General features: G+C 43.8%; 15 protein-coding genes, 1 non-coding gene and 1 pseudogene across 19 annotated transcripts; 6 read left to right on the forward strand and 11 right to left on the reverse strand.

Annotated features, from left to right (window-relative positions):
- LOC8064136 lies at positions 3,217-7,448 on the forward strand. The gene is made up of 4 exons (XM_002439918.2): positions 3,217-3,767; positions 3,876-4,212; positions 5,743-5,870; positions 6,636-7,448. Exons 1-4 carry the CDS (start codon positions 3,645-3,647, stop codon positions 7,107-7,109), a joined length of 1,062 nt encoding a protein of 353 aa, XP_002439963.1. The 5' UTR covers positions 3,217-3,644; the 3' UTR covers positions 7,110-7,448.
- Positions 12,025-15,711, forward strand: LOC8077005 (probable LRR receptor-like serine/threonine-protein kinase IRK). Its single transcript, XM_002439919.2, has 2 exons — positions 12,025-13,482; positions 13,894-15,711. The coding sequence occupies exons 1-2, from the start codon at positions 12,122-12,124 to the stop codon at positions 15,365-15,367; spliced, it is 2,835 nt and encodes a 944-aa protein (XP_002439964.1). The 5' UTR covers positions 12,025-12,121; the 3' UTR covers positions 15,368-15,711.
- Positions 18,083-20,705, forward strand: LOC110430622 (annotated as a pseudogene).
- Positions 27,840-30,638, reverse strand: LOC8077007 (WRKY transcription factor 55). Its single transcript, XM_002441220.2, has 3 exons — positions 30,202-30,638; positions 29,629-29,718; positions 27,840-28,283 (listed from the first exon to the last, which is right to left on the reverse strand). Exons 1-3 carry the CDS (start codon positions 30,552-30,554, stop codon positions 28,019-28,021), a joined length of 708 nt encoding a protein of 235 aa, XP_002441265.1. The 5' UTR covers positions 30,555-30,638; the 3' UTR covers positions 27,840-28,018.
- On the reverse strand, positions 42,968-44,908 carry LOC8064137. 3 transcript variants are annotated; one of them, XM_021448278.1, is made up of 3 exons: positions 44,762-44,908; positions 44,341-44,474; positions 42,968-44,268 (listed from the first exon to the last, which is right to left on the reverse strand). In XM_021448278.1, the coding sequence occupies exons 2-3, from the start codon at positions 44,462-44,464 to the stop codon at positions 43,073-43,075; spliced, it is 1,320 nt and encodes a 439-aa protein (XP_021303953.1). In that variant the 5' UTR covers positions 44,465-44,474; positions 44,762-44,908; the 3' UTR covers positions 42,968-43,072. The 3 variants fall into 3 exon arrangements, with proteins under 3 accessions (XP_021303953.1, XP_021303952.1, XP_002441266.1); XM_021448277.1 differs by having other exon boundaries at positions 44,652-44,908; XM_002441221.2 differs by having other exon boundaries at positions 42,968-44,232; positions 44,341-44,908.
- Positions 46,453-55,081, reverse strand: LOC8064139 (probable LRR receptor-like serine/threonine-protein kinase At1g05700). Its single transcript, XM_021447601.1, has 12 exons — positions 54,249-55,081; positions 51,228-51,715; positions 50,708-50,846; positions 50,519-50,590; positions 50,365-50,436; positions 50,150-50,230; positions 49,883-50,043; positions 49,505-49,776; positions 49,257-49,383; positions 49,024-49,077; positions 48,750-48,942; positions 46,453-47,285 (listed from the first exon to the last, which is right to left on the reverse strand). The coding sequence occupies exons 1-12, from the start codon at positions 54,926-54,928 to the stop codon at positions 46,805-46,807; spliced, it is 2,820 nt and encodes a 939-aa protein (XP_021303276.1). The 5' UTR covers positions 54,929-55,081; the 3' UTR covers positions 46,453-46,804.
- On the reverse strand, positions 57,770-61,385 carry LOC8064140 (F-box/FBD/LRR-repeat protein At5g22660). The gene is made up of 5 exons (XM_002441224.2): positions 61,229-61,385; positions 60,227-61,148; positions 59,869-60,030; positions 59,627-59,780; positions 57,770-58,206 (listed from the first exon to the last, which is right to left on the reverse strand). The coding sequence occupies exons 2-5, from the start codon at positions 61,118-61,120 to the stop codon at positions 58,190-58,192; spliced, it is 1,227 nt and encodes a 408-aa protein (XP_002441269.2). The 5' UTR covers positions 61,121-61,148; positions 61,229-61,385; the 3' UTR covers positions 57,770-58,189.
- On the forward strand, positions 61,557-65,051 carry LOC8064141 (serine/threonine-protein kinase STN8, chloroplastic). The gene is made up of 4 exons (XM_002439921.2): positions 61,557-62,426; positions 63,200-63,373; positions 63,908-64,312; positions 64,406-65,051. The coding sequence occupies exons 1-4, from the start codon at positions 61,623-61,625 to the stop codon at positions 64,751-64,753; spliced, it is 1,731 nt and encodes a 576-aa protein (XP_002439966.1). The 5' UTR covers positions 61,557-61,622; the 3' UTR covers positions 64,754-65,051.
- Positions 63,789-63,862, reverse strand: TRNAI-AAU. The gene has a single exon. It is a non-coding gene; the product is annotated as a tRNA-Ile (tRNA).
- On the reverse strand, positions 64,987-66,742 carry LOC8077008 (thioredoxin H5). Its single transcript, XM_002441225.2, has 5 exons — positions 66,577-66,742; positions 66,130-66,188; positions 65,800-65,913; positions 65,504-65,626; positions 64,987-65,386 (listed from the first exon to the last, which is right to left on the reverse strand). The coding sequence occupies exons 2-5, from the start codon at positions 66,145-66,147 to the stop codon at positions 65,249-65,251; spliced, it is 393 nt and encodes a 130-aa protein (XP_002441270.1). The 5' UTR covers positions 66,148-66,188; positions 66,577-66,742; the 3' UTR covers positions 64,987-65,248.
- LOC8077009 (ubiquitin-conjugating enzyme E2 11) lies at positions 74,820-79,141 on the reverse strand. Its single transcript, XM_002441226.2, has 5 exons — positions 78,807-79,141; positions 77,820-77,898; positions 77,568-77,695; positions 76,784-76,888; positions 74,820-75,292 (listed from the first exon to the last, which is right to left on the reverse strand). The coding sequence occupies exons 2-5, from the start codon at positions 77,887-77,889 to the stop codon at positions 75,149-75,151; spliced, it is 447 nt and encodes a 148-aa protein (XP_002441271.1). The 5' UTR covers positions 77,890-77,898; positions 78,807-79,141; the 3' UTR covers positions 74,820-75,148.
- LOC8077010 (probable inactive receptor kinase At5g58300) lies at positions 81,171-87,533 on the reverse strand. Its single transcript, XM_002441227.2, has 3 exons — positions 86,852-87,533; positions 83,362-84,713; positions 81,171-82,212 (listed from the first exon to the last, which is right to left on the reverse strand). Exons 2-3 carry the CDS (start codon positions 84,641-84,643, stop codon positions 81,593-81,595), a joined length of 1,902 nt encoding a protein of 633 aa, XP_002441272.1. The 5' UTR covers positions 84,644-84,713; positions 86,852-87,533; the 3' UTR covers positions 81,171-81,592.
- On the reverse strand, positions 94,196-98,926 carry LOC110430564 (mucin-5AC). 2 transcript variants are annotated; one of them, XM_021448356.1, is made up of 5 exons: positions 98,641-98,926; positions 98,421-98,495; positions 97,149-97,272; positions 95,466-96,608; positions 94,196-94,911 (listed from the first exon to the last, which is right to left on the reverse strand). In XM_021448356.1, the coding sequence occupies exons 2-5, from the start codon at positions 98,465-98,467 to the stop codon at positions 94,492-94,494; spliced, it is 1,734 nt and encodes a 577-aa protein (XP_021304031.1). In that variant the 5' UTR covers positions 98,468-98,495; positions 98,641-98,926; the 3' UTR covers positions 94,196-94,491. The 2 variants fall into 2 exon arrangements, with proteins under 2 accessions (XP_021304031.1, XP_021304032.1); XM_021448357.1 differs by lacking the exon at positions 97,149-97,272 and having other exon boundaries at positions 98,641-98,925.
- Positions 110,901-112,155, reverse strand: LOC110430264. Its single transcript, XM_021447635.1, has 2 exons — positions 111,529-112,155; positions 110,901-111,295 (listed from the first exon to the last, which is right to left on the reverse strand). The coding sequence occupies exons 1-2, from the start codon at positions 111,794-111,796 to the stop codon at positions 111,261-111,263; spliced, it is 303 nt and encodes a 100-aa protein (XP_021303310.1). The 5' UTR covers positions 111,797-112,155; the 3' UTR covers positions 110,901-111,260.
- On the reverse strand, positions 112,310-119,859 carry LOC8064145 (proline--tRNA ligase, cytoplasmic). Its single transcript, XM_002441229.2, has 12 exons — positions 119,647-119,859; positions 119,478-119,560; positions 118,834-118,926; positions 118,435-118,551; positions 118,096-118,283; positions 117,333-117,399; positions 116,222-116,344; positions 115,948-116,100; positions 114,338-114,622; positions 113,483-113,701; positions 113,015-113,108; positions 112,310-112,661 (listed from the first exon to the last, which is right to left on the reverse strand). The coding sequence occupies exons 1-12, from the start codon at positions 119,684-119,686 to the stop codon at positions 112,597-112,599; spliced, it is 1,527 nt and encodes a 508-aa protein (XP_002441274.1). The 5' UTR covers positions 119,687-119,859; the 3' UTR covers positions 112,310-112,596.
- LOC110430530 (V-type proton ATPase subunit E) lies at positions 127,469-129,458 on the forward strand. The gene is made up of 7 exons (XM_021448281.1): positions 127,469-127,932; positions 128,100-128,200; positions 128,337-128,493; positions 128,604-128,800; positions 128,932-129,031; positions 129,143-129,169; positions 129,271-129,458. Exons 1-7 carry the CDS (start codon positions 127,831-127,833, stop codon positions 129,283-129,285), a joined length of 699 nt encoding a protein of 232 aa, XP_021303956.1. The 5' UTR covers positions 127,469-127,830; the 3' UTR covers positions 129,286-129,458.
- LOC8064146 (serotonin N-acetyltransferase 1, chloroplastic) lies at positions 131,232-134,599 on the forward strand. Its single transcript, XM_021448029.1, has 8 exons — positions 131,232-131,462; positions 131,569-131,630; positions 132,250-132,313; positions 132,866-133,052; positions 133,194-133,293; positions 133,441-133,541; positions 133,652-133,745; positions 134,128-134,599. The coding sequence occupies exons 1-8, from the start codon at positions 131,425-131,427 to the stop codon at positions 134,205-134,207; spliced, it is 726 nt and encodes a 241-aa protein (XP_021303704.1). The 5' UTR covers positions 131,232-131,424; the 3' UTR covers positions 134,208-134,599.

A 135,688-nucleotide genomic window follows, 5' to 3' on the forward strand; every position in this document is an offset into this window, starting at 1 on the left:
CGACCATGTTTGTCTATCGGGTTGGAAGCCATGACGAAGGAGGCCCACGCAGGCCGGACAGATCCATCGACTTGGAGATCAAGGTGCATCAAGAATATCCAAAGTCGTCGTATCTGGAAGATAAGCACAGAATCAATCTACAACGTATTCCATGTAACAACTATGAAACTAGTTTGTTAAGCCAAATGCTCCCATTGTAACCCTACCCTACTAAGCTATGCAAAGGGGTAAGTGCCTCGTATTTGGGTTCCCATCTACTTCTTTCTAGCACATAGATAGAAGGAACACAACAATCCTGTGATCGAGCATACAAATACAAGAATAGCAGCATCACCCTAACTAGACTAGGGCACCCAACGTGCCTGAACCAGTATAAATCTTGTGTGCTACCATCTGGTTCATCTTACGCGATTAGTTGCTAGGTATTATGGGAGCTAAATCTTTCGACACATAGGGAGAGAATAAGAGATATAACACTTTTAGCCATTGATTTGGGTTTGGAGGATTAGTGAACTAAGGGCATGTTTGAATCCAAGGGGCTAAACATTAACCCTTTTCTTTTAGCCACTTTTTAGCACTTGGCGATCCAAACAGGAGGGTTAGAAGGGAGGACTAATATTTAGGCCTCCATTGGCCCCTTCAAGGTAGGCTAAAGGGGGCTAAAAAGTGTTGCGGAGGACCCAAAGTCCACCTTTTAGCTCAAGATATCCAAACACTCTATGAGGCTAATCTTTAGCCCTCCATATTAGGGGTCAATCTTTAGCCCGAAGTAATCCAAATAGGTTATAACGACTACTTGGTGGTTTGGATCTTCAAGAGCTAAACTATAGCAACTAGTTATTAGCTCATGGGATCCAAACATGCTCTTAGACTAGTGATATTGTGGATAAGCCTTTGATGATCTAGCACAAAGTATCTTGTATTGACGTTTAATTATAGGTCACCACACTCGATAAAGAAGCTATTGATGTATAGCCTAGCTGACTTAGGGGTCAAACGATGCCTAGGGAATGTCTACATCTGGACCTTGTGTCTCTAGTGATGAACACGATACGCAAGACGCGTCATCGGAGGAGCCTCATTGGGAGCACAATATACAAGACATGCTGATGAGGTCTCTTAAGACCCGGAACCCCACACACCTGGGAGGGACCCCATCCATCAGGGCATGCAGCGGCTATGTGCTGTTCTAGCCAGCCTGGCTGCTCTAGAGCTTCGCCATCATTGATCCACCATCTATGCAGCGCCGACGAAGACCGAGGAGAAGTAGAGGAGAAGAGGGAGTAAAAGAGAGGCAATAGATTGATTTTTGGGATGATTGTGTGTGTTGGGCATCTCAATCGTCCGTGGACTTTATATTTTACAAAGCGAGGATGCTCTTATCCTTCAAGGAGTCGAAATTCCTTTCAAATTACGTTAGAATGCATCTAGATTTGTTTTGAATTGAAAATAGAGAGAGTCGGCTTAGCCAACTAGGAGAATTGACTAAGCCGACTTGTCTCTATCAATTTCAGGGTGAAAAGCTTCCAAAATTCATAATTAATTCATCTGAACTGCAAACAAGATGATCCATATATGTTTGTCGATCTGCTCGATGAAAGGAACACAACGGTGAAATATAGTCTTACAGTTAGTCAGACTCTAGCTGATTCAGCAGCTGCAAACCTGTTTCATTCACCCGGGTCCAGTATCCTTCTAGGTCGTCTATTATGCACGCGGGACACTTTTGAGTGTCATCCCTGCAGCTAGGATGCCAACGAATGGCACTGTGGAATCCATCAGCTTTGCATGGCATGATCCAATGGCTATTACTGTATCGATTACGTCTTCACACATCATCAACACACATCAACATGGTGGAACAAGAACTAACGAAGGTAGTCCATCAACTGCACCCGCGGCATCGTTGGCGGCGGACGGCGTGCCGCCTCAGGCTGCTGCTTCCTCCCCCAACGACACTCCCACGCGCTCCTCAGCCATCGGAACACCGGCATCAACGCCTCGAGCCACCGGGCCACCACCTCATGGAGCCGCCAGAACCTCCCGCCGCCCCCGTCGCGCCGCGCCGCCTCTCCCTGCGGCAGGTCGTGTGCCCCACGAGGCGGTGGCGGCGCGCGCGCACCACCACCACCACCAGCAGCAGCAGCTGGTGGTGGGCGCTGCTGGTGCTCCGCCGAGAGCCGGACGGGGCTGGGCTCGGAGTAGCACCGGCGCAGGACGATGGCCCGGTTCAGCTGCGCCTCGAACGCCAGCCGCTCGTACTCGTCGAGCAGCGTGCTGTGCCGCCCGCCGCACCCGGCGCTCACGTCGAGGCTGAACCGCGACATGACGTCCTCGGCGATGGCCGCGCCGCCTGGCAATTTCCCCTCGTCCATGTCCATGGCAGCTGGCAGCTGGCAGCGGCTCCACTGATGCTAATGCCACGGTCGACGTGCGTGCGTGGTATTTAGACATGCTTGCAGTGTCCAGTGTGGTCCTTCAGCGACAGCAAGGCGGCTATAGGCCATTTCTTCGGCACGAAAGTTTGTGCGAGCTTGACGTGGGAAGGACGGCAGGGATCAGTGCACTAAGTAGAGAACTTTTTGTAGGATTATCGACTAATTAAACATGCATGGCTCTAAACCTACAAGTGTCCATGATCGCAAAAAGCGTACTTCTGCTTCAAACGAAGCTGTCGTGTCTCGTGTGTTGTGAATCTGTGATTCACTCGGCCAGCAGTGTTTTCCAGGGACCTATCCACGCAAGGAATAAACACACCATAGCATATTAGCATATATAGGACACCTTACCTTAAGGCTACACCATAATAACAGTATTATACGAGATTCCATGTCTGTCACTCTTGTTCATTCCACAGGCCCCAGAAAGAGAAAATTCCATGTGCTTTTGCAAAGCATATAATGCAAAAGCTTCATACTGCAACAGCAAGCAATCTGATCCTTGGTGAATCCCGTTTTCGTTCCTGAAATAGCACTACAGTACTTGCTACTACACTTTCTTCTGTGTAGATTCATATTCATGTGGATGGATAAAGCCCTTGCACGATTTGATCGTATAGCAGCATCGCTGCGGTTACATTCCCGACTTCTTTTGACACGTCAGCAGCGTCCAGCGATCCAGGCAGCACGATGAAATTTCAACGAAGTTTGGTCCAGTGCCCGGACAAGTTGTGTTGTGTTGTGTGCGTCTCGAACAAAAATTTTCACCGAAACGGAGACCAAACCGCAACGGTCCACGGACGCCACAAGTCTGACCGCGACGAACATCACTTGCGCGTAGCGAAGCCGGCAGCCGCGACGGGCCGACGGCCCTCCTCCAAATCTTCCTCTTGTCCTCTTCTCGTCACGCACCCGAAATCCTCCTCGCCTGCAGCTGCATCGATCGGGCCGATAGAACCCCACGGAATCTCGATTCTCGAACCGAGGCTGCAGAAAACGCGTTGATCGATCATTCAGCCCCATCCTCCAGATCCGGACCAGGCGGCGCCCCGACGCCCTCGTCGGGGATCCCGGATCTGTCGTCGAGGGAGCCGCCGGGGCGCCACGACGGCCGATGCGATCAGCAGCATCCCTGCCGCGCTGCCAGAATCGGCAACGAATCGGCTGACGCGGTAACTAGTCTCCCTCCCGCCGGGCTCCCAGCCGATGGGCGCCTGCGGATTCACCGTGGTCGTCGTGCTGCTACTGCTCGCCTCGGCGCTACTCCCTGCCCCTGCTTCTGCTTCAGGTAGAAGCCTTCCGGAAGGCGATGAACCCAACTCCGGCGAGGTGAGAGCCCTATCATCTATGCTAAGTTAGCATTTTAGATTAGCGTTCTCGTGATTCGTCAATAGATGGAAGGGAATTTGGATTCAGAGGTTGTTTGGATCTCTACAGCACGCTCCTGCACCTACCGTTTCTGGGCAGTCTTCAGCTGCGGGGCAGCAGGCACCATTGCAATCACCATCGAAGGATACCAAGGGAAGGAGTGAGCCACAGGCATCTGCATCAACACCGCCGCCGCCGCTCACGAAGGAGACTAATTTGCAGAAGGCGGCCAGTCCTGCCCCTGGAGGTCCAGGACCGAATGGCGGGACGAACCCTGAGGACACAGGAAGTCAGGGGAGGAGGGAGGAGACTGATAAACTGAAGGAGGTGATGGAGAAGTGTGCGCACAAGCACAAGTGTTCCTCTGGAAAGGATTTTTCTGCTTGCCTTCAGGTTTCTGATAATGGTAATGCCTTGATTTCTACTGGAAATTCAGCAGTATAATTTATTAAGTATCACTTTCTGGATTGCTATCCAATTGCTGTATCAGGGATGCTGAGTCAAAATTAGAAGTGTTGTATTGAATTTGTAGCTCATAAAGATTCATGCGTATCTGCCTTTTAGCTTTGGTTAGTTTTGTTGCAAGGGTAAAAGCAATATGATTCATTTCATGTGTTTTGTTTAGAATAAACTGCATTTACAGTAGTAGTGTTCAATCAAGTCGTCTATAGTTGATCCTAGTCACCATGGGACTGATCAGGTGACTAGTCACGATTAGTTGTCCAAGGTCAGTCCCAGTCGTCCTATATATATATCAAGACTAACATACCAAACATATACTAATATGATATATGTCCTAGAGTACAAATCAAGCATGAAGATATCTTTAGGGTGGTGGCTGCATGGAGGGTCGCAAATTGGGCTGAAAAACATGAGCCCAGTGGCCTAAGCCATCCCAGATGCAGCCCATGTCCTAAGCTGCTGAGCAATTCCATTTTATTTCTGGTCGTCTACCCCATAGTGTCCGACTACTTGGATGACCACAAAACTAATCACCCTAATCGAGTCATAGCCCCGAGTTGAGTGTTCCGACTAGGACGACTAATCATGATTAATCAGACGACTTGATAGCACTGGTAGTGTTGCCTATTTGCATATATAATTTGGCGAGTACATTTACCTTGAGATTCTACTTACAGATGTAATTGTATTAATCTATGGTGGGAAGTGCCTCATGATATCTTTGTAGCTAAATTAATCAAGCTATCTAAAATCAAGAAAACAGTAAGAGGTCATAAGATAATTTACATGCCTGGATATCCTTAAATTTAAGTTGTAGAAATTTCAAAGGTTTTCCAACGTTAACATAATATGTGAGCTAACTATTAATTAAGGCCCGTTTGAATTCCATGGGATTATGAGAATCTGGATAAAAATAATCACAACAGTTTTTTTTTAATCTGGATTCACAAACAGAGTCTAAGTTCGAAAGTATATTTCTCAAGTTTCAGTGTTTCACACCATACTGTGGTTTACCATCTAAGTGCATCACTGCATCGTCCTAAATCTTATTTGTCATATATTAGCCTTTCTTTCCTCATAAAACCAGGAAAGAGGTCCTATTGTCGGCGACAATAAAAATGTATGGTACAATGACGCCAGGGATGTGCCTGTTTTAGTTATGTCATCATGAACGTATGCACCGGTGGTAAATGGTTATTGGTTAAGTTCAATTTCACTGTATAGATCTAGCAGTTTTTGTTCCTTAAAACCAATAACTCTGAACGTTTTAACATACACTGAAAGAAACTATTGGTACATAAGCTGAGGTTGTTTGGGGAATGATAAAGCCGTTATTTGCAAACTGTATTTTTTGTTTCTCTGGCCTTGAGATATATGAATAGACATGGAAATCATAGTAATGCATATGTTATGTAACATATGTATGGCCTACTCTGTCATGAATATAAAATGGGCCTTTTGTTTATTCTTGCAGCTTCAGTTGGGTCATATATTATTGTCCATAATAAAGGCCAACATGATATTGACGTTAATGTCACAGAACCATCATCAAATATAAATAACGATAAGCCTCTACATCTTATCAAGGGTGCCTTTGAAAAGGTATGTAATTTACTCTGCTACAACATTTGCATTAGGTTTCTTGAATAGTATGCATATTTAAGTCGAATAGATGCTGAGATTTACTCGAGTGACTGATCAGCCAAATAAACTTTGGGTCATATATGGTGAGGTATGAAAATTGGCTTTACTTTAGAGCGTAACATTTTTCATGGTTCCCCATTCTCACCTCATGTGTTCATAGGGTATGTACTCTCGAGTTTTTAGACTGGGTAGATTGCCTGTGCATTCCGTTTGAGATTGAGAAGCTACATGTGACCTTTGAGACTAACCAGAATGCTAGGTCTTTGAGCATACAAGCTGAGTCTTTGTTCCTTACATATCTGATGCAACTGAACTGCATTTGTTTCTCATATTTTAAGAGGATTAAATGTGTGCTTGTCTAAATATAGTATTCCCTCTGTTCCAACTTATAGTTTGCTTTTAGCTTTGTCAATGTTAAACCTCTAACTGTGACTGATTTTTTTGGAAAAATATATTAACATCTGCAAGCTGAAATAAGTGCACTATCAAGACATGGAGAATTTAATGAAACTAATTTGATGTCATAGATATTGGCGTATTTTTCTATAAACTTGGTGAAAGTTAGAGAAGTTTGACTTAGGATAAAGCTAAAGTGAACTGCTCCATAATTTAGGATGGAGGAAGTAATTACTATTCCAAGGTTTTTGTTTGAAATTTTATTATATACATTATTATTTTGATTTTCTTGTCTACTAATTTTTTTGGTCCAATTTATATTACCAGATGAGCATAAAAACCACTTCAAATGTTGGGAATATTACTTTAAGTGATGGAAAGGAGGACTGCATCATACATGTTGGGCAATCGGTTTCTGATTTGCAGAAACAGTTGCAGCAGATTGCAGATGCAATGCGTTTGAATCCAATTTATGGAGCCTCTTTTTTTGTTTTCACTATTGTTTTGGTTGGCGTTGTATGCGCCTGCTGTAAGTTTGCAAAGAGAAGAGGCAATGATGGAGTCCCATACCAACAGCTTGAGATGGGAGGTCAGGCACCAAACTCTTCAGGGGTGGACAACACCGCAAGCACCACAGATGGATGGGAAGACGGCTGGGATGATGACTGGGATGATGAAGAAGCACCAGCAGGACCTGCAGATAAGAAACCTACGAGCAGTGTCTCAGCAAATGGCCTTTCGTTGAGATCACAGGTACAGACGAATAGCAAAGATGGTTGGGATGTGGATTGGGATGACTAAGCTCCTACGGAACTTTGAATGTAGCATTCAAATGAGGTAGAAGATACTTCCATCTGCCTGACTTGACAAAATAAGTCAATGAAAGACAACTACCGCTCGAACTGATGGAACTCATGCTTGACAAAGTGACCCTTATCCTGGAAGAGGTGAAGGATTGCCCCACTTCATACGGTTTGTACAATAGTGTTCCAATTTTTTTTCCTCAGGTGATACACGAACTGTTAGCAGTACGGATTTTAGTTCTTTTTGGGTTGTAATGCTACAAAAGAATTTGTTAGTATATATAGCCAAAACACACATTTTTATTCTTTGGCGGAGGTAATTATTCTTTTGTGCACAGATTCCTGAGTTCTATATCATTATTTGTATCATTCATGCTGCACGCTTGGACTGGTTGGAAGCAGATCCTGCTGAGCTGCCATATCAGACGCAACGCATAATTTGCTTCACACATGTTTGCTTCAGCTTGTGTCCGAATTGTAGTAGCGCACATTCTGCCGTCACTTTAGAGCTGTGCAAGAACAGGGCCTAGTGGGTGGCCTTTGGACCTTACTACAGTTCCATTGGTGGCCACCTCACCTCAACACATGCATTCCTTTTCCTTTTCGCTTTTTCTGTTTGTTCGTTTACCTTTTGCATTATGCCTGCTCTTGCATTTTGCTTCTGAACGGTTCATGTTATATATTGATGCATTGTGGATAAGAGACAGGGTTTGGTGGGTGCCCTTTTTTCAATTACATTAGTTGTTGTGTAGCAATGACTGTGATCAGTCGCTCATTGTCTACATCTCTGCTGCTGTTGTCTATGGCCATGTCATCTGGACACAACTCGTGTCTTGTAAGCCAGTGCCACGAACACAGTCGAGTGCATTAGAGGACTAGAAATACTATCATGTTCTCGTGAGTTATCCCAAGCATGCTCTTATAACGAAGTCCAAAGTGTCTGATTGCGCCAATCATTGTTACAATCATGCTATGGCCTAGCTCAGGGGCTGGCAGCTGGTGGCCTTGCTTCAGATTTGGCCATTTGGGTGCGCAGCAGTTCATGTGTAACTTTGCGGTTAGTTTTTTCTGGGACAAGCATAAAGTTGCTATACTGTTCCTGGCTGCTTCTGATTGACCACTTCACTGCTGGCTAAAGTAGCAGTTGATATGCTAAAGTAACATCATTTTGCCTTTGGATTCCTTTGTAAGTTGCTACTGTACATACTCTCTTGGGCAGCTACTTTTTGATATATCATGTCTGTACTCCTTGGCTACCTACCACAAATCTTTGCCTGATTGATCTGTAAAAGATCGACATGCAAGAGCACAATGCCTTAGGCCTTGTTTAGTTCCCTTCAAAAACCAAAAAGTTTTCAAGATTCCCTGTTACATCGAATCTTGCGGCATATGTATGAAGTATTAAATATAGACGAAATTAAAAACTAATTACACAGTTTAGCTGTAAATTACGAGACGAATCTTTTGATCCTAGTTAGTCTATGATTAGATGATATTTTATCACAAATAAATGAAAGTGCTACAGTAGCGAAATCCAAAAAAAAAATCGCATCTAAACAAGGCCTTAAGCACAGCACAGGTAAGAATCCTCATAAATTTTGACAATATATATTTATTTCGACCAAAGAAAATTACAAGGGCTTGAATGGAGACCAGATCAGATGGCAACTTTTGCAGAGGGAGTGAGGGACCAACTGGAACTGCAGTGTTGGGATAACAGTAGGTTTGCTGTCAATGAAGCTCCGGGGTCCCGGTGGCAGGCCGAGGAGGCGAGGACATCACCGAGCTGGCATGGGTAGACGGCTCCTTTTTCTTTCCATGGCCCACCAACCATCTCTCCAGCTTTTTGTTTAGTTCCCAAAATATTTTACAAAATTTTTCACATTCATTATCATATTGAATCTTGTGGCACATGCATAAAACACTAAATATAAATAAAAGAAATAACTAATTACACTGTTTACCTGTAATTTGCGAGACGAATCTTTTAAGTCTAGTTAGTCTATAATTGGATAATATTTATTAAATATAAACGAAAATATCATTGTTTATATTTTACAAAATATTTTAGAAGTAAACAAGACCTTGTTGAGCCCTTGCTGTTTGCTTGGGCAGCTTGGCTGCTGTGCTGCGGCATGACACGAGTGAGTGGGAAAAGAAAAGAATCTGGCGCATCTTTGTTCTTGTTTTACTGCTTGCCGCAAGGAAAATGTCACAAATCGAATTGCTCTATACAGACCTCCTTTAGAACTTTCGATGCATTGATAAGATCGTCCTTTGAAATCACCAGCTTATTCCAGCCCCGTCTAGCATAGCTCTACTGTATAAGCTGTTTTTTTTTTAAAATAGCTTCATGAGCAGCTTTCTTATTATTAAAGCTGAGATGTTTTAAAACAAGTGTTCGGTAAAAACAACTTCGTACGATGAAGTGAGAATAGAATGATTATAATACGTGAAATGAAGCTGGTATAAGATACTTTTTCTAGCTTCGTATTAATTCATATCTTTGTGAGAGAAGAATCATAAAACTATTTTAAAAATGAGTATTTAGCAAAAAAAAAAATCACAACATCTCCTTCGTCCGGCCCCTTTGCTTTGAATTTCGAAAGCTGTATCGGTACGGCTCAACAACTGTGCTACTGTGTGTACTGTGTGGTACTTGCCGTCCCTTGTCCAAATAGTGCTAGCAAGTTGTTGGGAGTAGCGTACAAGCGCGAAGGACGCACACGATCAACTGCTGCAATTTGTAATGCCACGCAAGGACAATCTCTGGCTGCCGCCTGCCGCAGCCAGTCCTCTTTGAAATCCAATAATTTCACATCACTAAGTCCTTGTTTAGTTCCGAAAATTTTTTGGCTTTTGAGACTGTAGCACTTTCGTTTTTATTTGACAAATATTGCTCAATTATAGAGTAACTAGGTTTAAAAGATTCATCTCGCGATTTACACGTGAACTGTGCAATTAGTTTTTATTTTCATCTTTATTTAGTGCTTCATGCATGTGTTACAAGATTTGATGTGACGGAGAATCTTGAAAAGTTTTTGGTTTTTAGTGTGAACTAAACAAGACCTAAACAGTCCGATTCTCTCATGATCCCCACGTTCAAAACCGGTCCTAACAAGTCGGTGGTTGATTATGTTTAGCGAGGCTATAAGTTGAAGTCTCGACTTATGACGAGTTTCCAACTCTTGTTCATGTATCAATGAATTTTCCAATTCTTTTTTTATCGTGAATTTCCAACTACTCAACCTAACAAAAGGGCTAGATCGATGTATTGAGAAAAACTGAAAAAGAAATTAGTCAATATAATGAATTAGATCTGAAAAACGTCAGAAACAAACATGACATACGGTTTGTTAGTAGATTGACTTATGTCACACACTAGACAATAATTCGATTTCGACCCAAACAAAGAGAACATATATTACTGGCAGTCCAGCACCACAGGAATTTAATTAGTTTAACAACGGTACCATGATCTCACTCTCCACATCCTCTTCCTCTATCGTTGTGACTTGTTGAGTCGCGACATTTTGAACCCTCTCCTTCTAGTCACTAGACAAAAATAATTTTTAAATGCTAAAATCTTTTGCATATTAAAAAAGTGAATGATATACTCCTGATGTGCTTGCTTAAATCACGAGTATACTACTCGCATCACATGAACTCAATTAATTAACTACCACACCATGGTCTCACCTCGACCTCCTCCTCCTCTCTATGGTCGTGCCAATGTGGATCACTCCTAGTCATGTTAATCTTGGATGTAGATAGTATGTTGCAATATACACGGTGTACACCTTTCTACCTTTTCTACACCGTTCGCTTGTTTTATCAGTCATACTTTTTCTGCTAGATAACATTATTTTTCTCTCACAATAAATCAGCGAATAATATTTTTAGTCATGACTTTTTAGATCCGCGAACAGGGACTGCAGCGTGAGCTGGCAATGAAAATCAACTAGGCGCGCGTGTGGTGTGCCTAAACCTCGGCGGAAACCAAACAGCAATTCGTGACATCATGGTTTTTGCGTGGCGGTCTAGGACGCGTGTAGTGTAGACGTGAACTAATCATGCCAAAAAAACCTTCTGTATACTAAAAAAAAGTATAATATATCTATGCTCGCTTAAAATATAAAATCTCGAGTGAGACGGATTGACGGAGGACCACAAAGGAAGAAAGCATTAATTGCACCGGTTTTTCATCCCACACTAAACCAACTAACCTAAGCAAAGGCAAGACATATTAGATCACTATGGTTAATGGTCAAGCACCTCTGGTGATTTCGCTGACTCCTCCTAATTTCTAAAAAAAAATCGACTCCCGAAACTAAGAAATGAGATACTAGTCCCTAGGTTAACGTTTTGGCATTTGGCAAGCAAATTTGTCCAATAGTCTTTGAAATTAAGGCCTTGTTTAGTTTATGAAAATTTTTAGTTTTAGCTATTGTAGCATTTTTGTTTGTATTTGATAATTATTGTTTAATCACGGACTAATTAGGCTCAAAAGATTCGTCTCATAAATTATAGACAAACTGTATAATTAGTTTTTATTTTCATCTATATAATTAATTTTATATTTAATACTCTCTATATATTCTATATATATATATGCAAAGATTCGACACAATCTAAACAAGGCCTAAACGCATGCACACGAAAAAACTCATGAATGAATCACCATCATCGCCCGGTGGACGAAGACGTGGCATGGCCCACTCGCCAGTCACCAGTCGACGACAGCCTTCGCCCATCCGTCACCCACGGCCCACCACGACCCCACAGAAGATTTGATTTTGAAATGCTAAAAATTGTGGAACAACCCCGAGCCAGACGGTGGCCCCACTGCGCAGTGGCCAGCGTAGCATTAATTGCAAGCGGCTTCCCACTCCCCTCCCCTCCCCTGACGAAACCAGCAACCCGGCAGCAAGGACAGTAGCAGTCAGCAGACAGCAGTGCATCAGCGCCGCGAACCGCCGCTCCAGTCCAATCAATGAACGAACACTTCCTATGATCTCGTCGCCCACCACCTCCTCCTCCTCCTCTTCCGCCGCCGCCGCCACCGCGGCAATGGCGACTCCCTCCCGCCTCCTCCTCCCCGTCCTGGTCCTCCTCGCCGCGTCGGCCGGGGCGGCCGCGGCCGCCACCGTGAGCGACGACGTGCTGGCGCTGGTCGTCCTCAAGTCGGGCCTCTCCGACCCGTCGGGCCGCCTCGCGCCCTGGTCCGAGGACGCCGACCGCGCCTGCGCCTGGCCGGGGGTCTCCTGCGACCCGCGCACGGGCCGCGTCGCCGCGCTCGACCTCCCCGCCGCGTCGCTCGCGGGGCGCCTCCCGCGGTCCGCGCTGCTCCGCCTCGACGCGCTCGTCTCGCTCGCGCTCCCGGGGAACCGACTCTCCGGCGCGCTCCCCGACGCGCTGCCGCCTCGCCTCCGCGCCCTCGACCTCTCGGGCAACGCGATCTCGGGCGGCATCCCGGCCTCGCTCGCGTCCTGCGACTCGCTCGTGTCGCTCAACCTCTCCCGCAACCGGCTCACCGGCCCGGTCCCCGATGGCATCTGGTCGCTGCCGTCGCTCAGGTCGGTGGACCTCTCCGGGAACCTGCTCTCCGGGACCGTGCCCGGCGGGTTCCCGCGGAGCAGCTCGCTGCGTGTGGTGGACCTGAGCCGCAACCTCCTCGAAGGGGAGATACCGGCGGACGTCGGTGAAGCCGGGCTGCTCAAGTCCCTTGACCTCGGGCACAACTCGTTCACCGGTGGGCTGCCTGAGTCGCTGCGTGGGCTGTCCGCGCTGAGTTTTCTCGGCGCTGGTGGCAATGCCCTATCAGGGGAGCTCCAGGCGTGGATTGGGGAGATGGCGGCGCTGGAGAGACTTGATTTGTCTGGCAACCACTTCGTCGGCGGCATCCCGGACGCCATTTCGGGCTGTAAGAACCTGGTCGAGGTCGACCTCAGCCGGAACGCGCTCACTGGGGAGCTCCCATGGTGGGTATTTGGGCTTGCCCTGCAGCGCGTCTCCGTCGCTGGAAATGCACTGTCAGGGTGGGTCAAGGTTCCCGGTGATGCTGCTGCGACCCTGGAAGCACTGGACCTTTCAGCCAATGCTTTCACCGGTGCGATCCCGCCTGAGATTACCATCCTTGCAAGATTGCAGTACCTGAATTTGTCCTCAAATTCGATGTCGGGGCAGCTTCCTGCAAGCATTGGGCTGATGCTGGTGCTTGAAGTGTTGGATGTGAGTGCAAACAAGTTCGAAGGGGTTGTACCACCGGAGATTGGAGGTGCTATGGCACTCCGACAGCTGCTGATGGGGAGGAATTCACTTACCGGAGGCATTCCTGTGCAGATCGGCACATGCAAATCCCTGATTGCTTTGTAAGCGATCCTTTTCGCTGTCATTACCCAGTTCCTAGTGCATGTGCATGCATGTTTAGTGGTTGACTAGATGACTACTAGTTTCCATTTGTTTTTGTCGTGTTAGTTTTTACTAGTTCTCTGCTTCCTAGGTTGCAGGTCCCATTTAGAAAGCGATAGGTATGTCTTATTTGCTGTTTGGAAGCACTAAACCGAAAACCTGGGTGACATCTTTGTCTTGCTGCTTTGCTCTTATCCCACTGTCAGGTTCCATGTTTCTCTTGGATACACTAAAAAACACGAGTCAAATTCTGCACGAATTTTGTTGCTGATTAAAAAAATGTTATTGCCACAAACAAGGCAAAGCACTTCTGTCGATTACTAGGCACTAATTCAGGTGATGGGTTATCTAATTCTCTTCTTTCTTTGCAGGGATCTATCACACAACAAACTTGCAGGACCAATTCCTATGTCCATGGGTAACCTTGCTAGTCTTCAAACAGTTGATCTGTCAGATAACTTGCTGAATGGCACCTTGCCGATGGAGCTCTCTAAACTTGACAGCCTGCGTGTCTTCAATGTCTCTCACAATTCACTGTCAGGGAGCCTCCCCAATAGTCGCTTCTTTGACAGCATCCCTTATTCTTTCATTTCCGACAATGCTGGCCTTTGCAGTTCACAGAAGAACAGTAACTGCAACGGTGTCATGCCAAAGCCAATTGTTTTCAACCCTAACTCCTCGTCAGACCCCTGGTCGGATGTTGCCCCAAGTTCCTCAAGCAACCGGCACCAGAAGAAGATGATATTGAGCATCTCCACACTCATCGCCATTGTGGGTGGAGCAGTTATTCTTATCGGTGTGGCCACAATAACAGTGCTCAACTGCCGTGCTCGTGCAACAGTTTCCCGCTCTGCACTTCCCGCTGCTGCATTGTCAGATGATTATCATAGCCAGTCAGCTGAATCTCCAGAAAATGAGGCTAAGTCGGGGAAGCTCGTCATGTTTGGCAGAGGCAGCTCGGATTTCAGTGCTGATGGGCATGCATTGCTGAATAAGGATTGTGAGCTTGGGCGTGGAGGCTTTGGTACTGTTTACAGGGCAGTGCTCAGAGATGGCCAGCCAGTGGCCATCAAGAAGCTGACAGTTTCAAGTATGGTCAAGTCAGAGGATGATTTCAAGCAGCACGTCAAGCTTCTAGGCAAGGTGCGCCACCATAACATTGTCACCCTCAAAGGCTTCTACTGGACTTCTTCACTGCAGCTCCTTATATATGAATTCATGCCTGCTGGGAGCTTGCATCAGCACCTGCACGAGTGCTCATATGAGAGCTCGCTTTCATGGATGGAGAGGTTCGACATAATCATTGGTGTGGCCCGCGCACTAGTGCACTTGCATCGCTACGGTATAATCCACTACAATCTGAAGTCCAGCAATGTCTTGCTAGACTCAAATGGTGAGCCCAGGGTTGGTGACTATGGTCTTGTGAACCTGCTGCCGGTGCTGGATCAATATGTGCTCAGCAGCAAGATCCAGAGCGCGCTGGGATACATGGCACCTGAGTTCACTTGCAGAACGGTCAAGGTAACAGAGAAGTGCGACGTATACAGCTTTGGAGTGCTGGTCCTTGAGATTTTGACAGGCAGAAGGCCCGTGGAGTACTTGGAAGACGACGTTGTTGTGCTTTCTGATCTGGTCAGAGGTGTGCTTGATGATGACAGGCTGGAGGACTGCATGGATCCTCGGTTATCAGGTGAATTCTCGATGGAGGAGGCCACACTGATCATCAAGCTGGGGCTGGTTTGTGCATCTCAGGTGCCTTCTCAACGACCGGACATGGCTGAGGTGGTCAGTATGCTTGAGATGGTGAGGAGTCCTCAGGGTACCCCAGAGGATGATCTGGTTTGAGCTCCATTTACTCGATTTTTTTATCCTCTTTTCTCCTTCCTTTTTCATTCGTTTCTTTGGGTCGATACATGTTGAGGAGAGGGGGAAAGTGCGGTCAGAAAGGTTAGGATTTGACTAGTGAGTTTAGCTTGGTTGCAGTATTTAGGGATGTAAAGCTGTTGCTTTCTTAAATTATTGGTCGGTACCTTTGCGCGTGTATGCTACTGGTACATCAGCTGGATTAATCCTGTTATCGGATAGTTAGGCTAATCCTGGAACTATGCTATACAAAAATCCTTCGCTTTCGGAGCATTACCGTATTTGTTAAAGTTTGGCTCCGTATTTGTTAAAGTTTGGATAAACCATTGCTTCGTTTGGTGTCTACAATACATCTAATTTATATAGTACTAATTTCATCTTTACCAGATCAAAAAATTTTATGTTGAAAAGGAAAATTTAGAGATCCAATGTCACATTCTGTAAAAAATTATGATACATGTATAGGATGCACTCAATGTGTACGAGCTTAAGGAAGCACCGAGAACCGAAGATTGTGTGGGATGATACCTTGGGATGGATGTAAAGCCAAGCAAATTGCTTCCGCACCGAGAACCGAAGATTGTGTGGGTTGTAAGAGATGCGAATCCGCTTGCCCAACGGATAGCATTTCCTTATTCTTTTATTAATTTATAAATCGATTCAATTCGGGAAGACTAAGATGTCAGAAATCTTGGTAGCATTTCTGGTATGTGATATCTTGTTGAGTTGAGGCTCAGTACAGATGCGGCCTTGCCGACTGCCGAGTACTCGACCGGGTCCAGTTGGGCTGGCTGGTCAAGACACGTCGGGGACGTTTAACCGAGTTTGGCCCAGGGTGGAGTGCTGCCGTGTAGGTTAATGTCGTCAAGGGAGAGGCATCTAGGATCGGTGCGGGTAATGCCTTTCTCATATCCTAATCCGCTTTTTTTTGTCGGATTCGGTGCGGAGCGGATAATACACGGATGCGGATGTGGATACGGTTTTTTTGGTAGTCGGAACTGGTACGGATATGGAGCGGAAACGGATCGGAGACGGATTTTAATAGTCGAGTAACATGTGTATACATAGAGAATTGTATGCTTGTTAAGAATTTATTTAGTACAGAACAAGAATAGGCAATAGATAATAATCTTGCATTGCATTCCATGTTGCTGCTCTCACACTAATAATTAACACTTTACATGATATCTCCACTAAAAAATAATAAGTTATTAGCCAATAAATAATAGCATCTAGCAAATTTCTTAATTTAAAAATTAGAACATTAAACAACCACATTATAAAATAAAAGTCCTCAGCTAACAAACTTTTTAAAATCCTAAATTCTTTAGTCTTGGAAGAGAAACCTTCGGATATTCTATTTTGAACATCGGATAATCCGCATAAAATTTGCGGATAATCCATATCCGCCGGATTTTACCTATTCCATATCCTACCCCGTATCCGCAGACAATCGGATTCGGATTATCCATATCCGCACGGATGTTAAAAATTCTTCTCCATATCCTCAAAATTCGGATTTGGATCGGATCAGTTCGGAAAATTATCCACACCACTTTCACCCCTAGAGGCATCGACGTCACGCGAAGGTGAACAAGTAGAGAAGCTATCTGGACCGGCGTGGAGGAAGAATGATTCAACCTCAGCTTAGAAAAAGCTACCGGGAACGTCACGTGAAGTGAAAATAGGCACTCGGTTGGCCAGAACCAGAATTCACATCATCGAAGCGTAGCTGCGTGGTCATTTGTTGACAGTTGGACAACTGAGTCTAGGAAGACGCGGTGACTGGAGATTGTAATTCTCACTTGTTTCAACCTATGAACATTTCAGTGGAACTCCAGTTCCACTGCCCTTAGGGGAAAAAATGCCGATTATAAGAGTTTTCAAACAAACGAGACACTGTGGTACTTCCTTCATTCCAAATTATATGTTATTTTGACTTTTTTAATACATTCATTTATCTAAATACATATTAAAATGATCAAATAAAAAAAAATTAAAATAACTTATAACTAAAAATAGAGAGTAACATTCAAGAATATATAAAATATTCTCCGCGTCTCATCACCTATATGTGATTTTCTTTTATTTTTTCAAAGTTCTAATCATGTTATTTTCGGAGGGTATACCACAATTCCGCGGAGAGGAGTTTTCACCGAATATTCAGTGGTCAAAACTGTCCAAGCAAACCCCAACAGAGGTACCGTGTGTCCGTGTCCAGGTGAGAACGTGATATAGGCCTCGTTCATTTGGTAAATTTTTTTGTTGATTTCGGATACTATAGCATTTTCGTTTGTATTTGGTAATTATTGTCCAATCATTGATTAATTAGACTTAAAAGATTTATCTCGTAAATTACAGGTAAACTATACAATTAATTTTTATTTTCGTCTATATTTAATACTCTATGCATGTGTTAAAAAATTCGATATGACGAGAAATCATCTTAAATTTTTTTTGAAGCCATACTACTACTCCACGAGAGCGAACATATTCCGAGGACATACGGAACAATTACCCCTACCGCCCTACGAGCAACGAATACTTGTTTGTTCAGAAAATCATATGCAAAACAAGACAAGCAAATAGGTGAGAAAACTAGTATGGCTCCACTTGGCAGAAAAACCATAGCTGAAAGCATCGTTCGCTAATTTGTTGTGAAAAAAACAATGCTAAAAGACTAACATATCCCACAGATAAGATAAACTCAAACGAATAGGCTTACCGACTATACATGACCCTCCCCACAGATTAGCCACTGAGAAAATACACAGAAAGACAACAGATGCTGCATCGTAGTAGTACTATTATATTACTATGTTCTATTACTACTCAGTATTCACTACCTCTCTTCTAAAAAAAAGAAGTATTCACTACCTCCATCTCCCTGTGTTCTCTCTGTCAGTCATGCATCCTGCCTTCTTCCTTCTCGTGCACCTCCTCTACTCCATGCATGCTCCTGCCTGTTCTGCAACAACAGATTGCATTTCAGCCGGTGAAGCGCTCATTGGAGACGCCAAGCTTGTCTCCAGCAATGGCAGGTATGCGCTTGGCTTCTTCCATCCAGGAAGTAAATCCTCTATTCGGCACACTCCCAAGCACTGGTACCTAGGAATATGGTTCTACAAGGTTTCCCAGTTAACTCCAATATGGGTAGCAAATAGGGAGAGCCCAGTTATAGGTCATCAGAGAATGACCAAGCTCGCTATCTTTGAGGACGGCAACCTTGCCATCTTCAACCAAGCCACCAAATCGGTGGTTTGGTCGACCCATGCTAGTATAATGGCCAAGAACTCTACGGCGGTGCTTCTGGACAATGGAAATCTTGTCTCAAAGGACGCAACCAACTCCTCCAATATCTTATGGCAGAGCTTTGACTACCCTACAGATATCGTGTCCCCTGGTGCAAAGTTTGGCATAGACAAGACCACCGGTCTGAACCGGCGTGTTGTTTCCAAGAGGAGCATGATTGACCCGTCTCCCGGCCGCTACTGTCAGGAATTAGATCCTACTAGTGCTCCCCAATTTGTCTTCAAACTATGTAACACATCCATAGTGTATTGGTCTACTGGGGAATGGAACGACCAATACCTCAACGCAATGCCTGAAATGTCAGGGCGCACTCTGTTTAACTACAAGTTTATCAACAACAACAAAGAGGAGTACTTCCAATCCATATTGCTAGAGAAAGACTTAATATCTATTAGTATTTTGGACATATCTAGTCAGAACAAGCTGCTCATATGGCTTGAGGACAAGCAAGAATGGACAACAATTTACACCCAACCTAAAGATTTATGTGGTATATATGCTACTTGTGGACCATTCACTATTTGCAACAGCAATGCACCTTTGCCATGCGATTACATGAGGGGATTCTCAGTAAGGTGAGGACTGGGAGCAAGAGGATCATACCGGTGGTTGCACAAGAAATACACCATTGGATTGCAGCACCAGGAACCATAGTGGAGCTAAAACGACAGATAAGTTCTATCCATTGCCTGATACAAAAGGTGACATTATTGGTTCTGTTGGGAGCACAGAACAATGCGAACAAGCATGCCTGAATAACTGCTCTTGCTCTGCTATGCCCATTCTAGTGGTGACGGATGCTCCCTATGGTATGACGACTTGTTAAACATAAGAAGCTATACCAATGGAACCACTGATGATGGGGGAATTCTGTACCTTCGCATTGCTGCCAAAGATGCATATAATTGGAGAAACAGTAAGAGATCAAAAGGAAAGATCATTTGGGGCTATCATCGCTGCAAGTGTTGTAGTTCTGAGTATGTTATCAGCCTTTTTCATGTGGATGACCTTGAGAGAACGATCTTTTAGCATATCGAATGATGTTCAAGGTGCAAATGGAATTATTGCTTTTAGGTACATCGATCTTCAAAATGCAACTAAAAAATTCTCTGGGAGAATAGGGAGTGGCGGTTTTGGATCCGTGTTCAAAGGGCTTTTAACTGACTCCACAACTATTGCAGTGAAGAGGCTTGATGGTGTACGACAAGGAGAGAAGCAATTTAGGGCTGAAGTGAGTTCCATAGGAATCATCCAACATATCAATTTGATCAAGCCATTGGCTTCTGTTGTGAAAGGGATAGGAGGCTGCTTGTGTATGAGCACATGCCGAATTGCTCCCTTGAAGCACATATTTTTGGTAGCCATACAGCGGTCCTAAATTGGAGTACTCGTTACCAGATAGCTCTTGGAGTAGCAAGGGGGTTGGCATATTTGCATGAGTGTTGCATGGATTGCATCATACACTGTGATATTAAGCCAGAAAACATACTTCTTGATGCATCATTCATACCTAAATCGTGGACTTTGGGATGGCAAAATTTTTAGGAAGGGAATTTAGCAGGGTATCTTGCACCCGAATGGATGGGTGGAGTGGCAATTACATCAAAAGTGGATGTCTATAGCTACGGGATGTTGCTGATTGACATTATCTTAGGAAGGAGAAACACATGTAAAGGAAATACTAGTGGTGATGTCCATGTTGCATGTTTCCCAGTGGAGGTTGCTAGTAAACTCCTGAATGGAGATATTGGGAGTTTGTTGGATGTCCAGTTATCTGGTCATGCTAACTTGGGATGAGGCTGAGAGAGTCTGCAAGGTGGCTTGCTGGTGTATCTAGGAATCAGATCGGCCAACCATAGGTGAAGTAGTACAGATTCTTAAGGGTTTGTTGGAAATTGATATACCACCAATGCCAAGATTTTTTCAAGCTATCATAGGAAGGTCACACTAGATATGCTCATAGAGGCTTTTTCTGATTATTCTCTATTTCTGTTTTCCGTATTCTTATCTTCTTTGAGATCTGCACCTAGTCCTTTATGAAGGCAAGGGTTACCTCATGTATGGTTAAAATAAGCTTCTGTGCTCGATGAAAAGCTTCTGAGGCTTTATGTGATGTAATACTATGTAGAGCAAGACTCATCATGCAAATAATTTAAGTACAAATTCAGCGTTTACACTGTAATTGTTATGATGCATATACTTCTAGCTCGGACGAAGAGGACAAGGAGGTAGGAATTCATACTCAGTACATGACCAAGCCCCGCCCCTCCGTCGTCTTTTCTTGTTTTTCCTCGGCTGCAACCTCGGGGTTTGCGTTGGATGGCAGCGCAGCCGCAGCCACCCGCCGGCAATAGCAATGTGCCGAACATTGGTAAAGTTTAACTCTCGTCATATCAAATATTTAGACATATACATGTAGTAACAAATATAAACTATTTATACAAAACTGAAAAAACACAGCTAGAGAGTAATTTGTGAAACAAATCTTTTAAGCCTAATTAGTTTATAATTGATACTAATTGTCAAATAAAATAAAAATGCTACAACATATATATGCAACCAAACACCCCCATACCTTCTCTATGTCGGCGCGGCGGGCACATCCGCAAACGCTCCTTAGCCTTCAGCGCATGCACTGGCATGGCTACTCGCCTCCGCGTCCACGCCGGCATGGCACGCTAATTGGCTAATGGCGGTGCAGCTCGCCCGCTCTGTGCCTGCCAGCTAGGTTCATTCATCTTGCCGTATCGCCTCTGCTCCGCCCATCGATTAGGACAGGGGCTCGCGCAGGTCGCTGACCCGCTGGGTTGCGATAAATTGTAAACGCTTGGCCAACGGGCCCAAATAATGGCTTCTCGATTTCTATTTGATAGACCAAAGCGTTGCCTCCATCTTATTTCTCAGTTCGTCCTACATTTATTAGAGACGACGGCATATCAACAAGTTAGACATGGCAAACGGACGGTTAGCGATCTGTAAGGATTTTTTTTTTAAAAAAATAATTTATGGTGAGCATTACACCTCAGCCATATCGGAAGGTCCGCCCTATCACAAGAACATGCTAGAAATGATGTAACATAAGATTAGAACTTAAGATCTTTAATCAACTCATGAACATGATCAACTGTCTCTAATATAATCAAGAATGTATCATAATATCTTCACCATGATCATACCTTAGACTCACTTCTTTGCAGGGTGCTCACATTAGCTAAGAACTAGAACTATAGCTTCTAGTTCCTAGACAACTTTTCTGACCTCAGCTCCAAGCCTCACGCGCGCCCATCTATGCTACATAGGGACCATGCACGGTAACCTGACCACGTGCCGCCAAAGCCTTTGGCGTCGAGAAGTGCAATATCGATGCCAAATGTCATGACGCTGACCCTAGAGTCTATATTCATAATAAGGTCGCTCTGAGGTACAAATGTGATTTTTTTTGTTAAAAAATGGCTAAAGTGTAAAAAGAAAAGGTATAGTCCCACCCACTTGTTCGCATGCTCTCACAACCTACTCATCTGGAGTTTGGAGTTTGTGAGCGACCACTAGCGTCGCCTCCACCCTCTTGCCTCAACTTTATAAAAGGGAGCATAACGATTAACCAAAATAGTAGAATCCTCCATCAATTGGAATTATGAACTGAGGCCAAACAAAGTACCACTGATTTGGTGTGTGTGATAGACGAGGAGATTCTAGAATTCCATCGCCAACATCTCGGTGATTCTGAACACCTCCATGCCCATTGGGCCGCTCCTCGCTCCACAACAATGGGTGAATTCGTTGGATTCGAAGCCACATTTAGGTCGAGCCATCCCGGTGAAGGATGCAGAAGTTGCGTGGAGGCCGATGCAACAAAAATGGATGTGGCGACGTCACTAGCAGCGATCGCACCTTGAGTTTCCCGATTTGTGTCGTCGCCGTTGCCTGGTCGATGTGGTTTGTCATCTCCGCGGTGCTCTGGAGCAAGGTGCCAAACGCCTCATTTGTGCTCATTCGCCATGCCTCGATGCTGCTCAAGTTATCCAAGGTTTTCTTCGCAAATCGTTTTTTCCTCCTTTTTCATTATCATTTTCCCTCTTAAAAAAGGGGATACTCTAGAACTGAGTGGAGAGGTTCTCTAGCATGCCAATGGCCCGCTATAACTTGGTGGGTTTACGGGTGGCACTTTCATGAGAAGAACTTGGCGAACTCCAAGCAAACTTCTCGCCTAGTTGAAAGAGGCTTTGGATACCAATTGTTATGAACACGAAAGGTTAGAACGTATTTGAGACCGGTAAGAGCAAGAAGCAGAGGAAGCAAAATAAGCACGGCGTGAGATTATCAAATTTAATTGAAATAAATACAGATTGCTACCTTATAAGAGCAAGTATTATAGTGGACTGTAAGCTGGCTAAATGCTGACGTGGAGGAGAGAAAGAAAGAGAAGCAGGCTGTAAGCTTATAGCCAGCGCTTAGACACAACAACCAAGAAACTTTGTGAGAGAGATAGGTGAGTCATGTATTAATAGTGAATAGCTAACTATTGTATGAGTGGGCTGGGAGAAGGTTGCAAAGAACCTTACAACCAGCAAGTGGACTGTATTATTAAACTTGCTCTAATTGGGCTATGCTACCTTATAATTGGGCCAAGCTATCTTCTTTGAGCTCATCTCAAAAATTTCTCAACGGCCCACTACCAAATGTTTCCTAACAATTCCCTATAATATTCTGAACGGTGTTTTCTTTAGGTAAATAGGAGGGGTTTTTCTCCTAACGTAAATTTTATTAAAAAAAGGAAAAAAGTTTGTAGAAGGCGGATCAAGAAATAAAGGAGAGGAAGAAGATTACAACAGAGTATGTATCCATGAAACAATTTCAAAAATTATTTATTCTTCGCTTGATGGATAACCATGGCAAATTCTCAACGACAAATCTGTTTGACAACATCAATAATTGGGTGCACACCGTCAAAGATAAACTTATTTGTTCGTCACTGTCCAAATAGTTGAGCTGAGCGCTGTAGAATACTCAAATACGTTCTAACCTTTCGTGTTCATAACAATTGGTCTTGAAGAAAGATGCCAGTAATTGCCTTCGGAAGTCTTGAAAAATTGCTGCTATTTTAGCTAGTCGGAGTAAGTAAGCAGGCGTTTTTTCAAGCTCCCTGTGGTGTGGTACGGTTTGGTTTGACAAGATTTTCAGCGCGATCGATGCAAGAGTCTTTTTTTCTATTTTAAGGTCTTGTTTAGAGCAAGGGTTACGCATTTAGACTTTGCATTTACTAATTTGCAAAAAAAACTTAAAATGTGCTATCCAATGGTTTTGTATTTAGACTTTGCAATTTGCATAACTTGGCATTTAGAGGTCTAGACTTGGCATATATGCCAAGCCCACCAGGCTTTGCAAATCGTGATTGTCACACCCCGCGCGACTCGGGCTGCGTTCCGTCCACCCGCGCGACTCCTCCACGCGCGAGCGCCGCGAAGCTTTGCCGCAGAGAATCAGGACGGGCGAGGTTCATGACGGGTGAGGACCAAACGACGCGGCGCGAGGACCTGGACGGGGTGACGACGGCTGAGCGAGGAATGCCGCAATACGAAGGCACGCGACGCGCGAAGAATTACCGGCGACGAAGAAAATCGTGCGCCAAGATAAAAACCTTCCGGGGAAAAAAAGTGTGGGGCCAAAGAACACTCCGTTGATCGTGTCCTATTGGATTGCAGGTCAGTCGCTGAACTATGGCAGTACCGGTTCCCAAGAGCAAAGAGGCAAACGGCAACTCAGTGGTGCTCCATCCTACTGATGGCAAGCATATGTGTACAACCGACCAGCCGTTTGGGGCTAAAATAAATAAAAAGTTTCAGGTGGGAACGCCTCCCCCCCTTGACCGTCAAAAAAAATACAAAATCATTGGAGATCACACCTTTTTATCATTGTCATTTTTATTTGAAACTTTGCAAACTCCATCAAATACAAAACTAAAAATGCATAACCCTTGGAGATAAATATTTAGAATTCTGGGTACTATAGCATTTTTATTTATATTTGACAAATATTGTCCAATCGTAGACTAACTAAGCTCAAACAATTTGTCTCATAAATTACAGGTAAACTGTATAATTAGTTTTTGTTTTTGTTTGCATTTAATATTTTATGCATGTGCCGCAAGGTTCAATGTAACGAGAAATCTAAAATTTTTAGCAATTTTTTTTGGAATTAAACGAGGCCTTATTACTGGGACAGATGCAGTGGTGCGTGCGCCCATGTGCGGCAGTACTCTGCGTCATCGTGGGTAGCGTCAGCTGCGTGACGTAAGTTGCTACTACTACTATACAATATGATCGGTCCTTCATTGTTTTTCTTTCAAAAGAAATTGTTAGAATCCCGTCCGTGTCTCATGCCGGTCGCTGATTTGTCCGTCTTTGGAATGGGAGAAAATATGTGGAAGACTATTTATTATTATGTCTTGGATTACAGACCATGCATCGTCGGTGTTTGATGCTTTAGGTCATGTTTGGTTGACCTGCTAAAGTTTAACTTTTGTCACATTGAATATTTTGATACATATATGGAATACTGAATTTAAACTATTTATGGATCTAAAAACACAGCTAAAGAGTAATTTACGAGACGAATTTTTTAAACCTAATTAGTCGAGTAATTTGCAAGACAAATTTTTTAAGTCTAATTAGTGCATAATTAGACACTAATTGTCAAATAAGACGAAAATACTACCGTACATGTCAAACTTTAACACTCTCAACTAAACACCCCCTAACTTATTTTTCTTTTTGAGCAAGTTGCGTCTGATGCTTTGGTTATTTTTTTTTTCTTTTTGAGCAAGTTTGATGATGCTTTGGCTATTATTCTAGTGATCACCAGGTGATTGACGTTATGATCAGGTGAAGCCGTGTGGACGATATGTTTAGTCTGCTGATGAGTTTGCAGGGAAACCCGGCCCGTTGCATGCATCCAAGCAGCGTCACATGGTTTCACACCGCCTGAGACTATAGTAGGATATCATTACAGTTAATTTAGGCCACCACAAACTGGTGTATATCACCAATCAAGATTGCTAGCTGCGCACGTTCTCAAACTGAAGTCACACAAGCTCCAGCCTCCAGGTGCTTATTGCTTACGTTTTGCTATATATATATACTGCCCGGTCATGGCACAGCCTCACCGACTCACAACCACGGCGCTTGTCAACCATGACGCAAGAGACAACACGAATCTAGATCGATATTTTGGCTCTGTTTTTTTTTACAATCACGCAGTACAAAACAATTATGAAGTTTTTTTTTTCAAGATTCTCACATCAACGGGTTCTTAAAGGCTTAAACTAGAAAAAAAAGGTTATATAGTTTGACATTTATGCAAAGTTTCTTTGGCATGCGGTACACATATAGTTTTAGGCTTAGGACCACCTTTGGATGTTATTAAAATTTTTCATTTATAGTACAAACAAGGACGTGGAATAAGCAATTAATTATTTGTTGTTAATAGGAGGTGCAACCATTTGCTGGACAATATGGCTTACAAGGAACAAAGTTGTTTTTGACAAATGTCAACTTATAACTTTTCTTGGATCCTGTTGAGAAACACACTGGTTAGAACATTGGACGTAACTACAACTATGTGATGACAACAAAGAACATATTCACCAAGGAGCTAGAAGTAGTGACTGCATTTCTTTCCTTTCTTTAAATGGCTGAATAATATGCTAGATTTTAACTTTTGAATTTGATATATTTTATGTTCGTTTAATCTTATATAATAAGTGGCATGATATATTCCCTTAGTTAAGGGATGAAGCCAGATTCAATTCCTTTATCTAAGAAAAAAAATACAACTTCACATTTGCTACATCTCCTGCTAATAGCTTCCATCGCGTAAGTGAGCTATTGGTGGTGCAGGTGGTTGGGGGTGGTGGCGGTAGATGACAGTGGTGGTACTAGGCTGGTGGCTAAGGCACGGTGAGGAGCAAGAGAGAGGTTAGGGAAGGCAGATGGAATGTGGCACAGTGAGGTGCAGGGAGAGGTGTCTAGGTAGTTGGATGGCTGCGGTGTGTTGAGGATGAGGGGCAGGACGCAAGAGAGGTGGAGAGTGCGAATGGGGCGACAGACGAAGAGGAAAAATTTGGGGAAAGTAAAGCCACGAGCGTGACCGTGAAATATTAAGCTCCTCCCACGCGCTTTCTTCCGCAGCAACGTGTGGTGCTTTTTCTCTGTTATGTGGGCAGATGCTTGCTTGCACCACGCGAATGAACGAAGCCACAATTGATGGTTGGTGCAAACCGATGGGAGAGGCTTTCTCAGATGGGATTCAGTGCACATGAGGGATGCTCATGAGCCCTGGAAGACACGAAGACGAAGGGGAAGGTACATACCGACGGGAGAAAACCGGTCTAAGGTAGTGGTGGTAAGGTAGGAAGCCACATGCATGTGTACTTCATGTAACTTATGATGTCCGACTTATTATTTTACTATTTTTACCTAGTTTACATATTATGTAAAATATTTTCTAGCGGTGGCTAAATTTTGACTCGCCTCTAGTAATCAGTCTCTAGGGGGGGGAGGGCTTGGTTTAGGCCGTTTAGAAATATAGATTCTAGGAATATTGGAAAAGTAGAGGTGTGGTCAGAGCTCACAACCGCCTCTATAAGTATTATAGTCGCCTCTAAAAAGCTTTACTTCTTTGACAGTTTTTACAATAACATCTGATCATATTTATACTTGTCTCGGTCACCCACTAATCAAATATAATGATTAATTTATTTTTGGAGTTTTTTAGGACAGATTAGAGCAAGTATAATAATAGGTTTATAGCCAAGCTAATGTTGATGTGGAGGAGAGAAGAGAGGAGCAGAGAGATGATAACTTGGCTCTTATGTAAGCACCAAACTAGGCACGGATGCATAGGTAGTGGTGGACCCAAATAACAAGTGTTGTGAGAAGGAATAGGAAAGATAAGATGTTTTAGAGACAAGTATAAAACAACTTATTGTATAACTTGGCTCTAATCACTTGGCTTATAGCTAAGCACTTGGCTCTATTATTGACCTTGCTCTTAAGAGAAAAAAGACCTTGCCCTTCCATCAAACCACACCCACCGAGACCAGCTTGTGTGATCCGTGAAATGAGAAAATAATTAAATGCGTGGGTTTGGATCTGGCAGGTACATTGAAATCCTTAATCAAAAGGCAAGTGCACGCCGAGCTACAACTCTTGCCGCGTGAGTCTGCTTGCCTGAGCGAGTGCGCTACCACCCAGGTCCCAAGGATAAATCTACCTGATGATCTGGAATCCATCTGCCGACATCGATCCTGGGCAACGAAGACGACTAGTACCCATCATACGAAAACGAATATCTGTGCATAGACACAGGCATGCTGCTGTCTTCTTCAGGAGAAAGCGATGCCTTTGTGAAGTCGAGAACCTGCGAACCACTGCTGCTTGAGCTGGGCTCATCCCGGAACAAGGTGTCGCAGGTATGCTCGTTGATCAGGGTGACCAAGAAAAGTGGAGGGTAGGTGTTGCTTTGCTGCTGCACGTATTTCTTTGCCGGGCACTTGTGGTCATCGCTGTAACCGCACTTGTAGTATAACCTGCAAATTAGTAACCGGTCGACAGTATGAACATATATAAATCTTGAAATAAACTTCTTTTTTTTTCGATTGAGAAAATTAATTAAAGTATGTCATTAATAAGCTAGAAGTAGAGATTGTTGACAGGCTGCTAACGACATTTTATGTACATGTCAACTCTCCGAATCTGAACGGGTGCACGTATATTTGCGACTATTATTCTTTCAGCGGAGGTGTCATAGGCATGAGTTTGTTAAATCTCAACATCTACGGACAGATGAAAAAATGAATGACATCCTAATTATTTGAATCTATATTCGCTAAAACTTATAATATGAACATCCATGCAGTTCATTTTTTTGAGGGGTTTCTCCATGCAGTTATAGATACGAATTGAAAAGAATGGTGACAAAGATGAGCTACCTAATCAGTTGTATTCGATCCTTATTTCCTTATTCATCCTCAACAAAAAAAAAGTAAATAGTGACATTTATATTCGATTCAATGCGTGTCTGGCCATTTCCACATTCCACCCCTAGCCAGCATTGTGTCTCTTTGGAAATGCTCATAGACATCAGACATGGACTATTTGTGTGTGCATTGTGCGCATGCATACGTATGTGAATGCATGCATCTATACATGCACCATGTTTAAAATAAACTTCAATAATGCTCTGCCTTAAATATGCTTTCTCAAGGATAAATCTGCCTTAAATAATTGTATTGTTTCAACTTATACATAGTGCATGGGTTACAGCTTGTATGTTGTTACAGCAGTCTATATACAAGCTAGCTGCAATCTACAATCTACAAGTTGAAACAAATTTAATGGCCTTAGTTTAGCTATTGCCCAAGTCCAGCTCTAATATTGGAATCATAAGCTCCTACTATACTCCATAGTCCACACAAAATGAGTTATCCTTGAGGGAACAGAAGCTAGCTATATATAACTCCCCGGCCAAATAGGGAATAGGTATTGTTGGGTCTGACTTAAAAAAAAAATCCATAACGTACAAGGATAGAAGCTAAACGCCAATGTACCAAAGACATGCTGAGAAGTTGCTTTTTTAGAGAAGCAAAAGACCCCAAAAAAAACGTGTAAGCAGAAGGAAGCTAACCGAGCAAATCCCAAAAATCGATCGGTCTAGCACTACAAAGCATAAACATCATAGTAAATGACTGAATATGATCCATGACAAGCTGACAACTTATATGAATTAATATTTGTACTTTGTAAAAGGTGTCATGATGGAGTAGAAAACGGGATGAATGATCATGATCTTTCACAACAAATTAATCTGCTAATGACGACTTAGATAGAGTTGGTGATGCGCATTATGAAATTCCATCAAAGATACATATATACCTTGGATATTCAGCATAGAGGATATTCTTTTCACCATATTTCCTCCAGTGGAAATGATCGTTTTCTGGTGCCTCAGTCAGTATCTCCTTGCTGAATAACATGATGGAGGAGAAACAGAATGTAATTTTACTGCATGACCTTTTACAAACTTTCCTACCTATATAACCATGAAATAAAGATCCTCGCCTTTGTGAGCATTAAGCGCACATGTATGGTATAGATGTAAACTTGGATAGGATAAGATCCAGAGACACCTAATAATTAATATTGTTCTCTTTTTCCCTTTCTTCTGTAAATTGTAATGTAGATCTGGAAATCTTAGGCCTAAACTAGTAAGTACGTCCCATTTTTCTCCACGCTCTATGAAAAGCGAGTTATAACTGACGATGGAGCAAGAAAGTAAACAGCAGTAACTGTGACGTAATTAGTTCCCTTAAGCCCAAATAATAAATTTGACAGATCTGCAAATTAACACATTTTCCCATATGCAGATCCACATAAAGATATGCAACTATGCAAGTTATATACTCGCTGGGCAAGACGCAGTAAAAATCATAGGTTTGTACTACTCACATCGGGAGTTCAGCTCCATCTCTGCCTCGCCGGTGCCTCACCCTTCTTGTACGGGCCACGGGACCATTCCTTTCCCTGCTGGTGCTGCCTCCGTCAGAGTAGGCAGTGGGCGCAGCCATGACCTCGGAGACGAAGGGGTGCTCCATCTCAGACTGGAGAATGGAGAGCGACGACTCCATAGCCATGGATATTTCGCCCACGTTGACCACTGCAGCTTGCCGGCGGTTAGGCTCCGGGATGAGCTCTACCTGCTGCCTGAGCAGCTCCGCCAGCTGGGTACCTCTCCTGAGCTCCTGGATCGCTGCGTGCCTTGGGCTGGAGGAGGGCGGCGGCTGCGGTGGAGACAGCGTCATGGAGTTGGAGCACGTCGACAAAGGGGGGAACACCTTTTCAAAAGGTGAAGAAAGAAAAATGTGGAAGCTGGCTGGGACTGGGAGCCGGCGCCGGCGGGGTGAGAACTGAGAAGTTTGGACAGGACATGAGCTTGTGTGTAATGTAACCTTAGAGGAAAGCAAGGGCTCAACCATTGACTATACAGATAGACTATTGCTTAAACAAATCTTATCCGTCGATTAAAGAGTATATTAATTGTGTGTTTAGGTGCAAGTGTACGTTAGGTCATCCTCAGCGAGAGTTTTATCCAGTTTCCAACATATTCATATATTGAAAAAATGTGTAGAAGAGTTTCATTCCCATGAAACTCTTATCTCTCTCTTAATTAATACGTTGTCACATCAGCATATTTAATGCCCATAAAACTCTATTAAAACTCCATTGAGACTAGTTTTAGAGCACTCACAATGCAAGACTCTATCACAGAGTCCAAGACATTTAATTACATATTATTTATGGTATTTTGCTGATGTGACAGCATATTTATTGAAGAAAGAGGTAGAAAAAATAAGACTCCAAGTCTTATTTAGACTTCAAGTCCACATTGTTCGAGGTAATAAATAACTTTAGACTCTATGATAGAGTCTGCATTGTGAGTGTCCTTACAACCGTGTATGTGTCCGATTCTGGTGTCCCTGAGAATATATACAACTAACCATGCATACTTGCATCAAAAACACTTGACACGGTTGCCACCATATTATACACAATTTCCATTACTGTATTAGGCATGGTAATCCATGCATCAAAGCAAAATGTTCAAGACTGACAATCGTAGCTAGCGCAGAACACTTGACCAGATTACCATAGAGCATAAAACTAGAGTTGGGGAAGGGGGCTTTCAAAGGTATTTTCATAATCCAGAAAAACAGTAACAAACATTTCTGATGACATGTATGTACATTTGTAACTCCCAAGCACAGTAAGAATGAAAATATACCTGCGGTAGTGCTAGAGGCACTGGCGACGTCATTTGTACTAGTTGACATAGTGTATTGCTTAAATACATAGTGGACCACAAACGATACAGGTAGATGTTTATAGTGTAGTCACACAAATGGCCGGTAGAAAAAAGACATAGGGAAGGTATCGGTTGCCGGAAAGAAGGTGTGGCAGAAGAGAAGCAATCATACAAGACCATTGCACTCTCCAAAAACCTTATTTGCCCACACACCTGGAGCAGGTGCGCAGATGGACGTTGGTTCGAGAGGCCTGCCATCCAGTCTGTTCTTTGCTGTTCTTTGCACAGAAGACTAGATTAGGGAAAACTCGGAGAGGCTCGGTAGAGAAGAGAGGCCGGGTGCGGTTTTTGTGTCTCGCGCGAGGCTTCTGGTTATCTCTCATACTCACTACGGGAAACTGCTGATTTGCCGGGTGTAAAATAATTTGCCGGGAGCTTTTTATCGGGCACCCGGCAAAGGCATTCTTTACCGGGAGCCGGACAGAGAGACTCCCGGCAAAGAGAAACACCCGGCAAAGCAGCCTTTGCCGGAAACCAGGCACCCGACAAAGTTCAGCCGTCGGCAAAATTAATTCTTTGCCGGGAGCCGACACCCGGCAAAATATGACCGTCGGCAAAGCCGACCGGCGGAAAGGCAGCCACCTGCCGTCAGCCTTTGTCGGGTGCCACGCCGTTATTAGGCACCCGGCAAAGATTTTCTATTTTTTTTTAAAAAAGTCTTTGTCGGGTGTCATTTTTGGCACCCGGCAAATTAATTTGGTTTTTTTTAGTTTTTTGGCCCCATATTTTTTGGGGGCCTTGATACAGTAATTGAATCCAAATTTCAAAATTTGGGATAATTTTAAGTTTTTTAACTATATTTCCTTAATTATATTCCTTTGGTTGAATTTTTCCTACTACTCCAAATTTAAACTTGCAGGTACATTAAATAATAGAATTCAGTCTTTCCAAAAATGGTATTCATAATTTTTACCGTATGTTGATACCATATCCAAGACCTAGCATAAAATTTCGTGCATCATGATGTTGTAACATGAGGAGGTAATCGTAGAAAAAGTGTATTTTAATTATATAAAATCCAGACAATGTCTGAAAATCACGAAACTTGTTGATATATCTTGTTATGGTGTGTGGAGGCCGTGGTAAAAAATTGAGAAAGTTTCGAGCAAGTTGTGACGTTACATGTGTGAAACCCAGACATCTCCACATGTGATGACTTATGATCATATGTAGAGATGTTCGGGTTTTATAAATCCAAAGTTATAACTTGCTCGAAACTTTTTCAATTTTTTATGAGGGCGTCGGCACATGATAACAAGACACCCCAACAAGTTTTATGATTTTCGGACTTTGTTTGGATTTTTTATAATTTAAATACACTTTCCCTGTAAGTACACCGTCATCTTACGTCAACAAGATACACGAAATTTCATGCTAGTTCCTAGATACGGTCTCAATATAGGCTAAAAATCATGAATACTATTTTCTGAATGACCAAATTCTATTATTTTATGTACCTGCTGTTCAAATTTGGAATATTCGAAAAAAATTCAATGAAATAAAAATAATTAAAGAAATTTAGTAAAAGAACTTCAAATTATCTCAAATTTTGAAATGAAGTTTTAATTAATGTAGGAAAGCCCTAGAAAAAAAATGAGACCAGGAAGTTAAAAAAAAAATTAATTTGTCGGGTGCCAGGAGAGGCACCCGGCAAAGAAGCCTTTGACACCAGCTCTGTTCCCAGCCTCTCCCAGATCCGGGCACAGACCCCGACCGGAGGCCCGGCCATATGCGAACGGCCGTCCCCTTCACAGCAGCGGGTCGATGCACTCCAGGTTTGTCCCGTTTAACTGTTCGTACAATTATCCATGCATAACTTAGTTGCCTTTGAATCACTGAAACATATGGGTTGAAATGTTGCAGGCCGAGAACGAGAGGATGGCTCAGGAGCTGCGAGACCCGGCTGCGAGGACCGAGCAGGCCGAGCGGGAACGACAGGCCGAGCGGGCCGAGCGGGAAAGGCAGGCCAAGCAGTTGGCGGAGATTACGACGTACCTGCACAACATTGGCCATCTCACCGGTGTACAAGCGCCGCAGTTCACTCCACCGCCGCAAGTTTTCGCTAGCCCGGTGAGTTTGAAACCAAATTGCTTCGGTTTATGCTTTCAGTAGATGACCGCTCTAACGCATGCAATCTCTTGTCCTTTATGCAGCCCTCCGTCGGCGGGTTCGAATAACCCATCTCAGGCGCAAGCAGGCGACGGTGCTTTTCCTTCACCAGGCACTCAGTTTCCACCCCAGCTCTAGTTTGTTTATCATTTTCACCACTTGATGGACATGTGATGGACTGTGAATGACTATCGACTTGTGAAGATGAATATTGAACCTATTATGACCTTGTTTAGTTCGTAAAAATTTTCAAGATTCTCCTTCACATCGAATCTTTGGTCGCATGCATGAAGCATTAAATATAGATAAAAATAAAAACTAATTGCACAGTTTATCTGTAATTTGTGAGATAAATCTTTTGAGTCTAGTTACTCTGTGATTGGACAATGTTTATCAAATAAAAACGAAAGCGCTACAGTAGCCAAAAACCAAAGTTTTTGCGAACTAAACAAGGCCTATGTTTATGTCGTCGTGTATGTGAGATATTGTGTGCTTGTGATGTGATATATATGTGGATTTGAGTTTGTGATGAGATGGATGTGATATATATGTGCTATATTGTGTTTGTGATATCAGAGATGTGATATATATCTATTATATGTTGTGTTTGTGATTATAGAATCAAAAATAAAAATAAAAAAAATAATTTTAGAGCCTTTGCCGGGTGCCCTAGCTCTAGCACCCGGCAAAGCTGGGAATTTACATGTTCAGGCTTCCCAGCTTTGCCGGGTGTCAGGGCCAGACACCCGGCAAAGAATTATTTTTAAAAAAGTTGGAAAATCCTTTGCCGGATGTTGGCCGCCGGCAAAGAAATTCCAAAAAAAATCAAAAATCTTTTGCCGGGACCCTCTGACATGGCACCCGGCAAAGAATCGGCTGACGGCATCTCGCCGTGACGATCACTTTTCTTTGCCGAGAGCCTGGCTCAGCTCCCGGCAAAGACTTTGCCGGGTGTCCGACAAAAAGCTCCCGGCAAAGACAACTTTGTCGGGTCGTTTTTTGCCGGAGGCTCTTTGCCGGATGTTTTTGGTATTTTGCCGGGTGCTATTTGCTCTTGGCAAAGCGCCTAAATCCTGTAGTGACTTGTGCTCGAGCGAAGGAAACCAGACCTGGACACAAAATTATTGAGAACAAACGGATGGAGCTCAAGGCTTCTAGTTATCTCTCATACGTATGCTCGAGCGGAGGAAGCCGGAGCATGGAGGATGCACATGGGCAGCGGTAAGTTACAATAGAAATGGACACACGGAGTAATCACGGAGGAAGCCGGAGCATCGAGAGGATGCACATGGACAATGGTGAGAAGTTACCCGAAATGGACGGACAGAGCAATCATAGAGAATTACAATAAAAACTGATCCATGAGAATAATAATTGAAGAGTTCAAGTATCACATTGACATGGTGACATTTAATTTGTATTGACAAAGGGGACTAGTGGCTAATGAAGTGTGACAAAAACGACGGTAGCTGCACGGCCTGACCATGACTCTCACACGGTCCAGTAGGCAAGTCACTTCTTTTTTTTAGAGCAAATATTGTCAGACCACTTTATAGAAAACACAGACAGAAAAGAACAAAGAGACGGAACAAATTAAAATAGTCACCTCCATTCGAGCTAAAGAAGATTCAAATGTGGAAGAGAGAGCCTACAGCCAAAGCCTCCTCAAAAAATTGAGATAAGCCATTTTTCTTTATTGTTCATTTTGGAACACCCCTGTTAATTATTAGTCATGCCATATGTGCCGAGTTGAATACCCCGCCATTCCACCAACCATTTGCTCTTTTCCATGGATAAGTGTTTATTTCCCTTGAAATAAAGAATTGTGCCTTCCATTCAGTCTCATTTGCAGGGGTGCAAACCCCTCCAGTTTATTCAAAAAAAAAATTCAGTCTCATTCCAAAGACTAGCTTTTGAAAAGAAGCTTTTTAGAAAAGGTTTTGCGAAGATATTTCATTGTATATGTTGGATTGGTCCCACTTTGGTTATGGGAAGAGAGTTGACTTGACTTAGGACGTGTTTCGTTTGTGTTGTTAAAGTTTAATAGGTACCGTAGTATTTTCGTTTTATTTGGTAATTAGTGTTTAATCATGGACTAATTAGGCTCAAAAGATTTGTCTCACAAATTACTCTCTAGCTGTGTTTTTAGATTCGTAAATAGTCTATATTTAGTACTTCATACATGTGTTCAAACATTCAATGTGACGGGCGATAAACTTTAACAAGGCAAATCAAACAGGCTTAATGTGTGCGCGCGCCGCGTGGTGTGGGGTGAGTGGGCTGTATCGCTGTGGGGTCTATACGAACTCTTAGGTCTAGCTTTTGGGTGGAAAAAAACCTATATATACATACCGGTGTTCGAGATAGTGAGCATCTCTAAGAGTTTGCTATTTTTTACTTGCTAAATCTTATGATTTGTCAACTCCCGCAACAATATGGGGAGTAAAAAAAATAGCCCATCTCTAAGAGTTTGCTATTTTGGACTTAGCAAAGTAAAAAAAAGAAGACCCACAAGATGGTTTTTTTCCCGGGTGCTACTGAATTCGCGCGCTTCCCCTCCTCCCTTTCGCGCAAACGATTTCGCCACCGCATCGTAGCTTCATCGATCGGTTCCCTGGCGTCAGACCTAGCGCGAACCCTAGAAGGATGATGACTACCCACAGTGCCGGCCTTACCCTATGTAACATCCCAAAAATTCACATTCAAAAATCACTCGCATTAAAAATTATTTTCAAAATATATTTCAAAAACTATAAAATAATTTGAGCTCTATAGTATCTCCATCTAATCCATCCATATTTTTTCGCGCACAAATAACAGCGAGTACCAGTAAGCTTACATGCAAGAAAACATAGCAGTGCACCTACACGAATATATATCTCATGCCTGCATGCAAGGACACGGTGATTAGGCACCGTCCATTTGCATGCACCTGCATGCAAGGACACGGTGATTAGGCACCGTCATTTGCATGCATCGTGCATGCAAATTAGGCACCGACCATGAGCTACCGTAGCATTTTTAATGGCACGCAGCTGAGCGCTTTGGCCTATAAAAAACCAGCCTCGGGTGCTCACTCTCACCACCCGAGAAGCACGTTCACTCACTCGCTCACTCACTCTCACTTCGCGTATACCGTATACGACCATACGCACAAGCCGAGCTCGACTGTCCTCGCAAGACGAGGTAAGCAGCTCATGAGCATCTCCTTGCTCTTCTCTGTCTTTCTGTAGTATTTTTTCTGTATTTTTCCTTGTATTTGTCTGTACCGATTCACTGCCAAAAACTCCACGAATAGAGCCATGACATACAGAAGAGCTCTAATGACCCCTGCTAATTTCTCTCTAACCACGCATGCGTGGGCCATAAGCATTAACTCCAAATAGTACATGCATGCATGCAACATGCACTACCAGCCAAGCAAATGCCCACGTGAAGCATCCATTTCTTAATCACCGTTAGCCTTTTTCGCATGATTAAAGTCCAGCCATTTTACAAATACCACATGCTAACTCTGATTTCAATAATTCTTTTTCCTAAATTCATCTAAAATAATGATCTACCTCCCATATTAATTTCATGATTTTTAGAGCTTATTTGAATTTATGTGATTATTTATCTGTGCTTGTTGTCTGTGTCGTTCGTCGCGTATTTTAGTTGACGGAGTGAATGAGCCGTAAAACGAGAACGTTGGAGACGAGTACCGCGAGTTTGACGCCGAGGACCCGGACTGTCAGCAAGAGTTTGCTGAGGACGCCGACGGAGGCAAGTCCAACCGATCCCCTTTGATGCATATTGATCCTATTTTTAAACACAACCCGTAGAAGCCGTTTTAAATATTGCATGTACGATATATGTACGAAGTATTTTTGCTGCTTAGTTAAAACCTGTTGAATAGCCATCATTGAATTGATATTACCCGGTAATTGTCTTGTTCGAACCTAGGAACAAATAATATGCTATGACAGAAATATTATTATTTAGTATGCTTAGGACTTGTTACTCATCCTGGATACCCATCGCTATATTTTCTCAAATATAATGATTTTAAAAGTAAATGGTGTGAGTGGTGAAAATAAATTGTGGATATTGTGAAAGGGTTAATGAACAAGTTATGGATGTGATTACTATGGAGATGGGACGGATGTGATCTCTTTTGGGGATGCCCTGGTGTTGTGGCTTATACCTTACGGGGTTAAGCGTGAAAATATCCGCCTTGTCTCGATTAAGGACTGAGTTGATGATTCATCTTGCCTAACTCATTTATCGTACAACCACTCGCCTTGCATGGGAAAGGCTTAGTCTAAATCCCTCTAGTTAGTATGGCAATCACCTGGAGGCAGGTGTGCAACGGGACACTAAGTGATGTATGTGAAATTGTGGAAATATATGAAAAGAGCTTTGTGAATTATTGTGGTATCATGAGATGTGGCCTTAGTGTTCCCGTGGTGAGCGCCATTACTTAGCTACGGAGGGTAATGACTTTGATGGATCTGTGCTTGCACGACGGTGTAAGTTATGGTATCCTACTTGTGGGAAAAGTGTACAACCTCTGCAGAGTGTAAATCTATCTGGATAGCCGTGTCCGCGGTCTCGGACGGGTTATGGTTTGGTTTCAACAACTAGATGGTTGGGATGAGTGAAAGCATGTGAGAGAGTGTGATTTTAGAAATAAATGGTTGACTGCCATTGTGTTGTGGGAACAAGGGTTCAACAACACTTAAAATTGTGATCAAAACCTCATTTTCAGAAATACTATCATATGTGGAAAAAGAGTTCTTTTACAACAGTATTTGTGAAGTAAAACCTTGCATGTGTAAAAAGATAGCTTTATGCAAATAAAACTAAGCCTCATCCTTGATTTATCCATATGCATATATATTGTTATCCCCTTCCGTAAGGTAAGGTTGGATTTGCTGAGTACTTTGTACTCACCTTTGCTTTATTAAACAGAGGAAGATCCGGACTTTGATCCTGAAGTGGCGTTCGAGTAAGGTCGTGTCTGCACCCAACTAAGCATGTGGCATTGGGACTCGTCAGATGTTCGATTGTGATATCGTTTGTTTCTGGGTCCTTTGGACCTATGTTGTATTTTGGTGTCTTATTATTATAGCGTGTCTTCCTTGTCCACGCTTACCGAGACTACTGCGCTGAAACTTATCTGATGTAATAAATGTGTTACTAGCCTCCTGGGACTAGTATTGTATCACATTTGAGTTCCTAGTTTACCAGGGGCGCTTCACCCTAGCATACACCGACCATCCTAGTTGTGCATAAAGATTGACGATGGGAAAAAGAGGGAACCACGTACCTGAACGCTGGACGGCCTAGCTTCGCGTCGAAGAGAAATGAAGAACAGTGTGGTGCGACCTTTTCTTCACGCAGACGAAGGAGGCGCGCCCTTTTCTTCGCACGCACGGGGGAAGGAAATGCGCAAAGGCTTCGTGTGCGCGGGGAAGGAAACGTGACATTAGAAATAGTGATGGCAAGTTGATATGTTAAGTTGTTATTTTTGAGCGTCGGAAATCATGATATACCAAGTTGCTATTTTTGTTAAGTTGATTCGCCTAACTGTTGGAGATATTTTTTTGTTTTGCTAAAATTATATGGATGTCAAGTTGTTTTGCCAAACTCTTGAAGATGGTCGGTATCTATATATAACCAACCCAATAAATAAGTCGCTAATTGCAGTTTTCTTAACGGAACCACATCTGAGGATGGTTGAAGAGCACGCTACAGTGCTCTCTGATTTCTATAGCAGTGGCGCTTGGTAATTTCTTTTCTACTATAACTGTTACATTTTTTATATCAAAGAATAAAAGCAAAAAAAAATCACCATTAGCTTGTAACTTCAGTTTCCCTACAGTTTTTTTTTCCTGAAAGTTGCTGACTTTCCGGTCAAAAATAATGGTAACAAATCATATGCAGAGATACCTGTGTGGTGGCCTAATTGGCTTTCACGTGATTTGCAGTGATGGGTGAAAGTTTTTCTTTTCTCAGGCCTGTTTAGTTTCTAAAATTTTTTTTGGTTCGAGACACTGTAGCACTTTCGTTTGTTTGTGATAAATATTGTCTAATTATAGACTAACTAGACTCAAAATATTCATCTCGCGATTTACAAGCAAACTGTGTAATTAGTTTTTATTTTTAATTAAAATTAATGCTTTATACATGTGTCGTAAGATTCAACGTAATAGACAATCTTGAGCAAACTACGATGCCGGCAAGCGGCAAAATGCAGTAACTAGTCATATCACACGCTAAATGACGATACCCGTGCGGCGTCAGGGCTGTTACGTCACTCCGGGGGCATGATGACAGAAGCTCCCAATAGTTCGGCCTTGTTTAGTTCATTCCGAAATCCAAAAAGTTTTCAAGATTCCCTGTCACATCGAATCTTGCGGCTCATGCATGAAGCATTAAATATAGACGAAAATAAAAACTAATCACACAGTTTGACTGTAAATCACGAGACGAATCTTTTAAGCCTAGTTAGTCTATGATTGGACAATATTTACCACAAACAAACGAAAGTGCTACAGTTCCGAAAACTTTTCAGTTTTCGGAACTAAACAAGGCCTTCATTGTTTTTCTTCAAAAAGGCATTTGAAGCCCATATGTGTCTCGTGCCGGTCGGTTATTTAGCCGTGTCACGTCTTAGAATGGGGAGATATATATGTGGGAAACTATTATCAGTTGCCTTTGAGCACAAATGGACTTTTGATGCTTTCTTTACTGCATACAGCTAGCGTGGGTGGCACAAGTTTGGGTGACGTTTAGATCATCACATGGTTCCACACACACCGCTTTGGGGACTGGAGTACTACTGATATCATTAGCATTTGCACCACTACTTTGTTATATATTATACAGTTGGGTCCTTGTCCCAACCAATACATGTAAGGTGTTATTTGCGTTATGTTTAGTTTTTCATAGATGCCCTTATGTAGGCCTATACAATGCTCAAAGCAGGTCTAATATTTCCATTATTGGTAATACACCAAAATTTAGTTGTATTATTAGGGACTACAGGCTTCCAGAAACTGATCAGACCCACAAAAATAGTTTTTGCTAATCTCCCCACCTGTATTATTAGAACATGGAGGTGGCAATATGCGTACAATGTAACCAACCAAAAACAAATTCTCCATTGTTTTTGGTCCGATTTGTAAATTAAGTAAAAAATGATTTCTAGATGTGGTTATATTTTTCGTCCACCTCTAGAAATTAATATCTAGAGGTTGTCTATATTAGACCGTCTCAAATTCGATTTTATAGTCACCGGATAGTTGCCTATACACATTATTAATTTTTACAGACACAAACATAGGCGAGTGGAGCTCTAACCGCCTCTAAAAAAACCTTCATTAGCTGTAAACTTCAGCACTAAGTGAAGAAGCCACAGCAATAAAAAAAAACTGGACCGGTAGGGGAAGAACTGCCCCTACGGCATTGCACTTGAGACGAAAATCAGTTGTACCAATCTCCAGTTAATTTTCCATATAAGATTAATCTTTTATTCTAGCTAATTTACTATGGAAATTAAGATTTAATAAAAAAAAGTTGAGCCAAACCCAACAAGATAGCTAGCTCTATATATATGTTCACGCGACTAAATGTATGTCCTGTTGTACGGTACATGTATGTTTGTTAGGTTATATCTATATCTATATTTATATCTATATCTATATCCATATTTGTACATAGTATTAGAAAGTGAGCATTTTTTCTCTATATCATTTTTTACTTTCCGCAGTACCCTCGTGCCTCTCATGTCCTGTGTTTATACGAGTTGGAAGCACATGTGCATTTGTGCGCTTAGTTACGATTTCAATACTTAGATAGATACGCTACCGTTATATAAATCTCTGAACAAGTCACTTAAGGTATTGTGCAACGAAGTACTCCCTCCATCCTTTAAGTTATTTCAAGAATTTTAGAGGTTCAAAGTATCTCAAGTTTGATCAATTTTATATAATAGTAAAATAACATGCATAATATCAACTTAGGTTCTTTATTAATTATATTTGGGAAATTTTGCTGGAGGACATTGTCAAAATACATAATATGCTGATGGACACCGTAACGAGTGACATTTGCCCAGTACCATTATCTTTGCTGTAACACACCGTAGCTATTATTTTAATCATTTCTCAAATTCACGATGAGAGAGGGTGAGAGAAATGACTTTGTTGACCGCGTCCTCAACCTTTAGTTGTCTACCATTTTTTGTCGTAACACACTGTTGACGTCTTATCTTCTCCGACGAGGCCTTCCTCTACCTCGGGTCATCGCTCCTTCCGCCATCACCAGCAACGGCGCGACTAAGCGGGTCCGCTATAGACTAAGCGCCATCACCAGCAACGTGCGTGACCCATGCCGCTCCACTCGTCACCTGCTCCCCTGGTCTCCCGCGCACCAGATTAGGCCTGCCATGGCATGCACGACCGAGCTCCATGACCCAATTCGTCCCCTCTTCTCTCTCGGCCTTGTAAAAGGGCATCGAAGCCCTGCACAAGTATGCCACCACCGCCTAGATCCTCCCCACCCCCTCTCCCATCTTGCAGCGCCCTCAGCTGTCGTCGCCGCCATGGCTGATCCTAGCCCAAGCTCCTGATCTCCAAATTCCAACCACATCTCGCCCCACCGTTTGCACCCTCGGTCTCGCAGAAGCACACAGAACCCACAACTTCGTCGGCCTCGCCAGGTCATCCTCCACACTCACCGGCGCACCATTTTGACCGGCTAGAGCCCTGCTTCCCCAACCTCGTGCGGTGGTGGTGTGGTCTCCGTGGCATTGTGTGGCGGCGGCGCGTGGCCCTTGGGCTCGCGCCAGCAACGGCGAAGCGAGGTCTCTGGCCTCCCGCGGCGGTGGCCATGGAAGGCCCCGTTGGAGAAGACAAGAGCCGACAGTGTGTTACGGCAAAAAATGGTGGACAGCTGAAGGTTGAAGACGAGGGCAACAAAGTTATTTCTCCCACCCTCTCTCACTGTAATCTGAGAAATAAATAAAATAATAGCTGCGGTGTGTTACAGCAAAGAACCCTAAATTTATAATGGTACTGAGCAAATGTCGCTCGTTGTGGTGTCCATCAGCATATTATGTATTTTGATAATGTCCTGCAGCAAAATTTCCCATTATATTTTCATAGTACATCTATTTTATATGTTATAATTTTTTTATAATTCTTTCTATAATTTTGGTCAAACATAAAATACTTTTACTTTTCAAGATTCTTTCAATAACTTATAATTTAGGACGGAGCGAGTATATACGATATAAGAATCTTTAACCAAAACATCAATGCTGGGAAAAGCAAAAAAAAAGTGAAATCCCCTCCAAATCGGTCAATAGCGCCGGCTCTGCAGAAGCGGGCTTGGCGAACTGTACCCCAACGCGCGGTGCAGCGGCTGTGGCGGCAGCGGCTGCGCACCGTCCCGACACGCGCCGGCGCCGCTGTTGCAACTGCAGGGGTCCGCTATCGGTGGCGGGGACAACGCCCGAGTCTTCTTGTGCGGCGCCGAGCCACCGGCACCCGCGGTCACCGCCGTCATCTCAAGCACCTCCTCGCACCCGCCGCACCGCAGCCTGACGACCTTTTCACGTGGCAGCCCCGTCGTGGCCGGCGCCTGCAGCAGCTCGGAGCAGCTCCCGCAGACTAGGAACGGCGCGCCGCCCATGACCGGGCGGCAGTGGTTCTTCCGCCGTTCGCTGCGGTAGCCCCCAGAGGACGACAAGGAGGAGCCGGTGCTGCTCGCGTTCCGGCGGTGACCGCGCCCATCGATGTGCAACGCCCGCGCTCGCGCGAGCTGCGACTCTAGCTGCCGGAACAAGTGGGCGTCGCGCGGCGCAGACGCTCTCCTGCTGCTGCTCGACGCCGGCTCGATAGCGGCGGCGATCAGTCCTCGGAGGTTGTCCAGCGCGTTGACCAGATCGTTGCTGAACGCCGGGTCCCTCAGCGGCGACGGCGCGACGCCATACGGCTCCTGTCCTGACGAACCGATCGGTGTCTCGAACGCTTGCGATCCCAGGAGCGATCTCCGGCGCGGCCGCAGCCGCCGCCGCTCGCACGCGTTCCACGGCGAAGAGAACCCTTCCTCCGCCTCCGAATCCGTTGTCATCAGCATGCCGTAACGAAGAACGCTGGAATCAGAGTCAGAGCCCGACGGGCGCCTCGTTCGTCGGGAGAACGGCCGGAGCCTATCTTGATCAATTGAGTCAGCGAAGCCATCGTCACATCGGGCACCACTAGGTGCGCCATTGCTAAGAGAATGACGCCGCCGTACGGAACCGAATCCTCCATCTGGTGCCGGCGCGGAGGAACGCGGAGGTGCAATAATGTCATGGTGGAATAACAGAGGCTGATCGCCGTCGAGGTCGACACCCGGAGCAAGCTTGCTGTGACAGCTTTCGAGTTCATCGGAGAACACCGACGCAGTGTCCACTGAGAGGATCTCATGCCTGCTCAGGGCCTGGTCGATTTCTTCCGTCGGCACAGTGTTCTTGCCTGCAGATTGCAGAGAAGCAAGAAATCCGCACACATCTGATAAGGTACACAAAATGGTTAAAAAAAAAAACTCAGTGTTTTCAGGGATTAAATTACAGGACGTGGCACCTCTGATCGGGGTGCGGCATTTGCTGCAGAAGAAGATGGCCGCTTCAGGGTTCTGGTAGATCATGGTGCGGCAGTATGGGCACCGGCCAAACCGCATTTTGATCTCTCCCGACTCCATCATCATCGTGGTTTTCCTGTGAAAGGTTCAGAGAGATTGGTGAAGGAAGGCTCGGGGTCGGGGGAATGGTTCAGGCTTCGGAGGCTTTCACAATATCAACATGCTGCGGATTGATCAATGGAATGCGCCATGGTTTAAGCTAAACATTTCCAATCAATCAGCGAGACCTCCATTTGGAGAACTGTAGGCTTACAGGTCAAAGCTTGTCGAAGGGGATTGTGTTCTTCCGAACGTGGCCAAGACCAAATGCCAATGCAGAAGCCACGTCGGGAATAAATTAAAATAAAGCTGCAACAAGCACACCTGATTGTGAAAGTTTCAAAATGCTTCACCACAATCTATCGGCTTGGAGAGAAGGATATCAACGGCATAAGCAAGACGCCGCTGTGCGGGAGAGACATCGCTGTAAGGGTTTCTGAAACTTGAAGGCAAAGGGAGAGCAGCACGGAGAACGAGTCTCAACGTTCTTGGGCCAGTAAGGACACAGCAATCAGATTAAACTTTTTTAATGGCAATCATTAGGAGGTTGGCACAGTTTGATGCTTGAAAACGGTGGTGGAGTTGGGATGCATGTAGGTAGGGGTTGTTGGCCCCCTGCCAGAGAAAAACTTGTAGATTGGGGCACGGTCCAGAATTCCTGACGTGGTGGTCAGTCATGCACTGTACTCCCTCCATCCAAAACAATGGTATTCTACGAGATGTCAATAACTCTTAAATTTAACTAAATGTATAAAAAGTATCAGTAATAAGTATTATTAGATAAAAATCATAACAAATCTACTCGCTGAATGACATAGATGATTAGAGTAACTTGCCAACTTTTGTTCCTATCCTAAAACAAATATCAGTCCTAGTAAATAAAATCTGTGCCCAGCATGCATCCATTGTATATTTTCACAGTTAATTTCCTATTTTCTCTCTTCGTGCCACTAGTTTCCGGTGAGCACAGAAACTTCTGCAGAACTGGTTGGGGATGCACACTTCCTCTGGTGCTTTGCCCCTGGTACCACCAGAGTTTTCTGGTAGCTGTAAAACCCTTCTGCAGCTCGATACCCGGCCTAAGCTCCGATGTTGATGTCTTCCATGCACCAAAGTTATACGGTGACTCTAGAGCCGCTGAATCTTATGTGATGCACCTCTTTTTTTTATGCATGCGCAGTTACTCGGTGCACTCTGACCTCCTTCACTGTAGGTTCTTCGTGGCTTCGTGTTCGGGTTTTTTCTACTTGATGTATTGGACTTCTAGCATGTTTTGTACGATTTTCTGAACTACTCCGTAGTCTTCCTTGAGGTGTTGATCACTTGATCTTCACGTCCTCTGAGTCCAATCCATCCGACATTAGTCCATTCGATCATGTTGCCAATCAACCACCAAAATCAACTATGGCCCATGCTAGGTGACATTTTTCTGACACCAGGACCTGCCGCCTCACCTCCTGTCATACCTGCGAGTGCTTGGGAGCCACAACGCCCGAATGGCATGCCGCTGTGTGAGCCTAGCTCCACTGCCATGAGGTTGTTGCCCTTCCTCCCCGCCCTGACGTCCCCCCGATGGCGCCTAGTCCTCCACCTCACCGCCATTGGCATGGGCGCATCTGGCCTAGCCCCTCTTGCTCTGCTCCAAACTGGAGGGAGGAAATGAAGAGACCAAAGTATGGGCCCAGGGTAACAGTGAGACAAGCTGAGAAACGTTGGAGCTTGAGCTCTACCAAACACATTACTGGAATCCCAATTCCAATGCATAGCTGCTCCATGGTAGAGGTGATGCTCTAGAACCGTTTTCAAAGCTAGAACTCTGTCAAACAGACCCTTTATATGTATGTATGGAAGCATTCATGATAGAGCAATCCAAAATGGGAGTTGGTAGGAAAGGTATGGTGAGCACCATACCTTGCGATTTGAAAGCTCATCCCCTGGTTTCATGGATTTTGCCAAAAACCATTTGGATCAGCTAATTCCATCAAAGAGATGCGAACAACAGGATATTTATCACTAAAGAACAAAAAGAAGTGTCTCACCGTGAAAAGCAAAGCCAAGACAAATACATCGATGACATGGTCTTACAATGAAAATTTGTAAATTGAAGACACTCCAACTGTCCGAACAATTTCCACATATTTTGCATATATGACTCGATATTGCTTCGTGCATACCAATTGGTCTTCCTCGTTTCTTTTCTTTTTGGTCCTTTTCATATATGTAATGGCTATATATATGCACCAGCTTGGTGTATATGTGGTTGCAGGGATTTTCTTATTTCATACTACATTGGAATGAAATAAAAGTTCTTCATAAAAAATGTCTGAACATTTCCATGTGCCTTGGTGAAACAGGCAACTATAGTCTTTACCTCGTGGCAGGACCTGTAGCCATCATTGGCACCATTTCAAATGCACTGCTCTGGCTCATGTCAGTGGATTGGTTAGCAGCAACGTGCGCATTGGTCGTCGTGTCGCCGCTTTCTCCGTCGGAGAAGAAGCTTCTGCTGGCGTCGCCCCCGGTGCGCCCCTTCTCGAGGTCGAGGCACTCTAGGAGCTGCGCCACCACGTCGGTCATGGCGGGGCGCTGCGCCGACGCCTGCTCGGTGCACTGGAGCGCGACCTCCGCGGCTTTCCACACGCTGTTGACATCATGGTTGCCTCCCATGGACGCGTCCACCACGCCCTCGATGTCGCCGCGTGCCAGGTGCTGCCGTGTCCACTGGATGACGCTGGTGGGCTGAGGCGGGTCGTGCAAGATAGGAAGCCTCCCTGTGACCAGTTCTAGCAGCACCACGCCGAAACTGTACACGTCGCTCTTAGTGGTTGGCTGCATTGTTGCGTGATACCTGCATATGTCCCTATGATCGTCAACTATACTGTACCGGGTCGTTGTTGGTAAAAGCAAATCTCTAAGTCATGGCAGTACTATTAGCTGATTTATTGTGAGAGAAAATAATTGTTGAATGGCTGACGGGTTCAGCTAATAAGCTCAAGCGAACAGGGGCAGAAATGGATATACCCATTTATCAGTCTTGTTGTATCCGCTAAGTTTGAATATGGATACTATAATGGATATACCTAAATCTGCTATTATTATATTTTCTCTATCCAATTTATATATGTAGTTGAAAAAAACATAGAATATCCGGCAATTATCCGTACCCATAAAGAATATGAACTTAGTGAATGAATATTTTAGAAGTTTAGTTTATCTTTATGGCCAATGATATTAGTTTCAATATTATTAGTGGTTATCCATTGAGGCCTTGTTTAGTTTCCCAAAAATTTTGCAAAATTTTTCAGATTCTCCGTCACATCGAATCTTTAGAAGTATGCATGGAGTATTAAATATAGATGAAAATAAAAACTAATTACACAGTTTGGTCGAAATTGACGAGACGAATCTTTTGAGCCTAGTTAGTCCATAATTGGACAATATTTGTCAAATACAAACGAAAGTACTACTATTCCTATTTTGCAAATTTTTTTGGAAGTAAACAAGGCCTGAAACTATAAATTATCTCTGTGACTAATGATATTAAACTCAATATTCCTATTGGTATATATGATTAATTTAAATTTAGTTTGAGCCTTATATATTTGTTGCTTTATTTTTTTATTTTTTTGATGTGTTTTTCATACTTTAATTTATATATTTATGATAAATATTTATGCATTTACTGGAATATTTATTCATATATTCAGTTATGAAATATTTATTGATAAATGTGTTATTTTTGATGAGCTATCGTTGTCTACATGTGATGTACTCCCTCTATCTCAAATTATAAGACGTTTGACTTTTTTATCCAAGTTTGACCACTCATCTTATTCAAAAAAATATGCAAAATAGTCAAATTTAAGTCAACCTTGAAGAATTTTAATTAATAAACCAAGTCACGACAAAAGAAGTGATATTTTGTATAAATTTTTAAATAAGACGAGTGGTCAAACTTGGTATAAAAAAGTCAAACGTCTTATAATTTAGGATGGACTGAGTATATTCATACTTTAATACCTACTAGCGCAATAATATTGTTCTCCCACAACTATCGATAAAACAAATAGATAGTCGATATCAACTAAATTATGTAGATATTTGGATACAAGTTTGAATTCAAACTATCCGTTCTAGCCTATTCATATTCAAGAATATTCAAATTTGTACTTTTATCTGGCAAAAATGTAGATCTGAGATATCAAACTAAAATATATCCGAATTCTATCAGTGTCGCTGTTCCACTCCCACCCCTCTAACTTCGGAGTTACTGATGGATGAAAGAAGCATAATTTCATGATCATGGACGTACTCTGGATCGACGTATCCTGGCGTGCCAACAAGCCTATTTGTGGACGCATGAGTGTAGATGTCACGATCCAAAGCCTTTGATAAGCCAAAATCAGCAACCTTGGCCTCCAGTTTCGCATTCAGTAGGATGTTGGATGTCTTCACGTCCCTGTGAATGAGAGGCGGGTTGCAGCCCTTGTGCAGATACTCTAGCCCTACATTACATGTCGATCATCACTCACTCCTAGCACAACAACAAATATGGCTTATTGCAGATGAAATTTATGGAAGTGTACCTTGCGCTGATTCCAGTGCGATTCGAAGTCTCTGCCCCCAAGTCAAGTGTTTTCCTACAGATAGAAGAATGGTAGCATGAGAAATTCAGATCATTGGGGGAAAGGGAGCCTTCCCTCCAGGTCATCATTGGTCATAATTAACGTTCCAGGTCCCAGACTAGGAAGGCAGAGAAGTTGATCCTCTCACTGTGCAAACCGAAGGAAGTTAAACTGCTAAACAATATACTACGTACCTGCAATGTGCTCTTGCAGGGATCCTTCTGACATGTACTCATAGACGAGCGCCATGTACACCCCATCTTTGCAGTAACCGATCATGGACACGAGATTCTTGTGATGGATCCGTGTCAAGATTTGTGCCTGGAGAGGTGTCCAGATCGAGATCATGATGACTAGTAGTCCATTTCCAAGGAAATACGAATTGGACCTGTCACTGGAACTATGAATTGCATGCGTCTGAAAAGTAAAAAGAGATGGCTACCTCCGTGAGGAACTCCTTGGCACCCTGATTGGACGACTGAGACCTCATCTTGACCGCCACCTGAGTGCCATCCTCCAAGAAGCCCTCGTAGACGTATCCAAAGCCGCCCCGCCCAATTACACGCTGGAAGTTGTTGGTCATCATCTCTAGGTCCTCGTATGTGAACCGGCGGTTCTCAAGCTGCAGCGAGCTGCGTCTGTGTTCGTCGCCTGCAATTGGAGCAAGGCTCATCGAAGTCTTGTCCCGGGGCTTCATGGAGACGTCCACTGACCCTGAAATGCACCGGCAGATCCGTGGTCCTAGCTCGTTCAGGATGCATGGCCGATGGCAAAGAGGAGATGGCTACTAGCATCAGTCGATGTTTTATAAACTTATTACCTCGCTTATTTCGCCGCAGCAGCAAACAACATAGCAGGACTGTCAGTGCCACCACAACCAGAGCCATAGGAACAGCGACGTAGATGGCTAGCTTGCTCTTATTACCTTTCGTCGTCTGACATGAATCTTCGTTGGTGCAAAGGTTTGGATTATCGGCATAACTACACACAGATGAGAGAAAGTCAAGATACTGTCAGGCAGGAAAGGCGGTATCATGCATATGCATGTCTGCTGGAACAAAATCAAAGAGGATCCGGGAATGGAGACATTAGATTCAAGGAGCCGTCTTGGATTTTTTTGAGAAGTCCAGGGGGGATTGATCCGCTGAGCTGATTCCCGGTCAAATCTCTGAAAAGGTGTAACATTTATGTGAGCCAATGTGATGCTGACGAATGCATATTGGTTCATAAAATAAATTGAAATTAAAATAGCAGGAAACTAAAGTTTGGAACATGCAGAATTTGTCGAGTTAGCAGACTTACAGAGTTGTCAGTGACGGTAACTGTGACAGGGCGCTAGGAATTGAGCCCGTCAGGTTGTTGTGTGACAAATCCCTGCAAAGATACATGGGTCGTGTCTTGAGATTACTATATGACTACGAGGTTGAAATTAGCAGATCAAGAACTCCACACGTACAAGGATTGGACGGCCTTGAGATTTGCGAAAGCAGATGATATGTCACCATTCAGACCACTGAAAGACATGTTTCTGCAAAATATAGGATTGGACGCGGTTTAAACACGATCCGCGGCTACTCTATATGCAAACCATGCATAGTCGTAAAAGCCAAGTGTTCTGCGTAGATGTCTCATGTGAACCACTTACACGCCAGTAATTTTTGGAGGACTGGAAATGGCATAGCTGCACGTCAGACCATCCCACCTAAAAGTCTCCGCAACGCACGGGTCTCCCATCCAGTTTTTCTTCACCTGATACTTCGCCTTGATAGCCATCATAGCAGAGACTGTTCATTGTATTATACTCAAGTTGAGTTTCAATTCATCTGGTATATATGGTACTCCCTCCGTTCCAAATGACCAAATTATAAGTCATTACAATAATTTTCTTGTAAAGTCAAAGCATCTCAAGTTTGACAAAAAAATACCTATAAAATAATAACATTTATGATGCAAAATAAGTATTATTAGATTCTTTATTAATTATATTCTCATAGTATACCTATTTGATGTTATAAATTTTTATAATTCTCTCTATATTTTTTGTTAAACTTAAGATATTTTGACTCACCAAAAAAGTTAGAATGACTTATCATTTAGAACAGAGGAAGTAAGCCTCTGTCTATATATATAATTATATATATGGACCCATGCATGCACGTACATACCGTCCTCTGAGTCCGTGCCAACATTGGTAGTGGAGATGACAGTGAAAACCTCGGCGGCGTTGATGATAGGTGGGAGCATTGAGGTGGCTGTCTTGACGATGGAGACATTATATTGGATTTGGTTGGTATAGGGGTTTGTACCGAAGATATAGCCGCTGTAGAGATGCTTTGGCGTGTAATCTTGATACCACAACTTGTCGTTGATGTTGATGTTAAACTGGCGTAATCCACCGCCCTGCAGCACATCAGAGAAGTGGAAGACCGGTATGTACCCAAGCGACGGGCCCTTGGATTGCAGCTTAGAGTCCCAATGTAAGTTGATGCTGTTGGCAGTGTCACGCGGCGTGATTGCTGTTTGCATCACCTTTGACGGCGCCTCGAAGAGGTCTTTGTATTCGTTCTCCACTGTTTCTATCGTGGATATCACGGTCCAGTCGGTGACGTCAATTATAGGTATCCATATTCTGTCATATGGATCATGAGGGTACCTGAACATTCAATTGTTTTCACGGACAACAATTTCTCAGTTTAAACTAATGGATGACATTTTTTAAAGTGACTTTGGGCCACAAGGGACGATTCAGACCCAGCCGAGATTTTCAAAAAAAAAACTTTCACCAATATGATTTTGATTGATGCTTAACCTGGTCGGCATCAACATTTCCCTAGCTAGGTTACTAGGTATGGGATCAGTCAGGTTTTGCTGGTGTTTGAATATATTGGTTGTTTATGATTGTAGTTAGATATTGCTATATGTATCCGGTGAGGCAAATAAACATATTTAGCAGTGTGCAGTTTGCATCTAAAAATGTATCCATGAGATAATTTACACTTAGTCTCTAAACTCTATATATACCGTTTGAGAGGCTTAATCAATCTAATCCACACATTATATCCAATCAATCTGCTATGCTTTCATGGTATCATGAGTTAGGGTCTTATTCTATAGCTGAGACTTCTATTGTTGCTGCCACCACCATTGCCCTCCCCCCAAAGGAGATTAATCTCCATCAAGGGCAACACCCCTTAGTTAGATTAGGACTGATCTAGCTGATCATACCTATGTATTATCATCAAGCAGCATGAGGACGTATCTTAAGGCATCTTCTAGTCCACATTGTTAGGCCCATCAACCATGAGCACTACTGAATATGTGACCATCTCGCACCCTAGTTTGTGCACCATGGTTGTCACCATGGGGGCTACACTCAAGAGTTCCATCACTGGCTGGGATGCGTTAAGCTTAGTTGCGTCGTGGTTCTCCAAGGGGATGCTATTGTTATTCTTTTTTCAATTAAAGGTCGAGGTTGTGTAGCCCTATTAGCCAATTCCTTGATCTTCAATCGTCAACACTCTAAGAATGGGGTTACCATTACATAACCTACTAGGCAGCAATAACACTACTATATATAACACTACTACTGGTCAAACTATCTCCATGGTCATTGCCTATCAAGGCTGACGCCACCCATGCTGCTAATCCTTATTACCTTGGCTCTAGATTGGATTCTGTGCCTACTACCGCCACCTCAGGACAACATTATCAGCAACGTGGCTGAATTGATGCTAGTGTGTGAGCAACCTTGTCTACCTTCACCATTTGATTGACTCATCATTCTACTTCAGTCCTACTTTGGTGATAATGTGTACTCGTGCATTTCTGTCATGCCTTCCTCTGTGGTCCGACCACGTTGACCTCAGCCTTGGCTACTTGGTGATGAAAAGATCCACTGTATGCATGAGCTACTCATTAGTTCTATTCATGTCACAACATCTGCAATGAGATTAAATGCATCGAGGTCCCCATATTGGGTTTCAGTGATTGATGAGCGATGGCTAACTTTTACAGGGTTGATGACAAAAGTTTAGTCACTTTAGGCCACATGGTTATCGTGGCTCCTGGAGATTGGATTTGGCAATCAAGGGTATTTGTGAACGCTAAAGGGCATGGTAGTTTCACTTGGTGTTGGGAGCACTTAGGCTTAGCGTTAGGGGTCATGGGTTATCTTTGGCCATACTATTAAGAGTAGTAAATTCATTAAAGTAAGAGTCAAGAGCACGTTGATGCACATATGTGAGAAACTCCTAGCAAGTTGTATCAAGAGTGGCTCAAACAGATAGAGACTAAATCAAGGATTTCAAAAAAAGTTTAATTAGATCGAGCTTTAAATAGAGCCAAATTTTAAGTTAGAAGGTCATCAGGTCCCTTAATCTAGGTCACCGGATCTTCTGCTGACGCTATACAATACTATGAGTTAGGTAGTTTTGTCCACTGGACGACATCAATGGATCTTGTGTCTATAGGTGAATGATCTGGTGATACTGTGTGGCCTTGATCAATTTGGACATACCCGTCATGATCATCGGATAATGATTTTTTAGCAAGGCTTTTTCTAGCGGCTAGGATCTCACCATGGGGCTCTAGATATCTGACTATATATGTGTGTTCTCTGGCTTGTTTGAGCTCTTAGTGCCCAGATAGTTACACATCGAAGGCTTTGTGAAGGGTTTGAGGGCATTTCAAGTCAAGATGAGTGTTTGCAAGTGAACTTAGTGTGCTTCTTTGTGCTATTAGCTTGGAGTTTGATCAAGTAAAGATCGAATATTTAATACTCTTGGTGTTTCCCGGTACTTAGGCCAGCGGACCGGTGTAGGAGATCTTCTTTTTTCAAACAAGTCACCAGGGAAGCTCTCTACTTTTTTTCATTTTATATATACAAAAATAGGGAGATGTGGTTTTTGTTGGGAGGCTTGGTTTGAAACTCGCCAATCCGAGAAGTATAGAATGATGTTGGATCTAGAACCTTGATGCCTCAATTCTTAGCGGGTGTTCCAATATGGATTATGAGGTTAATAACAACTACTCCATACCATGGAAAAAAAATCCTATTATCTTCGGAACTCAACATACTTTAACAAGAGGATGTAGCAAGAATTAAGCCCCTTATAATAATTAATAATAACTACTCTAGCATAAATATCCGGGAGAAGTGACCGCGAGATGTGTGTAAATATGCTCACCTGACAATGTCTGTACTATCAGTCGGGCCGAAGTTGCGCCTGGCTAGCAAGACCAGTCCCTGTGTCGCGTTCACTTGCGGGTAGATGGAGCTCTTGAGAGGCCTCAGCTCCAGCCCGGAGATGAACGGCGTCCCGGAGCCGGTGTTCACCAGGCAAACCTGGACGAAGTCGTCCGGCACGACGACGATGGCCTCCGCGACGACTCGGCCGTCCGGCGGTTCCGATGACGTGTTCACCGTCTTCCACAGGTTGACGCCAATGTAGAGGTCGAAGACGGGCGGCCGGTTGAGGCCGTCGTAGTCGCCGTACATGAAGCTGGCGCGGAGGAGGTACTTGAGCCCCACCGAGAGTGACCGGAGCGTGTAGCAGTTGCGCGCGCCGTCGGCGAAGCTGCGCACGTCGCGGTAGATCCTCGCGAGCTCCGGCGTGACGTGCGCAGCCGAGACGTTGTAGTTCTCGCCGGCGGCGGCGTCGGTGATGAACGCGGCATCCGGGGCGTACGACAGCGTGGTGGCGTCGTCCACGTAGCTCGTCGTCCCCGGGAAGCCACAGTCGATGCTAATGAAACCACCAGTGTCGTCATCAGTGGCGGCGGTGGCAGCTTGCGCGAGCGCGAGGCAGAGGAGTAACAACCACCGCGTTGCCATTGCCGCCACTGCTCTCAGCTTTGATTGCCTCATTGCCACCACCTATTCTAATCTATTCTCGCTGGAGCCAGATGCCCGGCTTCTCTGTATTCAAGGTGATCTTCTACTAGCGGTAGCTAGTAGTGACCAGACCAACAAGGGACTGGCCACGGCCACGCTAGCACTCATGTCCGGCCAGTGGACGTAAATTACACGACAAAGTCACAAAACACACGCAAACGAGTCAAGACGGGGACTGGGCCCGGGTGTGCTTGACTTTGCTGACTTGCTAGTCGTCAACACGTCAACGACCTTGTAGCCTTGCTCGACGCACGACTTGGTGCCGACCACCGCCGGGCCGTGTGACCCATGGTCGGGCCTTGTTTAGGTCGTGTTTAGTTCCGAAAATTTTTTAGTTTTTGAGACTGTAACATTTTTATTTTTATTTGACAAACAATGTTTAATCATGGAGTAATTAGTCTTAAAAAATTCTTCTCGTGATTTACAGGTAAACTGTACAATTAGTTTTAATTTTCGTCTATATTTAGTGCTTCATGTATGTGCCGCAAGATTCGATGTGACGGAGAATCTTGAAAAGTTTTTGGTTTTTGAGGTGAACTAAACAAGGCCTTAGTTTACCCAAAAAAATCAAAAAAATTTTAAGATTTTCCGTCACATTAAATATTGTGGCACATGCATGGAGCATTAAATTTAAATGAAAACAAAAACTAATTTCACAATCTATCGGTAAATTGCGAGACAAATCTTTTAAACCTAGATACTCCATGATTAGATAATATTTATCAAATAAAAATAAAAGTGCTACAGTGTCAAAATCCAAAACTTTTCCGAACTAAACAAGACCTCAGTTTATCTCGACGTTACTACACAAAGGCTTTTCAAAAGAAAAAAAAAAGTCTATTTCACCTCCCTCTACAATCTAGAAAGTCAGCTTTTCTTCCTCAATTCTAGAACTAGAAATAATTTTTCCCTCGTCTCTCAAAACCGATCACTTGACCCCCATGACTGTTTCCCTTGTTGTTTTTCTTTTATATTTATTTTGACTGAACGACGACCACAATTGTGTCAGCTCCAATGGCTGCCAGAACGAACAGCATGATGTGCCTTCCTCCCTGCGGTACGGGCATTTCAGTTTTCAGTTGAAGATGACATCTACTTAGGGCGTGTTTGCTACGAGTGCTCAGGTCGGCCTGGCTAATGGGTCTGGTTATGGCCAGCCACGGCCTGGTGCAAACGATACATCATAATTGGTTGCGGACCACGTAGGGTCAAGCCTAGTAAAAAAATGGGTTTGTTTACAGCCAAATAGAGGATAGGAAGGGGAGGTAGACAGTGTATCGGGCCAAATGATTGCTCAGTCCAGCTCAGCTCTAAAAAACGATTTCCCTCATCGTTTTTCTTGGGCCTAGCCCAAGATGCTTTAAGCTCGTACAGAGTGGACTCCGAGGCTGGACCAGCGACACCAAACACGAGCTGCTGCAGCTGGGGAGCTCAGGCCACCCCATGAGCCCTTTAGCAAATCAACCAGAGCATGTTCTCAGGAGTTCTAGTGTCGAAATTGCAGTAAGCTCGCGACATTATGTACCAAACGAGGTAGTAGTAGAGTGTAGAGATGACTCACAGAGCGATTGCCCCTTGGGCTGAGCAAGGGCCTTGGCCAGGTCGGCGAGCGTCTGCTCCAAGCGGTCGGTGTACGAGGAAGAAGCGACGTCGCTGGCGTAGTACGCCAGGAGTCAGCCGTCGCTCCAGAGACGCCCGTGCGGAGGGTGTTGTTGGCGCAGCCCTCGGTGGCTGCCACGGCGGCGGGCCGGAGGCACGCGTGGCAGTCTGACGCGTCGTCGTCGCCGCCGCCAAAGCCGAAGCCGAAGCAGAGGCCGAGCGCGTGCGCGCCCATGGTCTGGCTGGGAGCGCGGCGCGGCGTCGTGGGAGGGGAGGGGAAATGGGAGAGCGCAGCGCTAGCGAGACGATCAGGCAGAGCGCGTAAGCGGCTTCGCCTCGTCCTGAGCCGTCGCCATCTTCAGACGCACGATCTGGTACGGGGTTCGTGACACGGCTCGGATCCAAATCGCGCACGCACCAGTGCTCGCAATCGCAAACACCAGGGTTCAGAGTTTCACACGTGCGCGTGAATTAAAGATGGCAATGGGTAATTACCCGCTGGGCTACCCATACCATTACCCACGAGAAAATATTTTACCCACTAATTTACCCATATCCGTGCACGGGTAAGAGTTTTTTCCCATACCCTTACCCACGCGGGTAACGGGTAACCCACGGGTTATCCTTACCCATGATTCTAAGAATACTTGCAAAATAAATACATGTTTAAATATTCCAGGCTCCCAATTTCAGCCAAACCATCACAAGTCATTAATAAAAACATCAAATATACAAGCTCCATGAACACCTGATCAAGTAATCTAAAAGACAAATCCATCATTACTAGATAACAAGTGGCAAAATTCACAAGTTCCCGTGTTGTGCGGCCGCCGCAACGAGATAGGGCAAAGGGGAGGGAGCGGATGGGTGAGGTATTAAGGTGAGGGCCTAGGGTTTGACAGCATTATATATGATTTTTATTAGGCTTTGGCTGTGTATGATGATTTTGGCCCATGGTTCTAACTTATTAAAATTACCCATGGGTTAACGGATACGGGCAATGCAGTCCTATACCCTTACCCGCTTTACCCGCTGGGTGAAGCTTTTTTCCCATTATGTTACCTATGGGTAAAAAAAATAGCCATACCCTTACCCTAGTGAGGTAATTACTCATCGGGTTTCGGGTACAAATTGCCATCCTTAGCGTGAATGCAAGAGTTGCAGACACAAGCTTTGACTTGTCCATGTCCATCATACTCCCATAACCCGAGTGGATGAAAATACGTACAACAGTGATTATATTGCGCGGTAAACGTACCGTAGCTGACTGAACTCACAACGTACAGGCCCGGCCACAGTAGCAGCACTTCGCTGACGAGCCTGTCGTACACTGGAGGAATGTTAAAAGGTCCAGCAGGTTGCTGAGTATTTCAGCAGGAACGAAAACAAGTAAAGAAATACTGCCACATGATAAACCAGCTTCCAGCCTTCGATGATAACGATGATCTAAAGTTTTATATCAGACTACTGGTTCTGAAGTTCTAAACAAGTTACATGTTACCAATTCTAGACAGTATCTTTGATTTGGCTGGAATTCAATGAAGGTAACATAGCCAAACCATATTTCGAGCCATACATTCCCAAGTAATCGAGAGAGAAAGAGTAGATCCAGTGGCACCACTTGTTTCCCCGCCCCTACTCGAAACTGAAACCTGTGAAAATCAGAAAGGTCCGATATAATTAAAGTTGGCTGCAGAAGATTTTAAACAAATCGTCTCAATTCACTTGACAAAAGGAACTAAAATACGCCAGAACAGACTTCAATGTCCTGATGCTATATGAAGTTATTAACATGAAGGTGAGCAAAGTCTTCCAATAATTGTTTCATATGTAACTTTTTTCAACTATGATATCCCAAGCATCTGGCTAGGTTGATCACTGAAGTTCTCTAATTGTGTCAGAGCTTGAAGTCTCAAAACAACAGTCAAGGTTTTCAATCATGTGAGTGCCAACAAGCAGGCACGGGGGGCGGGGGTCATTAAAATGGACATGGAGATGGTAATGATGGCAGCCTTTCTAGATACATACAAGGACAAAGAATAAAAGTTAAATTCAAATTGTTTAAGTTGTCAAAGTACATGTTCTAAACCTTTGAAGCTGTAAAAAGAGCAGGTAATAAAACATGAAAAATAAAAATAAATTATGGTAGACACTAAAAGTTTGTAAAAATACTGTGCTAACGTATATGACTTCATATGACTAATAACTTAAAGGGGTGAATAAATGCATAATCAAATGACGCACACAAAGGTTGGCGATCCATGAAGTAACACTCATATGTCAGGGCCCATATATCATAGAGAGAATGAGTGCCATTTTCTCAGCACAAGCACTGAAGGCGGTGACTGTCCATTTTCTCCAGAAGGGGGAGATGCCAGTCTAAGACAACAGGCTGATGGTCATATGACTTGGAGTCACTTTGGACGGATGTCAGAGCTCCGGTTTTTGAAATCTCGGTGTGCTCGTCACAATTGCCATGCTGGGCATGCATTAGCAAGAGTTAATAATTCCGTCTACATACCTTTTATAGTTCTTTTCGTGCAGGTCATTGGTTATAGCTGGTTTGGCAAGTTTTTGGGTACGGTATCTGCCAGCTGGTTGAACCCCCTTTGCGTTCAGTCCAGTTTGGTTCAATGTTAGAGTGGTAGTGTTTTTGTGGTCAGAGTACCAAACTTCTATAATTTCGTTGCTTATAAGTAATGAAATTCAGTTCGTCCGGGTTGGAAAAAAAATGTAGAGAACCATTGCTGCATTGGCTATTTAAATGCATGTGATATTAGCAACTATGAATATAAGAACTGGCAATGGATGACTCAGGCCTTACAAGCAGGTAACTGGCCATGCACACTAAGCCTTCAAAGAACAAAGTGAGGCAAGGGGACAATAAGAAATCATATTGCAATATTGCTAAATAAAAAAAATGCGCTACTGTACAGAACAAATCAGCAAGCTAACTTCATGTTCATAACTAATCAATTGAATTATTTGTGCTTTCTTTCTTTCATGCTTATGAACGTGGAGCCAAAACTTTAGGAATACTAAGAAACCTAATAGAGTTGCTAGTTAGCTTACGAATGTTGAATGTAGACAGGAGCTTCAAAACCCTGTAAACTTTCTCATCAACCACATCACATTTCACCACTACTATCTTAAGGTGTTCTGAGATTGCATCTGTTCTCTGTACTGGAATGTAGCTTCCTTTGATTTCCATTTTATGCTCAGATCCCTGTTTAAGTAAACAATCATTTCGCTAGGATCCACCAATTGATGTATAATAACTAAAAAACAACAATTGTCGATTCGAAAATGCATACCTTTAAAAAATGTTCAAGAGTGAGCTTCTCTAGAACTGGTGAGTTCTTGAGAATGCAAGTTATGGCGTCCAGATCAAGAGCTACACACCAATAATCACTGAGTAACAGTGTCTTCAATTTGCTAAATGTAGGACACTGTTTCAAATCCATTCTGAAAATAAACTGAATGAAATGCAAACACAAAAGTCTAATTAATTGGTAATTCCATTTATCTAAGCAATTATCAATGTGAATGCAGTTGTTCTAACTGAAGAACTACAAATAGTAGTGATGCATAAGAAAAAAAATGTCTAAGTGCATTTATTAATGTGGGCTAATTATGATTTCAGAATGAGTTCAAGAAAAAAGTCTCACATACCGTTTTTGATTCAGCTATCAATGCTAGGTTAGTGGTTTTTGATAAACCTTCCAAAAGAATGCAGTTGCTGTTACTGTGTATGATACCATGACAGATGTTACAATCCCCTGAGTCACAATTATCACAGCTGTCCACATCGTTATGGGTGATTCTGATAGATGCATCCATTAATGATGGCATGCTCTCAAGCACTGGAGTGTTAAACCTATTGTCATGTAATAACAGCGAAACCATAGAGGGAGCATGAATACTTGTGCGGAAGCTTTGACTGAATGCACAATTAGTGACACTTAGGCGTTTGAGGGATTCAGATGAGATCTTGTTGACAACAGTCAAATCACAGTTGTCAATCTCTAGTTGTTCCAGTGCTGGACAGTCAGATAAGTTAAGGAAATTTTCCTTCACTTCTACACCAACAAGCTCAAGCTGCATTAAGTGCCTGGAGACGAGATGCAGTCCATTTAGATCAAAACAGTAGTCAGATGCGTACACTAACAACCGGAGGACTCGAGCCTGGCACCGGACAGCATGCCGAAACCAGAGGTTCACACGAAGAGTGTCGTCTTCAGAGAATGCATCGGCCATATCCGTGAACCTGAGCTCGCATGTTTCTAGAGGCGCGATTCCGCGGAGGAGGAGGAGATGGTCCACGAACTCCCGGAGCTCATTCATGTCGTCGTCGTCGCCGTTGCCAGTGATGCGCAGGCCTGTCGCGAACATCCAGAGGTCGCGCCAGCGCCGGGCGAGCACGCACGACCGCACGGCGTCCCGCGCCGGGAGGAAACCGAGGATGTGCTGAAGGACACCGTCTGGCAAGGATTCTATGCTGCTGGCACCACTCTCCCTCGGGATCGGCGCTTTCTTGGCCCTTTTCCCACTTCTCCCCGGAGACATTCTGTCGAACAGGCGGCGGGCGTCGGCGCTGCAGGACGAGATACCATACAAAAGCAAGTTAATGGGATAAGAAACGGACGTCTCCGCGCTCGCAGATGACCACCTCACCTCGCCTCCTGCAGCCTGGGGAGAACGAAGCAGAGGCCGTGGTGGCGGACCACCGGAGCCCGGAGGAGATGAAAGGGAAGTAGTCCTCTCCGCACTCGGCTCTTGCTAAGGTTTTCCTTGGGGAATTTTTGCTCGCTCTGCTGTGAGAATGAAGATGGAACAGATGAACGACGGGCTATCAGGCCCAATATCCTTTATCCCAAGGCCCAATATGTACACTATTATTTTCGTCGGCCCATCCTTCATTTGGATAACAAACGCTACAAGCTGCTGCCTGCCACGTAGCACGCCTCGCAGCCTCTGCTCTCTACTCCACACGCGCGCCTCTGTGTGTCTCACTGTCTCCCCTGTCCCGCGTGGTGGGCATCCATGGGATGAGAGCGCCTTCCTCGCCATGGCCGCCTCCCTCCTGCCCCCCGCAGCCACCCTCGTCAAGAAGTACCCAGCTCTCCTCCACCCGTCCGGCGCCAAGCCGCACGCCCAGAGGCTGATCTTCAGGTGCGGCGCCACCAGTGCGGACGATGGCTGGGCGTCCTTAGTGGACGAGCTCAAGAGGTCGCTGCAGCAGGCGGACACGTCCGACACGGTGACCAGCAACGCGGGAGCGGGTGTCACACCGAACGACCTCGTGACCGCGCTGCCACTGGAACCTTCCACCACCACCGGACCGGCGGTGGGAGACGCGACTAGTGCCGCCGCCGGCGCGGTGAACGAGCTCCTGGGCGTGGACGCGGCCAGCAGCGACGGTGGCGGCGCGGCCGCCATCCCCGACGGGCTCCTGAGCGCGCTGCTGCACCTGGACGCGTCGTCCAACCCGGTGGCGCGCGCGGCGGGCGGCGCGCTGTCTGGCCTGGACGCGCTCACGTCGGGGCTGTCGGACGCGCAGCGGTGGGCGCTGTTCGGGTTCCTGGCCGCGACGTGGCTGTACCTGACGGCGCGGCCCGGGGTGCTGAGCGGCGCCGTGGACACGTACGTGCTGGCGCCGCTGCAGCTGGCGCTGGACAGCGTGCTGGGCCGGCGGAGCCTCAAGATGAGCGACTTCGTCGTCGGCGAGCGCATCGGGGAGGGATCCTTCGGGGTGGTGTACGCCGGCGCCGTGGTGCCCAAGGACGGCACCGTCGTGGAGGAGCGGTCCGGCAGGGCCAGGACGACCCTCCAGAACGACGACAGGTACAAGGAGAAGGTCATACTCAAGAAGGTAAGCTGCGAACTTGCTGTGATGTGATGTGGTGCCGAGTTAGATAAAGGAAATACGCGTGAATTCAGAATCTCTAGCCTTCAGGCTAGATAAAGGAAAATTCTGAAGAGTTGCATGGGAAAGAAAGCTAAAGCTAAAGCAAATAAAAATCTCCATAACAGAGACTTGCAACTTACTACATCTCGTCTTCAAAACATCTCTCTCTTCTTTAAAAAGCAGCGACCAACTTCTTATCCAATATATTTTCCTGAAAATAACCTGCACGAAAGAATTAATTGTAGTTCTATTGAAACCCATATCATTTCTACTCAACTAAATAGCCCAACATAGAGCGCTGCGCCAACTAAAATTTGGATTTTTAGGCTTGGAAGACAACCCATTGAGTCAAGTACCTAATATATTAATACACCAGAAGGTGGTTGAATGTCAAAAGTGATGAAATGATATTCCAAATGAACCTAGCCACCATATGGCAATAAAAAAAAAACAAGTGTTGTATAGTTTCATCAGTATTGCAAAAACAATATTTGGGGCTACCTTATCAATTTCTTTTAACTAAATTATCTTTTGTTAGGATAACCCTTTTTGTAAATACCAAAGGAAAATCTTGGATCTCAAGAGGAACTCTTAGTATCCATAGATCGCACTTCCTTGGTAGAGTGTTGTCCTGAATCAGTAAAATTTGAAAACACCATTCTTGTACAAATCTCATCTGAAAATATCATCATTCTCCTTCAAACTAATCGATGTGTGTGTGGTTCGATCATGTTCAGATCAAGATGCTGACGGTGGGGGCGAAGGAGTGTGGGGACTATGAGGAGTGGTTCAACTACCGCGTGGCCAGGGCGGCGCCGGAGTCGTGCGCCGACTTCCTCGGGAGCTTCGTCGCCGACAAGAACAAGGCAGAGTTCGTCAAGGGTGGCAAGTGGCTCGTCTGGAAGTTTGAGGTATTTGCATTTGGTGTTTTGACATTTTGATGAACTTAACTGTTTTTGCCTAAAAAGATCCCAACTTCCTGTTACGAGTTCAGGAATCAGGATCCGCCCAATAGGATCAATGAACTCGACCGGATCCCAATAAGATCAATAAACTCAACCGGGTGAATTTGAAAAAAAAAAATCCCAATCGATCAATGAACTCAACCGGGTGAATTTGAAAAAAAAAAATCCTAATAGGATCAATGAACTCAACAGGGTGAATTTGAAAAAAAAAATCCTAATAGGATCAATGAACTCAACAGGGTGAATTTGAAAAAAAAAACAAAAACAAAGTTAGTTTTTTAAAAAAATTAAAGAACTCAACAGTGTGAATTTGGAAAAAAAATGAAAATAAAAACAAAATTAAATTTTAAAAAAATTAAAGTGGCCCATGCAGGTCTCGAACCTGCGACCTTCGCGTTATTAGCACGACGCTCTAACCAACTGAGCTAATAGGCCATTTGCTGTTGATCTCATCTAATAATATTTCTATTACAACTACAGGGGGACAGAACGTTGGCCAATTATATGAGTGACCGCGGGTTCCCGTCGAACCTGGAGCGGCTCATGTTCGGACGCGTGCTGCAGGGTCTGCGCACCCAGGAGCGCGACGCGCTGGTGGTGAAGCAGGTGATGCGGCAGCTGATCACGTCGCTGAAGCGCATCCACGCGACGGGCATCGTGCACCGCGACATCAAGCCGTCCAACCTCGTCGTCACCCGCCGCGGCCAGGTGAAGCTCATCGACTTCGGAGCCGCCACCGACCTCCGCATCGGCAAGAACTACGTGCCCGACCGCGCCCTGCTCGACCCGGACTACTGCCCGCCCGAGCTCTACGTGCTCCCCGAGGAGACGCCGGAGCCCCCGCCGGAGCCCATCGCCGCCATCCTCTCCCCGATCCTCTGGCAGGTGACAGAGGGAGACACTCCTCCTCGCGTGCAGTCTTAGCGTTGCCGCGGCGCTGTCTGTGACCAGCCACTGACAGCACTGCGTTTCTTGCAGCTGAACAGCCCGGACCTGTTCGACATGTACTCGGCGGGGATAGTGCTGATGCAGATGGCCATACCGACGCTGCGGACACAGTCGGGGCTCAAGAACTTCAACGCCGAGCTCAGGTCCGCCGGCTACGACCTCAACAGGTGGCGGCAGAGCGCGCGGCGGAGACCCGACCTGCAGATCCTGGACCTCGACTCTGGTCGAGGCTGGGACCTCGCCACCAAGCTCATCTCGGAGAGGGGCCCCAACGGCGGGGGCCGCCTGTCTGCCGCGGCCGCATTGCGGCACCCTTATTTTCTCCTGGGTGGCGACCAGGCCGCGGCGGTGCTGTCCAAGTTCTCGCTCAGCAAATAGCATCCATCCATGGCTCATGCCTGGGCAGTGCCGCAGTGGACACCTACAGTATATAATATATATACACATTGGATTACTGGAATCCTCCCAACAATTCATCATCGGTGATGGTGTACATTGCGCATTGTTGAATCCTTAGCATACCAGTGGGGCAGTGGTCAGCAATGGCACTGTCATTTTTCGCTGTAAAGCCAATCGTGAGAGGCATCAAGAGGGAGTCATCTGGCAACTGATGTTACAACTTGTTGTTCTGTATGGGACTTGCTTGAACAATGTGGTGCAGAATTTTCAGACACTAGCTAACCTTACATTATTCTAGACAGAAATCCTACTTCCTTTGGTCAGTTCCTCGAACCTATGCAGATGCAGACACTCCCAGAGAGAGCTCATCAACTGGCTGCAAAATTCTGATCTGTCGCGGTTTTCAGCCAATCAGATGTTTGGCTCTGCTCGTTCTGATCCTATACTGACAGCCGAATTGGCCATGGATCACATCTACTGGCACTGGCAGTATGGGTCGAACTTCTTCTGGAGATCTTCATGGTTGCCCCCAACCAGCTTGTCGATCTCCTTCTTATCTCTCATGAAGATGAACGTTGGAGTTGCACGTACATCGAATTGTGTGACCAATTCCTGGAGAACCATTTTAAGGTGGTATTTAACTTCAGAATTTTTGTTTTGTTCTGTGCACAGAGTAAAAATAAAAATGAAGACTGAAATCAATGGGTGGAATTTTGAATACTGATGTACCGGCAGTTCGTCTACGTCAATGGAGACGAAAAGAAGATCAGAATGCTTCAAAGAAAGCTCGGCGTATACTGGAGCTGCATTCCTGCATGGTCCACACCAAGTTGCACTGAACTTTACCACAACCTGTACACATGGACATGTCAACATACACGGTTACCTGATGAACAGCTCAAGGAATCATGCAATGGACAGCCAAATGCGCCGGCAAACACCTCATAAAAAATTGTGTGATCCGAGCAAACTCCTTATGCCCCGATTCACAGCGTTTGCTATTACTACTTATATTGGGTACTTACTGTTTGCCCTAGTTCATTTGCTTCATCCAATTTATGTTCCCAAGACTTCAGATCGGGTATGATAGTGACTTTTCCGGAGCTGTAGTCCAGATGTTCCTCATCATCTACGGCACTCTGCAAACAGAAGCGTGGTAGAAAATTCCTGATCAGAAACCTACTGGCTACTGCCTACTGCTGCAAATGGTTAATCTATAGCATGATTATATATTGTTTTTTTAGCAAAACCATGTATCAAGTATGTATACGCAAGAAGATCAAACGAAACAGAATGGCAATGCATGATACGGCGAGCAAAATAAAATTTTAATGGAGTTAGAGGAGACGACTTACGCTTCCACAGCACCCCATCGGCTCGAGGTAATTCGTCAAGATATCCGGACCCCTCGACTCTGCTCAGGGAAACAAAAGATCAGTAATTGAGTCAATGACATAACCCAAGAAAAGGAAGATGGTGCCACACCCTGATGGATGCTTGCGATCATCCTCAGTGGGCATGCATAGTTGGAGGAAATATGCTGATTAGACAGTAGCATGATACAAACTAACCCCATCAAAGTTTGATCATTCTTAAGATTGACATCTATCAAACATTTTTGCTGACCATTTCAACAATGTAGGAATTAGTAAATATAGATTCTGGTTAGAACACGGCGCAGTGGCATCATTGTTACCCCCCCTCCCACTAGCAATGGCATGTAATCGAATTTCATTGTTTTTTTTTTCCTTTATGAAACAATCGATGATTTTGATTTGTTTGGAAGAGAAATCGACACGTACCTTTGCAAGGGCCAAGGAATTAATGTAGCAAACGTGGACGGCGGTTTCCGTTTCGTTCCCAACTAAACGCCGCAGCAAGGGGGAGGCCGGTCATGCGGCGTGATGCGGCTGCGGAGGACCGAGGACGGCACCCCGGCGCGGCGGGGGCGGCAGGAGGGAGAGACGGGGGGTGGCGCCGGGGCCTAGGGGAGGGAACGAGCCACCGTCATTACCGGGGCAAAGCTCCCTGATAACCGTGGCGGCACGTTGGCAGAAATGCCCTTCTCGGTAATAATAAGCTAGCCGTCAAAATAGGGGGCGGGGCGGGTGCGAGTGTGATCGTCAGAACGTTTCGAATAGTCTGGTCCCGTTTATATACACAGATAAATGCGGACATGGAGGTTCATATAAAATATTTTATAACACAGATAAATGACCTTCTCAACTTAGAGTGCCTTTAAAGACTTAGTCTGTTGTAGTGCATTAGTTTTTAGAGAGCCAATTTTTAGAGTGCCTTTAAATCTTGTCTTTTAGAGACTTATTTTACACAGTCTCTTGGAGATGCTCTAAGCCAGTGCAACTTTCTACTCGATCAAAACCAACAATTATTATTCCGTTAAAAACAACAATTATTAGACACATCCTCCTGAAAGATGGTTGGTGATCGTTTGAACACAATATGAAGCTATAATTATTAATTTACCAGGATTTGCTACATATTGTACGATCGACTAGCTGCGGATGGTGATCTGTTCAATGCTGCGGATGTTGATGCCATCTCCAGGATCAGGCTTGCAACAAGAAGAACGGAGGATTTTGTTGCTTGGCAACCAGAGAAGACAGAAATTTTTTCGGTGCGTAGTGCTTATCACTTAGCACTCATGGAACCGAGAAGGGAGGTTAGCACAGCCTCTAGCTCCAGGGCAGCAGGGGATAGGAAATTGTGGAGCAATATTTGGACTTGTGATGTTCCCCCAAAGGTGAGAATTTTTACTTGGAAACTGAGCAGGGACATTTTGCCGACTAAAGGTAATAAATTCAAAAGACGCTTGGATGCATCCCCAGTCTGTGATCTGTGTGGCAATGAAATTGAAACTAGCCATCATGTGGTTGTATGCCCCCAAGCAAAGGCATTGCACTGAACCTTGGGATTTGCCGGATGATGAACAGTTCACATTGGGATCTGCTTCTTCTGGATAGATGTTCGAAGGAGCAGCGCAGCGTGATCCTCCTTGTCCTGTGGCGTGCCTGGCATGTTCACAATGGTATGACACATGAGACAGGCTATACACCGATGACAGAATCAGTTGGCTTTCTGCAAAGCTATCGTTAGAGCTTGGAATCGGCGGGCTCGGCCCTTCCGTTGGACAGCAAGGGGAAGCAGGAAGTGCACAGTGATGGACAATCAGTAGCACATATCCACCAGCTCACTAGATCGACAAGGAAATGGGAACCCCCGATGGAAGGCTGGACCAAGTTGAACGTGGATGGCTCTTATAAGGAGCAGTCTGGGGATGCTGGAGTGGGAGCCGTGGCCAGAGACTCCAATGGAACAGTGATTTTTACGGCTTGGAAATTCGTCGGAAAATGCAATAGTGCTCCAGAAGCAGAAGCCCTCGCCTGTACTGAAGGCCTCCGTTGGGCGCATCAATGGGGATTATCTCAAGTTATTGTTGAAACGGATTGCACAAGAATTTTAGCTTCCCTCACAACCAAACGGTGGATAAATCGGAGGTGGACCCAATCATGAAGGAGGCAAGTGGACTGGTTTGACTAATGAGAAACTGAAAGTGCTCTCTAGTAAAGAGAGATTGCAATCAAGTTGCTAACGTGTGCCTGGTCCTTCTTAGGGCACTCCCAATGCAGAAACTATCATGGTTTCTATAGACATTAATTGCAGTGCCACCTAAGCATTTTGCTGATGTGACAATGTAGTTATTGAAGAGAGAGAGTAAAAATCATAGAAACTGGGTCTAAGTTAGAAACCATGTCTACACAAAATCCAAGACATTAAGTGATATAATTGGCTAAAAATGGAGAGAGAATGAATGTGATTGGATATAAAAATATTCTATAGAAACTATCCATTGGGACCATAGTTTCTATATATAGTGTCTATAAAATTTAATGGGTATAGAAACTATATGTAGTTTCTAGCATTAGGAGTGCCCTTAGAGTCGATTGTAATCTACCAGAGACTAGCTAATAAAGTTCTCTCTTTGCTCGCAAAAAAAAAAAAAGACTAGCTGAACAATAGCACCAGTGTTTACTCACTAACCCCTAGGTTACTCAATTTACACAGGTTCTGTGTTATATATTAACCACCATTTGCCATCCAGTGACACAAAATGCTGCTCTGTGCTTGTCCACTTGAATAATATGCCACTCAGGGAAACCAAGCACTGCTTCTCCAACTAAATAAATTGCTAATCTGCGCATGCTTTTGTATAATAGGCCAATGAAGGCAAAGCAAGCATTCCTGTACCAGAATATCTTTAGAGCTCCCTTTATGTAAAGCAGTACTACAACTTTGCCATATAATTGCATACAAACATCACTTACAAATATGTTTGAACCACACCGCTACGCGCGTATGGGCGTGCGGCAGCTACTAGTATTGGTATGATCTCTAGCTAGTGCTACTCTGCAATAGAACCTAGCAGTATAGGGCAGTGAGACGCTGGGTACCTGGAGATCTTCAGGCTACATCGGAGTACGGCATCTTCTTTATCAAGGCCTTGTTTAGTTCCGAAAATTTTTGCAAAATCGACACTGTAGCACTTTCGTTTGTATTTGACAAATATTGTCCAATCATGGACTAACTAGGCTCAAAAGATTCGTTTCGTCGATTTCGACCAAACTGTGCAATTAGTTTTTGTTTTCGTCTATATTTAATACTTCATGCATGCGTTTAAAGATTCGATGTGACGGGAAATGTGAAAAATTTTGCAAAATTTTCAGGGAACTAAACAAGGCCCAAGAACAAGAATGTAGCATTCTGGAACTGGTTGCAGCTCAAGGCTGCGGTTTTGCAAGTTCATCTGGCAAACTCCTTATATGTTCCTTATTTTGCAGGGTCAAATAATCCAGATTACCACCCCTGAACACTTGCAGGACCACTCGATTTTCGAATTGTTGTTATAAACACTGACAGAAGAAATAAGAGATGCATGGACACCTATATTTGATATCTGATATCAATCGAAACAATAAAGGAAAAACATACAATCACGCAGCCTCCTTGTACAGTACATCATTGTCCTTAATGCGGAACTGATGCTATGAACATCTTTTGGAAATTTGAAATGGATTGAGATTTTGTTTTGGCCGTTCTCCTCCTGCTACGGGTACCTGAACGTTCCATCTGGTACGCTTACGACAACGTCAATGGCTGCCTAAAGGCTGGAGTAACCGCGCAATACATGGAGCTTTGTGGGCTCCAGATCTGTCTTTGGTAACTCAACGGTTGTCTATCCTCATCATCGTAGAAACCATCAGTAACATTGGGCAGCAGCTTCCTGATAACATCTTGGGCCTTGTTTAGATGTGAAAAAAATTGGATTTCGCTACTGTAGCACTTTTGTTTGTTTGCGGTAAATATTGTCCAATTATAGACTAACTAGGATCAAAAGATTCGTCTCGCGATTTACAGTCAAACAGTGTGATTAGTTTTTAATTTTATTTATATTTAATGCTTCATGCATGTGCCGCAAGATTCGATGTGATAGGGAATCTTGAAAAGTTTTTGAATTTCGGGGTGAACTAAACAAGGCCCATTGCTCAACCAGCTCATATTGGCTGGAATGCTTCTCAGGCAAGATATAGGGGGACACATGGCACTCCAACTCAAGAGGAAGGCCGTCAGTCCTGTCGATGCACAGTGTCGGTGAGGCGTAACATAATGCAGTAAACCGAAGCACTGGCTGAGACAGTAATAACATCCCATTGCCTCTGTGCTTATCGTCACCCATAGATGAAGATGACTCACAATCATTACGGTGATAACTCTGAATTTTTCGACAGCACCATTTCGATCTTTCTGAAAGACTGGAACGGTCACCACTACTTTGCCCTATTGTTTCAGTTAACAGTCTACTGGTGGCCACGCCTGCAGCATCAAATTGAGGTGGCAAGAGCTCCAAGCAGCTCATAGCAATAGCCAATATGTTGGGCGCCTCCGATAGACGGAACAGAACACTCATCTTGAATCCTTTTTGCCACACAACTTCATCTTCACGTGTCACAGTGAGACATGCCTCCAATCCACTCCCACTCTTAGCATAATCCGGGTGGTTCTCCAGCAGAAATCTTCCCGTCCGAATATTCAGACGGGAGACACCGTCCCACGATTTCCGCGCACGACTCCCGCGCGAGCTTCCGACGGGTCCAGGTACGTTTTCTTTTCTATTTTCTTTTGTTTTTCTTTTTCTTTTATTTTCTTTCCTTCTTAATTTTTCTTTTTAGTTTTCTTTTCTTTTCCTCTTCCGCTCGTTGGCATTTACTTTTCTTTTCTTGTTTTTTTTATTTTTTGGTATATTTTCTTTTTAGTTCATTTGTTTTCTTTTCCGTTTCTTTTTTTTCTTATCTCCTATACATTAGTTTCTCTTTTTTGTTTTATATTCTTTTTTTTCTTTTTCTATGTTTCATTTCTTTTCATGCTTTATTTTTCATTTATGTTTTCTTTATTTTTTATTTTATTTTTATTTTTTTTTATTTTTCTTTGATGTTCGTGTTGTACTTGTGATGTTCTATTTTTTCTTTTGATTTCCTTTTATTTATTTCTTTTTGTTTTCTTTTTTTAATTATGTTTTTTATTTATGTTTTTATTTCTTAATTTATTTTGTATTACTATAGTTAAATATTTTGTTTGTTTTATTTTGTTTTGTCTTTATGTTTCTTTTTATTGTTTTTCCTTAACGTTTGTTTATATCTTTTATTTCCCCTTGTTCTATTTACTCTAGTTAATTGTTTTGTTTTTTGTGTTTAGTTTTTTGTGTTTAGTTTTTTATTTTATTTTATTTTCATGACATGCTATGTTTACTTTTTAGTTTTACCTTTTTATTTTTTTTATGTTCGCACATGTGATGTTCTATTTTTATATTTTTTATTTCTTTTCTTTTGTTTCTTTTCTAATTATATTTTTATTTAATTTATGTTTTTTCTTAATTTCTTTTCTTTTCTTTTTCCTTTTTGTGCTTTACTTATTTTTTATTTTATTTTTTATGTGTTTATTATTACTTTCATTTTTTATAATTTTTATAATTTTTACCTTTCTTTCATTTATTTTTTCTTTTATTTTTTATATTATCTTTTATGATGTTCTACATTGTTTTTCATGATTATGTAGTGATGTTTTTTTTATGTTCACATATTATACATGCGATGTTCTGTGATGTTTTCTTTGTGTTCACGTGATATACATATAATGTTTCAAATATACGATGTCCTCGTAGTATACATATGATGTTTTAGGATATTTTTTGTGATGTTCACACAATATATTGTAATGTTTTATGACATATTTTAGTGATGTTTACGTAATACATATGTCATGTTCTATAATGTATTTAATGGTGTTCTATGGTGTATTTAGTGATGTTCACATAATATATACGATGTTCTATAATGTATTCAGTGATGAGTGATGTTCACATAATATACACGATGTTCTATAATGTATTTAGTGATGTTCTATGACGTTTTTTTGATGTTCACTTAGTACACATATGGTGTTCTATTATTATTTAGCGATGTTCACGTAATATATATGTGATGTTCTATAATGTATTCAGTGATGAGTGATGTTCACATAATATATACGATGTTCTATAATGTATTTAGTGATGTTCTATGGCGTTTTTTGTGATGTTCACTTAGTACACATATGGTGTTCTATTATTATTTAGCGATGTTCACGTAATATATATGTGATGTTCTATAATAAATTTAATAATATTCTATGGTGTATTTAGTAATGTTCACTTACACCATAAGTGATGTTGTGTAGTATATTTTAGGATATTTAAAAAGTATCTATGTGATGTTCTTTTAATTTTTCTCCATTACATGTTTTTATTCTTTTTTCCTTATGTGTTTTCTCTGGATGTTATTATTGGTACTTACGTTATTTTATTTTTTTTGTTTTTTTATGTATATCATATTATAAATTTTACGAATCTAAAACTAGAATTTCTACTCAATAAAAGAAAATGTTCTATCTTTATAAGATAAATGGTCATTAATTAAATTTTATTTAAATATATTCATGTGAGATCTTGTTCTGAAGCATTTGGTGCGAGGAATTTGATGGTGTAATCAGAATTTAATTTTGATATTTGGTTTAGAAGTTATAACTTTTTTTAAGCTGTTAAGATTTATTAGTATCTATAGGTGAGTAGGTCCCATGCGATGGGACAGCCTGTCATATGTCTCCATGTTCACCTACTTTACCAGTGCGTCTTGTTTAGTCCCAAAAAATTACAAATTTTTTCATATTCCCTATCATATCGAATCTTTAGACGCATGCATAAAGTATTAAATATAGATAAAAATAAAAATTAATTACACAGTTCACATGTAATTTGCGAGACGAATCTCTTAAGCCTAGCTAGTCCATAATTAGGTAATATTTTATCAAATACAAATAAAAGTGCTACAAAGCCTAGTAAACGAAGAGCCTAATAATTTATGTGTTGCCACAATTTCTAGCTAGTTACGAACAGTCAACGTTGCCGCATGCATCAAAACAATAAAGAAACAGTCTAAACAGTCCACACTAGCCTAATAAGGCCTTGTTTAGTTCCCAAAAAATTTTGCAATTTTTTTTAGATTCTCTGTCACATCAAATCTTTAGACGCATGCATGAAGTATTAAATATAGACGAAAATAAAAACTAATTGCACAGTTTGGTCGGGATTGACGAGACAAATCTTTTAAGCCTAGATAGTTCATAATTGGATAATATTTGTCAAATACAAATAAAAGTGCTAATATTTCTATTTTGCAAAATTTTTTAGAACTAAACAAAGTCTAATTTAGACGCGCCTGGTGGGAAACAATATAGGGCGAGAAACAGTCTAGGCGCGGGCTGGAAACAGCGGCGGGAAAATCGCCGGACGGACCAATTCGGTCCGAACGGCCGGACGCGAAGAGCCCCCGGTTCTCCAGCCATGGCCACACCATGATATGATCCCTGCCAGTTTTTGTCTGGATCAAGAACTCCATCGAATCACCCGCAAGCAACGCCCTAGTTAGCGGCGGCGGCGAAAAGTAAGACTTGTTTGGGTGGCCGCCTGTCTCTACCAGCCTGAAGAAGCTGTCCGCACCATCAGCGAGCCTCTCGAACCTCCGCAGCATGTTGTCACTCATCAATTCTTCATCTTCTTTGCGGCAAAAAAGGAACAAAGCGTTTGGCCGCTTGGATCAAATACTGAGAGATCGAGTTACCTGTCGTCGAACTATCGCTGACGACGCCGCGACTGCACTGCAAGGTTTGCTGCTTCTTGTGCACATGCAGTAGTATATCATCGCCTTCCTCAGCGACACGCTAGCTTTAGCTTCGCCTTCCACTGCAGCAGTGGGAGGTGGGAGATATGGACATGTTCCGAGACGGCAACGACGCTGCGGATCTTGAGCACCGCCATCTCCAGTCTCTCGGCTTTGTCCACCTCGCTCTCCTGCTGCTGACTAGTTTTGTCACCGGCGGAGAGAAAAGATGATACTAATCTGCTCGCTGCCTCAGTTGCCACAGCAGATCCAACTATTTCCGCCATTGATAACTACTCAGAATTTCAGATGGATGGAGCTATACGGAGAGAAGGGGTTTCTTGGTCATAGATATTAATCTTGGAACCTAGCTAACCTCAGTCCAGGCTGTCATTATTTATTATAGGACATGTGTGTGTGGACATAATAAATTCTTAAAATTTTCCTGAGCCAACTAGCAGCTTGCCAGTCAGAGGTTAAGACCAAGAACAGAGACACACACAATTATTAGCCCACAGAATATATAGAAACTGTAGTTTCTAGCAAGAAATCTACTAAATTCATTCTGTGGAGCAACGTAATCCAAGCCACGGTATAACTTTAGACGCCGGAAGTATATAATGTAAACCCAGATTACTCCCAAGCTCTACAACTCCTATGAACAATCTGGTTTCAGGCAACGCAATTCACTACCTAGTTTCAAGCAGACTACCTTCAAAACAGTGTGTTACGTAAACCTTCAGCAGCCACATCTACTTCCGGACTAACAAGCCTATGAATGAGAACATAGTAAGGAACAGATTACATTCAAAATGATTCACATGGGCATGCAAAAGCCAGAGACAACGAAATCAACGTCTTCGATGAACATTTACCAAATAGCACCGACCCGAAGGAAGGTATCCCAGCAAGCATAGGTGCATAGGCAAAAGCATGTCCAGCCACCTCACTATGGATGGCAATGATGGTAGGCCGACACCGACTACAATAGGATCCTAGATGGATCAGGGATACACACGACCAGCAACAAACCCAAGGAAACAATGACGCCCATGAACGTTTCTTGAGACCGCACGAGAATCGCCAGGGGATGAGCAGAAGGTAATCGTCAGCCCATCGCATATTTCTGCGTCCAGCTGCGAGCTGTTGACTCATATTTCGGCCGGTCCGTCTTGTACATGTGGGCAATCTCAGGGACAAGAGGGTCGTCCGGGTTGGGGTCAGTCAACAGGGAACAGATGGAGAGCAGGACCTGGAACATCCAACAAAGCAACACACCATTAAGCAACTGACCAGAGCATCATAGCATCTTTGTTCTGTTTCAGGAGTACAAGTGTAACACAACATAACGTGTCATTTCCAACATGACATAACATGCAATTCGTTTTCAGCTGGACGTCTCCCAAAAAGACTAGTACTCCCTCCATTACAAATTCTAAAACGGTTTGACTTCTCTAGATACGTAACTTTTGCTATGCAATTAGATATACACTATTATATCTAGGTACACAGTAAGAGCAATGTATATAGAAAAACTAAAACGTTTTATAATTTGGAACCCATGGAGTATCCTCTACATTATCATATTGCCAATGCATAACAGGAAGGTCCTAAATGGAAAAAATATAAGGGGCTCTCCAGAGTCTGAAGATCCTATCAATGCACTACTAAAGGTGCCATACTACAGAATTTGAGCAACATAAATCATGTAATGCAAGGAGTCCTGAGCAACATAATATGTTAAGAGTAATAATACTCCCTCCATCCAGAAATAAAAGAGAGTTGAGTTTGTCCCAAGTCAAACTACCTTAAGTTTGACTAAATTTATATAGAAGAAGAGTATCATCTACCACGTCGAAGAGGTAATTTGAGAAAATATGTCATGATACATCTAACAATGTTCATTTGATATCGAAAGCATTATTGTTATTTTCTATAAACTTGGTCAAACTTAGGATAGTTTGACGTAGGGCAACTCAAATTCCTTATACTACCTCCGTCCCAAAAATAATGCAGTTCTCGTGTTTCAAGAAGTCACATGATTTGAACCTTGACCAAAGTTATACGAAAAGGTACTAACATTTATAATATATAATAAATATCATTAGATTAATTACGGAATGTATTTTCGTAACAAATTTATTTAGGGACATAAATGTGCTAATACTATTTACTATAAATTTGGTCAAAGTTGAGATTGTTCGACTGGCACGATTCCCATAATTGCAATTGCATTCTTTTTGGGACACAAGGAGTATTTCAGAACAAAGGGAGTAGCAAACAGTATTCTGAAGTTATTAGTTCATAGAAGCATACATTGAATTGAGAAAGACCCTTATATTCCACACTTCCACAGAGATGTGGTGAAGTATGTGTGATGTAAGGAATGTCAGAATATTTAATCAAATAAAAAGGCAAAAGAATATCTGATTTTCCAACTAAATTGAATATGGAGGCATTACATCAACAGTCGATCCATAAATGACAACCCCAAATAGTAAGATTGACAAAGATGTCACAGGAACATCAAATATTAGACAGCAAATGTTCCTATTCTCAAGATGTACATAATAAGTTTGGATTCTAAGAACCAAATTTATGCTAAGTTAATCAATGCAAAATAAGTGATAACCATCAGTATAACAATCTTGTGTCATCCTAAATTTAGATTTACTCATTTTATAAACATAAAAAAAGAGGAAGATATATCACATGTAGAAAAAAGATGAGTGCTCAGGATGACCTTAGAAATTGTCAAAGCAGGGCTCCACTGCTCTTTGAGAATGTCAAGGCATATACTTCCATTGCTGTTGATATTAGGATGGAAGACCTTTGTCTTGAAAGAAACCTAAATGGAACAGGGCAACAATGAACAAAGATCAAATAAAATGAAAAAGTTCAAACAATATAATATAAGTAAAGCAACCTCCAGACTGGGATGGCACATAAAGAAGTCCAGCCAATGATGGAATATGCCAAAGCAGATAATTAATAGGCCATGAAGATGGGTATGTCAGACACACATATAGTACATGATATTCTTAATAGTACCGTTTTTCTTGAAAAATTGTTATAACATGAAAAGTTCTTTTTTTTTGAGATAATCTGAGTGGAGCATAAGACTACAGCCTCAGGTGTAACAAATCACTAACACATTTCCAAACTACAACTTTGAAAGGGTATAACAGGGATACTTCAACGAGAATTCGATGCATTACCACTTACCAGGAAAAAAACTAAAAGATGTTTTTTATGCCAGTTAACGAAAAACTACAACCATATTATCAGTTGACCACAGAGAAAAGCACTAACAGAAAGGTGAAGCTATTACATAGCAGAATGGATAATGCTGAGTGATGTCTCCCCCAGCATGATGATACTAGCAGGATAAGGAGGAAAATCAGAGAACCATTTTGTTCATAAGTTTTTACCCAGAAGAAATCTTGGAAGAACGCATAATACACCATCACTGAGCTGGATAATAAAAGAGAGAATTTGTAAACAAGATAAATCTCATGAGTTCGAACCTTTGGAGGTTTGAAGGGGTAATCCGGCGGGAAATGAATGTTCACTAAGAAAACACCGCCAGCATAGGGACTGTCAGGTGGTCCCATAATTGTTGCTTGCCAATGAAACATGTCCTCACCAGCAGGACCTGAACATTGTACAGATGAAATTTGCAGTTCATGAGAAGTGGGAGAAAGGCATTGGGAGAAAAGAAAGTGAGCATGCAAAGACATTGGTCCATCCACAGTTCCAGTAATAAGTCATAATCATACCGGCACTGCATGATGTGGGGGGATCTTTCTGCAGGTCCTTCAGCTCCTTGAGGATACGCTTTGATGCCATGACAAACTCCTGTATTTTCATATACATTACAAAGATGGGTTAGTCAATGAACACATAGTAAAAAAGGTTGTAGTCAACCCTATTTGTATATTTCGAAGCAGGGATGTAAATGAGGAACAACAGATTTGAAATTTTGTTGTGTTGCAGAGAACTCAGCAAACTGGCCACACAAGAAACAACAAGCAAATATCAAGCCCATGAATTAAATCAGACAACACAAGGTGTTACATGACAGTCCTGATATCAAACATCTGTGAACACATATGGCTGATTCAAACTTCAATTTTCAGTCTAGGATGTCAATCAACTGCTGTAGACAAACAAATTTTCCCCTTAACTCGATATACTTGGATGGTTGTGCAGCTAGTGCCTAAGCTTGAAAATTGGGTTCTGTGATCTCATGCTTGCTAAGATTTGCATACTTGATCATTTTGTCATAATATTATCACTTGGCAGCCAAATCCAATATGAAGACCAATCAACATTATGCACCATCCAATGATTAAGTCAGGGTTTCAAAAAGCTGGACTAAGCGCACGCTTCGGCGCGCTGAAGCGCTAAGCGGACAGGCAACACTCCGCTTTGGGGCATAAGCGCTCCCAAAGCGGCTAGACCGCCTTGGTGGAGCAGCCGCTGCTGGCTCCCGCCTTGGCGAGGGCGCGAGGGGGAGCCGCTGACGAGGACTGCCCCGACGCCGTCGCCTGCGTACCGATCGCGGGTGGTGGTGGTGGTGCGTGTGTGTGTGTGTGTGTTGGGGGGGGGGGGGGGGGGGCGGTGGCGGAAGATGGATCGCCGGCGCTGCGAGGAAGATCGGCCCCATTGGGTTCACAGCAACCAGCTCCACCGACGAACCTCCGCAGAACGTGCTGAGAGAGAAGCTGCGAGAGATGGAGGAAATGAAAAAAAGTAGATCTCACCCGTCTCCGTCTCCCTTCTCACGCGGGACGGACGCCGCTGACCCTGGATCCACGCGCGTAGCCGGCGACGGAGAAGAAGCCCCGCAGCCAGAAACGACGGAGGGAGGCGGGGCGGCGATGAGAGGCGTGACGGCGCGGGAGGCAGGGCGGCGGCGGGAGAGGCGGAGCGGAGGAGGCGGATGCGCGCCGTCGCTCGGCGGCGCGACGGGAGGTGTAGTGGGACGGCGGAGAAGAAAGTTCGTGGTGCTCGTGCGCGAGCCGCGGGATCCCGGTGTCCTCACCCGAGGGCGATGGGTGGTGGGCCAACGGAAAAAATAAATAAATAAATAAATAAAAGAAGGAAAAAAAGAAAAAAGAAGGCGTAATATAGACATTTCAGCTTTCTAATCTACTCGAGCTTCTCCTTTCGAAGTTGCTTTACCGAACGTTTATCAAAACCCTAATGACTTCACTTCTAAAGCTGCTCCTTCGGAAGCTACCTGTTCCCCCCAAAGTTAGGGTATTCTAGTAGCCTTCCAAATCAGAGTTGAAGCAGAGACGTGTTGCCTGAGAGCCACTATAAGGTCTGTGGCGATCCGAATAAGAACTTGTATCACATTCTCTTCCAGTGTCCACTAGTCAAACTTTTCTAGGACAAGGTAAAGAAGCTACTGGGAGTGTCACTCCCCAATTTGCCCCCCTAGTCGTGGGAGACGGACATTCTGAATCCCGAGGCTTGGCCGGCTAGAACCCTGGCAACGGGAATCTGTGGCTCATGGGTCCTCTGGACGGCGAGGAACAGTTGCAGGCACGGCAGGAAGGTTTCGGAACCAGGTGTTGTGCCAAGATTCGTGTCGAAGTTGATGGAAGACTTCGCATCCCTCAAGCTACCACCATCGGGGGGGCAGGAGAAGCAAAGATTAACTCGATGGGTCAAGCCGGAGGATGTTGGCTTAAGGTGAACACCGATGCGGGCTTTGATCAAATGGCTTGCACCAAATCATCGAGGGTGGTCATCAGAGATGAGGGCGGGTTGGTGGTAGCGGCTACGACAAGGTGGTTTGATGACGTGTCGGACACCCTGACAGCGGAAGCGCTAGGTGCCAAGGAGGGGCTTGAGCTTGCACAGGAGATTGGTGCTAAAAGGATCATCCTAGAGGTCGACAACTAGGAGTTGGCAAGCTTGTTGAAGGACCTGGCATCGCTCCGCTCCTCAATTGGAGGTCTTTGTTTTGATGTCTTAGAGCTTGGTAGGAGTTTTAGTGAGTTTGTAGTTAATTGGGTGCGGAGAGAAGCGAACACGGTGGCTCATGTGTGTGCAGCTACTGTGTCAGCTTGTGAGCACTCTTTCTTTTGGCTTGATCTTGTACTGGATTGGCTGACCTCGTTGGGGGGCTATTGATTGTACTCGTGATATAAATGAATGAAAGCTCGAAGATTACCAAAAAAAACAACAGCCTGTTGTTACCTTCGCTGGAGTAGTGAAAATATTTTGTGGCCTTTAAATTGTAGGAAAAAAGATAGTTAAAATGAAAAATAAAGGAAGATGGATAGCATAATCCATGTTTGGATATCTGGAATGAGACAAGAACCGACTATAGGATAGCGATAAGATCTAGATACCCACATATCCCACCAATCCATACTTAGGTCTTGTTTAGTTTCTAAAAATTTCCAAGATTCCTTGTTGCATTGAATCTTTGGACACATACATACAATATTAAATATAGACAAAAAATAATTATTTATATAGCTTGCATGTAATTTACAAGACGAATCTTTTAAGCCTAATTAGTTTATAATTAAATAATAATTACCAAATACAAACAAAAATGTTACATTAGCCAAATCCAAAAAAAATTGTGAACTAAACAAGACCTCAATGGAAGGGGTGGGTTATGACCCGAAACAATCAACGGAGAGCCATACTGTGAGCTCCACTATACTATTATTCACGCAATTCAACAAAGACGTTTGATATTTTCACGCAATTCAACAAAGACGTTTTGCACCTGGTAATGTGGTTTTAAGGTTGATATTTTGTGGTCTTATGGACCGTATCCGTCCCGATGACCCAAAAAGATTGATGCAAACGTTGTTTGATCATTGATTCGGCTCTGTTGATTGTCTTATAAATGGTACTTTTCGTGTTTTTCTCTTATAATAAATTAGCAAATAATATTTTTAACCATGACTTTTTAGACTAGCAAACAGGCTCAAAACCATCCTTTTTTTTAATCCAAATAGATCATTCCTTTTCAATAATAAGGTGCCAACGGTTTGTTTTCACTGTTTTTATTTTGGAGGAAACGAAATGTTTTTCGATCAACGCCAATTCGCCAACATCGGGTCTTATAAAATACATATACATACACTTATGTAGCGAAGTGTGAACTCAAAGTGAATCATGCACCTATCTACAAGAGATTAAGATGTTCGGAAAGTGAATAGCATAATCATGACTCATGATTCAACAATTAGGGTGTATATAAGGCACAGGAAAGTGGCAAAAACATATGCCCATTCAATAAATCAAACTTGAAAGAGTTATTGGGCTGCCTGGCACGATCGACAAATAACACCCTACGATAATCAGCAGAGCTAATTAATGAAATGAGACCCCCACCAGGGTTCCAGGGCTAGCATCATGGAACCAAGAACAGGAAAAAAAGATTACCAAAGAATGATCAGGAAACAACTGACTGCAAAGCTTCACTGGACACACACTGAACACAGAGCTGTCAAAACTACTTTCTGTAGATGGCAATGGATTGTTACTGATGTGCTGCTTGCTACTCATCAGTGATTTAGAAAGCGCCCTCCCTGGGATTGTCCTCCGGGGACGTCTTCGTCTCCGAGTAGGAGCTCCGGATCTCCTCGATCCTGCTGACCACCTCCTCCATCCGAGGCCGCTCGTCGGGGACAACTGCAACGCATGCCATCGCGACATGGAGCATCTGGACCATCTCGTCCTCGACGTTCGGGTGCCTTAGCAAGTCGACGTCGAAAACCTCCGACGTCCACTCTTCCCGGACCACGGACTGCACCCACCTGGGGAGGTGCTCGATGGAATCATCACGCCCGGGGGACCTGAGAGGGGCTTTACCCGTGAGCATCTCGAGGAGGAGGACGCCGAAGCTGTAGACGTCGGATTTCTGCGTCGGTTTCCTCGTCTCGAGGACCTCGGGTGAGCGGTACCCGATGAGCCGTGGGTGGACGTGGGGCGTGGCCATGAGCTGGGCAAGGCCGAACTCAGTGACGCAGGCGCTGAGTTCCTGTGAGATAAGGATGTTACTTGACTTGATGTTCCCGTGAATGAACTTCCCGCCACCCTCAGCGTGAAGATAAGCCATCCCGCGTGCAGCGCCCAGAGCTATTTTCACTCGGGTCTCCCAGTCCAATGGGGTTCTTCCAGCAGCTTTATTCCCTGGGTTTTACAATCAACAATTAGTCTGCTATGATATATAATTATATAATTTCATTTCAGCATAAATGTGTATAATGAACTTAGTCAGACTTTCAGACAATAAGTTAGCAAAACTGGTGAAATAATTGAAAATAAAAGTGGAAATGTCATAGAAGCAAAACTTGAAATGCATTTGTCATTAGGTAGTCCCAAAATCTCAGTCACCAATTAAACTTGTGTTATCCAAGCAAAAGAGAACATGTCCATACTTAAAGACAGATTAGATAAAATAGAAATGGAAACAAACTGTTAATTAGGCGTTCTGTCAAAAGTCCTACAGCCCTCCTAATAAAATCACACAGTTTTCAGGTCATGGCGATTCAGTAAGTTCAGATCACAGCCAAATGTGTCTACTTGTACCCACTAGAGCTACTTGTACCCCCAATTACCCATGTAGTGCTGGTATATTGCAAGTCGGTAATGGTGTGACATTACTCAAAGTAGGTAACAGAAAAGCAAGGCAGCACTATGGAACCACCAATTATTCTTTTGCATTCACTGCAAAGGCCAGAAAATTCCAGTAGCCCAAAAGCCTGAAATTTGTAGGTACAAGAGCAGGTCTTGTGGACTGTTCATGGGAGCTTCAGAACAGCAGTTGGAATCCCAAAAACCAAATCAGTGAGAAAGGTATATGTCAACATCCCTTGTAGCAAACTATGTTATATTCAGAAGAATAAAAAACTAGGGGCCAAAGACGGTATATCTGGAGTGTAGTTCTCTATAATCAAGGTAAAGCATCCCCACTTTGAGAATTCAAGTAATGCGGCCACCATTTTGAGCCTTTGATGTTGGCTTCTACCTTGTGATTTGATCTAAACTTTTATTGATAACAGGATAAAGAAAAGATTATGCTACACTATTCGTGCTTCACTTGCAATATTTTTTTGAACGTAAGCTTCACTTGCAATATGGCCAAGTGCCAAGGTACCAGAATGAACATGAATATGTTTTGCCCAAGCATTAGTGTCGACTAAGCATCTATTTCAATTCAATACTTTCAAGTTGAAGTAAGCTAATAGCTTTAATTTTCAAAAGTAAATTTCAATTAGCGTTCTGACAGGTACCAAATGTAAAATGATTCAAATAGATTATTTGAAATGAAGGACATACCATGCAAAGCAGCACAAAGGCTACCTAATGGGACATAGTCATACACCAAGAGCTTCTCGTCCTTGGAGTAGTAGTAAGCACGCAATGGGACAGTGTTCTGATGCTGGCAAACCTTGCCAATTAGCTCCATCTGTTGTTCAAATTCCCTCTTTCCCGCCACCACTTCCTTCAACCTCTTGACCACCACTGTTGTTCCATCCTCCAGAACAGCTTTGTAGGTAGTCCCATAACTTCCTTTTCCAAGAACTTCAGCCGAAGCCCTCAACAGATCCTCCAAGTCAAAATTATATGAACATCCCTCAAAGAAAAACAGTTTGTTTCTCTCCGCTTCTTGAACACCACTGCTGTATTCCCCCTTGGATTTTTCTCCCCTTCCACCTGCAATAGACTTTCCTTTGGATGAAGATGATGCTGCGCCATGCTCTGCATCTCTCTTTCTTTTGAAGATGCATACCAAGAGGATGAGGATCAAAATTAATAATACAGCCCCTCCTCCAGCAGCTATTGCAATTTTGACACCACGGCTGAGTTTTTTCCAGAAGCTTCTTTTGCCATTTTGGGGCGATGGAGGCGACGGAGAAGGAGCTGGTGTCCCTGGACATGGTTCCAATGGAAATCCACACAGAAAGGCATTTCCCAGAAAAGAAGTAGCTGGGAACTTCTGCAGGGAGGGTGGTATAGGTCCACTCAGGTTATTGTTGCTCAAATCCAAATGTCTCAACTTGGGGAGGCGAAGGTCAGGGATGGGTCCAGAAAGAGAGTTGTTCTGGAGAAGCAATGCTGTCAGTTCAGTGATGGCTTGCACCTCCGATGGTATTTCTCCATTGAATGAGTTATAGGACAGGTCTAAGAATGTTAGACTGGAAGATAGTGAACTTGGTATAATTCCGGACAGGTTATTGTGTTGAAGATAAAGAGAACGCAACGAGGGAATAGATGGTACATCAGGAGGGAGATTAATAGTAAGACGGTTTGACCTAAGGCTCAACACCTCCAAGGCATCAAGCTTGCCAAGTGTGCCCGATGGGATAGGACCAAAAAGCCCTATTGCAGGTAGTCGGACTTCCCGCACACGTGTCCCATCCAGTGTGCATGTAATGCCAACCCAGGATGTGCAGACTTGGGTTGTGGAGGTCCAGTTGACCTTTCTGCCATGAGGCAGTGATGCAGCAAATGCAAGAAGGGCCTGCTTATCGGTGTTTAGGTCAGAACCTCTAGCATATGGAAGGTGCATAAAGAAAAGAGAGCCATAAAGAAAAGCTATCAGCTTGAGATGCCACATTTGTTGGGATGGGCTGGAAGAAGAAACCAGTTATAATCCAACAGTCCTCATCAGTGCATGTGCATCACTCCTGTCACATAAAAGGCTAACAAAAGTCAGCAATACATAATGGTCTATAATTCAAGAATAAATAAAAACAGTCAAAATTTCAGTTTGGTACATAGAAACAAGGTAGAAAGAAAAAGAATGTAAATGCGGATAACAAGCATAACAGATTTAAGTTTCCAGTGGACATTTATATACTCTGCAACAAACAAGTAAACAGCTACAGGAAACCACAGAAGGTAAAGGAGGAGCAACTCATTTTATAATTTTGATCATCTAGATAGGATGCAATCGCACAAACTACCAAAAAAGCTGAGGAATTGTAATTTACAATTGGATGCAATTTCATCAATTAACAGCTTATAAGAAGCATTACCACTTCTTAAGTTTAAATGTGAAACCAAGCATTTCCTTCGTTAAATATCACATTCACGATCCTGCTAAAAATACAAGTTTTCTCGTACCACCTGCTAATGGATAATAGCAAATACACTTACAAGAATAGCCACTATTGTGAGGCCAATAGGGGTTAACCCATAGTTTACAAAGTTGGTGCATCAGCTCCAACAGAAACACAAGCAGTTTACACAAACAGTAAAATATGAATACGACTTTCTTAGGTGATTCCAGCATATTTTAATTGCCACTGTCCTTACCCATCTTTCATCATAATGAGGATCCTATACTTTGCATCATAACTAATTCACATCAATGAGAGAAGGCTGGTGGAAGGTCACTCTTGGAATGAATCGTAAATTCATGAGACAATGACAGTGCTGCCCACATTGATATTTCAAGAGAACCATCACATTCCTCAACTGCCACAACGCAATCCCTCTATGAAAATAGTAAAACGAAACGAAAACAGAATGACACATCTTGTCTTCTCTTTATTAGCCTCAACCGAAAGGCCCGAACCCAAACAAATCCGCTGGTTTTTCTCAATCTCTTTATGAAAAGGACAGCTAGGATCATGTGCCATATAAAAGGAAACCAACACATCTTTTAGCTAGTAGCCATCACTCTTTAGCCTTTTCTGAAAAGGATAACTCCACTGTGTTAACAAAACAACCACCACGCCTAAACAATGGCGCCTGGTCATAACCAGAACAGACACAAGGGTGGCGACAAAACATTACCCCCTGTTGGTGAGGGTGAGGCACAGCACGTTGGTGGACTCTCTTGCACATGTGTAACTTAGACAAAAGCAGCATTGCAGGGCACCTAACCTAGACCCAATAACTACACCTAATACCATTTGTTTTCTCAAGGACCAAAATGCTTTGGAAAAAGGCAGTCAGCACGAAACCAAAAGTCCAGCACGTAAAGCAGGTGGTCTCAGATGCAAGAAACCAAAGGGAAGAGGGCTTGCTGGCAGGGGTGTGGGGCTCTGCTCATTTATGCGAGCGATCATGGGCAGCACGGCACACTGAGGAGTGAGGACGTGAGGAGGGATCTCAGGCTCCACACCATAGGACAAAAGGAAGGCAAGATCCATCACTATCTCAACACCTCAAAAGACAATTGCAACAGTAGATGTACCGGTAGGATCAGTAAAAGAGTTCCTCTTCAACAAAGATGACTGAGAGTTTACACTTCCATGTTCTCCTACCCCATAGATGCATATGCATGAAGCTCGAGAATTTCCCATGTAAATTCAGTATACCACATGCCTGACCTGCTCCACTGCATGATTTCCAAGTCCCTGTTTGTTTATCTAACAGTTGCATGTTGTTTACACGAACGATAAGTGCAAAAATCATACTAGTTCAGTACCACACTGTTATTTTTCCGTAAAAACAATAAATGTAGTACTTCACTAATCACTAGCACACCGATAAACGGAAGGTAACAGTGGCCGCGTACTCCGTCTGTAGAGATTCGAAATGCTCAACTACTACTACTACTACTACTACTTACTACTAACAAAAGCGCAATTCCAGTGGATTCACTTTGCCTTTATAAAGACAAAAGCACGCACGCATCGACCAACCAAGTGTGTTTGACGAAAAAAGCTCGATTTGCTTTCCTACAACTACAACACAGTATTGTGGCGAGCCCAAGAAGAAACGGACTACTAATACACATTGCACGTAGAAATCGTTTTCGCAGTCAGTAGTAGGCGGTACTGTACTGAAGAACTCTGAATTACGCCGTACGTACCTCGCAAGTTGCAAGAAAGCCATCCCAGGTTGGAATCCCGGAGGCGGAGGCGAGCTTTGGTTCCCTCCCGCGGCGCGCGCCTCCGCTCGGCTCGGCGTCGACCGGCGACCCAGGGCGGAGTTAAAGGGAAACCAACGGGGATGACGACGCCGGGAAGGAGAGAATTTCCGACCTTCTCGCGGCGTCACCAAGACTGGGCAGTGGGCACCTGGCCGCCCGCGCTCTCGGAGTCGCCGCCCGCCTCAGGATCGGACCTCGCAGTCACCGCCTAGGGCCAACGGCGCCAGGAATCGCTCCAAGGGGGGGACACAGGCCGATCCGCCGTTGAGACGGCCGGCATTCGCCCGCGCCCCGCCGCCGTAACCCCGCGGTGGCTGGACCACCGCCGCCCACCGCCTCCTCAGTCGTCACGTCACCCCCCGCTTCACGGGCGCGAGAGCGTGGCAAGGCAGCTGCGCTGCTGTGGCTTTCTCGGTTTCTCCCCGCCCCGCCTGGCCTCTGCGCCTCCTTCCCTCTCCGCTGCAGTTGCGAGCGGACGCAGGCGGCCAGTGATGCTGATGTGATGGCGCGGGACGGCGGGACTCGGGAGGAACGCGTCGTGGTGCTGGTGCTGGTGCGGATGCGCGCGCGCCTGTGTGTCTGTGTGTGCAAACTTGGTGTGCATTTAAGACAAGTGTGTTCGTGCCGTCCGGGTGCGATCGGCTGTGGTTCTACTACTCTGGATGGAGGGGAGCTGGCAAGTGACGGACGGATTTGCCCCCTGTATGTGACAGTGTGAGCAAGATTTGCCCAGTGGTCACGCGCGGAAGGCGTGGAGGTGGGCCCAGCGGCCGCTGTGGCCGTGAGGAAACCGAGGCTCAGGCCTTGTTTAGCCAAAAAAACACTCAAAATTTTACAAGATTCCCCATCACATCGAATCTTGCGGCACATGCATGAAGTATTAAATATAAATAAAAATAAAAACTAATTACACAGTTTGTCTGTAAAACGCGAGACGAATCTTTTAAGCCTAATTACTCCATGATTAGACAATGTTTGTCAAATAAAAATAAAAATATTACAGTGTCAAAATTCAAAAAGTTTTTTTCATCTAAACAAGCCCTCAGTGTGTCTGACGTGTGGGCCGACGAAGGCAGTCGCGGCGGAGTGCTCGTGGCAGACTGGCAGTAGTTGTGTGAAAAGTGTCCGTTACTGTACAACTGTACTGCAGTAGTACTACTGCTACTGCACTGCTGCGACAATTACAGGCTCGATAATACAGTACTAGCCGTACATGGAGTAAATTGAGGGTTTGTTTAGGCCTTGATTAGATGCGAAAAGATTTTGGGATTTTGGATTTCGCTACGGTAACATTTTCGTTTGTTTGTGGCAAATATTATCTAATTATGGACTAACTAGGATCAAAAGATTCGTCTCGCGATTTACGGTTAAACTGTGCAATTAATTTTTATTTTTATCTATATTTAATGCTTCATGCATATGCTGAAAGATTCAGTGTGATAAGAAATCTTGAAAACTTTTTGGTTTTGAGGGTGAACTAAGGCCTTGTTTAGTTCCCAAAATTTTTCAAGATTCCCCATCACATCGAATCTTGCGGCACATGCATGAAACATTAAATATAGACGAAAACAAAAACTAATTACGCAGTTTACCTGTAAATCACGAGACGAATCTTTTGATCCTAGTTAGTCTATGATTGGATAATATTTGCCATAAACAAACGAAAGTGCTACAGTGGCGAAATCCAAAAATTTTTCCAAACTAAACAATGCCTTCGTTCGGCGTGAGATAAGGTGCAAAATATAAACTACTTTATAACGATGAAATGTATAGACAAGATATTTCTAATATATTTATTTTTTTAAAAAAAAACTTTAGAATGATGAAATGCAAATCAACTATTTTATAATGATAAAATATATAGATGGGATATTTCTAATATATTTTCTTTTCAAAAAAAACTTTAGAATTATGAATTGTAAAATGTCAACATTTTCAGGGTTACGTTTAATTCCATCTAAAATGTAAAACTTATTGTTTTTATTATGACCTTTTGAGGTTCTTTTGGTTTTTTTTTACCTTTGAAGACCAAAATTCAAAATGGAAAATAACAATCATTTTACCAAAAAATTACATGATGTTTAGTTCTATGCAAATCGAGAAATTAAAACCCGGAATTTTTTAGATGGAAGGAGAACTAAACACCCGTGAGTAATCGGGCACTGTTGTCTGATGCTTCATATTGAAACAACGGATAGTTGTTGTCAAAAAAAAAAAAACGGGCAGATAAAAAAGATAGGTAGCTGCGTCGTTCGCAACCTGCTGCTGGGGAACATGCATGTGTGTGTGGTGCAAGGCAGGCTCGTCTCGTTTGTTTCCCTCCGTTCGTTGTAAGTTTTTTTCTTCTAACAAACAATGTTTTTTTTAACAATAAATCAGCGAATAATACTTCTAGTCATAATTTTTTCAACCAGTCAGCAATGTCTTATTACTATATCTTTGGTAACGCCAACTCGGCGCTAATCTGTTCGTCATAATCCTGAGGGACACGAGTTCTGTCACGGTTGTGCGTGCATTGATAGATCATTATGGGCGCATCAAGCATCAATTATATACTATGATCGAATGAATGATCGTTGATCGCGTACCTGCTACCTTGCATAGTTCTTTTAGGATTTTGCATTGACAAAGGGAAGTGAGACATGCATGATTCAGCCATGCGCGCTGCACTGCACTGCTGGTGATCACATGGACTGACGATGGACACCCATGACGAGGCCATGCATGACACCTCTCTTTCGGTCTTTCCGTTCCCGATCCCGCTGGCTGCAGCGCTCAGCACTCAGCAGCTTCCTCATGTTTGCTGTGCTTCCTAGTAGCATAATAGTTCACCTAGCTTTTGAGCAGATTTCGCCAAATCCTGCCCCGGCCCTTTGCTTTGATCTCTCGTAATCTTTTTTTTTTCTTCTTCTCTTTGTTTTGGCTCTCGCAATACTATATGGTGAAACATAACATGGTGCTTTCACTGAAAAAAGAAGAAGATAGGGATTCACTGGTCCACGTGATTGATTTGTCAGAGTGATTGCATATCGCAGCCTTCTTGCAGTTGCAGGGATCTCATACCGTCCGTCACCACTCACCAGCGCAGGCACTTCTCCCCGTACCGATCGATCGCGGCCTAACCTACGCGCACCAATCTCATACCGTCGCCACTCACCAACAGCAGGCAGCGGAACACAGCGAAAGGTGCAGGTTAAAAGTCAAAAATCAATGTAGAACCATTTTTTTCTCACTACTTACAGTTTTTAATTTTTTTTTTGTAACCACAAAAACCAGGTTCAATGACTCACGGGTACGGAGATCGCAGATCGCAGGCTCCCCAACCAGACTCATGTGTCATTTTTCGATGTTTGATTGATCGGGACTCTTATGTTCCATCCATGTGAATCCTCATCTCCTTGTAGTACCTCTGCTTCAACTTTGAATAGAATCACTCAAATCTCCAACTCGTCGATAACATTAAGGCCTTGTTTAGTTCCTTATAAATTTTACAAAAAAAATTTAGATTTTCCGTTATATCAAATCTTACGACATATACATAGAGCATTAAATATAAATTTAAAAATTAATTAATTATCTGTAATTTGCAAGACGAATCTTTTGAATCAAGTTAATCCATAATTAGATAATATTTATTAAATACAAAAAAATTACAACTAAACAAGGCTTTCTATTTCTCTATTGTAGTGAATAAAGACTTGCTCACCCCCTCCATTCACATGTAGAAAAAGTTTCTAAGAGCTTGAAGTGGATGTTTTATTTTCTTTATTTCATAAAGAAAGCAAAGTCTTTTCATAGGAAATGTCATTCCTCCGTTCCAAACGCCATGTGATGTAATGAACGAAACCTGGTCACCGTCCATGGAACAACTGGATATTACTTAGAATAACCAATTATTTGCTCACCAACCGTGGTATTTTTGCCTTTCGGGGAAATATCACTTGACTATCTTTCTTTTCAGCTACTTCTTGACCGCTTCATAATCTGACAAGAAGAAAACACGCTCCACTTGGAAGACTTGGTCGAGAGAGAAGGCTCCTCGTTTAGGCCTTGTTTATTTATATACCCAAAATATAAAAATTTTTCAAGATTTCTCATCACATAGAATCTTGTAGCACATACATAGAGCATTAAATATACATAAAAAATAACTAATTGTAATTTACGAGGCAAATCTTTTAAACCTAGTTAGTCCATAGTTGGATAATGATTATCAAATACAAATGAAAAGTGTTATAATACCCAAAAACTTTTCACCCAGGGAACTAAACAAGACCTTACTTTACAAAAAGAATTTTTTTGGGTGTTACATCGGATATGCCGGTACACATTTAAAGTACTCCCTTCATCCCAAATTATAAGTCATTTAAAAAATCTTAGAGAGTCAAAGTATCTCAAGTTTGACCAAATTTATATAATAACATAATAATATTTATGATACCATCTAAGTATCATTAGCTTTATTAGTTATATTTTTATAGTAAAATCTATTTGATGTCATAAAATCTTTCCAATTTTTTCTATAATATTAGTCAAATTTGAGATGCTTTGACTCTCCAAAATTCTTAGAATCACTTATAAATTGGGATGGAGGGAGTATTAAACTAGACTAATAAAAAAACAAATTACATAGCTCGCCTGAAAAATACGAAACGAATTTATTAAGCCTAATTAATCTATCATTAGCATATGTTGATTATTGTAGCAATTTATAACTAATCATGAACTAATTATGCTTAAAAGATTTCTCTTGCGATTTACATCCAAACTGTGCAACTAATTTTTATTTTTATCTATATTTAATACTCTATATATATGTCGAAAGATTTGATAGGATGGGTAAAAAGTTGTGGGGAACTAACAAGGCGCACTTGGCTCAAGTAAGGAAATCATAATGATTTCTGCATCTCGATCATGAAGCACTCAAGAGGCTGCTGACAATTACTTGGCCCACAGATATCCACATAGCCATTGGACATAGGTGGGCTGGGCTGATTATTACTTGGAGTCCAAGAGCCTGACTAGTGATTTCTACCCAGCGGACCTTCACGACTTGGGCAAAAATTTTGGATTTCGCTACTGTAGCACTTTCGTTTGTTTGTGGTAAATATTATCCAATCATAGATTAACTAGGATTAAAAGATTCATCTCGCGATTTACAGGTAAACTGCGTAATTAGTTTTTGTTTTCGTCTATATTTAATGCTTCATGCATATGCCGTAAGATTCGATGTGACGGAGAATCTTGAAAAATTTTGGAAACTAAACAAGGCTTTGATACGCAAGGCACATATGTGTAATCCTTTGCTCAAAAAAAAACATGTGTGTAATCCGATTTATGTATCATGAAACCAATATATAAGCCGGTCAGGATAGGATCTTTTTGTAACCCTACTCGAAAGGCTATATTTATATAAGACGAGAGTTTGAGGTTTGGCTCCAGCAATGCAGGAGAAATCAGGTGGATAGCGCACGATGACACGGGACACAGATTTATACCGGTTTATTAGGTAGGAAATACTCTGCACCCAGTTATATCAGCTATTTTTAAGTGATCTCTTAAAAACAGTCTCCTTTCTCCTAAACCCCACTTCCCTGTCCCTAATAATAAAGAAATATATGAGATAAATTTTAGGTAACCTGCTATAGCAATGATCTCTTATATCCTCAATTGATTTTAAAATACTCTCCTAAAATAAGTTATAAGCTATGCAATATAACACACATTAGAGCATCTCCAAAGGCTTTGCAAAGAAACTTTGTATTGCCCTATTTGTAAAAAGAGTAGAAAATACCCCTCCAATGGTTTTGCAAATAAGGTTTGCAATTTGGTTAACTTTGCAAATAGAGGTTAAGGCTTTGCATATATGCAAACCTTCCCACTACTTTGTATCTACAATTTCGGCCTTCCACGTCGGACTCCGTCCCCCCGGTCCCCCACCCCGCGCGATTTCTCTACGCCCATCTGCCCTCCCTGCCGCGCGCGTCCACGAACGACGACGTACGCGGCCACGTCTGGACGACGTACGCGGCCACGGCGCGGGAACGGAGGTGGACCTTCCCTCGCGGGGACCTTCTCTCGGAGGAGGACGGAGGTGGACGGAGCCAAACTGACGCGAACGACGACGGCGACGAACAACGAATGCGGCCTGGGCTGGGCGGCGAATGGCGCGAAGACCTAGGCTAGGCGGCAACTGGCACGCACGACGTACGTCAAAATGGCGCGAAGGGAAAAAACGCGCGGCGCGATCGGTGAAAAAAAATTCAGGAGTGGGGTCCACACTTTGGGTTTGCCAAGTCTAAATACAAAGTCCCTTGGAGTTGGACTATTTTTAGACTTTGCAAATAAGTTTGGGACTTTGCAAACAACACCAAATACAAAATTCATCTCCTTGGGCGTGTTTGGTCTAGTATGCCGGGGCAAGCAGGTAGCCGGACGGACGTACAGCCCCACCAGCCTAAAGATGGTAATGGGTAATTTACCCGCTGGGTATATGCTAATATGCTACACATACCCTTACACACGAGAAAATATTTTACCCACTAATTTACCTATTTCCATGCACGGATAAGAGTTTTTTTTCCTATACACTTACCCACGCGGGTAACGGGTAACCCATGGATTATCCTTACCCATGATTCCAAGAATACTTGCAAAAAATAAATACATATTTAAATATTTCAGGTTTTCAATTTTAGCCAAAACATCACAAGTCATTAATAAAATCATCAAATATACAAGCTCCATGAACACTCGATCAAGTAATCTAATAGATAAATCTATCATTACTAGATAACAAGTGGCACAATTCTCAAGTTCCTGTGTTGTGTGGCCGCCGCAAGGAGATAGGGGAAAGGGGAGGGAGCGGATGGGTGAGGTACTAAGGTGAGGGCCTAGGGTTTGAGAGCATTATATATGATTTTATTGGGCTTATATATGATTTTATTGGGCTTGGGTTGTGTATGGTGATTTTGACCCATTATTCTAATTTATTGAATCGGGTTAAAATTACGTTTACTCATGGGCAATGCAGTCACATACCCTTACCCGTTTTATCCGCTTGGTAAAGTTTTTTTTTCTATTGTCTTACCCATGGGTAAAAAAAATAGCCATACACTTACCCTAATGAGGTAATTACCCATCGGGTTTCGAGTAAAAATTACCATCTTCACCCGTGAGGCCCGAGCTGCTTGGGTGGGCAGCTGTACTCATAAGTACTGTAACGAGTAACAACTAAACAAGAAGCATCTACAGTGAACCGAGCACATAAATGACGGGATCACACGAGCGAGCATCCAAGCATTACAATAACTTGCAAGTTACAAATCTTTTACTGTTTTTGTTTCTTTATAGATCTTTTTTCTTTCTTTCAGTACAACAATTCGTGGAAAGTGGAAAACCAATCTCCATGGACAAATCAATAGACTCAAACCCCGCAATCTCAACGTCTTTGGGATTGGGGGAAGTGCAGAACCAACCAATTATAGGACAGAAAACAGAAGAAATCATACACATCTTGCAGCACAAAAGGAGCACAGAACGAAGAGCTAGTGATGATCATACTTTACAAGCAGCAGCTGTCATAACGGGCTGAAGGGCTCTGGCAGCGGCTCGAACCGGTGGTCAAACAGCGGGCTTTGGTCAGGCTTGTCATCGAATCCATGCAGCCAGCTTGTGTTGCGCACGTCCTCCCTCAGCAGCATTGCTTCATAGCGCGAGCTACCATAGATGTCCAGCTCGCTCAGGGTCTCCTTGGTTCCGATGCTCCCCCTGTCTGGCGAATCCGTTGAGCTGCCACCATTGCGTGAGAGAGCCCCATTTGAGTCCCCAGAGAGGTGTCCGTTCACGCTACTTGCATTGTCAATATAGTGATGGTCGCTGTTTGTGATGCCATGCCCCGGGTCTGATGCCCGAGCTGGACGGACCTTGGCAGCAGCCGAGCGAATGCTCTGGGGAAACAGGGATGCACCACGAATGCCACCCAAGTTCTGCCGAATGTCCTGTCAATGTAGTGATAGCTTAGCTTCTTCCAACACTCATGCATCATTCAGTATTTCAGTCCAATCTATTATCTATGCAATGTTTCAATTTTCAACCAAGACAGATCATCTCTAAAAGGACTAACTTAACAAACTTTAGAGACATACATCACTTGAGATGAAGTCACCACTTACGGATGCAAAATGTGATTTCCCGTCCAATGTTTATTTGAATATTTTAGTATAATACCACCAAAGAACATTTTGCTACTTTTGTTTTGGTTTTATATAACATATAGAAGAGATGACTTGGTGACACACAGTCAATCTGTATTTGTGAATATTTCACTTGCAGTGATTATTTGTCCACTTGAAAATGAGATGCATGGACTTGCAAAATGTTTCCTAAGAAATGGGCATGACAATTTTGACTAAATGCAAAAGATTTGAATCTTGATAGGTCCAAAGTAGATAAACAGTTTTAGAAGGTAGCAAACTAAGTAATTCAATTGATAAGAACACAACACCAAAAATAAAATGCAGGATGGTAGCTGATATGAACACAAGGAACATACCATGTGCTTGATAGCCATGTCAAGTGATCTCTTTGATATCGACCTCCCAAATCCATTATCTGTGCCTGTGATAGGTCTTGAGGGTCTATTAGCTTGACTGTCAATAGTGGACCTTTCAGCCTGTCGATTTTGGTGTCCATTTGTGAGAGTAGAGGTCTTTGATGATGTATCAGAAAATTTACTTCGACTAACAGCAGGCACAGAGACCTTCTTCACAGGAGCTGAAGCAGCTGAAGGTTCAGTATTTGGGGTTGATCTTATGCCTAAAGCCATTCCTGGCCGTGATCTGCCAGCGGATAGTGGTCTTTCAGGTAATTTTGTCCTTAGATTTGGTGGAGTTTCATTTGGAAAATCGGGGATATCAAGTGGTCGCACTGGAGCTCGGGGTCGTGGATTCGGAGAACTTGGACGTGATGATGGAGCTGATGAAGGTGCTGAGTTCCGGCCACCACTGGCTGCAGAACGGGACGCAGATGTAAAGCCGTTCATACTAGAATTCCGTCCAACAGAAGGAGAACGACCAATAGATGGAGCTGATGAACGAATTGCAGGCTGGCGTGTAGGTGTAGATGATCGTGAACTGGAACGGCTCATTGAAGGAACCGAACTTGAGGACAATGAGGTGGCACGGCTTATCCCAGGAACATTACCTGAGGAAGACCCTGGTCTGCTTGTTGTACCCGAGGAGGCGCTCGGGCGGCTTATTGCATGAGTTGCACTTGAAGATGAGTTGGGAACAATACGGGACCGGGAATTTGGAGTTGATGGCCTCACACTATGTGTGGATGTGGTCTTGGCAGCAGCCGAATCAGTTGAAGAGTTTGGTGCTGTTGGACGAGTTCTCGTAGGAGTAGATGGGCGAGTTTTTGCTGGTGTAGATGGACGAGTTTTAACAGGAGTAGAGGATCTTGCAGGCACTGGACGTGCAGCTGGAACTGATTGTTTCGGTGCGATAACCGTGCTGCTTCGCCTACTAGGGGTTGTAGGTCTTGAAGTGACTGAAGAAATGCTTGTATTCAGAACTGATGTCCTATTGTTGCCATTCATGAGAGCCGACTGGATAGATGATCGGCTAACAGAGTTACTTCTTGCTGGTCTAGTGGGAACCGTCGAATGCCCATTCTCTGTTTGAGATATTGAAAGCTGCAAATGAAAATGATTATTATAATCAGTAGACTAGGTAGGCCATAAAGTAATGCAACTATTGTTTGTATAGTTAGTAGATAAAGAGAGGTATTTGATTTCTATTACTATTACAAAGTTTCCAGGGTAAATAGTAAAGTCCAGCATTAAATTTACTAAATAAATACACTATTGCTATTTCTTGACAGCCTTGATAGTGCAAAATAGTTTTGTGTATGATCGAATGCTAAAGTAAAGCCCCATTTACTAACTGAGAGTAAGAATAAACCACTTCATTCCAAAAGAAATGAGTTGGCGAGTAAGATTGCAAAACATTGCAGACCACAGTGCTGCTTAGAGTTATATCTCATAAATTATCTGTTGCCAAGGCTATTCTCATTAGTAGGTCAAAATGATTCATACGTGTCATCTCTACCTCGTGTATAAGAAACATGATTCCTAGAAAAATACTGCTCAGAACAGTAACATTTTGATCAGTTTGCAAGGGAAAACCTTCAAAGATTAACACATTTAACTTTTAAGCACCAAAATGTAGCATACCCTAGATGCTCTAGTAGTTGAGGACGATCTAGTTGTAGTGCGTTTTGGTAATATATTTGAGGATGGTGTTTTCTCAGCAACCTCCAGTGCAGGAACACGTGGGGTCCCAGGAGGAGTTAGAAGCCTGTACAGCACGAAGCATAGGTTAGAGTAGGGGGGAAAAAAGATGATATGTACAGTATAACTACAGAAAACAAACAACCAATTAGTAAGCAGGAAACGAATTCTTTGCAGCCAAAATCGATCAAAATATCAAGAAATACTGTGAGGGAAAACACTGCAAATGGTATGTTGGACCCGTGACAACTGGCCCTTCTTTTGCAACATGGTCATGCATCAAATTGGCCTTTATCAGATGCCTCGGACCTACCTCACCAACAATAGGATTCTCTAAATAAATTTCAATCTTTTCAGCCATACTTCTTCCATGCAATTTATAATTGTGTAAAAACATTTGTTGCATGCCAATCACCGATATCCAAGTTGGATTTTGCAAGGGAAGAGAGAGCCCACACAGGACAATCAGCTCCCTTGCATATCGTGTGTTTCAGCTTTTCTTTGCACAGCGACACATTTCCTCCCAACAACCACCACTGCCTACAAAGTCATCTTTAGCAGAAAGATCACCTCACATCCATCACAACAATCATTCAATCACCACCTAAAAAAACCGACATGATCTTGGGCGATACGGCAGCCTCCAAGATCAGGCTTCCTCAATCATTCAAACAGCGATTCATCGAACACCAAAGCAGTTCAATATACTCTCTAGTCCCCCCTCATTAGTTAGGCCTTGTTTAGTTGGCAAAATTTTGTTTTTTGGCTACTGTAGCACTTTCGTTTTTATTTGACAAACATTGTCTAATCACGGAGTAACTAGGCTCAAAAGATTTATCTCATAAATTTCAGATAAACTGTGTAATTAGTTTTTATTTTTATCTTTATTTAATGTTCCATGCATGCTACCAAAGATTCGATGTGACGGGAAATTTTGAAAATTTTTGCGAACTAAACAAGGCCTTAATATGGACAAGCTTCAGCTCATTCAAAGCAGCGATCCGTACAAATACTTTCCCAAAGCTGGGCAGTTGAAGTCAATCCAAGGGGGGAATACAGCTCTTGTACTGCATTAACCCTCTCTTCAGTTGACAGATCATAAACACGCACCCATTAAAAAAAACTAGAACGACTAGACAGGGAAATGTTTCCTCAAAAAATAAAAAAAAATCTAGACAGGGGAAAAGCAGAGCAGGCAGGTAAGCTGATACTCACCAATCGTAGTCGTTCTTCCCGATCTCCGAACCCAACAGGTCCTCCATCTCTAGAGCAAGCTACGTTGCCCTAAAACTTCAGAAAAGGAAGAAAAAAAAAGAACAAAAATAAGGTAAGAAAAGATCCAAAATCCCACCGAAGCATTAGCGAAACCAGTGCTGCAGCAACTGTCGGCAGCGCGGATTCGGATCTGGATCCGGCAGGTTCCCGAAGCTTCTACCTATTCAGTGCCTCCTTTCCCGGTTCCCGTAGCCAATGCTGCTGCTGCCTTCCTCCAATGCCGCGGCCGGGGCGAGGCTCCGCTCCGCTCTTGCTCCGCCGCTACAGACGCCGCCGCCGCGCCAGAGATGGCGATGAGAGGGCTAGACGAAAGCGGAGAGGCTGAGGGACGGGGACGGACGAGGGACGACGCTGCTGGAGCGCTGGCTGCGTGGGAGGAGAGCGTGAAGCTCTGCGCCGCTGCGCTGTGACGGAGAGGCCTTTGTTTTGTTTAGCCGCAAAGGCCCGCGACCCCTCCCCGTCCCGTGTCCTAACTCCCACGGGGGCGACGGCCCCACGTTAGCTCGCCGGGCCCACGTGTCAAGGACAGTTTGGCCCTGCGCCCTGCCTGCGCGGAGCAGCAGAAGTCGGCGGCGCTCTTGAGCGGATAGGACATACTCCAAGGGGGGGGGGGAGGGGGGTTGACATGTGGGCCCGGGGCCCACACTTCAGCGTGGACGACCTGGTGGCAGCTTAGTAGGTTATTGTGTTAATGGCCGTCAGAGGGGTGCACTGATGCGCCTACAGAATAATCAGTGGATGATTTGCCACTTGACAGCGGAGAGCGGCAGGCTGGCACTGGCAGATCAAGGAAGGAACGGGCATCATCAAGGCCCATGCCGCGGTCAAATCACAGATGAGATGAGGGCAACGTGCACTGGAGCTGGATCCTAGACGGTGCACGTGCAGTCGCATGGCGGCCTCCCGTCCCGTGGCCGACCGATCAGGAACAGGCGTTCGAGACGGCGGCTTCGCTCGCGTGCTCCTTCACCACCGTAAACTACTAGTACCACCGTGTTTAGGCCTTGTTTAGTTGACGAAAATTTTTAAGTTTCGTTATTATAGCATTTTTAATTTTATTTGATAATTATTATTTAATTATAGAGTAATTAGGTTTAAAAAATTCGTCTCACAAATTATAAGTAAACTGTGTAATTACTTATCTTTTTTATCTATATTTAATACTTCATACATGTGCCACAAGATTTAATGTGACGAAGAAACTTGAAAAATTTTGGAAACTAAACAAGGCCTTAGATCTGGAATCAGCAATTCAGCAGGTACCACTGTACCACACGCATTATCGGCTGTGCCATTAAAAAAAAATCTATCGATCTGGAAAAGGAGAAGGGGCAGCACTGTTATGGAACGTGAGGGCAGGTCCTCCGATCTTGGCCGCCACTACCAGTGGCCAGTGACGTACTACAAACAGCTGCGAGCAGGGCGGGCACTCCAATAATAATGCGTGTGGCGCATGTGGCCGGCTACCCCAGCTGCGTGGTCAGTGGTGTTTATATTATTGTTTGTACGAATATGTGAATATGCCTGGACTGCCAGACGCATGGAATTTCATCAGACAGGATTTCCCAGTTTTTGTTTTCTAAAATTGTTGGGGTTGTGTTCGTCCTTGCTGCCGGGACAAATTTCATCAGACGTTCCATCCGTGTCCTGGCTTATAATTTCTGTCCCGTTTGAATCCAGCTTTAAACATTCCTTTCGTAGTTCTCTGCTGCAGTTCCAAGTGCCACCCCCACCCCCACCCCCACCCCCAAAAAATATATTTTTCACTTCCTAAAAAATCAAATCAGTATTTAAATAAATCTACGATAAAAATACATAAACATTGATGTTATTTTCTGTAGACTTAGTTTTTTTTTAAAAAATTGTTACAGATATACTTAATGGTATTCTTTTTTACACTGAGGTGTGCTACCGTGCAATTATTTTCCCTTGGGTTAATTGCGTGTCAACATCCCGGTACTCAAACACATAAAAGAGTGCATTTTAGCCTAGAGCCGTGTGATGCAGCTCGATTCCTGTAAGAACCGAGGACGATCCCCGCATCTCGAAGGAGTTGGTGTGAGTTGCACGAACTCAGCTGACCAAGGACGAAGTTATTCAAAAAAAAAAAAGAACACTGGCCAAGGGACACGAGAACTCTCCAATTCCGCCCATCCAGGCATGTCATAGGTAGGAGAGCATCTTCTATATTTTATTTCTCAAAATACGTTGCTTGACAACTCTTAAATTAGTATAGGAAGGGAAAAAAAGTAATCTCTAAGAGTTTTCTATATTTTTATATGGTTTGTATCAGAAACTCTAAATTTATTTTCTATATACGTTATATACGTTAGTCCTTTTCTCTTTCACTTTTCTCACCTCGAACATGTCTTTTCTTTTCTTCTTTTCCTTTCCCACCTTCTTCTACTTCTTAAGAGGTGTTTAATTCTGTATTTTGGATGGAACTAAACATGACCCTGAAAAATTTGACATTTTGCATTTCGTCACTTCAAAGTAGTTGGCATTTTGTATTTTAAATTCTATGGGGAACTAAACACCCCCTTAGTGACGATGATTTTCCAACCGCGGAAACATAAGAAAGAGATATGAAGAACTTTTAGAAATGATTTTCTTCTTCTTTTTTCCAAAACATATAAATGGAGAAGGAATAGGAGACACTACTAGAGACGCTCGAAGAGCACCCCGTCGTCCCGCGGCGACCGCGTTAGGTTGGTGCCTAGCTATCTCTATCTGCGGCTCGGAGGCGGGCGGGCACTGGCACTGGCAAAGGAAACTTGGGCCGCTCCGCTCGCTCCCGGGCGCGCGGCCCGCACGGCGGTTGGTGCGACGGCGACCGGCGGTGGTTGCTGCGTCGCCAGGGACCGACACGCCGGGCACTTTACGGGTATCCGTCCGGCCCAATCTCACTCTGCAGCTGCACTCTGTCTCCACTACATTTCCATGTCTCGCCACTGTGTGTGCAGGTGCAGGATGCATTGCATTCTGGTCCTCTCCTCACGACCTCACGCCGGGGCTCTGGACCTCTGGTGAGTGGTGACCACACCTCTCGTCTCATCCCTGTTAGGTGTGCAGTGCAGCGGCGGAAAGGACCAAAAGGGGAAGGAAGAGCGCAGAAAATGCGTAAAATGCTCAGCTAGTCAGCACCTGGGAAGGAAATAAGCACATCGCTTGGTTCAACCGTTGTTAATTCTTCTACTAGTTTTACGGCATTGCACGTACGAGAGATGTCAAAGGAACTACTACGCTGGGAATATTCCCGTATGAGTTGAGACTTATGGATTATTATTATGCTCATTTAATGATGACGTACTACGCATCAGGAGACATCCTGCATGTTCGTCCGGACATCTTGTCAAATTCAGGAGAGGATGCTACAGTGGGTTGAATAATTGCTGCAACTCGCATACTAATTTACAAATTAATCACGCAGATATAATATGATATGATATAAGAATCCTTAGGCCTTGTTTAGTTCCAAAATTTTTTGCAAAATAGGAACAGTAGCACTTTCGTTTGTATTTGATAAATACTGTCCAATCATAAACTAACTAGGCTCAAAAGATTCGTCCCGTCAATTCCGACCAAATTGTGCAATTAGTTTTTATTTTCGTCTATATTTAATACTCCATGCAGGAAATCTGAAAAATTTTGCAAAATTTTTTGGAACTAAACAAGGCCTTATATTATATCAGTAGTCAGTGGCGAGAGAACCGCTGGCTCCTCATGTCAAACTTCTAGCCAGGGTACATGTAACATGCATCCTCCATGCACATGTGGCGCGTTCCTTCCGGGATCCCCGTCCTATAATGTTGCATGGTCCTGCTCTTAACTAACTGTCTGTACCGTGTACTCGAGGACCGTGGCAATCAGTTTGTTTGTCCTCCACGGCTAGACCCTATAATACCAGAGAGACTACTGACAGTGCCAAGCTGTGGAGGGACCTGCATTCTTCAAGTTGTCAGTGGAGCCTAGATAGTTTGGATAAGATCCAGGGGCACAATGCTCATCACTGCTCAAAACTGGTGCATTTACATGTATGTATAAATGAATTCTGCTACTTCGACAAAAACCTATCTATTATAAACTTGAACTGGAATTAGTTGATTTCTTGGAAAACAAGGAGTATACTCTTTTAAGTGTCCATATTTGTTTCCGGCAGGGGCGAAGCTACATGTTAATTAGGGGGTGCAAATGCACCTCTAAAAATTATAAAAACAGTGACTAGATCCAAAATTTCACCATATTTGCACTATCATGGAAGATGTTTATGCACCCACAAGTACACCCCCACTCTAATTTGCTCTAGCTTCGCCACTGGTTTCCGGATGTTTTTTTATGACCAGCTTCCACTTTCCAGGTGTAGCACTTGATTAACAAATGATGCGAGTGCACTTGCAAGTCTAAGAACAGATTTACAACTATCTCACAGTACTACTAGACTACAGTGTCAATTATTGCAATTAAAGCTACTACATTAAAAGGTCAAAGGTAGGGAGATTTAGGATCTGCATTTTTTCACTGGAAAGGCAAAGCAAAAGCGACACCTTAGCTGTAGGCCGATGGAGGATTTGCTCAAGAATGATGGCACCAGCACGTACCAATTTCCCTGAAATGAGACATTAATCATTTGTGCGCTTGCGTGCAGTTTCACTTTCCCAACTTTCAGGTCCTTTATCTCCAGCCATCTTGCCTCCTACAGCTGCAATAGACTATACAGGCAGCTCACCTGTGAAGAGTTCGCTAACTACATAATAGAGCATTTTATGGATACAAAAGGTTGAAACACTAGGTGCCCGTGAGATCTAGGCCAATAAACAAAAGGGGCACTACCACACAAGATCATCCTTTTTACCTAACAAAGAACCATTTAATGCAAATTCAAACAACTGAAAAGTACAGACTCGCAATAACCTTCATCTACTACAAACTGAAAGACTGAATGATGAGCCCAACAATCCTTAAGTTTCAAATGTAGTGAATAAGCACACCAATTTTCCTTTTTCTTTTAGACAGCACAGTAATACAGTATTGACTTTGACAACCTCTATTTCACTTGACAAGAAAACATCAACAATACATCAAGATTGTATGTGTTTGAGTCAATTGCCTGCTGCATGCCCAGGAGAAGTGCTCAATCAGACCATTTCTAGTTAAAGAGGACAATCCATTAGATACCTGGCCATCACCAGCCTTCAGAGACTGCACAATTGCTTTCTGACTTCATTGTGTACATTGGTAGGAATTCCTGCTTTGCGATTATTTACCAGACAACCCATTGATCATGAAGATAAAGGATACTGCTCCATCTAGTGAAAATGTTCAACCATCTCTTACAAATATTTGCCTTCAAAGGACTGAAGTATCGAATACTGACCAATCTTTGTTCTGCCAATTCGGAAGCAATGTAATCTTGCAGAGGAAAATAAGTTCCTCTCTATAAATTTATTCTTTTGCCACCAGAGATGACTGACATACCTGCAAGTTAACGAAACTTTACCCCATTCTGAGAACCAATACAGTATAAGTTGCAACATATCCAGCAAAGCAAGTGACACTAAATTTAGCACAGTAATAACAATATCAGCATTCTTGGTTTCCATTGTGGCCCAATCACCATGTATTCCATGCGCACTAGTTACAGCCACTATAACCAAAGGGGTCAATGTGACTGAAATAATGGTAAGGAAGATTATTACACACTCGATAATACATGAGGGCATACTTGGTGAAGAAAAAATCATATAGGAAACTCAACTCCACTTCTATCACCTTGAAAGCCCTACTGTAATCCTTTCCCGCCGTGGCTAATAGCCCTCTAAAAATGAAGTCATGAGTCCTGAGGCCAGATTCAGAACAAGAAAATCCAAAGTAGCGTCGCCAGAGCAAATGGAACAGTGCAAAAGAAAGTCATATATCTTTCAATTGGGCACCCTCAGTGGATTTCATCAGTCTACCATCACAACGCCAAATCTGATCGGCTGTTATAATATTTTCTGTTGCAATAACTTCGGCAGTAAGGAGGCTCAGATCTAATCCTAGCACCAACGCAGCATACAAGGTAACTGAAGCCTGACAAGCTAATGGGGTCATATCTAGACTCATTTGAATCAGCATCATGTTATGTAGTCAGCAAGCAGTTTGCTTGAGTACCATGAATCACTAGCCAGTACAGAAGCTTGTATCTGCATAAAGTTCTTGTAGATGGTTACAGTGAATAGAAGAGTGACACTGGTAACTACAAAAGCATCTGACATGTGCTGAAGCAAAACAGAAACATATGTGTAGTAGAGAATTAACTGAATATAGTGTTTCATCCATTGCTTGTTGTCATCAAGTTCAAAAGCGGTGATAGAGTTGGTGCACCCAAGGACTGCAAAGAATGATACGGCCCATACAGGATACATGTCCATCTTGATGGATGATGACTGCATGAACCCAATCATGTATGTAAAAATGAGAAACAATAGTGTGTATGCAGTCCACACAAGAGTTCTAATGCAACCGCTGCTTGATTGGCGACGGAAGTATCCAAGAGCAGCAATGAACAATCAGAGGGCCATTTCGACAACCATTAAGGCTTCAACACTGAACACACGGTCCCTGGGTCATGAAGCAAGTTATGTATGATGCTGGTTCCATTTCTGTAAACATGTTGACATCCTTGGTTCACCATCACTGATGCAGCTTCTACTACCAATCAGAGTTGCTCTTGTACAGCTTCTGAGATTAAGGTGGGGAGATGTGTCTTTGCACTCAGAGCAGGAGGGACAGCTTTGAAGTACATAACCCATACTCCCATAGACATGTTTCAGCTACTTTATATGCCATGAACTTGGACTGAGTTAAGTGATTGCAGAGACAAAATTCAATGATTGATTCATCTAGAAAAGAAAAAAGAAAGAAAAAGAAAAACGAGAGCGTGACATTTATCCTAAACTATAATGTCGCTACCAATGTTCAAAATACACAGGATCGCCATTGTGCCACATCAATCAATGTTTGTGTAATGCCAGTTCTAAAATGTTATCCAAGAGAGTTAAAAGTGGAGCACACAACAGAAAAAAAAAACTAACATTGAAAGCAACCTGTATGGCGTTGTCACTTGGCTACCAAAGATTGAAGCGTTAGGGTATTCCAATCATGTATTTTTTAGGCCTCGTTTAGTTCACCCTGAAAACCAAAAAGTTTTCAAGATTTCCTGTCACATCGAATCTTGTGGCACATGCATGAAACATTAAATATAGACGAAAACAAAAACTAATTACACAGTTTAGCTGTAAATCACGAGATGAATCTTTTAATCCTAGTTAGTCTATGATTAGATAATATTTGTCACAAACAAACGAAATTGCTACAGTACCGAAAAGTTTTCACTTTTCGGAACTAAACAAGGCCTTAGTCCTTTTGTTTGAAAAATCCCACGCCACTAAAATAAAAAATAATTATATATCACAATGCTTAGTGAAACCATTTTAACTCGTATCACGATTGTCATTTTACGACTCTTTTGGGCTAGCATAGTTTGTCTTAACGTACGGCTGACATCTCGCTTTTGCATTTGTATCCTGGTTCATCATTGATTTTTTTTGAATATTTGTTATTTCTCACTTCTAAAAAGATCAAACCGGAGACGGCAACACCACTTCAACGTGCCTCCCGCTCCAGAGCTGCACCGACAGGTGGGCCCCACGTGCGGTGGGCCCCACGCACTCACATGCGTGACCTGAGCTCCTGCGCACGCGGCTCCGAAAAATTCCAAATTCCAAATCCCGACTCTTTTTTCTTACGCACAGCAGCATTACGGTACCTCTTACGCACAGCAGCATTACGGTACCGCGATATGGAGGGAACACAGTACGTAAGTAAGTCTTTCTTTTTTCTTTTTTCTTGTTTTCTTTTCTCTTTCTTTTTTCTTTTTTCTTATTCTTTTCATATCCGTAAGTTTTCTTATCTTTTTCAACTTTATTCTTCTTTTTTATCATATTTTCTCATTTCCTTTTTTTTCTTTCTCTTTTCCTTTCTTTTCCGATCTCTTTTTTCTTTCCGTGCTTCATTTTTTCCTTTTGTTTTATTTGATTTTTTATTATTCTTCTTATTTTGTATATTTCTTTTATTTCCTTTTATTTCTTTCATTTCCTTTTCTTATTATTTTGTATTTCCTTTTGTTATTTTATTTTATTTTATTTTGTTTCATGTGAATTTTTTTATTGTTCTTTTCAACTTTTATATCTTTATTTATCTTATTTTATTTTTGCTCGTACTTTAATTATTTATTTGTATTTGTATTTTTTGTTTATTTTTTATTTTACATTATTCCCTTCATTTTTATATATCTTTTTTGATTTTTTATATTTTATTATTTTTCCTTTTCTTTCTTTACCCTTTTTATCTTTGTCTTTATATATTTTATAGTTATGTTTATTTTATATTTTATATTACTTAATTATTTTATTTATTAAATGTTTATTTTTAAATTTTTGTATTTTATGAGATGTTATGTTCATATACTATACATGATGATGTTTTATGGTGTTTTTTTTGCGATGTTCGCGTAATATACAGATGATGTTCTATGATGTATTTAGTGATGTTTGCTTAATATATACAATGTTCTCTAATTTATTTAGCGATGTTACAACATCACTGACTTACAATGGGGAACTCGCAGTTATTGACTCATCAATGATAGTATTGCATCACCTACTTTCTTCACCCAAACACGTTGAACCATTTCGCATAATTCCAATTCGTTTCAGAAGGTCTCTATAAGTTTCAGCAAACAACACTTAGCAAACAGCCCAACTACGGAAACAACACGCAAAGCAAATGTTATGGACCTTCTTGACAGTGGAGATGGTAGCATCTGCCTGTAGCAGCGTGACGGTGAGCAAGCGGGTGCCCGGGCCAAACTCGAGCACGACGTCTGCAGCGCGGCGGGCATTGGCGAGACGCAGTGAGACACCGAGGTGGGCCAGGGCAAGTGGCGGCCAAGAAAAAAATAAAAAAAAGTACATATTGATAATACATATGGCGAATTGATGATCTTTTCAGAAATTGTGCTTTTTTATTTGTAGCATCTGCCTGTAGCAGCGTGACGGTGAGCGAGCGGGTGTCCGGACCAAACTCGAGCACGACGTGTCCAGCGCGGCGGGCATTGGCGAGACGCAGTGAGAAACCAGAGTGGGCCAGGCAGGCGACGGCCAAGAAAAAATAAAAAAAGTACATATTGATAATACATATGGCGAATTGATGATTTTTTCAGAAATTGTGCTTTTTTTTTTACAAGTGGATCAGAATAGTATGTTAGTCTATATATTTTGACTCGGCATAGTTTTTTATATTATTGTGTATTGAAATGTTACTCCCGTAGCAACGCACGGGTATATGCTAGTCATAAAAAAAATTGTAAAGTCGTAGGTCATTACCTATTACAATATTATTACAAACCCAAGGGATGAAACAAGATTGTTAGAGAACTGTAATTCATTGCTTAGGCCAACCCTAACCAGGGTGGCCATATAGTTAGGAGTACATGGGCCTCATGGGCCTGGCCACATGGGCCTGCACTACACATACTCTAACACCCCCCCGCAGTCTGAACTGCCGGCGCAGCGGAGTTTGCAGACTGAACACGAAAAGGAGTACAACACACGGCCCCCCCCACAGACGCAACTAGCCACTGGTGATGTTGAGGCTGGAGCGGAACTCGGTGAAGGTCGAGGACGGGAGACCCTTGGTGAAGATGTCGGCGAACTGGGAGGTGGTCGGGACGTGGAGGACCCGAACATCGCCGACAGCGACCCGGTCCCGGACGAAGTGTAGATCGATCTCCACATGCTTGGTCCTCTGGTGCTGGACAGGGTTGGTGGAGAGGTACACCGCACTGACGTTGTCGCAGTAGACCAGTGCGCTCCGGGAGAGAGGGCTGTGGAGCTCGGCGAGGAGCTGCCGGAGCCAGGAAGCCTCAGCCACGCCGTTGGCGACAGCGCGGTACTCCGCCTCGGCACTGGAGCGGGAGACGACCGGTTGGCGCTTGGACGACCAAGACACCAGGTTGCCGCCTAAGAAGACGGCGTAGCCGGAGGTGGAGCGGCGGTTGTCCGGACACCCAGCCCAGTCGGCGTCAGTGTAGACGACGAGCTCGGTGGAGGACGACCGTCGGTGAAGGAGGAGACCGAAAGCGACGGTGCCCCGGAGGTAGCGTAGGATCCGCTTGAGAGCGGTGAGGTGTGGCTCCCGGGGATCATGCATATGGAGGCAGATCTGCTGAACTGCATAGGTGATATCCGGCCGGGTGAAGGTGAGGTACTGAAGTGCCCCGGCAAGACTCCGATATGCAGTGGGATCTGTCACTGGTGTACCCTCAGCCTCCGAGATCTTGCCCTGTGTGTCAACTGGAGTGGAGCAGGGCTTGCAGTCAGTCATCCCAGCTCTCTCCAGGATATCAAGAGTGTACTGCCGCTGGTGAAGGAGTAATCCAGCAGGGTGAGGCTCAACAGTAACCCCGAGGAAGTGATGTAGTGCACCCAGATCCTTCATAGCAAACTCCTGCTGAAGAGAGGCGATGATCCGCCGAAGGAGTGACTCAGTGGAGGCTGTGAGGACAATGTCATCAACATAGAGCAGCAGATATGCAGTCTCAGCCCCATGGTGATAGATTAACAGAGAGGTATCTGACTTGGCCTCCACAAACCCCAGAGTCAGTAGAAAAGCAGCAAACCGATGGTTCCACGCCCGGAGGGCCTGCTTGAGGCCGTAGAGAGACTTGTTGAGCCGACAAACCATGTCTGGACGAGAAGAGTCAACAAACCCCGCCGGCTGACTGCAGTAGACTGTCTCAGTAAGAACGCCATGGAGGAAGGCATTCTTGACGTCCAGCTGATGCACGGGCCACCCGCGTGTGAGAGCTAGCGAGAGCACCGTGCGGACAGTGGCCGGCTTCACCACCGGGCTGAAGGTCTCGTCGTAGTCGACACCGGGCCGCTGAGTGAAGCCCCGGAGAACCCAGCGAGCCTTGTACCGCTCAAGGGTGCCGTCAGCCCGGCGCTTGTGGGTCCAGATCCACTTGCCGGTGACGATGTTGGAGCCCGGCGGTCGTGGCACCAGATCCCATGTCTGGTTGGCGAGGAGGGCCGCGTACTCCTCTTCCATCGCGCGGCGCCAGTGAGGGTCCAGCAAGGCCTCGCGGACGGAAGAGGGTACCGGTGAGACCTGCGAGTCCCCGGGCATCGCCGCAAGAGCCCGGGGCTGCAGGGTCCCAGCCGCGTGTCGCGTCACCATCGGGTGAACATGACGCGGGTGTCGGTGAAGGAGCGGTGGGTGGTACACCGGCGTCGCGGCCCGAGAAGCTGGGTGCCTCGGCGGCGGGGTCGGTGTCGCCGGTGGGGAAGACGTCACCGGTGGTGCAGGTGACCCCGGCGAAGTGGGGGCCACCGGCGCCGCCGGAGGCAGCGGTGCCAGCCGGGCACGTCGCTGGTAGACGCGCACCGGCTGGGCGAAACGTGCCGGTGGGGCCGGAGTCGGAGACGCCGACCCGGGACCCACGTCGGGAGCGCGTCGCTGGTAGACACGCACCGGCTGGGCGAAGCGTGCCGGTGGGGCCGGTGTCGAAGGTGCCGACCCGGGACCCGCGTCAGGTGCCGGGGCCGGGCCGGAAGGTGACCCCTCGGGACCCGGGCAGGGTAGAGGCCCCGAGGTGTCACGGGCGACAGGCGACGTAGAAGTACCTGCAGGAAACACTGGGAAAGGTGGCTCGACCACCGGGTCAGTAGAAAACACAGAGGAGAGGTCAAGCTCCGAGGTGGAAGCGGGAGTGGTAGTGGTGGAAAAGGGGAAGATCGACTCGTCGAACACCACATGTCGAGATATAAGGACTCGACGAGAGGTAAGGTCGTAGCATCGGTACCCTTGTGATCCGGGGAGTACCCAAGGAAGACACAGAGGGTCGAACGGGGTGCCAGCTTGTGAGGAGCAGTGGCGGTGGTGTTGGGGTAACACGCACACCCAAAGACTCGAAGGTGATCATAGCGAGGAGGGGTACCAAAGAGAGCGTGGTGTGGTGTGGGAGCTGGACAAGCAGTGGAAGGAAGGCGGTTAAGGAGGTAAGTGGAGGTGTGTAAGCTCTCGGCCCAGAAGCGAGCAGGAAGAGAGGCCTGGAGCAGGAGAGTGCGCACGGTGTCGTTGGTGGTGCGAATCATGCGCTCAGCCTTGCCGTTTTGAGAGGAGGTATACGGGCAAGACATGCGCAACTGGACACCGTGAGAGAGAAAGAAAGCACGGGAGGTGGAGTTGTCGAACTCCCGACCATTGTCACACTGGACAGCCTTGACAGTGAGGCCGAACTGTGTAGACACCCAAGCGAAAAAGTGGACAAGCGCGGGGAAAGCATCAGACTTTGCACGTAAAGGGAAAGTCCAGAAATAATGAGAATAATCATCCACCACCACAAGATAGTACTTGTATCCAGAAATACTGATGACAGGAGAGGTCCATAAGTCACAATGTACAAGGTCAAAAATGCGGGCCGCATGAGAAGAAGAACTAGAAAAAGAAAGACGAACATGACGGCCCAGTTGGCACGCATGACACAAATGCTCATCGTGAGCCCGAGTACATCGAATATCGGAACTACGACTAAGCTGCATCAAAGCATCACGTCCAGGGTGGGCGAGACGCCGGTGCCAAGTAGTGGAGGTAGTGGTGGCGAAGGCAGCTGACAAAACTGGCGAAGGAGGCGAGGCAGATGCCGAAAAGCGAAGAGTGTAAAGGGGCCCCGTGCTGTCACATCGGAGCAGAGGACGCCGGGAAGCCAAATCCTTCACAGTAAGACCAGAAGAGTCAAACTCCACAGAACAAGAATTGTCAGCTGTAAAACGACGAATAGAAAGAAGATTATGAACCATAGAAGGAGCAACAAGAACATCAGGAAGATGAAAGGAACCATGGGGGCCGGCGGCACCCACAGAGGTGACAGGAAGACAAGACCCATTAGCGACCATAATGGACGAAGGGAGAGATGGAGAAGGAGGGTGAACAGAAGAAAGTATACCAGGGTTAGGAGTGGTGTGGTAAGTAGCCCCAGAGTCGGCGACCCACTCCGACCCAACTGGAGGAGTCAGGGCCATGGTGCTGAAGGAGTGCGCCAAGGCCGCCTGGTCCCAGCCGGCAGACCCGGGCAAGGTCGGAGGAGGAGTAGGCCACGAGGACGCAGGGAACGGGGCCGCCCACGGGGTCACTGAGGGGAATCCCGGGGGGGCACCGGCAAGCATGGCCGCCGGCGGGCGAGGGTCGCCACCGGAAGCCTGGAACGGCCACATGGAGATGCGCCCTGACCATGGGTTGTGGAAGGATGGCCAGGGTGCACCCCGTGTAGGTGGCTGCGTCGTGTTGCCCCCACGACCTGCTCCACGTCCCCCACCACGGCGACGGCGGCCGCCACGGCCCCGATGTTGGGGCCACGTCCTCGGGATCGGCCGGTCCCGCGGGTCTCACACCGCGGTCATCTAGCACGACCCGGCCGACCCGCTCGTGACCCAGCTTCACTACCAGGCTGGAGAGGTCCAGAACATCCGGCTCCTGGTCCCGGTTGTCCTCGAGCCGGAGTCGCCTTCCTACGCCCGATGGCGGAACCTGGTTCTCCTCTGATACCATATTAGAGAACTGTAATTCATTGCTTAGGCCAACCCTAACCAGGGTGGCCATATAGTTAGGAGTACATGGGCCTCATGGGCCTGGCCACATGGACCTGCACTACACATACTCTAACAAAGATAAACAAGGACTCCAGTGAAACGCGGGCAGAAATTTCATGATAAAATTGACTTTGCCCAGATATAAAGAGGTCCAGTTAAATTCCGGTGAGATTTGTGTTGTAATCAGATATGAAGCGTTTTTTTTTTTGTCTACTTATAGCAACACTGCACGCCAGTAAATTAATGTATGTCTTCTCATTCTTGCAACATCCAAACTCGAATGTATGCGGGAATAAATGGCTTTTGCCAGCAGTGATGACATGAGAACTGAAGTCGATGTAAAACACAATGTAAATGGATTTTTGGATTTGTATTTGAAACCCAGAAGCTAGAACTGAATCCGAAAAGACTCCCAGCACAAGAAATCAGTAGCTGCGGCCCCAGAACGACCACTTCTTCGCTGGCTTTCCAGATGCAAAGCACAGGGTACCTGATTTTAGGTTGTACAAGACAGGTCAGCATGACAATATATGAAAATACAATAAGGCCTTGTTTAGTTTGAGAAAAATTTTGGATTTCGCTACTGTAGCACTTTCGTTTGTTTGTGGCAAATATTATCCAATCATAGACTAACTATGATCAAAAGATTCGTCTCGCGATTTATAGGTAAACTGCGTAATTAGTTTTTATTTTCGTCTATATTTAATGCTTCATGCATGTGCCGCAAAATTCGATGTGACGGGGAATCTTGAAAAATTGTGTGAACTAAACAAGGCCTAACGCAACAATCATAACAAGGGAAAACCATAGATAACTTGCATTCAGGCCCTCATAGAGCCATACCTTCTGGAAGTTCTGGCTGCTCAAATGGAGTACACAATGTTTTTGCAGCTCCGAGTTCCCCTTTTGTCCGAGCTTTCACATCTTTCTCAACTTCCTGTATGGAAAAAAGAAATTTACAGACATGGCAGGCGGAAGTACAATAGAACTGGTAGGTAAAAGGAGCACCAAGGCTACTTCATGGTAGTTATTGACTGATAACTTCCAATCGTTTCTCATCTGCAACATTTTTCGAAATTCGTATAATTTTAATTTTGTGGTAAGCCAAGGAGCAAGGTGATGAAATGAAGCTAATTTTTAAGGAAGAGTTTCCCAATTATCTTTTATGTATCCCGCCTCTTACTTCTAGTTAGAAGTATATGGTGGCAAAAGTGTTGATAACTCTTGTTTGTTAATTGTTGCCAAGGTTTCGAAGAACGAATTCAGGTCAGGAGGCAAATCTGATACAGAAAAATGGGCAATTTCAAGTACCTCCTCATCACACCATGCAGCCAAGATCAACCTTTTGTTATTCAGAGCAGTCGTGAAATCATCCCAAGTGTTGATGACTTGAACACAGGCATCTCTCTTTTCTTGGGCTGTTTTGAACAGATTTTTTTGAATCCCATCCAGTAACACTTTAACCTCTTCAACCAAATTGGTCACAGGAATGTCAACCTTTGCACCATTGTCCCGACGTACAATGCGCACCTAAAAAGAACATGATATAATTTCACACTCGATTTTTTTCACATACTCATGGGAATTCAAATTCACAAAAACAGAAAATAAAAGAATCAGAACATTGTTGCCACTGAGCAGCCTTTTTGCAGAGGCACACAGATTGAACAATTAGTAGCTGGAAAATAACTATCAATCGAAAAGGTCAAGCCTGATATGTGTTGAGCAAACAATTATTTGTCAAATGATATGCATGCTTACTCACTATAAAAGTTGTGACAATGTGTTCACATTTCACATATTTTAATATGATATTGGTTTTCTACCAAACGATAGTAACACATTTTAAGAGAAATTCATGGTCAGGTTTTAGTTTTGAAGACTCAAAAATCCTAATAAGCTCTATGTAAGCTAAGGAGGTAGTAGTACTAAGATGATATTTAAAACAAGGGAAGAGTAACCAGTCAACTAACAGGTTGCTAATCTTTAAAAGGCTATGAAAAGTATTATACTGTTAACTAACTGCAGATAGTCCTAGAGAAAAGAAGCATGATTACAAGAGTGATTCATGTGCACATTAACTTATATAAAAAAAACGAGAGCCAACAGAAAAAAAAAACAAATTTAAACGTGAATGGTGATCTGCGAGAAATCAGTAGTCAGTACCTGTTTGTTTGCAAGATCTTTTGGACCAATCTCAATTCTCAATGGAACACCTTTCATTTCCCAGTGAGAATACTTCCAACCTGGAGAGTAATTTTCACGGGTGTCCAGATCCGCTCGAAACCCAGATTGATTGAGTGTGTAAACAGCTGATTCGCAGGCTCCCTTTATGGCAGTTGTGTCAGCATCCTTATAAGGCACTGGAATCACGATTACCTGGATTGGTGCCACCTTTGGTGGTAATACTAAGCCTTTGTCATCACCATGTGTCATCACCATCACTCCAATCTGCAAGGGCGTAGGCTCTATATATTACAAACATAAAACATAATTTGTGCAGAACACTATGTAACTGGAAATCCAAGGAGCAATAAAAATCATTATTTCAGTGCAACATGTGTTGTTACAAAAAAATCCAATTATTCTTTTTCCTTCAATAGGATGGGGATTTTTCTGTGTTAGGTTGACTCTAGGAGGGAGAGATTGGGCAAGGAAAGAGAAGAGGCTCAGAAGGGAGAACATCGGTCTCTCTTCTATCATATACTCCCCTATACTCATCAACAGCACTCCTCTTAGCATGCCCACTCCAAACCTAGATTCTGTGTAGGTTAAGTGGTGTATTGCAGCATTACACTTGCAATGTCCTCTAAAGCTATAATGGGGAGCTGGCTGTACATGATTTCAGCAGATCCATCATTTAATTAAAGTCAACAACTTAGGTTCTGCAAAATGGAAGGCAGTAAGACAATGACTACCTGGAACAATTGTCTCCATGGGAGCATACCATTTCGGCAAACAATTTGTTGTTTCAGGCTCTATTTGATGATTATATGACTCTACGTGCCAGTTCCATGTTTCCATTTGACCATTGAGATTTCAAGAGAATAATATGAAAAAAAATGCAATGTAACAAGGATAGACCAGCAATCACTGGTTTCTGGCTCCGAGCCCAAGACCATGGAACTTTTAGTGAACTGTTCTCAAAATTGGGTGCAAACAGAAGTTAACTCCAATGATTTGATCTCGGAAACTGATGACATGGCATATTGAACATGTTCAAACTAAATTTTAAGTATACACTTGGTCAGTATAATATCAAAGAATAATTCTTAAACATATTCAGACCTGTTTCTGTTCAAATTCGAACATATCTACTTTCCATGGTTTCCCTCGACAATCATATCATCAAACAGCAGTTTAGATCAAGTAAGGTGGTATTAAGGACCTAACAGATCTACAGGTGCAAGTGTATGAGGCACCAGGATCAGGTGCAACTAAACATAACCCGAGCCATTGGTTTGCAGGTCTAAAGGCTGAGATTGTGTGCTTAGGTGAAATATGTATATTGCTTTTCCCCTATATTAAAATTGCTAAGATGCCGTGCAAATGAACCTTTGATTTTGCATCCTGTAGCGCTAGTGCAACTGCTTAACTCTAAATAAACACTAGTGACCCACATGATAATGGTCCATGTATGATATTGCAGTCCACTTTGTTCGCTAGATATCGACTACATATGGACAAAAGTACCAGGTGCAGCATATACAAAATGAAAGCATCATTCCACCTCCACATCAATTATGCATTTTCAATCAAAGGAGTGCGAGAATTACCGAGCGGGTTGTGTAGGCCCAAGAGTTTTGCCAAACCATTTCCCTAACACCCTTCTCATTCTCAAAAGTAATATCAAACATCTTGGCGAAGTTTTGACCAAGACAATGTGAGGTTGCGCCTTGTATGCCACGACCAGTGTTTGGAATGAAGGCCTGGTAAAACAATATTTAGCAACAAGCATATATTACAATTACAATAAAATATTGGAATTAATTTTCTTTTTCAACAGGATAGTTAAGGAAATGATACAATATTTTAGGAATGTATCAATACCTCAACACTGGTGGTATAAAGTCCACCTGCAAATTTTTCCATCTCGCTTTTCCTCCCTTTGGACACTGGAACTGCTAGAAATTCTTCATATATCCTTCTGTACAGTTCCAATATTTGGAGAACCTGAGAACATCACCATGGATTAAAATAACTGATCATTCGCCATTCAAAAATGTTTATGCAATCACAATACATTATCATTACAGTATTGAACTGTCCCTTTGATACATCACAGAGGCACAAATTGTTTTTGCACAGAACTACCTAGATAAATACATGAAACTTTAATAAACTACTCAAATGTGAAACAAGGGTACTAGTTTCCAATTGAAATGTAATATAAAAACTAAATCACTGCTATAAACAAAAGTCTATAATCTAACATACTACATTAGGTCAGTTGCGCTTTCAGACTCTCAAGATCTTCAAACATTCACAACTTAATTCTGGGAAAAACAACTCAATAGTTATAGCATCTCCAAGAGATCGCCAAATTGTTTTTTAAAGCTAAAGGAAAAACGTCTCCAATAGACTGTGTAAATGACTCTCCAAATTTAGTAGCTCTCCATCCCACCTCATTCACTCTCTACTTTTGGATAGCCTACCTCACTAGTTATCCAGCCTCTTGGTTTTACAGAGTCTGTTGGAGTACTATAGTATTTTTTTTGTCAGATCTATTTTAGAGAGTAGCCAAATCAGTAAATTTGGCTAGTCTTTTTTACTAATATCTTGGAGATCTCTTAGTGTTATACTTTGCAATGGACTCACCAAAACCACCACAATAATACTACTCCCTCTGTCCCAAAGAGAAGGTCGTTCTGGCCTTTGAACATTGTCCCAATGAAAATGTCATTCTGGCTCAGGTCCTACTACTTTACCGCGGTTCAAGGCAGCATGCCTACTATCTGCACCCTGTGCGATGGTGGGCAACAGCTTTTGGCGTTGTGAAATACAAGTGCATGAGAGAGAAAAGTAGGGGTATCTTGGTTATTTCACATTGGTCTTGGTACATGTGTTGAGTGCTAGAATGTCTCTTTATTTGGGACAGAGGAGTAGTTGACAACAGAACCATATCAAAACTGTGCAGAAATATGTACTTATAAGTTATAACCTCTTCATCTGCCTCTTCTTTAGTCGCAAAAGCAGTATGCCCCTCTTGCCACAGAAATTCACGGCTCCTGAAGAGAATAGTTGCAGAGTGTTTAGCAGGAAAAAATTCACGAGGGCCAGGGGGGGACTGGGTACAGCCATATGCATGGAAACAAAGGGCGAATAAAATATATTCCCTCGGTCAAAAATCCCAAGCACACATTTCAAAATTCAAACCTTGTAACTCTAGACCAACAGTTAGGCATCCAAAAGTGAGTTTAGTAATACACAAGCAGAACCGAACCGCTAGATTCATAATCCAATGTACATTTCTGCGGTTACAATTTTGTAAAAAGTCATGTTCAAAGTTTAATTTTGAAGATGAAGGCAGTTATCAAACTTATAAGAGGATCAGCTCAAATGGTGGGTGTTGTGGATTATACAACAATAGCACATTGAACATTTTAATTGCCTTTATTACCAATCTTTCCATTGGACCACTTATTCAAATGTTCTAGAATAATAACAATGCTTGTAAGAAAGTGCTATTTCATTCTTATAAGAAGAAATGAAATATGGGAGCTCCTTGGTTTTCCAAAATATTGAGAGCTGGCAGGTGAGGCAACCATCTGGGCGTGTCCTGATCGCCAATACATTAACATGCAAGCAATGAACTACGCGAATTTGCTAGTTAGACAGTATGGGGAGTGTCTTGCAGAACAAGAGGTAATAAGGAAGGCAGGGAGAATTGCATAACTACATTGGCAAGCCAACAAGTAAGGTACCTTATGAAAGGAGTAGGATTGCTAAACTCCCATCTAACAACATTACACCACTGATTACACCTCAAGGGTAAGTCTCGGTGGCTTCTTATCCATTTGGAGAAGTATGGATACATGACAGTCTCACTTGTGGGGCGTATTGCAATAGGTGCTTCCAGTTCAGATTTCCCTGACTTAGTAACCCAAGCTACCTGCAAGAAGAATATATTACTTTCCTTTTTTTGCTTATTAAGTGACCATGTGAAAATCTTATAGTTGGGCAGACTGACTGGAAGAATTGAACACATATCCAACTGTGAAAATCAGGAAATGGAGATGTGAAGGAAAGAGTAAAAGGCACACCTCTGGTGCAAAGCCCTCAATGTGGTCCTTTTCCTTCTGCAGAACATTCTCAGTAACAAACAAAGGGAAATAATATGGTTTGAGCTTCAGCTTTTTAATTTCTGCATCAAAGAATTCCTGCACCAAATCACAAAGCAGTTATCAAAATTACAGTAATGTCACTATGCTTCACAAACATGAATAGAAACAAACATAAAGGACCCTGATGTTAAACATAGCTTCGTACATAATTCAGGGTCAGAACTTCTGTTATGGAGAAGCTGTGAAAAGTACTACAAACACTAGAAAATCGGTTTCCAGATACAAGGGTGGCTATTGTTTAGCACTGAGATGGTTGCAATTCCAGAATTGACAACAAAGGAGACTTATGGTTTTTAGTCCGTATTGACAAAAACTTACTTTCAGTAGCTCCCAGATTTCCATCGCCCATGGCCTCAATATATAACAACCAGAGATGTCATAGTACTCGATCATTTCGCTGTTAACAACAACCTGGAGGAACAAATAACAATGCTCTGAATTAGCCCCATTGAAAGAACAAGGTATAATTTCATACAAAAAAACAAGGGCTATATTTCGAGGAAAGATATTTTCCCATGTGTGAAACAGAGCAATCAAAGAAGAGCAGTATGAAAATGGTACTTAATGGAATCACTGAACCTGAAACAATATAGCAAGCCAACTAATCCAGTTTCTCACATCTAAGGTGAGTTTGTGATTGCTGTGACGAACTTTGCAGCTTTTGCTGTGGACTCCAAGTAGTTTGGACAATAATTTTAGTAGGTCTAAAATAGGCAACTATAGTCTAGAAGTGTATTCACAAAGACCGAACAATTCTAAGCTACTGAAACAGTGATTTCTCCTAAACCCTCTTACACCAATTCTATCAAAACCTTGGAATTTCATCCCGCCGAGGTGCCGAGCACCAATATATCAATCAAATTGGAACTACCAACACGAATCAAATGGGATCTACCAACATGAATACAAATCGGAACTAGTTGCCCTACCACAGTGAAACATATTACTAACACTTAACCAACCTCAGAGTACCACTCCCCGAAGTTGTCGTCCTTCTTATAGGCCATCCCAAGCTTCGTCTCCTTCTTCACCTCCTTCTTCTTCCCTGCAATCCGCAACCAAGCAAGCTCAGATGCAAACGAACGACCCAACGGTGACGGTGGAAGACGAACGGGAAGGAGGTGTTCGAACCTCCGCCGCCCTTGGCTGCGCCGCCCTTGCTGGTCGACATGGCTCACGGATTCGGTCCTCTGTCGCGCAGCGGGGATCAGGGAGGATGAGGTGACGACGCGAGCGAGCGAGGCGGGTGTCCCGCTAGGGTTTTGTGGCGGCGGCGGCGGGCGGAAGGGTGTGGGTGGGTAGAGTAGCGGCCACTCCCGAGTCAGAGTAGCGCGCAAGTTGCCAATGGGGACAGCACGACGGTGCACGGACACGTTGACTGTGGATATGTGGGCCTGGTTCACCGGTGACGTCACAAGGCGGGGTCGGCCGGTGTATATTTGGTGCAGCTTCTCCCCCCACTCCGTCAGCTGCTCAACCTCCACACTGTAGAGCAGCTGGGTTGCTTCCGTGTCCTTAGGCCTTGTTTAGTTCAAAAAATTTTACAAAATTTTTCTGATTCCTCGTCAAATCGAATTTTTAGACACATGCATGAAGAATATAAACAAAAATAAAAACTAATTGCACAGTTTGGTGGAAATTGACGAGACGAATCTTTTGAGACTAGTTAGTCCATGGTTGGACAATATTTGTCAAATACAAACGAAAGAGCTACAGTGTCGATTTTGTAAAATATTTTGAAACTAAACAAGGCCTTGCTCTATCCGCCGCTGCTGTAGGGTCGCGCGCATGCGCCGTCGCCGGAGGTAGGCACGCGGACACCTTGTCGACTTGCTGGAGGTGCTGTACAACAGTGGTGGCTGAGTGATGTGCAATTAGGGTTATTGGTGTTAGGAAAAAAAAATCCGCATTATTCCCCTCAACTTTCGTCAAGTTCGCTTTTTTCCCTTAATTTTTGTGAAGTTCGTTTTTTTCCCTGAACTATAAAACTGAACATAATATTTTTCTCAACTTTTAAAACCATTCGTCTTACCTCTATGGCCTAGTTATAAGCAATTTGAAGACGGTTTTGTTTTTTGTTTTTAATTTATTTGTGTTGAATCTTAAAAAAACATAGTAAATCACGGAAAATCATAAAATAGAAAATTTAGTTTTGTTCAACTCCATATGAGTATAATATATAATATAGTATATTTTAGTATAAAGTTTTTGTTGCGGCTTTAGATCTATGATTTTCTGTAATTAATTTGAATAATTCATAGTTGTTGTTTCTATGGTCCAATTGTGATAAAACTTTTATGATAGGCTAATTATTGTATGATCGAATTGTAGTAGAAATTTCATGATTGGATCATGCGTAGTTATAATTTATTTATATTTAATAAATATAAATAAACCTAAAAAAGTCTATAGTTGCCTATATTATACTCAGTGGTGGACTTGCTGGCTATTGGTGTTATATACTCAGACGATATTGGGCCTTCATGGGCTGGTTGGACCATCAGGAAAGAGAGCGAAGCCTATATATTAAGGCCTATTTTGGCAGCAAAGGAGCTCAGGCTGGCACCTGGAAACTGGGACAGGCGCAAAACGTGTGTCCGCGGCCCATACAATTAGGAAGGTGATCCTCTCGTTGTTGGGCCTAGTGTAACAGAGCTGCTGTTTGGAAATAGGACATAGCAAGTTGCAAGTTCACTCAGTAGAGGGACAGATGAGAGAATTCATGAAGGGACCGGAAACAAATTGGGTGGACGACGGGCTCATTGAACCAGCTGTGCGCCCCTAGCCTCGATTGTTGACGCGTGGCAAGAAAAACAATCAACGCTCACGGGACAGCGGTTATTACAACAGATCTCTCGGCTCCTCATGTAGCAGTCAGCGGCTTAGCTCGGCCATGTCGAGCCGCTCCATGTTGAGCCCGCACATCGAGTGCCTGGCCGACGGAGTCGCAATAGATCGAGATCGGGCACAGAAATTCTTTGCTGCAAGGACTCGTCCAGCTTCTGCGATCAAGCTAGGGCATAGCATAGAAGTTGTTTGCCACAAGGGTGCGTCCAGCTTGCTGCGAGGGCGAGTTCATGGATGCGTCGACACGAGCTCCTCGGCAAGGACACGTCCAGCTTCCTGCGAGGCGATGGGCAACCTCGCATCGGCACAAGCTCCTCCACCACCGCCACTCTCGTCTCCCTGCTCATCTGTGTGGGTGACCACTGCTGCAAGCGCCGCAGCAGAAGCACCTCGTCGAGCCATTCTGTCGTCGTTCGCGACATCCCCGCCATGTTCTTCACCTCTTCCCCGGCCACCACAGATACAGGCCGCGCCGTGCTCTTGAGGGTCGCGAGGGGAAGGACCGAGCGAGTCGATATGGAGCTGAGCCGTCTGCCGATGCGCAACCGATGGGAAGGACAGAGCCGAGTTAAACACCTGCCATCCAATGGAATGGGTGTCCACGTGGCATCAATCGAGCCTGGGGGCGCACATACCGCACGCTGCACCCATCGTCCATACAATTTTTTTTCCCGGAGAGAGCCATCTAATAAAAGACTCGGGAAGAAGATGTGATTTTTATATTTTTTTCTTCCAGATAAAGAAAATTTTCAAAATCTAAACAATGTACAACCTCTTGAATTATAAGACGTTTTAACATTTGTAGATACATAATTTTTACTCTATATGTATCTAAACATGACGTAAATAGCAAAAATGTATGAATCTACAAATACCAAAACATCTTATAATTTAGAATAGAGTAGCAACTTTACTGAGCAGTGAAACTACAGATCTGTCGTCCGCATGTGGATCTCATTGTAAAATGATATGCGGTAACGAGTTAGCCTTCCTGGCATCACTCGGTTGCATGTTTATACTGGATGGGGAATAGCCCCCCACTGGTAGCTCTTACATGTGTCAGTTATACAACAAGTTTAGGATGGACCAATGCTTGGTCGTTACATGCACCTGAATACACTCTAACACCACATGCTAACATTGAATCATTCTAACCACACGTTAACACATGAATCATTCTAACACATGCACCTGAATACACTCTAACACCACATGCTAACATTGAATCATTCTAACCACACGTTAACACATGAATCATTCTAACACCCCCCTTCAATCTCAGCCACGAATGAGGTTGAGATTGGAACAAAAAACTTGGAGCTTGGCTGCTGAAATTGGTTTGGTGAAGCCGTCGGCGAGTTGATCGTTGGTAGAAATAAACCTGACATCTAGCAGCTTTTGAGCAACACATTCTCTAACAAAATGAAAATCAATTTCGATGTGTTTCGTCCGTGCATGGAACACAGGGTTAGCAGATAAATATTTGGCGCCCAAGTTATCACACCATAACCGTGCTACAGGAGAATAGCGGACGCCCATCTCTTGTAAAAGCTTTTGTACCCACATCATTTCAGCAGTCGCGTTAGCAAGTGCTTTGTACTCGGCTTTCGTAGAGGAACGGGAGACAGTGGGTTGTTTCCTAGCACTCCATGAGATCAGGTTGGCACTAAAAAACACAGCAAATCCACCTATAGACCTGCGATCATCTACACAGCTAGCCTAGTCAGCGTCAGAAAAAGCATTGACTATCATGGAGGATGACTTACGAATTGTGAGCCCCATAGTTAGTGATCCTTGTACATAGCGTAGTATCCTTTTAACTGCACTCCAGTGAACTGTGGTGGGAGCATGGAGAAATTGACAGACCTTGTTGACAGCAAAACAGATGTCTGGACGAGTGAGTGTAAGGTACTGTAAGGCACCAACCATACTTCGATAATTAGTTGAGTCATCTGCACCAAGTGGATCACCATCTGTGAGACTGAGTTTTTCCGAAGTAGATAATGGAGTATCAACAGGTTTGCAGTTGCGCATTCCTGCCCGTGTCAGGATGTCAGATGCATATTTTTGTTGAGACATCACTAGACCTTCCTGTGTTCTCCTGACCTCAATGCCCAAAAAGTAATGGAGGTCACCAAGGTCTTTGAGTGCAAAGTCATCTTGTAAGTCTTTGAGTAGTGCATCTGTAGCTTTCTGAGAGGAGCTAGCCACAATAATATCATCAACATATACCAAAACAAAAAGATTGTACCCATTTTTGTTATAGTGAAAAAGTGAGGTGTCGGCCTTGGAGGGTACAAAACCAAGTTGTACTAACTTGCTGCAGAGTCGAGCATACCAAGCCCTTGGAGCCTGTTTCAAACCATAGAGTGCTTTATCTAATTTACACACATAGGAAGGGTGAGAATTATCAGAGTAACCTGGTGGTTGATACATATACACCTCTTCGCTGAGCTTCCTATGCAAGAATGCATTTTGTACATCAAGTTGGCGGAGGGACCAAGCATTGGTCACTGCAATAGATAGAACAAGTCGAATGGTGGCTGCTTTGACAACAGGACTAAATGTGTCCTCATAGTCAATGCCATATCGTTGTTTAAAACCTTTTGCAACAAGTCTAGCTTTATACCTATCAATGGTCCCATCAGCTTTCCTTTTAATCTTGTATACCCATTTGCATCCAATGATGTTCTTGCCTTTCGGTCTAGGGACCAACTGCCATGTTTTATTGTGAACAAGTGCTTGATATTCATTGTCCATGGCAGCTACCCAATTTTTATCATTAAGTGCAGCAGCAATCGAGGATGGTTCAGCAGTTGACGAAGAAGCCAAATTACACCATCGGACTGTACCATCTGTATAAGTTTTGGGTTTAATGATACCTCGTTGTAGCCGTGTAGTGGGGCGTTGAGGGGAAGATGATGCAGGATTTACAGGCGCAGAAAATCCAGCGGGCAAGATCTCCGTTCCTACCACCTCTGTCGGCGTGGTCGTCGTAGCGGGAACGGGATCCGGTGTCAGCGAAGCTGGATCACTCTGCGGCTAAATCGGTACATGTGTGGCGGAGACATCTTCCTGGGTTGGCGTAGAGGATCCAGTTGGTGCGGGTGGCTCGAGCGTTGCAGGTCCTGGCAGCACCGTTGCCTGTGTACGATCTGAGGACGAGGAAGGCGCATGATCCAACGCTGATCCACCAGTACGAGGGGTAGGTGAATCTGATCCGTGTCTCGCACCACCATGCGGACGCAGGAAATATTGCTCCGGCGATGGTAAAACAGCATCATTGATCACTGATTTATCTCCTGCATTTTCTGTGAGATCAACAATACCTGGCAAAATATTAGTAGTTACAGGTGGAGATGTATATTGATCACAAAAAAAATGCATCCCCAAAGCTAGCGTTAGGGCTTAACAAGGAAGGGTGTAAAAGGGCTATTTCGCCTCTAAGACGAGCTCCAGCATTCGGATGAAGGGAAGCAAATGGAAAGATGTGTTCATCAAAAACAACATCCCGTGATATGTAGATGCGCCCTTCAGCAGGGTCCAAGCATTTGAATCCTTTGTGTAGATGACTGTACCCAAGGAAAACACATTTTTTGGAGTGGAATTGAAGTTTTGTGGAATTAAAGGGCATGAGGTTTGGCCAAACGGCACACCCAAATGTGCGAAGAAAAGTATAGTCTGGTGATTTCCCATAAAGCCGCTCAAAGGGGGATTGATCTGAAAGTGTTTTGGATGGAAGCCGATTAATAAGAAAAACAGCGGTAAGAAAGGCTTCATCCCAAAATTTTAATGGAATAGATGCGTGTGCAAGGAGTGTGAGGCCCATGTCAACAATGTGTCGGTGTTTGCGCTCTGCTGACCCATTTTGTTGGTGTGCGTGTGGACACGAGACATGATGGGTGATACCTAGACGTTGGAAGAAGCTATTCAAAGTTTGATACTCCCCAATCAGATTGTACTGAACGAATCTTACAATTAAATTGTCGTTCAACAAGATTTTGAAAGTTTTGAAAACATCGAAAGACCTCGGATTTTTGGCGAATAAGGTAGATCCACACAAACTTACTATAATCATCAATGAAACTAACATAGTAAGCATGTTTACCAACTGAAATTGGGGCAGGGCCCCATACATCTGAAAAGATAAGTTCCATAGGACTAGTGGACACACTACTAGACCTAGGGTAGGGGAGTTGATGGTGTTTGCCTTGTTGACACGCATCACACACATGATTATTTAAATCTTTAACAAAAGGAAGGGAATGACGACTAAGAACTTGGTGCACAATTGAAGAGGAAGGATGACCAAGCCTAGAGTGCCACATGGAACTGGAAGGTTTGGTGATGCCAAGTCCTTGTTTATTGAACGATGACTTGAATGGGTAGAGACCGCCTTCACATCTGCCGGTGTGAAGGATTTTCTGCGTCTGCTGGTCCTTGATGAAAAAACATTCAGGATGAAACTCAAGGTAAGCATTGTTGTCATGTGCTAGGCGATGGACAGAAACTAAACTTTTACTAGCTCGAGGAACATGAAGAATATTGTGTAAATTGAGAGAGCTAGTTGGGGATTGCAAAGTACCGTGACCAATATGACCTATCTCCATACCTGATCCGTTGGCCGCATGCACTTGATCACCTCCGGTGTACCGGTCACGGAAGGTCAGCTTGTCAAGTTCCCCAGTGATATGATTGGTTGCTCCAGTGTCGAGGTACCAATTTGTGTCGACACCGTATGATGTAGTGGCAGATGAAGCGGATTTTGAAGGTGGAGTGTAGTTTTGGTCAAACCTCTTGAAGCAGCGATCTGCACCATGTCCTTCCTTCTTGCAAACTTGGCAGAAGACGCCGTGCTCGAAATTGCGGCCATGTGTGCGCCCGCAGACATCACAGGGCACGGTGTTGCGTCCGCCGCCACGCCCAGGAGAGCCGCCACGGTTCGGACCGCCACGGTAGCGGCCACCGCGGCCACGCGCCTGGTACTGGTTACCGCCACCATGGCCCCCACGGGACGCGAGGTTGGCAGAGGAGTAGCTGCCCCCTGCACACAGGCCGATCCGCTACTCATGGTTGACAAGTTGGGTGAACAACTCGTGCACCGAGAGCGGCTCGACGCGCAGGGAAACAGCGGACACGACCGGGTCGAATGGTTCATCCAATCCAGTCAGAATGTATGAGATCAGGTCGTCATCATCGAGCTTCTTTCCCCCAGCCGCCATCTCGTCGGCGAGAGCCTTCATTTTACCGAAGTATTCGGTGATTGTAGACGTTCCTCTGGACGCATTGGCCAGAGCCATGCGCGTGGCGATGACTCGCGCCCGTGATTGGGCTGCATGGAGCCCTTGGATGGCAGCCCATGCGCCGGCCGCCGTTGTCTCAGAATTCACTTGACCGAGAATTTCTTTGGAGAGGCCACTCAACAGGTAGCTGAGAACCTGCTGATCTTGAGCCTTCCAGACAGCGTAGTCTGGATTTGGTGTAGATTCATCCTTGCCCTCGGCATTTTTTTGTGTGATGGTTGGGGGTGGAGGTGTGGTGTTTGGGTTGAGGAGATGAGCAGCCTGAGCGCCATTGATGGCAGCGGTGACCTGGGCTTTCTAGGATTGGTAGTTGTGGCGGGTGAGTTTCTCGGAGATGGGGATGAATGCTAGGCCGAGAGAGATAGCAGTCGGAAGCGAGGATGAGGAGAAAGCCATGGAGGATCGAAGGAAAGTTCTGTAGGGATTGTTTAAGGCTCTGTACCATGTAAAATGATATGCGGTAACGAGTTAGCCTTCCTGGCATCACTCGGTTGTATGTTTATACCGGATGGGGAATAGCCCCCCACCAGTAGCTCTTACATGTGTCAGTTGTACAACAAGTTTAGGATGGACCAATGCTTGGTCGTTACATGCACCTGAATACACTCTAACACCACATGCTAACATTGAATCATTCTAACCACACGTTAACACATGAATCATTCTAACACATGCACCTGAATACACTCTAACACCACATGCTAACATTGAATCATTCTAACCACACGTTAACACATGAATCATTCTAACACTCATAACTTTTGCACATATTATATGTTGAAGCCTGCACTGCATCGTGTGGTGGCGTAATTTGTTGAAGGCAAATGCCAAATATAGCGCGGAAGGCAACGAACTCTTCCGACCTCACGTCGCTTCTTCCCTCTTCCCTCAGTCCCGCGCACATAGTACACCCACGCGCAACGCCCACGCTCGCACAGATCCGAACTCCGCGTTGGCCTTCCTTCTCCTTTGGTGTCATCGTCCATCCAAGCCGATCACACACAGGAATCGCGAAGGACCGGAGGCACACAGGACACAAACCTTTCGGCCGGGGGGTAAATCCATTCAATCTCGCTCGATCGAGAGGGAACCAAGCTAGCAGTCTCGATCACACACAGGAATAATCACGTCGATCGGTTGAGTTTGCAGCCAACAAGCAGACAAGATGAACGATGCCGACGTCGGGAAGCAGGTGCAGCAGATGGTCCGGTTCATCCTGCAGGAGGCCGACGAGAAAGCCAGCGAGATCACTGTTGCCGCCGAGGAGGTCCGTCCGTACTACTACTGACTCTTCTCGTCTTCATTCACCACATCCCAACATAGATCCCAAATCTCGTGCTCGTAAATTCTCCGATTCGTTTTCCCCTTCCTTTTACGATCAGCCAGCCCATCATTTAGACGATCGACTGAAACGTCTGCATATGCACACGCCAGGAGTTCAGCATCGAGAAGCTGCAGCTGGTGGAGTCGGAGAAACGTAGGGTGAGGCAGGAGTACGAGCGCAAGGAGAAGCAGGTGGACGTCCGCAGGAAGATGTGAGCAGATCGATGATCGATCCATTCATTTTTAGCACCTCATCATTTCATTCATTCATTCATTCATTTATCGATGCATAATCCACGCTGGTAATAATGGTAATCCATCCTGCTTGCATTGCACGCATGCATGCAGCGAGTACTCGACGCAGCTGAACGTGGCGCGCATCAAGCTGCTGCAGGCGCAGGACGACGTGGTCACCGGGATGAAGGAGAGCGCCGGCGACGCGCTGCTCCGCGTCACCAAGGACGCCAACGCCTACAAGAGGGTCCTCAAGGGCCTCATCGTGCAGGTCGGTTGCGTTGCGTTGCGTTTTGGCTTGTCAATTACAGCAATTATTAATCGGCTGCGGCTGCACCGCTTGATTGATCATCGCCCGGCCGGGATCCATCGGAACATCAGAGCCTGCTTCGCCTGAGGGAGCCGGCGCTGGTGCTGCGGTGCCGAGAGGCGGACCGGAGCCTGGTGGAGGCGGTGCTGGAGGTGGCCAAGAAGGAGTACGCCGAGAAGGCCAAGGTCAACCTCCCCAAGGTCATCATCGACGGCAAGGTCTACCTCCCGCCGCAGAGGACCAGCCGCGACGCGCACGGGCCGTTCTGGTACTTACTGACGACGTTATTACATTACATGCTGCTGCCGCCATTGTTACGAAACCGCCTTCGCTGCGCGAGGAATAGTGACGAGCTGGGCGATGAATTGATGCTTCTGAATTCTGATGACGAACAAACAGCTCCGGCGGCGTGGTGCTCGCGTCCCAGGACGGCAAGATCGTCTGCGACAACACGCTGGACGCCAGGCTCAGCGTCTCCTTCAGGCAAAAGCTTCCTGAGGTGTGTGTGTGTGGGTTTTTGGTTGTTTCCTTATAGATTTCATCCTGCATTTGCAGAAGTTTGTGTGCAATTAGCATATAGACTCATGATGTCCATGACTTCCTCTTGCAGATCAGGAAGAAACTCTTCAGCGGCCAAGTATCCCAATAATTTTTTTATTCTGAATTTCTGATCTATTTTTTCTGAAATAAATCAGAAGCGGTTCCTCATAACTTGGGACTCGGTTGTTTCTTTGTCAGGGATATCTTGAATGACTGCCATAGTGCTCAACAACTGATCGAGATCTGCTGCTTCTTTTTTCCCTTCGAGACAGTAAATCTCCTTTTTTCTGAAGTGTAGCATGTTGCAAAAAAGTTGTAATGTTTCACTGAGAACACAAGAAAGTTAATGTTTCATTGAGAAGAAGTTGCAAACATTTTATATTTTACTTTTGAGTCCAGTTGTAACTCTGTGTTACTTCTTGAAATCAGGGTGGCACCACGGCAGACGGCCAGGGCCATCTGACTAGAGCAGGGGCAGGGAGCCGCGGTCCGGCCTGGGGACGGTGGTGGGAGCAGGCATAGGCGTAGGGCGACAGAGGGCAGAAAAAAAAGGGCGTTAGACTGTCTCCAACAACTTATGCAAAGGGAGACCCAAACTCAAAATAGCTAGTGCAGCGATATAAATTTGTATCGTCTTTCTCCAAGACATAAAGTCTTCGACATCCGTAGTGGTGGGGTCGGAGTGGAGCAGTGGTGGGTGCTAGGCCAAAACACGGTGGGAGCTCACCGGCGAGGGGGCCCCGATGATGATGGTGAGGCAGCTGGCACCATGGGAGCTCCTCTAGAGCCACGTGGCTTGGCTGCCTCATTGGGAAGGAGAGAGGCTGCACAAGGGAGGGAGCTTGCAAGTGAGAGGGGCCTGACGACAACGACGAGGTGAGAAGGGAGGCGGGCGGCGCTGTGGGAGCACCTCCAGAGTCGCGCGGCTTGGCTGCCTTGTGCGAATCTGGGCTCGGAGGGAACAGCGGAGGGAGGGAGGGAGGAAGGCCGCGCAGGGGAGAGAGCTTGTCAGCGAGGGGGCCCGACGACAACGGTGATGTGGGCCTGACAACGGTGATGTGGGGCTAGGCGGCGCTCGGCAGAGAGCTCGAGTTGCCTTCGCTGTTAGAGAAATACGGTTTTGGTCCGTGACTCATCTTATGTGGGGAACCCAAATCGTAGAATGAGTTATTTATTTATTTATGTATCGGTGTTGGAGACAGTCTGACATAGCAGTTCTGAAAGAAAAAAAAATAATATATAGAGATATAAAATTTCTAATTTTTGCTATAAATCTAATCAGACTTAAGAAAATGCTACAAGAGCATCTGAAGTTGGAGAAAAAAACTCGCAATCACCGGTTTTTGGTGCAGAGATGAAACGAAAAAGAAAAATCTTCAACAGCTACTCTTCTATTTTTTTTTTCCCATGATGGCTCTTGAGCTATGCACACGGCTAGTTTGGTTCCCATAGTTGCGCGTAGGCAGCTCCCCTAGACGTTCGTTTTCCAACGCTGGAGGTGGAGATCGATGGCAAGTACCGAACCAAAACCAGCGATTCGTTCAGAATCTGGCTGTGAGTATGTGACTCAGGGCTTGTTTAGTTCCTTAAAAATTTTGCAAAATTTTTTAGATTCCCCGTCACATCGAATCTTTAGACTTATATGTATGGAGTATAAATATAGATAAAAATAAAAACTAATTACACAGTTTGGTCGGAATTGACGAGACGAATCTTTTGAGCCTAGTTAGTCTATAATTGGACAATATTTGTCAAATACAAACGAAAGTGTTACTATTTCTATTTTGTAAAAATTTTTGGAACTGCCTCAGTGACCACCCCGGTCTAGTCCTACCTATCTTTTGTCCTGGCTATCGGTGTTTATTCGACACCTCGCGTTTTTTTTTTGCTTGTTTTTTTTAATAATTGATTATTGGCAAGAGAAAGATTAAAAATTTGTTCCCTACACATTTAGCAAGTCGAAAATAATTAATGATTTGACGACTATTATTTTTTTGGGCCTATGTACTTGTATTTAGCCTTGGGCCAAGATGCAGGCTGATCTCATGTTGTCATCCGGCCTTTCTGGCTGCACGCTCCTACGCGAAGAGCCCAGCCTAACATGACCCTCGCAGTCGCAGGCCCAGTTAAAAACCCGGCCTGCGTCCAGGCTCCAGACCTTATCCACCAGCCTCCGCGACGACTGGCCGCGAGCTCCTCTCCTCTCTCCCGCAGCTCCTCCCGCAACACCGTCGCTCACTGGCACTGCTCCTCCTCTCCGCCACCGTCGCTCACGCGGTCTCCTATCCCCGCTCGGCCGCTCCGGTCCCCGGAGACACGCGAGCTTCCCGATCCCGGGAACACGCGCTAAAGATGCCTCCCGCCTTCGCCGCCGCACCTTCCTCCTCCATGTTAGTATCTGCGCGCCCAAGCCCAAGCCCAACCTCTGGCCCTCAAAGCACTCGTTAGAGTTGCTAGTGCTGAACTGCTGCTGATTTTTTTTTTCGAATATTTCAGATGTGGAGTTCGCATCCCAACGGCGGTTTCCGCGCCCAGATTTCTGCGTAATCGGGTGGCAGGTAAGGCACCGCTCCCCGTAGTGCAGCGCACCGCATTGTCTGAAGTGATAACGGTTATTGGTTGATATTGGTTAGGTTAGTGCAGCCTTCAGTTAGTTTATTTGCTGGGTAGTGGCTAGTGGGTACACGACCGCAACGTTAAGCTAACAATTGAGCCAAATACGTGGGTGCCACCGGGCTAATCTGGCAATTTGCCGAATGGAATCACGAATGATTGTTTGAAATCTGTGGAACCTCATATATCCTCGAACTGATGTGGTGGTTAACTGGTTAGATATCCGCAGAACTTCCCTTTTCGGGTTCTCACATTTCCTGTTGATATCTGGAAGCCTGCATTGCCACTGTACCGCCATGGCACACCATTAGCTCTTAAATAAAATTGTGTTATCTTGTAGACTTCAACTTGTGCGGAAATCAAAATCATGATAATAATTGATCTGTCAAAGTCTGTAGATTCTCAAGCTCAACGGCAAGTTAAACGAGCAAACTCCTGATTGCTTGTAGGCTGATTTATATTCAATATTATGTTTTCTGCTACTTTTTTGTGGGATGTTCATGAAGCGTAGCTGTTAATATGATAATTAATAGCTCAACACTGACGGCCACACTATCGTTGTAGCAAAAACACGGTCTACATCAGCTTGGTCCTTGAAGGCTGGCTTGTGGGATTCTCTCAGATCTGGGTAAAGTACATTATCTACACTTGCACTTCATTTATACGGTTTTGTTAGGTTTGATGTTATCTATACTTCTACTTGCATCTACTGGTGTAAATAAAACTCTCCTCCTTACAAGTTCTCGCCTTATCTCAAAAGGCTAAAACAGTTTATTCCCACGATATTGGGATAAAGAAAGAGGAAGAGAAGTTGAACAGGTAGGGATTTGCTCCTTGCTAATTGTCAGCCTGGGAACTATATAAATATCTAGTGGGGCCAAATAGTATCTGAAGGAAAATTTATTTTTGGAGACTTTGGGTCTTGTAGCGACAGGGGTTTGATGCAATTGTTTCTTTTCTTCCTTTTCAGTATGAATCTGTCTAGTTATTTCCCTTTATCTTCAACTAACAATGATATCTGCCAACCTTTTGGCTTTTGGTAGGCATAAAGCCTGAAACCACACATTTTAGGCATGTTTTAGAATCTTGGAATCTCATTTGTGAAATTCAATAGTGTTGCATTCGCGCCTTTGGTTTTCAATCTTATGGACAAAAAATGGAAATGTATTTATTTTTTCAGCTTTTTGAAGAGCAACAACAGTACAGAGACAGTAGAGCCACCACAAGCACCACTTGAAGTCGAAGAACCTTTGCCTGTGGAAATAGTACTCCTAGAAAGAACACTACTTGACGGAAGCACAGAACAGATTTTATTTTCTTCAGCTGGAGATGTTGACCTGTATGATCTCCAAGCCTTATGCGATAAGGTGATTTTTCATCAATCCCGATATTTCTCAGTGTTATGTTGTAGTCAATGAACTCAATGCTTCTTCTCTTGACAAATATAATTTGTTTTGAATATTGATCCCCATAACAAATGTGTTTGTTTGAAATATTTGATCTCACAGGTAGGATGGCCACGCAGGCCTCTATCAAAGATAGCAGCCTCATTAAGAAACAGCTACTTGGTTGCTACACTACATTCAATAATTAGATCTTCAGAAACAGGTACTTGTGTCATTGTTTGATCATGACAGGCTCTTCTGTGATCATATGCATCAGTTGAGGCATGTGTCCTAATCTGAAGGTTATTTGCAGAAATTCATTTTTCTAGATGATGAACATCTTAGTGTACTTGTAGAAGTTATTTGACAGAGGGAGAAGAGAAGAAGCAGCTCATTGGGATGGCACGAGCAACCTCAGACCATGCCTTCAATGCTACAATTTGGGATGTTCTTGTTGATCCTTCATACCAGGTGAGCTGATGAACTTTGCTGTTTTGCCTTTTGAGAATCCTATCCCACAATTTCTGCTGGCATATTAAATAAGAATTATCATGAAACGGCTGAGACTTCAATTATTTCAGGGTCAGGGTCTTGGTAAAGCACTCATGGAGAAAGTAATTCGTACTTTGCTCCAGAGAGACATCAACAACATTACATTGTTTGCAGATAATAAAGGTGCAGATTTCAACAACAATCTTATGTAAAGAAAAATGAATTTATCTGCCATCTCAAAGAAGAATAGTTGGCTAGAATTATATATGCCCTGTTTCCTATGGGCCTTTAGCTTGTCCTCTACTTTGAATTATTTGTATAGGTGCTGCAAAATCTTTAAATCTGTTTATCCTCTGAATAATGCAAGTACCATGGAAAAGGACGCTGTAGTTATAGGCACCACCTACTTTCTTATTCACGCGAAGAAGATAACTTATAATTGTGAAAAAGGTCCAAAATATAGGATGTGGATGGAGATCAGGAAAATCAGTAATTGCAGCACTACAGTATTTCTATGGACTAACGATTGTTTATATTTGCACTCTTTCATTCTTGCTGGCTGCAGTTATAGATTTCTACAAGAACTTGGGATTTGAAGTTGATCCTCAAGGCATCAAGGGCATGTTCTGGTACCCCAGATTTTAGCACCAGCAGCCAGATAGATCGTTCAAGGGGTTGTACCTGAAGCATCTCCCGTTCTGAAAGGGTAATTGCAGGTCAGATTGACAGGTCAGAGCTCCATGTCCAGATGGATTGCCCTTAACATTTCATCCTGGTGACAAGCTAGAATTTTCTTCAATGGGCTCAGCTCAGCTCACCTCACCCAACCATAACTCGAGCAAAACACGCTATTTGCAATACCTGGGTTTTATACATGCGATCTGGATTCTACTACCCATCTGTATGTATTCTTAGCATTTTATACACTCGAAATGAAAAAACTGTATCCATCAGTTGTCCATATGCACACACCATCAGTCTGTACTGTCTATGGGAAAGAATTTGCCTTCCATCAAAACATCCACTTGCTGTTGCTAGACCTGTAACTGCAGTTGAGTCGCCGTTTACTTCAACCACCTAGAAGTGTCTACATTAGAGGTAGACTGGAGCCCACGCTCATGTGAGGCTGTTGGTGTTGGTGCCATTTTCCTGTGAAGATATTTCGAGCAGCAAAGCATGGAAACGGCTGTCCGTTGAGCTGGTCACCGTTGCTAGCTTTCTCGTGGATTTGGCAAAGCCATTGAATGATGGTGTTGACGTATCGTTGTCAGTTGTATCAACATACATCACCACGAATACAAGCTGCTGGTCGAGCAGCAGCTCAGCGCACGCGATCTTGACCAGATCCCAAGCTGTTCATCAGGTTGTGGCTATCTCATCGATCCAATCATCGTCAGTTTCGTGGAAGTTTGCAGCCCGCAGGAATAAAACAAAACGGTCTTCAGTGTAAAACGGTCTTCTCAGTAGGTTTCTTTTATCTTCGTGCTGTAAAAAACGTATTGGCATGTTAAAAAAAAACCGTACTACTGGCGTTCTGTACTTTACACCTTTGACCATAATTTTTCTAATAAAATGTATCTATATGAATCACGTTGCTAAGACTGTGTTAGGATGACAACTGGGTTGTTATAACGTAGATTATGCATAGAATTATTATAATTGGATTATATGTTATAATAATTACAGAGTTTCGATCTCTGGATTATTATGATAGATTAGTGTTGGTTAAAGTGACAAATACATGTCTTGCACTTCAGTTTGATGCCACTTTAGATAAGGTGGGGGCAAGTTGGACTTTTGAGGCCCTATGATCTCCAAAAAGCAGGTGATAATATGATGTTTTGAACTTTTGATTATAATAATTCACCACATAAACTAGCTTGTTTGGATCAAAATAGGCTCTAAGTCAAAGAGAAATATAAAAAGTAAGGAAGGGGTGCATCCTCTGATTGGGAATATAATTCATTAAAAAAATCTATGAAAAATATAATATCTAAATGGAAAGTACTATATTCTAATAGTATTGTTCATAGCGAATATAATACCGTTGATCTTATGTTGTTAATCTATATAAAATTAGATGGCTGAGGGCAAATCCACACGAGGGCTCCGTTCGTTTATCAAGC

Source organism: Sorghum bicolor, chromosome 9 (genome assembly GCF_000003195.3).
Source record: "Sorghum bicolor cultivar BTx623 chromosome 9, Sorghum_bicolor_NCBIv3, whole genome shotgun sequence".
Taxonomy (NCBI): domain Eukaryota; kingdom Viridiplantae; phylum Streptophyta; class Magnoliopsida; order Poales; family Poaceae; genus Sorghum; species Sorghum bicolor.

What these genes read in the sequence shown, in the direction of transcription:
- LOC8064136 (XM_002439918.2), top strand. Translation starts at nt 3,645, where the DNA reads ATGGGCGCCTGCGGATTCACCGTGGTCGTCGTGCTGCTACTGCTCGCC. An exon ending in ATGAACCCAACTCCGGCGAG is followed by an intron (nt 3,768 to 3,875) that starts GTGAGAGCCCTA and finishes GGATCTCTACAG; the next exon opens with CACGCTCCTGCACCTACCGT. An exon ending in TCAAGGGTGCCTTTGAAAAG is followed by an intron (nt 5,871 to 6,635) that starts GTATGTAATTTA and finishes TTATATTACCAG; the next exon opens with ATGAGCATAAAAACCACTTC.
- LOC8077005 (XM_002439919.2), top strand. Translation starts at nt 12,122, where the DNA reads ATGATCTCGTCGCCCACCACCTCCTCCTCCTCCTCTTCCGCCGCCGCC. An exon ending in TGCAAATCCCTGATTGCTTT is followed by an intron (nt 13,483 to 13,893) that starts GTAAGCGATCCT and finishes CTTTCTTTGCAG; the next exon opens with GGATCTATCACACAACAAAC.
- LOC8077007 (XM_002441220.2), bottom strand. Translation starts at nt 30,554, where the DNA reads ATGACGCTGTCTCCACCGCAGCCGCCGCCCTCCTCCAGCCCAAGGCAC. An exon ending in GATGGAGCTGAACTCCCGAT is followed by an intron (nt 29,719 to 30,201) that starts GTGAGTAGTACA and finishes CATGTTATTCAG; the next exon opens with CAAGGAGATACTGACTGAGG. An exon ending in CTCTATGCTGAATATCCAAG is followed by an intron (nt 28,284 to 29,628) that starts GTATATATGTAT and finishes ACTAATTTGCAG; the next exon opens with GTTATACTACAAGTGCGGTT.
- LOC8064137 (XM_021448278.1), bottom strand. Translation starts at nt 44,464, where the DNA reads ATGATGATGGAGTCGGGAGAGATCAAAATGCGGTTTGGCCGGTGCCCA. An exon ending in ATGCCGCACCCCGATCAGAG is followed by an intron (nt 44,269 to 44,340) that starts GTGCCACGTCCT and finishes GTACCTTATCAG; the next exon opens with ATGTGTGCGGATTTCTTGCT.
- LOC8064139 (XM_021447601.1), bottom strand. Translation starts at nt 54,928, where the DNA reads ATGAGGCAATCAAAGCTGAGAGCAGTGGCGGCAATGGCAACGCGGTGG. An exon ending in TGGCACGGACTCAGAGGACG is followed by an intron (nt 50,847 to 51,227) that starts GTATGTACGTGC and finishes TACAATGAACAG; the next exon opens with TCTCTGCTATGATGGCTATC. An exon ending in GACGGCTCCTTGAATCTAAT is followed by an intron (nt 50,044 to 50,149) that starts GTCTCCATTCCC and finishes ATCTGTGTGTAG; the next exon opens with TTATGCCGATAATCCAAACC.
- LOC8064140 (XM_002441224.2), bottom strand. Translation starts at nt 61,120, where the DNA reads ATGTCTCCGGGGAGAAGTGGGAAAAGGGCCAAGAAAGCGCCGATCCCG. An exon ending in TGATAGCTGAATCAAAAACG is followed by an intron (nt 60,031 to 60,226) that starts GTATGTGAGACT and finishes CATTTCATTCAG; the next exon opens with TTTATTTTCAGAATGGATTT. An exon ending in CTCTTGAACATTTTTTAAAG is followed by an intron (nt 59,781 to 59,868) that starts GTATGCATTTTC and finishes TTACTTAAACAG; the next exon opens with GGATCTGAGCATAAAATGGA.
- LOC8064141 (XM_002439921.2), top strand. Translation starts at nt 61,623, where the DNA reads ATGGCCGCCTCCCTCCTGCCCCCCGCAGCCACCCTCGTCAAGAAGTAC. An exon ending in AGAAGGTCATACTCAAGAAG is followed by an intron (nt 62,427 to 63,199) that starts GTAAGCTGCGAA and finishes GATCATGTTCAG; the next exon opens with ATCAAGATGCTGACGGTGGG. An exon ending in TCTCCCCGATCCTCTGGCAG is followed by an intron (nt 64,313 to 64,405) that starts GTGACAGAGGGA and finishes CGTTTCTTGCAG; the next exon opens with CTGAACAGCCCGGACCTGTT.
- LOC8077008 (XM_002441225.2), bottom strand. An exon ending in CAAATGAACTAGGGCAAACA is followed by an intron (nt 65,627 to 65,799) that starts GTAAGTACCCAA and finishes CCATGTGTACAG; the next exon opens with GTTGTGGTAAAGTTCAGTGC. An exon ending in TTGACGTAGACGAACTGCCG is followed by an intron (nt 65,387 to 65,503) that starts GTACATCAGTAT and finishes ATGGTTCTCCAG; the next exon opens with GAATTGGTCACACAATTCGA.
- LOC8077009 (XM_002441226.2), bottom strand. Translation starts at nt 77,889, where the DNA reads ATGGCATCAAAGCGTATCCTCAAGGAGCTGAAGGACCTGCAGAAAGAT. An exon ending in CCCCACATCATGCAGTGCCG is followed by an intron (nt 77,696 to 77,819) that starts GTATGATTATGA and finishes TACAATGTTCAG; the next exon opens with GTCCTGCTGGTGAGGACATG. An exon ending in ACCCCTTCAAACCTCCAAAG is followed by an intron (nt 76,889 to 77,567) that starts GTTCGAACTCAT and finishes TGTTCCATTTAG; the next exon opens with GTTTCTTTCAAGACAAAGGT.
- LOC8077010 (XM_002441227.2), bottom strand. Translation starts at nt 84,643, where the DNA reads ATGTGGCATCTCAAGCTGATAGCTTTTCTTTATGGCTCTCTTTTCTTT. An exon ending in CCTTTGTGCTGCTTTGCATG is followed by an intron (nt 82,213 to 83,361) that starts GTATGTCCTTCA and finishes TGTAAAACCCAG; the next exon opens with GGAATAAAGCTGCTGGAAGA.
- LOC110430564 (XM_021448356.1), bottom strand. Translation starts at nt 98,467, where the DNA reads ATGGAGGACCTGTTGGGTTCGGAGATCGGGAAGAACGACTACGATTG. An exon ending in GGGAAGAACGACTACGATTG is followed by an intron (nt 97,273 to 98,420) that starts GTGAGTATCAGC and finishes CGTGCTGTACAG; the next exon opens with GCTTCTAACTCCTCCTGGGA. An exon ending in ACATGGCTATCAAGCACATG is followed by an intron (nt 94,912 to 95,465) that starts GTATGTTCCTTG and finishes CTACATTGACAG; the next exon opens with GACATTCGGCAGAACTTGGG.
- LOC110430264 (XM_021447635.1), bottom strand. Translation starts at nt 111,796, where the DNA reads ATGTGGCCGTTCCAGGCTTCCGGTGGCGACCCTCGCCCGCCGGCGGCC. An exon ending in CCACACCACTCCTAACCCTG is followed by an intron (nt 111,296 to 111,528) that starts GTATACTTTCTT and finishes CTTACTGTGAAG; the next exon opens with GATTTGGCTTCCCGGCGTCC.
- LOC8064145 (XM_002441229.2), bottom strand. Translation starts at nt 119,686, where the DNA reads ATGTCGACCAGCAAGGGCGGCGCAGCCAAGGGCGGCGGAG. An exon ending in CGCAGCCAAGGGCGGCGGAG is followed by an intron (nt 119,561 to 119,646) that starts GTTCGAACACCT and finishes TGCGGATTGCAG; the next exon opens with GGAAGAAGAAGGAGGTGAAG. An exon ending in AAATCTGGGAGCTACTGAAA is followed by an intron (nt 118,552 to 118,833) that starts GTAAGTTTTTGT and finishes GATTTGGTGCAG; the next exon opens with GAATTCTTTGATGCAGAAAT.
- LOC110430530 (XM_021448281.1), top strand. Translation starts at nt 127,831, where the DNA reads ATGAACGATGCCGACGTCGGGAAGCAGGTGCAGCAGATGGTCCGGTTC. An exon ending in TCAAGGGCCTCATCGTGCAG is followed by an intron (nt 128,494 to 128,603) that starts GTCGGTTGCGTT and finishes TCGGAACATCAG; the next exon opens with AGCCTGCTTCGCCTGAGGGA. An exon ending in GACGCGCACGGGCCGTTCTG is followed by an intron (nt 128,801 to 128,931) that starts GTACTTACTGAC and finishes ACGAACAAACAG; the next exon opens with CTCCGGCGGCGTGGTGCTCG.
- LOC8064146 (XM_021448029.1), top strand. Translation starts at nt 131,425, where the DNA reads ATGCCTCCCGCCTTCGCCGCCGCACCTTCCTCCTCCAT. An exon ending in TCTGCGTAATCGGGTGGCAG is followed by an intron (nt 131,631 to 132,249) that starts GTAAGGCACCGC and finishes CTATCGTTGTAG; the next exon opens with CAAAAACACGGTCTACATCA. An exon ending in ATTGTTTGCAGATAATAAAG is followed by an intron (nt 133,746 to 134,127) that starts GTGCAGATTTCA and finishes TGCTGGCTGCAG; the next exon opens with TTATAGATTTCTACAAGAAC.